This window comes from Tamandua tetradactyla, chromosome 2 (assembly GCF_023851605.1).
Source record: "Tamandua tetradactyla isolate mTamTet1 chromosome 2, mTamTet1.pri, whole genome shotgun sequence".
Taxonomy (NCBI): Eukaryota; Metazoa; Chordata; class Mammalia; order Pilosa; family Myrmecophagidae; genus Tamandua; species Tamandua tetradactyla.
The window spans coordinates 178825314-178969492 of NC_135328.1; the positions used below are offsets into that span (position 1 = coordinate 178825314).

The window sequence follows — 144179 nt, forward strand, 5'->3', positions numbered from 1 at the left end:
TTGTGGTTTCCCAGGGCTGGAGAGCTTGGGGGTAGGGGGTAGGGGAGTGACTCTCCTTTTTGGGGTACTAAAAATATTCTGGAGTTATATAGTGGGGGCGGGGGTTGGACAACTACATGAATACACACACACACACAAAACAACACTGAATTGTACACTTGAGTTGTAGTGAATTCTATGTGTGTGGATTACATCTTGATAAAACTTAAAAAAAAAGAAATGAAGGCAGTATCGAGAATGATGAGTTGTAAGATTTACAGTATTCATTCATTCAAAAAAATATATTGTGTTACCGTTACCATACATTCTAGGCACTGTGGAGACAATAGTGAATAAACAATTTATGTTCTTATATGCTTAAACATCTACTGCTGATTTATTGTACTCATTTCTGTGTATTAACTCCATTTCCATATAACCCTATACTAGTATTGTGCCTATTTCACAGATGGCACAGAAAGGCTAATCAATCCACATAAGATTCTCCAGTAACCAAGCCAGGATCTAACTCTGCAATCTGACTTCAGAAGCTGAACTCTTAACCACCATACTCCTACAGTTCCCAAACTGTCTATGCTGTATTACTTGGTCCCTCAGTGCACCTGGCAAACTTCAGTTCACTTTTCAAACCCAAAATCAAGTGCTATCTTGTCAGTGTCCCACAGAACCTTTGAATAGGCCTTGAATAGAATGTAAGACAGAGCACCATCTCCTTTCTGCATATAGCTCCTGTCCCCAGGAAAGGGTCCGGAGTCTAGAAAGTATCTAATGAGCATTGAATAAGTCAGTGGTTGGAGTCTTCAGCATGTCACCGAAACTGGAGGTGAATCAACAGTGTCCAGAGGAAAAAGGTGCAGTAGTGTTCTTGGTCCCAGGAGGCTGAGAAACACCCTATGCCCTTCCCATACACCACTCAAAAGGCTGTTCTTTTCTCTTTCTTTATTGTTAGACATATGTATAAACATATAAAACAGAAAACAGCAGGGATCCTCTTGGGCCTTAAAAAACAGCAAGGAAGAAAAGAGGTCCTGGAAACTTTTTTTAAAAAACAAGACATACTGTGCCTGGGCCAAAGGTGTGGAATCAGGCCAGTAACAGCAGAGCTGGAGAAAAGGTTCAATCTCTCTCTCCAGAGCCAGGACAACTCCAAGATGCCCTCCTCCACCAGCCAGGAGGAGGCAGAACACTGCCCAAGGGGAAACTCTACTCAGAAAGCCTTCCCATCTTGATGGAGAGGAAGTGCAACACACAATGATAACTTAAAGCCCCCTACCTCCCATCCTTACTCTCTTGAGGGCAACAGTTGAAAAGAAAATACTGTCATAGCTTTGACCCCCAACTATCCTGGGCCCAAATGCAAAAAACCACTGGGACATCAAAGCTTGTCCCCAGCTCAGAGCCTGACTAGACCCAACAGGTGCCCAAAGTCTGCAGGGAAGGGACAGGGAAGGGAAGACTGGGTGTGAAACCAAACAGATCTTTATTTGCAGGTGTCACTGGGGTCGTTTCTTGCTGCTGATTTGTTTGCTGGCCTGTTCTTCTAGCTGCATGGCCAGGCGCAGGTCCCTGATGACATCTGGAGGGAAGGGGCAGTGGTGTACCCAGGGTTAGTGGGAATCTTAGGTACCCCCATTTGCTCAGTGCAGAGCTGCCATCACCTGCAGTTGCCCAGGAGCCAGCAGGGGCCACCGCCTCCAACTGCACACCCTGTTAAGCCACACCTACCTCTTAGGGCTGAGAAGTGCTTGGCTTGTTCAGCCAGGGCAGATTCTGCTTTGTTCACAAAGGTCTCCAGGTCGTAGTCTGGTTGCTCAGTCATATCAGAGAGCTCAAGCCAGTCTGGCCCTTGCTGCAACACAGGAAGAAGGAACCTGTCAGTTCAGGAACAGCCAGATAAATTTAGCCAATCATCTCTGGGGCCCAACACCTAAGCATAAAGGCCATACTGTAATGCACAGCTATACATACCCTGCCTCCTGACCTCCTCCCCAGGAAATCCTGAGCTTGAAATTCATCCTCTTACCCACCCCAAACTTGTCCCCTATCTCAAATGAATGACATCATCTGTCCTGATGACAAAGCCAGAAATCTGAGCAAGAACTTTTTTTCTTTCACCAAATCCTGCCACCCATCCCAGAAATGCCTCTTGAGCCCCATGCCCTTGCTTCAGTTGCATAGTCAGGGCCACACCTCAGTCTGGACCTACGTCTCTCTTCGGCTATTTCCAATCTTCTAACTGCTCTTCCTGCCCCCCCGCCCCGCTCTCCCCAAGACCCCAAATGGCTTAATATTGGCTATGGCTCTCATATGCCCATGTCACCATTCTACTTAACTTCCTCAAACATCTGCTCACACCTTTTAATCTGGCCATAGTGAACCCTCATTCTTCCTGAAAGTGTCATGTCCTTTCAAATATATGTGCCCCAAGCATCCAAGGGAGTGGAAGACATTTCTGAGCACTTACCTGTCACACTACCTCCTCAATTACAAGTGTCCCAAGCTCTTCCTTTCTGCACTGCTCTGAGCCCACCATTGTTAGGATGTTTCTGTGCCTCTTCCCACCAATCATGTGCTCTTTCACAGCAGGTACCATAGAAACAGTGGGCTCTACCACTTACTAAACACTGACTACATGATAGGCACTGTGCTGAGAATTTGATAAGCATATTACTGAATCCTCAGATTCAACTATCCTGTCTTGCCTGTCTTAATGGTAAAGAAACTTAGGCACAGTGAAGCTAAATGCCTTTTCCAAGGAAATCAGCTTGTATATAGGAGTCAGGAATTGAGTTTGAGTCTTATTTTAGGGCCCATAAAACCTATACTTCGTACTTTTGGGCCCTTGGTTTAAGCACAGGAGCCTGAATATAGAAAGTATTTGGTGAATATTCACTGAAAATACAAGGTCCCTGTGTGTAAATCACTCTCTCAGCTCTCAGTTAGGAACATGGAGAAGAGCGACTAGTTTCAGATAGGAAGATGTAGGGAAATCTAGTTTGCTAGGATGGAGAAGAGTAATTGCTGTCTTAGAAGAACAGCTGGGTTAATAGATGGAGAAATAAGGAACACTAGGGTCTACTTTGTTATCCCTATTTGAAGTCCCACAGGAACAAGGCCCAGCACATCATGCTGAGAACTGCTGAGCACTTGTGTTGGGGGTGGATACTCAGTTCTTCCCTACCTAGAAGCCAATTCCCCACCTGTATAATTTCTTTAAGCTCTTCCATGGCTCTCTCTTCCAGCTCACTAATTTGAGTCATGGCTTCATTAAAGCTGACCATCTGGGAAGACAGTTCCTCCTCTTCCTTGGAGAACTAAGGGGGACAAAAGGAGAGGCACAACAGCTGCAGCCCAATTCTCACCTCAGCAGGCAATATTTGTCTTGCCTGAACCCACCCTTCCCCCTTACATTGCCTGTGATCAGGGCCCCATTAGAGCTGGCTTCTGTCTCTTCTGTTTCCATTTGAGTTAGCTGCTCCCCACTGGGTCCACTGTGGGGGCTCAGCTCCTTGACCCTGAGGAAAGAGGAAGGTCTCATATCTTATACTTGCCTCCTGGCATTCACTTATTGGGCAGACTGCAAGGTGTGAGGTTCCAAGGGGATGTAATAGCAGCTTTGCCTTCAGCCTTTGAAAGGTTGAACCAATTGAAGCTGCACTGGAAAAGACCTTCATCCTCTTCTGACTTCTCCCATCAGGGCCTGAAGGGGATTTGGGACACATCTTCTAGCATATCTGAATTGTCAAGCCTCAGACTTGCTGGGTCACAGAAGAATATATGGTAGACAGAGGCTTCAGGACCACCTCCCCTTGCTTATCACTGCCATTCTACTCTGCCTGCCCCTCCTTCCCAAACCCTGTCCCCTTCCCCCAACCCTTCCTCTCCCTATTAATCCCATGGGGCTGTAGGCACTAGTACCTGTCTGCGTATCTTAGTGTGTTTAAAGTATATTCACAGGAGCTTATGCCTGGTGAGATCATAGCAATCTGCAAAAGATGGAATGGGTGGTTAAGAGCTGAGGATCACAGGATAAGGACATTGGCAACCTGCTACTGGAGTGGCCACCAGGAGTGGTTTCTTTAATCTGATGCCCACATGGTAGGAGGAGCTCATCAAGTACCTATGCTAGGCAACTTGCCCCAAGAGCACTGCAAATGAAGTCACCTCAAAAAGATGGTTCCCTGTCTTTAAAGGCACTTCTGACTACCTACCTCCTGGCTCCTGATCCGTTTACTGAGACATTTATGCTACCAAGGTCGCATCTCAAGGCTCTGTTGCTCATGTCAGAACCAACAATTCACTGAGACCTAGGAATAATGCCTCAGGGAGAAGGTTTTGGAGCTTTGTAAGAAACTCCCACCTTCATCATGAAAAGGTTTCTACAAGGGAGGGCCTGGGAGAGGATATTCTTAGAAGGGAGGTCTGCTGATTTGAAAGGATGTATGGACCCTAGAAAAGCCATGTTTTAATCAAAATCCCATTTTGTAATGGCAAAATAATCACTATTCAACACCGTATGTTTGAATCTGTAATTAGATCATCTCCCTGGAGATGTATCCCAATCAACAGTGATTGTTAAACTGGATTAGGGGAGACGTGTCTCCACCCATTTGGGTGGGTCTTGATTGGTTTACTGGAGTCCTATAAAAGAGGAAACATGTTGGAGAATGAGAGATCCCGAGAGAACAGAAAAGAACAAGATAGCCACAAGAAGCAGAGAGTCCATTAACCATTGATGAAGAAGGAAAATGCCTCCTGGGGAGCTTCATGAAACAGCAAGCCAGGAGAGAAAGCTAGCAGATGATGCCATGTTCACCATGTGTCCTTCCAGCTGAGAGACAGAGAAGCCCTGATTATGTTTGCTATATGCCTTCTCACTTGGGAGAGAAACCCTGAACTTCATTGGCCTTCTTGAACCAAGGTATCTTTCCATGGATGCCTTTGATTGGACATTTCTATAGACTTGCTTTAATTGGGACATTATCTCAGCCTTAGAACTGTAAACTAGCAATTTATTAAATTCCCCTTTTTAAAAGCTATTCTGTTTCTGGTATATTGCATTCCAGTACCTAACAAACTAAAACAGGACGATGGCTGATGGCTGGGTGTTGCGAGCTCAAAGGACACTAGAAGAAAATACAGGAGATGCAAAGTCATTCAAAGCTGTAGCTCCATTAGTCAGCCTATTTATCAGGCTGGGAGCCAATGAACCAGAGGGAATCCATGTAAGAAAGGACTTCCATAATGAGGCCTAAGAGTTGCTTGCAGGAAACCTGTTTTGTTGTTCAGATGTGGCTTCTCTCTTTCTAAGCCCAACTTTGCAAGGAAAATCATTACTCTCCCTCCTCCACCACCACATGGGACAGGGGTGACAGTCTCCCTAACAATGTTGGGCATGACTCCCAGGGATGAGTCTGGTCCTGACACCGTGGGATCAACTACTCCTTCTTGATCAAAAGGGGGGAAAGAAGTGTAACAAAATAAGACATCAGTGGCTAAGAGAGTTCAAATAATGAGAGTTAAGAGACTATTCTGGAGGCTACTTTTACGACAACTTAAGCTAGACATTGCTAATTCCTATGGTTTGCCAATTCCCAACCAACATCATTACTGTTAAACTCTTAAGAACACCTCGGGCTCTAACTGAAGCTCTATAAAAGTTTCATACACTAAGTTTATTTTCCTGATGCTTATAATCCCCAGAGAGTTTCTATACCAGATAAATCCTGAAACCCAGAGGGACCAGCCTCTTCAAGATTATCAACTAATTACATCCCCCATCCCTAATTGTTGACATCCCTTACCAACATGAAAAAATTAGAATGAGTGTTGTCCAAAGAGCCCTATAGATTGGGAGAAGGAGGAGTTATATCAGAGAAAACAGGATTTAACAATTTATAGTGTGGAATTATTATATTGATATTTCTTTCAGTCTTCAGTGTTTCGGAGCAGCTAGAAGGAAAAATCTGAAATAGTGGAATGGTAACCCATAACAAACTCTGAAATCTGTTTCGTAACTACTTGTCAAAATGTACTTTGAAAATTATTTTTTCTTTCTTTTCTTTGTATATATGCTATATTTTACAATAAAGAAAGTTAAAAAAGAAAAAGAAACAGGACTTCCTTTTCCTGTTTATATCAATAGTCCTCCTCCTGAAGTGTGGCACCCCCCTTTTCACCAGGTGGGAGAAGGAATGGCCTCCCCCAAACCAAGCACAGCACCTAAATATAGTAAAGGGAGTAGATCTTCTCTGTCTCTTCCTTTACCACCACCTCCAAAGTGACCCTACTCACCATGCAGGTCCTTGAGTTCTCCCCAATAAAGGAGTCCCTCAGCACCTGTGTCAGCTTGCTCTCGCGAAATGGGGTATGAGCCTTGTTCTGTCCCAGGGCCCTGATGCACTCCTGTGGGGTAGCAGGAGCAAGTGAGATACCCTCCTTTCTCTCATGCTGCCTACTCACTCCCTCCACCAGCAGCCCTTCTGGTCAGTCACTTCCAGGTGGCCCCCACTACCTTCAGGGCTAGGAGACTCTTGTTGATTTCTGCGCCCTCCATGCGGGTCTGCCGGTCAGCACTGGAAGTGTCTGCACCTCGTTCATTCCCTGCCAGATCCACCAAAGAGAACTTGCCATATACTCTCCCTTTGGCTCGAAGAAGAATCTGGAAGCAGGCGTGGGAGCGAGAAGAGTTGGAGTTGGCAAATGTCTGCCCAGAGGTTCTATGGCAAAGGAGAGCAAAGAGAAGGTATGAACTTCTGGGGTCACCAACTACTGTAGCACACCAGGTTCAAACCACCTCATTCCACAACAATGAGATCTCTGGTAGGGAGAGGCACAAGTCAGGACCAACTGGGTACCAAGTGTCTTCCTATTCCAGACATCTATTCTCCCCTCCCTGGGCAGCAGCTCTCCCCCAATTCTGGACCTAATCAAATTTCTCAGTGACCAGAGAAGAATTGGATCCGGTGCTAGGTCCTTGGGGAAATGGGATTGCTATTGCTGCTGAGCAGAGGGGCTTTCACAAACCACTTGCCAGAACTTGAGGACTGTACAGAGGGCAGCCCTCCTCTCTGGGCCTCCGTAAGTTGCCCAGTGTCCCACTGTGCTGTGCCTAGGGTCCTGTGGAAGAGCATTTCCCTACCTCCAGCCCCATCACCTCTAGCCTGGACAGACCCAGAGTTTGACTCCCACAACACAGAGACGAACAACAAGGAAAAAACCAGGAAGGGGCAACAACCAGGAAATAAAGCCTGCCTCAGTTAGACTAAAGACTTGCTCCAGATGAGCCTCTGGTCCTGGGTTATCGTCCCTTTAGAAACCCTTTTATGTCCCTTGCTAAGCTGAGGCAAGAGGACAGTTTGGAAATGCACTGGCCTCAAGGCTAGTCTCCATTACCTGAACCAGATATTTGAAGGTGGTCCCTTCCCCACCCAGAACTCTGACCTGCAGGCACTGCCGGTGTCGATCTTCTTGATGACATCATCAGCACTATTAACCAGGTGCTCCTGCAGTCCTACCACCTGCACCTGTTGTTTGCCATCCTCCAGCACACGCAGCTTCGCCTTCTTATTGAGCAGATCAAACAGCTGTGCCAGGCAGGGGGAACGAGGCCCAGCTGAGCTTTAGTGCCTCCACCATTAGAAGAAACCACCCATACATGCCAGGGCAGAATGGCCCGTGAAAGGTTGGAGCTTGGTATAATTCTTGGCCAAAAGGCTTTTTTGGCTTCTACAACTTCTGGCCAACCTCAAAGTATTAAAAGTTTAGGGGCCCCAATAGCACACACAGGGGCGGGGGCTCCCTGCCAGCTACCTTCCCATTGTAGATTTCGAAGAATGTCACATAGACGTCCAGGCCCAGGTTCCGGTAGCGGGGCTGGTTTTTCAGGAGGAAGACGTCCCGAGCTATGGTAGAGAGCCTAGATAAGTATGCCATCTGCTTTCCTGTGCCCAACCCAACTACAAAAAAGTACACTACTTACAGGCCATCGCATAGATCCCTTTGGATGCATTCTGGCCTTTCCCAGAGAGGTCTCCACCCATAGTCTGCAAAAGGGGCAGAAGACCATGGTAAATGGCCCTTGGGCTAGGCCAGAGGACTACAGGCTTCATCTCCACAGCAAGCTACACCGCAGCGAGGAAGCTGGACCTGCTGAGGGCTGAGGTCCCTCCCTGTGTTTGACACAGCAAGAGTATTTGATGATAAAACATCTCAACTAATGGTACTTTTAGTAAGAAGCTCATTGTCCCTTTCAGGGACTCAAAGTCACACTATCGGCAGGCATCTCTCCTTGCCAAGTTTGAATACTCACATGTGTCTTGCCACTTCCTGTCTGGCCATATGCAAAACAGGTTGCCTTCCCCCCTTCAAAGATTGTCTGTACCAGTGGCCTTGCTGTAAACCTAGGAGACAGGATGGAAGATGTCTATATTTCTTCCCAAAATGTGATCCCTGGTACATGTTCCTGCTGCTCTTCCCTTGCAGAGCTCCCAGGGTCCTCAATTTCTCCTTTCAGATACTACCACTCCCCTCTTGCCTCAGTGTTGTTGTTGTGTGTTTTTTTCTGGCATGGGCAGGCACCAGGAATTAAACCTGGGTCTCCGGCATGGCAGGTGAGAACTCTGCCTGCTGAGCTACCGTGGCTGTCCACCACAGTGTTTTTTATTTTTTATTTTTTTAACAATGTGCAAAGTGATCCCACCTGATACAGACCCCGCCTGCAAATCTGAAATATTCCTAACCAATGGGGAGAACTGGACTGACCCACCAGGAACAAGGTGATAAGCCCACACGCTAACCATCCAGCCCCTCCTCTGATCCTAGAGACACTAGGTGAAAGCCTGAACTTAGCACCAATTTCCAGCTAAAGGTACACCACAAAGAACAGGGAAAAGCCTCAACAGGAGGTAAAATATTTTAGGCTTCATAGGACACAAAGGTCTCCCTCACATATTCTACTTCTTTTATTCACAACCCTTTAAAAACATAAAAGCCATTTTTAGATTGAAAGCCACATAAAAAGGGGTTGCAGGCCAGAACTAGTCTTTGGGTAAAAGTTACTGACTTCAGCTCTAGAGGAGTGCTGTTCAATATAACTTTCTGTGATGATGAAAATGTTCTATATTTGTGCTGTCCAATACTAGCCACTGTAACACGTGGCTAGCAGGTGCTTGAAATGTGGCTAGTGCAACTAAAGAATTTAATTTTCAATCTTACTTAACTTTAATTTAAATAGCCTAAATGTGGCTACTAAGTGCTGAATTAGACGAAGCAGCTCCTGAGTTGCCTGAGTCTGCTAAGCCAAATGGGTATCAGAGGTGCTGCAAGATAAGATACCTGAAGTAGTCCTGGAGCCTACAAGGTTGGCCTCAGAGAGTGCAATGGGTACCTCACTGTGATCCACTTAAGAACAGGCCACTAATGGTGCAAAAATGGCATGTGGCAGGCCCAAATGGGGGGTCCTTCCAGTTCTATGTGGTGGTGATCTCAAGAAAACACGAGAGGAGGCCAGGAAGGGTCTCAGAGTTCAGCATGTCTGTTGAGTAGTGTCATCACAATGTCCCGTGTATGAAAAAAGGAAATGGGATGGTGGAGAGACAGGAGAAAAACAACAAAAAGTACAGGACTAACCTGTAGACTACTTCATTTGAAGCAGTTTCATCAAATGCAAAGTCAAAGCAGAATGCTTGGTTCTCCAGATACTTTGTTAAGTCCACTTTTAATTTGGGCTCGTGTACCAAGAGGAGACACTTGCTAGGAATGGAAATCACATCGATTTCTTTCTTGGCCAATTCTGCAAAAAGAGAGTATTTCAGGGGGTGCTCCTGAACACAGAGGAACAAACCCTCAGTCGGCTTAAGTCTCTTTCTGACTGAACAGAGCTTACCTTGCTTATTCAGCGGGCGTTTCCTAACACAGACACATATCCTGTGCTCTTCGATCTTAAAGAGGACAAGAGAAAATAATCAACTAGCAAAAGGTCAGAGCAGTATCAGAAGAAAGCTTGTGTAGAACCACTACCGTCCAGTTACATATTTGACCCAGGCAGGGGCTGAGAGATAAGACCAGGACCCTCGCCTTCCCCGTTAGCTACTTCAGAGCAAAAAAAGGTGGCAAGGAATTTTCTTCCCAGATTTTTCACTCTGCTGCTTACAGGAAGTCTCGGCACTGCTTTCATGATTATTAGTAAGAATCTAGCCAACCTATGGTGGGAGGTGCAACAGAATTCATAAAGATTAGCCCCTCATCTGGACTTCACTAACTCCACCCACCAACTGTATCTTAAAAACACTTAGAGGTGAGTGAAGCATTCCTGGTATGCTCTCCCTCTAAGAAAAGTTTTCTGACCCCCAATCACGTACCTGCTGGGGGAGGAGAGATAGAAGTCCTTTGGGTTTACTTACAGGATCAGTCACAGTAAGTGGGTGACATTCCAAAGTAGTCCGAAATTCTTTAATCATCCGGGCAAATTCCCAATTTGGAAAGCTATTGTCATACTCCTGTTTGGGAGAAAAGCAAGACTGAGTGTTAAAGTGAGAGCTCTCAGACCTCAGTGCTGAACAGCAGCAACAGCTCTTCGTGTGCATACCCTTCAGAGTCATCAAAACCCCCATGTGATCTCATTTCCTTCCAATCTTGCTCTAGGCTGAGACCCCAGGAACAGAGCCCTAGATGGGGTGGGCGGTAGGGCAAGCCATTCTAGGAACTGGAGCAAGGATCACTGTCTCCACCTGTAAGGAGGCCAGCAGCAGACCGGACTTCCCCAAAGCAATTAACCCAACTACGGGAAATGCTGCAAACCGGAATCCACTGCAACATCTCCCCACATACCACAACTAGGGGGCAAGAGGAAAAGTAGGCAGCCTGACCAGCAGCTACTCTGGCTACTGCACTATGTGATGAGCTGCCTAATGGACAATCAGCATTAAATATTCCTCATCTGAGGGTCCTCAAAAGAACATCTGAAATATTTGTTCTCTGAATCCTGGTGAAAAACCAATTAAACTTCTCTGATATCAGAATTAGTGCCTCAGAATGCTGGGGTCCAACCGTATCTCTGTTGCCTATAAGATTTCAGTTAGGAATGTCCATCCAAAATCCCTTGCCCTAGCCTCTCAAGATAGGTACCTGAGCTCGCTTTATTCTCATTTCAGAGTTCTGGGCCCTCTTTTCTTCTCGCTTGTTCTTCATTTTTTCCATTTCTTTCACAATACATGATTTCCTCCGAACTAGGAAAAAAAAAGGAAGCCTACTCTTTCACTTGTGTAGGCCAGCTCGCTCTTCTCTGGCTGTTTTACCGAGTCCTGGACCTTTCTTGGGAACAGAATTTCTCTAGATCATTACTCTTAAATCACCATATCCAAAGCAAGGAAGCAATTGGCATGACCTTTGGGATGGACAAGTCCACAAAATAATTACTTCTAAGTAAGGTAAGTGTGGTAACAAAAGCACTCCAGATCTAACCCAACCTCTCACTCTCTGCTTCCGGGATTGTTTTGACAGCCAAAGAGATGTGAGATAGTGAGATAATCCTGCTTGACGTTGATGGCTGGCATTCTGGACAGTTCTTCAGGCGTCAGCCAAGAGCACAGATGTAATACCTCAACTATGTCAGAAGGCTCCTACCATCTTGCAGGGATGGAATAACTTCATGTGAAAGACTGATTACATAGCCACTTCTATAATTTTCCAAAGGTAAACATACCCCCATGTAACCAACAGTGTTTGAACTCAGGTGCCAAAGCAGGCCAGGTTTGGGACAGGATGTTAATTACCTATGCTATGCTAGGAGCAAGAAGAAGACAGCTCAGCACATCTACCTGAGTTCACAGGGTTGGCAGAAGAGCTGCCTTGGATGAAATGGACTTGCTCTTCCACCTCCTCGCTGACCATCGTCAATGGGATTTCAGCTACTGCAGGGCAGGAGGGCCTAGGGGGGCCAGCTGTGGGGGAATAAGAGTAGTAGGCAAGTATCCCCAGTTGTGCTCATCTGAGTTCCAGCAGGTCTTGGGCCAGGAGTCTGCTGACTGCCAGCTCACAAGGGCTCAGGCTCAGCATGAGCAGCGCTTGGGGTTTCCCTTCACCTTAGCCCATACCTTGAACCTGAACAGTCTTTCTGTAAGGGTTGGTTCTTGGTCAAAAAAATACTAAACAGTATGGCAGGAGTTCAGTATGGGCTTTGCCATGAATGGAAAAGGCTTTGAAAGCCACTCTTTAGCTTGATCCAAGCATTTCTATCAATTTGGGAGAAAAGCCCGAAACTAGGTGTTTAATAGGAGCAAAAATGGAAAAGGCAGAAATGCAGGGGAATTTATGCACAATTAGCCACATTGATTCAACATATAAAGATCACAATGACTCATTACTTCCCATACCTAGTAGGGACCTTTTTATTTACCTTCATTTTTAAAATCATTTTTCAATTGTTATTTACCTTCTTTTTTTTTTTTTTTTTTTTCTTTCCTGCATGGGCAGGCTCCGGGAATCAAACCCGGGTCTCCAGCTCGGCAGGAAGGGATTCTTGCCACTAAGCCACCGTCGCACAGCCCTACCTTCATTTCTTAAGAACCTAATTTGATACATGTAAGACATAATGACTGTACATCTATAAAATCTGCATTTACTTTATATATCTATTAAAAGTTGGCAATTCACTTAAAATGTTTAAAATTCCACTTATATTAAATAAAAAAGAAAAAAACCTTGGGGGTTAGGAATTGCAAGGCAGTGTTAGGGACTTCAGGGATTCTAGTAATATTCTGTTTGATCCAGGTATTAGTTACATGAATGTGTTCAATTTGTGAAATTCACTAAGCTATATAGTCAATGATATGTGCATTTTTCAGAATATGTTTCAATAAAAAATTAAAATGAGATGATTTCTAGATAAGGGAACAGTTCTGGTGAGGCATGGGCAGAACAGGACTGAAGTCAGTGGAATGTAGGGAGCTTTAGGATATTCCAGAACAGGGACAGGGCAATGAATGAGGTACCTGTTCCAGGTCCTCATTCAGGGAGAAGAGATTCATTACTCACTGGGAACTGAAAATTGCTTGCGGGAGTTTGCAGACACAGGCAGCTCCACCTCCATATCATTCTCCTGAGTGGTAGCACGAACCTCTGAGACAGTGGACATGCGAGTGGAGCGGCCACGAAGACCTAAAGAACCAAGGAGCCAATCAGTGTGGCATGGTCAGTAGGCTTGACAGGGGGTGGGGGCAACCCTTCAAGGTTCTTTACTGGGTGAGAGGGATCCCAACCACTACAGGGAGGATGCCTACCCACTTCCCATTCTTTGCCCAATTAAAGGAAAAATTAGAAAGGCCAAGTATCAGCGACTCTAATCTTATTTGTCAATATTCTGCAACTTTGATTTCCTAATATAACTTATACGGACAGCTTAATTCAACACCATTGTACATGGAACATTGAATAGGGCATGAGATTTTGTAGGTTTGTCCAGAAGTGATGCCCGGATAAATCCCGCAGTGATTTGAACAGTGAATAAAAAGTATTTGCAAAGTTCCCTTGAGGAAATGGTGAGAAAGGCGGGAAATTCAACTTCCTCAAGTGGAGAATTCTTGATATTCTCACCAGCAGTGGGGACAACCAAAGCAATAGGCTGAGCCCCCAATCTTAGGATTTCTTCATATGAAATTTAAACCCGCAAAGGATAGGCTAAGCCTACTTAAAATCAGGCCTGAGAGTCACTCCCAAGAGAACCTCTTTTGTTGCTCAGATGTGGCCTCTCTCTCTCAGCCAACATGACAAGCAAACTCACTGCCCTCCCCCTCTCTACATGGGACATGACTCCCAGAGGTGTGGACCTTCCTGGCAACGTGGGACAGAAATCCTAGAATGAGCTAGGACTCAGCATCAATGGATTGAGAAAATCTTCTCAACCAAAAGGGGGAAGAGAGAAATGAGACAAAATAAAGTGCCAATGGCTGAGATTCCAGAGTAGAGAGGTTATCATGGAGATTATTCTTATGCATAATATAGATATTCTCTTTTTAGTTAAGGTGTAATAGAGAAGCTGAAGGTAACTGCCTGAAAATGTAGATCTGTGTTCCAGTAGCCATGTTTCTTGAAGATGATCATAAGATATAGCTTTCACAATGTGACTGTGTGATTGTGAAAACTTGTGTCTCATACTCCTTTTATCTACCTTATCAACAGATGAGTAAAACATATGGAATAAAAATAAATGAGGGAACAAATGTTAAAATAAATTTAGATTGGAATGCTAGTGAGCAATGAAAGGGAGGGGTAAGAGGTATGGGATGTATGAATTTTTTTCTGTTGTCTTTTTATTCCTTTTTCTGAATTGATGCAAATGTTCTAAGAAATGATCATGATGATAAATATGCAACTATGTGATGATATTGTGAATTACTGATTATATATGTAGAACAGAATGATCGTAAGAATGTTTGCGTTGTTATATATGTATTTTTTAATTTAAAAATTAATAAAAAAACAAATGAATAGTGGGGGGAACAAATATTGAAGCATATTTAGTAGACTGAAATCCTAGGGATCATGAGTTACTGGTTATATAGGTAGAATGGAATGATCATATGATAGCAATGTTTGTGTTTGTATGTTGGTATATTTAATAAATAAAATAAATTAAAAAAAATATTCTGCAACTTTGGGACTTCCTGAGGGTAAGAATATCTCTCAGAAAAGCATCTCTTTTGGGTAAATGTAGGAACCTATGGTCAATCTGAATCATTCCTGCAGAGACAGGTCTAATCCAAGGTCTTGAAAAAGCATTATTATTCTTAGCAGCAAGACTCACCCTTGTACATAAACCTTCCTATACCTCAAAACATTATATGGGAAATATTTGAATCTCCATCTGATGAAAGGTGACATTAAGGCTTAGAGACATTAAGTAACTTGTCCAGTGTTGCTCAACCAGTAAGTTCTAGAGCCAGGAGGTGAAATCAGGGCTTTTACCAGTGTTCCAGGATGCTTTACAGAGCCAGACCTGAGCCACATCATCAGAAACCCATGGAGATCTACTACATCGAGTTTCTGGGATCGTAAAGAATGCTTAAGTAAGAAAAACAATTGAGTTGCACATGAATTTTCATCAATTCATCACCAAGAAAATACAAGTCAGAAAACTGGAAATAACTTGCACTGAATTTCCAAGTCTTAGAGGTTTAGGCTGAATGTCTGGCCTTATATAATCCATGTCTTTTATAAAGAACATGAATTAGTACAATTTTTTAATTTTCCAAATTATTATCTTAGACTCCTACAGTTTAATAGTATGCACATATGTGAAGATTTTTCCCATTAAAAGGAGCCATCCCTTTAAGGATAAGCATGAGGAGGGATACTCACCCGTTTTCTGCAGGCCCTTATGAATACCCCCCAAAAAGTACATTACCACCCAGCCCCAGCTTGCAATGGTATCACGTTCCATCCTGAAATCCCAGGAACCTGAACCTCCAGCCAAGTATTCCCTGGGGTGGCTGGTTCACGGCAGGGCAGTGGTAAAAATGATGGATGGGCTAGATTGTGCTGGTTCACCTACCTGCAAGGTATGGCTGCCCTGGAGAAAAAGCTGAATTTCTTGAGCAGCTTATAGTCACCCACTATAGTCACAATCTATTGTAGCCTAAGTAGGTTTATGCTCCTTCTGCAGAGATAGCCTGAAACATTCATAGACCCTGAGGCATTGCTATTATTCTTCCCCCACAACAGCTCTCCATAATACCAATAACCGTACTTCCAAATAGTCCAGACCTACGTATTTGATATATTTTTTATAGCTTGATCACAAAATTCATCCCCAGGCACTTTTCCTTTGAGAGGGGTGAATCCAGTTAGGCTGTCACTGATTCCCACTCTCCCTGGCATCAGGTTCTGGATTCTACAGGCAAGACTTCTGGGCCAGTTAGTAAATTCCCCAAATACATCAGGTTAGCTTACTGTCGGCTGGATTCCTCCTCACTGAGAAAGATGCTTAGAACACAGGGAAGACTCAGCCCAAATGTAAGCCACCTGTTAAATTGCAGCAATGAGTCTACTTCACAGCTTCCCCAGACAGCTCTGAGCCCTAGGAACAATCATTCCTGGCACAAATCCCATGACAATAAGCCAGAAGAAATCTATTAACCTTCTTTTGGAGCAGGAATTTTGGAGTTGACCGATCTACGCTTTTGTTTCTGGAAAAAAAACAAAAACAAAAACAAATCACAATATATGGCTCTTATCAATTCTCAAGGCCCTATCCATGTGCTGTGCTGAGATCCCGGGCAGTGCCAGGAAACCAATCAGCAAAGAGCCAGCAAGACAAGTAAGTCTTCTGGGGCACTAGCTACAGCCAGATGAAAGGCACCTACCTGGACTGTTACATTCTCCTGCAGGGGCAGATTGTCCTTTGAGTATAAGGGAAGAAGCTGTAAGAGTTCTGGGTTTATTGCTGCCACATCATCAAAATCAATCTGCAAGGAGCAAGTAGAAATTTCAGTGGAACACCATAGTTTGCTCCAACCAAATTCATCAATACAATCAAGGCTAGCCTTAGATGTAGACTTTGCAAACTCTAAGTTCCACCAAAGTACAAAGAGCAATAATACAAATGGCTATTCCTTAATTGTGGTTTACCATTTAGATGGATACAGGTTTCTGAATTCCAAGTCAGTGGTAGATGTCAGGTGACAAGGAAAGCAGACAGACAGGCAAACACTCAGGTAATCCACGATAGATCTAGGCCAACTGGCTCTCCTACTGGTCTACTGAACAGTAGGAATTTGCTGGGCAAAGACCCCTGAGCACCTCTTGCTAGCTGACACAGAGAAGGAAACAAGTTCTAATTGTTTCAGTGATAGTTGAAATGGATGGCCCTTTAGGATCTTATGGGCAGAGACAAGTTCTTGACAGCAACTACCTAACCCTAAGACTACCTACATTTTCTACTGGGCCCACAAACTTCTTCCCTAGTCACAGCTCCCTGCTCAGGCCTTCCCTACTTGCGGCTCATGCTTGCAATGAGGTCACAATTCCAGGTTTACATCACCAGAGTCCTGCAACCCTCTAGGAACAACCTGAACTTCATCAATGTAACTTCATAGAAAGTTCAAACACACCAAACTAGTAGTATCAATTTGATTATTTGTATTTAAAAATGTGACAAAGCTGAAGCATGTATTCCAGGGTGAGGGCTTTCCCTCCTAGATATGCAAACCTATATGAATTGGTCTATTCAAACATTAATTAGCCATGAAGTAAGACACTAGAGTATTGGGGGAAGGTATTAGAAGATAAGGTGTTTTTTTTAAGGTGAATTAAGACATATATCACATTCTCTACGTATCATTCCTCATACTCTAATGAGGAAATACCTTATGCACAAAGGACTAGAAACCAAAGCAGCATGGAAAAAGAAAATGACCAAAAACAAAAGCTGGCAAGTACCTCAATAACTACACTTCCGTTAACATTGTTCTGTTAACAATCTAACATTGACAGCTAGGGACCCCCATTTTCCAACCCCTCAAGCTACAGAGAGCATAAATGACACAGGAGACCAGAGTTCTAACCCTAGTTCCGATATTAACTGACTCCACAATGGTGATTCAGAGTGAACATCCCAGGAAGAAGAAACAAGAGTAAGAGTGTGGAGGCAGCAAGGCACTAGACATGCTCACAGAGTAGTGAGCTGTCCTGTTTGCCTGGGCACAGGATACTTTGGGAAAAAAGTAATACAAAGAGAAAGGCTGAGTGGATCAGACCTTGAAAAGGCTCTGAGTGCCTTACTGAGAAGTTTGGACTCTATCCCAAGTTAGGGTGAGACCTAACAAGAATTATTATACTTACAAACAACAACAAAAAATAAAAAGCCAAACTCACAAAGACCTATTATAGGTGGTTGGAAGGAATTTTACAAGACTCCTGATATGTGAGGGGCAGATAACATAAGTTCAATTCTTTCTTCTATTCCTCAAATATATCATCTAAATACCTGCATACCTACTGTAAAGCACTTTACATGTACAAATTCTTTACAAGAATTTTCTCATTAAACTCCATGAAAGAGGGACCAGATCTGTCTTTTCACCTCTTTAGTCCTAGCACTGAAAACACCATCTGGCATTTTGAAACCAAAATGGATTTGTTGAATAAATTCTCACATCAATTCTATAAGGTAGAAACTATTATCCTCACTTTATAGATGAAGAAATACTTTCTAAGAGAGAAGGAAATTTGCCTGAGGACACACAAGGCAGAACCACACAAGGGTCACAAGGTAGTGGCAGAGTCAGAACAAAATCCAAGGCTTAAAAGACCTTTCCACCTTATTGTGATGCCTCTAAAACACAGATGCCATCATTGCATCTCCCCTCTTCTCAAAATTCTTCCAAGATACCCCACTGCCAACAGAATAAAATCTAAACATCTTAGTGTCAGAGATGAAGACCCTACATTCTCCAAGCATCATGAGCTCTTCAAATCCCAGGCCAGCTTCTTCACTAGTCTCCATATGGGTCATCTTGCTGCTTCCTTCCACCAACACTTTGTGTCCCATTCCTCATGCCCAGCCCATCCTCAGTAAGTCTCCATCTATAAGCTGATCTAGCACTAACTGATCTGTACCATTCATTATAAATTATATTTTGTTTTTGTTTTTTCTTTTTTGGAGTTTCAAAATATACTTTTGTCTCCCCCCCAGATTATGGATTTTGTTTCCCAAACTGATATTACAGAGAGTGTACACTAAGAAGCTGGTTTGGGTGGGGATTCTATACAGTTTCCTTTTAAAAAACATACCAGAAGCTGTTGGTTACTTCAATTTAAAACACACCCGACTAAATAAAATCCCAATGCATCCAAAGAGGGCCATGTTTAAAGTTAGAGAGGAAAGAACAGCTCCAGAATCAAGGTTCTCAGATTTCATTTTCACATAGACCCTTCATAGAAAAAGAAAAAGATGTTCAATGTGGTAGAGGCAATCTCATAGAACCTACCTCTTTGCCCTTTGTAGCTCCTCCTTCTGTCCATTCCACTGAAACGCAGGACTTCTCCAAGTTCACAGTCCTTACATTAGCACTGTGAATTAAGCCTACAATATGGAAAAGAGTTACCCATCTGTTCACTGTGGGCTGGTACTTCATATTTAGGATCCCACGGAGAGTCCCAAACTAGGGTTGACCTGGATGACGAGTCAGCGTTTTTTGTGTTTTTTTTTTTTAAACACTAGAAAGACAAACCTCCTGGGGGCTTCCCCTTTAGAATACGGGGGCAGGTCTTGAAATCCAGTGGCATATGGTTTCACCCCCACTCAAAATAAAGCCTAAGTGGAATGAAGGTTATGTTTGGACAGGAGAGTCCTTAGGTGAACCACCGCTTAACCAAAAAAAGGGAAGACGGAATGGCAAGCTCATTAAGAGCTTGGACCTTATCTGTCAGATTTCCAGTGCCTGATACACTGTAAGTGCACAATACTTATTGGAGAATAGAAGGACTAGTAAGCAGAGCTCCATACATGCACAAGACTGTTTCAGGAGAGAATTCTGGAAGAAAAATGAATCTAGCAGCCTTCACTTTCCTGGGAGGCCCAGGGACCGCAGAATAGCCCCGCCCACTCCCGGAGGGGATGGAGTGAACCCACCGCCCGGGCAGAGGCCTGCTTCAGAGTGAGGAAGACCGACTACCAATGCAAAAACCCGGACCTTGGGAGGTGGAAAGGCTGGGACAGTGTCTCAGAGCCCCGACATTTGGAAGCGGCGCAGTAATTTCAGGCGTCTCACCACCCACAGGTCCCTTTGGCCTCAGGATCCCACCCCTCACCATTACTGCGTTGGATCTTGATGGCGAGACCGGGAAACAGGCGAGCCTGAAGCGACGAGTCCATGGGTAGGAGGCGGATAAGCGGTAAACAGAAACGCGAAATGCCAAAATAACCACGACTCTACTCAGCCTACCAAGACTTAACGCCGCGTAAACCGCCGCAGTTTAAATCCCGCGCGCCAGCGTCCCGGTAGCGTCATCACGCCGGCGCCCGCCTCTCTTCCGTACTCTCTGGCCTTTCTTCCGGCGCCCGGGACCGCCCATTCTCGTGCCATACTCTCGCGTGTTTTGCCTTCCGGGAACTAACGGGTTTATAGGCTGTTGTGCCTTGGCGTTCCCGAAAAGTGGAAAACGTCTGCACGGGTTTTGAGAGTACTGGTGTCCTACAAATATAGGCGGAAGTCCCGGATATTTCACCTGTCTCAGTGACCTCGGACAAAATTCGTTGTTTGCCAAATGGGGAGCTTGTGTCTTCACTCGCGTTATTATTGAGAGATTAAATGAGGTGCTGTATAAAATAAATGAAGTGGTGTATAAAATGCGTGAAAGACTCAGATTCACCAGATAACTATTGAATGTATGCCAAGACGCATAGTTCCTGCCCTGTTGACCTAACATTTCTAATATGAAGTGGGGACCAAAAAAATAATAAATAAATTATAAATTGTGGTAAACGTTCTGAGGGAAACTAGGTGCTGGGTTAGAGAAGAATGTTTGAACCGACTTTAGATAAAAATGGCCAGGGACGAAATTTTTGAAGTGCTATTTCACCTGTGTCTGGGAACAAAAGGGAGGCAGCCATGTCAAAATGGGGGACAGGGAGGTGGAGAGCCTTACAGATGAAGATCTAAGAACAGTGCCTACAAAGTCTCCGAGGCAGTAAAGAATTTAGTCTCATGTGAAGAAATGAAAGAAGCCCAGTGGACTGGAAAACTGGGTGAGGGGAAGAGTTTCATGAGATGAAGTTGAAGCAGTGTGCATTTTCATTTCACATCTTACAGCCCATAGTAATAGTTTTGAATTTTATAGTAATGAAGTATCTATCACTGAGTTATTTTAAGCAGGGAGTGACAAGATCTGTTTTATATTTTATGTCTGTCAGGTTTGCCCCTGTGTGGAATGGATTTGGAGAGGGCAAGATTCAAAGTGAGAAGACTATTTAGTAGGCAAGAGATTGTGCTGGTTTAGACTGGGATAGAGACAGTGAAAAGGTAGCTAAACGGATGGATTCAAGATGTACCATGTTTGGGAGGTGGAAGTCTTGCTGTTGGGTTGGATGTAGGGATAAAGGAGGAGTCATTAAGAAAGACTCCTGGTTTCTGGCTTCAGCAACTAGATGGCTAGCAGGCCATTTTCTGACATAGGGAGTGGGGTTGTGGAGAAAACAGGTCGGGGCACAAAACCAAGAGTTTCATTTGGTTATGCTGAGTCTGAGATGTCTACAAGACATCCAAATGGGGGTGTCAAGCGAGCAGTTGGATATAAAGTTAGGAGCTCAGAGAGAAGTCAAGGCTGAAGATAGAGATTTGACAATCACTGTTACATGATATATTTAGAGTCCTGGAACTGGATTAGTTCACCTAGGAAGACAAGATAGATGGAGATGAGAAGAGCATCCATAACTTAGCCATGGGGCATGCCAACAGTTTGAGGTGTGACAGAGGCAAAAGAGCCAGCAAAGAAGACAGGAATAAGGTGGTTTGAAAGGGATGAGAATAACTAGGAGAGTTGGGGGTATGGGTTTGGGAGCCAGGGACCAGAGGGAAGGAGGAGAAAGAGCTGCTGAGAGGTCAGATAGGAAGAGTCCTTTGAATTTGCTGGCATTGAAGTCATAAATGACTTTGAACATTCTTGTTGAAGTATTGAGGGTGGGAACCAAAAGTAAGTGGAGTATTGTTTAGAGACATATATGTAACAAAAGAATGAAGATATGCTTAGGGATGATAAATACTATAATTTAGGAGAGTGGTTATCTTTGGCAGAGTTGGAATGTGGTTGGAGAAGGATACCTCAACTAAAGATATTTTTTATATGAGTCTTGGGTATACATAGATATTTATTATATTTTTTGTTCCTCCTGTGTTAAGAGAAGGAACAGAAGCTTTCCTCCTTTTTCCACCTGTGAATCCAGGCAGTTCAAACTTCCCTGCTGCTTCTCTCAACCAAGGCTCTAAGGAGCCCTTAAGACTAAAAATGTGTTTTTGCAGGGGGCTTATTTCTAGTTCCTTAACTTTGGGCAGATTTCTCCAGATCCTGCATGGGTGATAAAACTCCAGCCCTCAGGACTTGTTTCTGATTCCAGTACCCTCCTGTTACAGGAACCAGAAGGCAGTAAATTAACATCAAGGGTGGCCCTAAAACAGTAAAATCAACAGAAAACCAGGAGTCGAGAAATCCTCCTGTGCTAAAAATGAAGAAAAAAGTCAGAGCAAAAAGGGGAGCTGACACGAGAGAGGCCTATGGTCCATCAATAGTGAAACCTCTGGGCCTTTAGCAAACACAAAACCATTAGGTAGGAACTCTAGCATATCACCAGGGACATATTACCAGGATAGCAAAAATAATAATAAATATATAAATTTTAAAATAGCCCCTTCCTCCAGAATTGGTAATAGAACATTTGGAATCTATAAAATTGATATGTTTAGTATTTTAAAAGATAGCAAGATGTACAAACAATAGAAATTATTGTGAAAGAACAGACATATTTGGAGGTGAAAGTAGAAAAGTTTAATGAAAACTATAGCCACGGAAATAAAAATCTCAGTAGAACTATACTTCCATATTCAGAGAAATAGATTCAGTAGATGCTGAAAGGTTATCAGGATGGTGAAAGGTTATGGGATGCAGGATGATTGCATAATATCCCACAGGTTATTTGTATTAGCAATTATGCAGAAGGAAAACATACCTTTACATGGAAAAATGTGGTAATCACCACTGTAATCCAGTGATCAAATTTATCACCAATAGTGAGGCAACCTGGTATTATGTGTCCCCTGAAAAGAATACATGAGGCACACAGCATCATTCAGGAGAGAATATTGCCAAAAATGTGTAACTTGAATCCAGTTCAGCTTTTTCAATGAACGTTCATTTTCTGCGAAATATAGGCACGGAGGAACGAATTGGATGACCTCATGAGAAATATCAGGCAAATTTAGAGTGCAGGACTCTATACAAGACATCGATCGGGTTTAGTCTCTTCAAAAAGTCAACATCAAAGGAAAAAGAGAAGTGCAAAGACTGTTCTGGACTAAAAGAGAATGCAAACATTCAAATGCAAAGTATGAATATTGTATGGCTCTTGGTATTAAAAAAGGAATAATTGGAGAAATTTTAATTTAAAGAAGGGAATAATTGGAGAAATTTGAATATCAATTGGAAATGAAAAGATGTTAGGGAATTATTTCTAATCCATTTAAGTGTAATATGATATTGTGATTATATGGGAGAATATTCTTATTCTTGGAAGATGCATGATGAAATACGTAGAGCTGAAGCTTCATAATATCTGCAACTTTCAAATAGTTCAGAAAAAAATAACATATACAAATATAAGTAAAACAAATATGGCAAAATGTTAAATGTTGAATCTGGCTGATGGGTTTACAGATGATTGTTGTACTAATTTTTCAATTTTATTGTATGTTTGAAAAATGTCATAATGAAAAGTTGGGGGGGAATTATTAAATAGAGGAAATAAGATAGTAAGCACATACACACTGATAGTTCTAGTTCCCTCACCCTAAATCCTACGGATGCCTCAGAAATTAGTCTATGACTTTTTTTTATCATTTTAAAATCTTTTATTTTACAATACTTTCAACTTACAAGACAGTTGCAAAAATAATACAAACCCCATACAGAGAAGTCTAACATGCCCCCACCTCCCAGATTTTGCCACTTTTGCCATAACATCCTATCTTTCATCTATCTGTTTATTTTTGGAACATTTAAGAGCAGGTTTCCCACATCACACTCCTGAAACACATAATACTTCCATGTACATTTCCTACGAACAAGGATATTCATGTATGAATCACCTTAAGGGCAGTTATCAAATACAAGAAATCTAACATTGATATGAAGCTCATAATCTATATTCCAAGTTTTTCTTATATCCCAAGAAATGCCCCTTTGAGCTTTTTCTCCTCCATTCTTAGATCGCATCCAGGAAAATGTATTGCATTTAATTGTCACTATCTTTTTAGTTTCTTTCTTTCTATTTTTTGTATGTTGTATGGCAGGGTTATATTTCATTATTTTTCCATGTTAAGTATCCCATTATTGCAGCACCATTTGTTGAATTTTTTGTTTCTTTGTTTGCTGTTTGTTTGTTTTGCTTGTTTGTTTGTTTTTTGGGAAGTGCACGGACCAGGAATTGAACCCAGGTCTCCCACATGGCAGGCAGGAATTCCACCACTGAACTACCCTTGCACCCTCTTTCTCATTTTTTAATTGTGGAAATATATACAACATAAATCTTCTCACCTCAAACCCCTCCCCCAAACACATTATTCACAGAGATTAATCACATTCACAATGTAACATTACCCTCACCACTATCCATTACTAGATTTTTCCCTTCACTCCAAACAGAAAACCTATACTGATTTTAACTCCTCATTCCCCTTGCTCCCTGCCCCAGGATTGTGTACTTTAATTTCTCTCTCTAGGAATTTGCATATTCTCAGATGTTTTATTTGAGGTTTGCCATGGGGCTTAAATTTAACATCCTAAATTTATAACAATCCTGTTTGCTTTGATACCAACCTCAGTAGTATACACACACACTATGTTCCTATAACCCTCCATTCCCCCAGACTTTTATGTCATTCTTGTCACAAATTACATGTTTATACATTATGAGTCCCAGACCATTGATTTATCACTACATTTTATGCATTTGCCTTTTAGATACTGTAGGAAGTAAAAAGCAGAGTTACAAAATCAAAAATACAATAATATTGGCATTTATATTTACCCATGTCATTATCTTTACCAGAGATCTTTATATCTTCATGTGGCTTCAGTCAATTGTCTAGTGTCTGTTCCATTCAACCTGCAGAACTCCATTCAGCATTTGTGTTAGGGCTGCTCTAGTGGTGACAAACTCCCTTTGCTATGGTTTCTCTAGGAATATCATAATTCTTCCCTCATTTCTGAAAGACAGTTTAACCTGATATAGAATTCATGGTTGGCAATTCTTTGCTTTCAGTATTTAAAATATTTCTTCCCACTGCCTTCCTGCTTCCATGATTTCCCAGGAGAAACTGCCACCTAATCTTATTGAGATCTCCTGTATGTGACATGTCACTTCTCTTCAGCTTTTAGGATTCTCTGTTTGGAATTCAATAGTTTGATTACGTCACTGTGTGTGTTTATTTGGATTTATCCTGTTTGGCGTTTGTTGAGGTCTTGGATGAGTATATTCATGTCTTTTGTTAAATTTGGGAAGTTTTCAGCCATTATTTTCTTGGATATTCTCTCTGCTTCTCTCTTTCTTCTCCTTCTTGGATTTCCACAATTCATATATTGGTTTGCTTGATGGTGTCCTACAGGTTCCTCAGGCTCTGTTCACTTTTCATTCTTTCCTTCTTCTACTCCTCAGACCGAACGATTTCAATTGTCTTATCTTCAAGTTCACTGATTCTTCTGCCAGCTCTAATTTGCTGTTGAATCCCTCTAGGCAATATTTAATTTGTTACGTGGTCTTCAGCTCTGTTTCATTCCTTTTCATAATTTCCATCTCTACTGATGCTCTTTGTGTTCATCTACCGTTTTCTCGATTTCCTTTAGTTCTTTGTCCATGTTTTCTTTGAGTGCTTTGAGCTTACTCAGGACCATTTTTTAAGTCTCTGGTATGTTTCACGTCTGATCCTCATCACTGACAGTTCCTAATGCTATAATCTTCTTTGTCTGGGTCACTGCTTCCTGTTTCTTTTCTTTGTGTGTGTGTGTGTGTGTGTGTGTGTGTGTGTGTGTGTGTGTGTGTGTGTTTAACTTTTTGTTACAGACCAGGACATTTTGACATTTAAATGCATATCACTGGAATTTAGACTTTGAGGCATCTATTCCTCAAGTTTGTATCCAGCTGGTGTTATGACAGAGCTTTTCTTGAATGCCAAGAGATAGCAAAAAAAAAAAAAAAAGAAGAAGAAGAAAGGATAATATGCCTTTCTCAGTCTTTGCAGACCCTAGGAACTCCCTTATTTCCATGAATACAAACACTCTTCCCTAGGAAACACTTTCCTCACAGTCCTGGCCACTGCCTTGTATGTTTTACAGCCAGCCACAACTTGATGGCTCTCCCACAGCATTCAGTAGGAGAGCTCTGTGAACCACCTTCTACACACAGGTTAAGTTCTGGGACAATGAATCCCTCAAGCCACCATAAGGCAGACTGAGTCAAACATATATTCTTTGAGAATGTGCATGTGGATTACTTTGCTTCCTCTGGAACAGGGACCAGGGGTTCACACTAGGAGCATGGGTCAGCTCCTTACCAAACTGATGAAAGGTGCTGGAGGGGCCAGTCAGGGAACCAGGAGATCCTATGCTTTTAAGTTGCCATTTTCTTGATCAGCACTTCCCCTGTTACTGTAATCCTGTAACTGTTTTTTTTTTTTATTTCTGGAGCTTTGAGAAAGATGTTTTGCCAGTTCTTGCTGGTTGTTCAAAGTTTCTGTGGGAGGACAGAGCCCTGAAGTGTCTCACTTTGTCATCTAGATTGGGTTGGGGACTCCACAAAGTACTTTATTATTTTATAAAGAGAATTCATATAGCCATTGATTATACCAAGCCACGTCTGTGCTCTTTTCTTTCCAGTTAAGAAAGTAGACTATATCATGAGGATAATGCTGAAACAAGATTGTTGGCTCATTACTGAGAGTACAAATACACACTTAATCGTTTGACACTTTACTGAATGCAAAGCAAGATGAAATGTCTCTGCCTTCATCGAACACAACTGAAGCAGGAGCTCAGGGAGGGGAAGAATGGTATAATTTCCTTGAAGGGGAAGATGTGAGCCACCCCTAGTCCTGTCTTGTTGTGGGAATATTAACCCATGTTCTGTCGGTTGCCATAACCCCTAGGATGGGTATCCTTCCAGTCATCCCACTCCCGGGTTCTATGTAATGTTTTCTCTTCATTGTCTTCCTCCTTTTGCTCCTGATCTTCTTGTTGTTGAGTTGCCTTTTGGAACTCTCCTGGTGTTGTCTTGGTTATTCCCTGATCTGGTAATGCTCTATATTTCTGATGCTGATCATACCAGTCATTCACTGTCATAGTTGCCAGACTTGGATAGCCAGCTCCAAACACCTTGGCTTGGGCGACATCCCGAGTGAGAATGAATGGTTTCATTGGAGGCCTGTCCTGAAGAGAGGAGTGACAAGGTGATGCCTCTTTTGGGGGATCTTTTTCTCTTAGGATTTTTATCTCCTGATCAATACTCTCAATCTCTTCCAAGCTGATCCCAATCCACCTCTGAAGATGAAGGTGATAATATTCCCGAACACGCTCATCATCTGTTTCACCACTTTCCACAGAAGATTTCAGTGTAGCTAATCTATGCTCCACCTCCTTCTTCTGCTTGTATCTCTGTATCTTAGCCTGTCTTTGAGATGCCATAGCAACAAGGTTAGGATAGGCCATGGAAGAGCATACAGGGTTGTTTTCAGCAGAATTGTTTTTGATTTGGGGCAGCTCAAATTCTGCCACATGATAGTAATGACATTGAGTTAAGTAGTTTAGAAAGTGTTCTCGAGCCTGCTGCAAATGATCTAGACGCTTGGTGGGGTTGACTTGTTTCATGGTGAGAGCTCCTTGAAATGCTGGCACCATCAGGTACTTCAGGTCAGTGGAAGCAATCTCTTCCAGGTCTTCATTTCGGCTGAACAAGTCAAGCTGCGATATCATTTCAGCAGCCTTCTCAAGGAGACCCAGTCCCTTGAACACCTTATCCTGGACTATCTGGGAACCAGTGGGATCAGTTGCTACTTCCACTTCGTCCAGAAGCTGCTTGCTGGTTTCAAATAGCTCAGGGAGCCGCGGCAGCAGTAACTCATCTTCTGCTGCTGCCATCTTGGGGAAAGGAGAAACCGGAAAAACTAAGATTAGTTTTTTATTCCAATTTTTATTTTTTACATATTTTTATTTAAGAAAGAAAACAATATAATTAGAACTACCAACAATGGATATCTTAGTTAGCTTAACCAGAGGCATATTTAAATAAAGTATCTATATAATCATTGTAAAGCCTGTGTTTGTGCAGTAAGTTTCATAAACCAATTTAAAATTACGGGCGGGCCGCGGTGGCTCAGCGGGCAAAGTGCTTGCCGGCTATGCCGGAGGACCTCGGTTCGATTCCCGGCCCCAGCCCATGTAACAAAAACAAAAAAACAAAATACAATAAAACAAGAAAATGTTTAAAGATGTTTCCCTTTCTTCCTTCCTTCCTTCCTTCTATCCTTCCTTCCTTCTCTCTGTCTTTCCTTTAAAAAAAAAAAAAAAATTAATGGCAACAAGGAAACTATCTACATATTCGGATAGCAAAGTTCTTAAATTCTAAGTATTAAAAACTAACTTAGATACCATCTGATCAGCTGTCAAAACTGAATGTTCTCAAAATATCAAGTAGAACATTCTTACAAATATCTGCATTGTTATAGTAATGGCCTATGTTAATATTTTCCTTATTTCAGGAAAATATAAAGATACAAACATTTTTACAACTAACATATGGAAATTTTAATCATCTAAAATGGACAGTTAGCTTATCCATAGGCATATTAAAAAAAAATCTAAGTAATCACTGTAATGCCTGTTTGCATACTATGTTTCAGAAACCAATTTAAAATTAAAGCAAGGGAGGAAAAAAAATCTATATATACAAATATCAGGGTTAGTTGAATTCTAAATATTAAACTGTATCTTTATTCATTTATTTATTTGTTTAACATAACCACATACAAACACCAACCTTCTTACCATATAATAATTCCATTCTTGATATATAATCAATAACACACAATATCATCACATAGTTGTATATTCATCCTCATGATCTTTTCTTAGAACAGTTGCATCAATTCAGAAAAAGAAAACAGAAAAAAATTCGTACATACCATATCCCTGACCCCTCCCGTTCATTGATCATTAGCACTTCAATCTACTAAATTTATTTTTAACATTTGTTCCCCCTATTATTTATTTATTTTTAATCCATATGTTTTACTCATCTGTTGATAAGGTAGCTAAAAGAAGCATCAGACATAAGGTTTTCACAATCACACAGTCACATTGTGAAAGCTATATCATTATACAATCATCTTCAAGAAACATGGCTACTGGAACACAGCTCTACATTTTTCAGGCAGTTCCCTCCAGCCTCTCCACTACATCTTGAATAACAAGGTGATATCTATTTAATGCTTAAGAATAACCTCCAGGATAACCTCTCAACTGTTTGGAATCTCTCAGCCATTGGCACTTTAATTTGTCTCATTTTGCTCTTCCCCCTTTTGGTTGAGAAGGTTTTCTCAATCCCTTGATGCTAAGTCCCAGCTCATTCTAGGATTTCTGGCCCATGTTGCCAGGAAGGTCTACACCCCTGGGAGTCATGTCTCATGTAGAGAGGAGGAGGGCAGTGAGTTTGCTTGTTGTGTTGGCTGAGAGACAGGCCATATCTGAGCAACAAATGAGGTTCTCTTGGGGGATGACTCTTAGGCCTAATTTTAAGTAGGCTTAGCCTATCCTTTGCGGGGTTAAGTTTCATATGTATAAACCCCAAGACTGGGGGCTCAGCCTATTGCTTTGGTTGTCCCCACTGCTTGTGAGAAGATCAGGAATTCTCCACTTGGGGAAGTTCAATTTTCCGCCTTTCTCACCATTCCCCCAAGGAGACTTTGCAAATACATTTTATTCACTGTTCAAATCACTCTGGGATTTATCGGGGCATCGCTCTGGATAAACCTACAAAATCTCATGCCCTACTCAAGGTTTCATGTACTTACGGTGTTCAATTTAACTCTCCACATAAGTTATATTAGGAAATGCACTAGTCAAAATAAAATTTTGTACCAAATAAACATTTTTTTTTGCTTTAGTCTCACACATAAGTTAAAGTTTTAAAATATTAATTACCATCTATTTTCAACACCCTGAACTATTGACATTCCTTTGTTCTTCCTCATGCAAAAACATTTTTTAATTTGTACATTTAGTCACTATCATTATACACTCTAGGCATTCCTAGGTTATACGATCTCAGTCTTTATTGTCTACCTTTCTTTCTGATTTCATTTGAGTCCCCAGGCCTCCTCCCTCTATCATTCTCACATTCAGCTTCATTCAATGTTCCAACATTATTGTATTACAGTTAGATAGTATTGTGCTATCCATTTCTGAATTTTTACCATCAGTCCTGTTGCACAATCTGTATCCCTTCAGCTCCAATTACCCAATATCTACCCCTATTTTCTCTCCTGATGGTCTCTGTTACCAATTGCAATTCTCCAAGTTCATTCACTAATGGCAGTTTATATCAGTGAGACCACACAGTATCTGTCCTTCTGCTTCTGGCTAACCTCACTCAGCATGATGTCCTTAAGGTCCATCCATGTTGTTACATACTTCATTACTTCATTCTGTCTTATAGCTGCATAATATTCCATCTTATGTGTATACCACAGTTTGTTTAGCCACTCATCTGTTGATGGATATTTTGGGTGCTTTCTTCTCTTGGCAATTGTTAATAATGCTGTTATAAACATTGGTGTGTGCAAAGGTCCATTTGTGTCCTTGCCCTCGTGCCCTCTGAGTAGACACCTAGCAACAGTATTGCTGAATCATATGACAATTCTATACTTAGCTTCCTGAGGACCCGCCAAACTGCCTTTCACAGCAATTGTACCATGTGACATTCCCACCAACAGTGGATAAGTGTGCCTCTTTCTCCACATCCTCTCCAGCACTTGTTGTTTTCTGTTTTATTCATAATGGCCATTCTGGTGAGTGTGAGATGATATCTCATTGTGGTTTTAATTTGCATTTCCCTAAAACCCAGGGAAGTTGAGCAACTTTTCATGTGCCTTTTGGCCATCTGCATTTCCTCTTCTGAGAAGTGTTTATTCATGTCTTTTGTCCATTTTGTAACTGGGTGGTCTTTTTTGTTGTTGAGCTGAACAATCTCTTTATATGTTCTGGATACTAGACCTTTATTTGATATATCATTTCCAAATATTGTCTCCCATTGTGTAGGCTGTCTTTTTATTTTCCTTTTTTTCTTACATGGGCAGGCACCAGGAATCGAACCCGGGTCCTCTGGCATGGCAGGCAAGCATTCTTGCCTGCTGAGCCACAGTGGCCCGCCCTCTTTTTACTTTCTTGACCAACTTCTTTGATGTATAAAAGTGTCTAATTTTGAGGAGTTCCTATTTATCTATTTCTTTCTTCAATGCTCGTGCTTTGGGTGTAAGGTCTTGGAAACTGCCTCCTATTATAAGATTTATAAGATATTTCCCTACATTTTCTTCTAAAAGTTTTATGGCCTTAGATCTAACATTTAGGTCTTTGATCCATTTTGAGTTAATTTTTGTTTAGTGTGTGAGATATGGATCCTCTTTCATTCTTTTGCATATGTGGATATCCAGTTCTCTAGGCACCATTTACTGAAGAGACTGTTCTGTCCCAGGTGAGCTGACTTGACTGCCTTATCACAGATCAATTGTCCATAGATGAGAGGGTCTATATCTGAACTCTCTATTCGATTTCATTGGTCAATATATCTATCTTCATGCCGGTACCATGCTATTTTGACCACTCTAGCTTCGTAATACATCTTAAAGTCAGGTAGTGTGAGACTGCAGACATTATTTTTCTTTCTCAGGCTATTTTTAGCTATTCAGGGCACCCTGCCCTTCCAGATAAATTTACTTATTGGTTGTTCTATTCTGAAAAGTAAGTTTTTGGGGTTTTAATTGGTATTACATTGAATCTGTAAATCAATTTAGGTAGAATTGACATCTTAACTATATTTAATCTTCCAATCAATGAACACATGAAGCCCTTTCATTTATTTAGGTCTTCTGTAATTTCCTTTAAAAATTTCTTGTAGCTTTCTTTGTATAGGTTTTTTGTATCTTGAGCTAAATTTATTCCTAAATATTTTACTCTTTTGGTTGCAACTGTAAATGGAATATTTTTCTGGATTTTCCCCTCAGATTGTTCATTACTAGTGTTTAGAAACACTACAGATTTTTGAGTGTTGCTCTTGTAACCTGCCATTTTGCTGTACTCATTTATTAGCTCTAGCAGTTTTGCTGTGTATTTTTCAGGGTTTTCAACATAAAGTATCATATCATCTGCAAACAGTAAAAGTTTTACTTCTTCCTCTCCAATTTTGATGCCTTGTATTTTTCTTGTCTAATTGCTCTAATTCCAACGGAATGCTGAATAACAATGATGACAGTGGACATCCTTGCCTTGTTCCTGATCTCAGGGGGAAAGTTTTCAGTTTTTCCCCACTGAGGATGATGCTAGCTGTGGGTTTTTCATATATTTCCTTTATCAAGTTGAGGAAGTTCCCTTCTATTTCTATCCTTTGAAGATCAACAAGAAAGGATGCTGAATTTTGTCAAATGCCTTTTCTGCATCAATCGAGATGATCACGGGATTTTCCTGCTCTGATGTGTTGATATGGTGTATTACATTAATTGATTTTCTTATGTTGAATTATCCTTGCATACCTGGGATGAATCCTACTTGGTCATGGTGTATAATTCTTTTAATGTGCTGCTGGATTCGATTTACAAGAATTTTGTTGAGGATTTTTGCATCTATATTCATTAGAGATTGGTCTGTAGTTTTCTTTTCTTGTAATATTTTTGTCTGGATTTAGTATGAGGGTGATGTTGGCTTCATAGAATGAGTTAGGTAGTTTTCCCTCCTCTTCCGTTTTTTTTGAAGAGTTTGAACAGATTTGGTACTAATTCTTCTTGAATGTTTGGTAGAATTCACATGTGAAGCCATCTGGTTCTGGACTTTTCTTTCTGGGGAACTTCTTATTGACTGATTCAATTTCTTTACTTGTTTGTTTGTTTGCAAGTCCATCTATTTTGTTTGTTGCGGTCCATCTATTTCTTTGAGTCAATGTTGGTTGTTCATGCCTTTCTAGAAAGTTGTCCATTTCATGTACATTGTCGAGTTTATTAGCATAAAGTTGTTCATAGTATCCTATCATTACTCCCTTTATTTCTGTGAGTCAGAGGTTATGTCTCCTCTTCCATTTTGATTTTATTTATTTGCATCCTCTCTCTTCTTCTTTTTGTCAACCTCACTAAGGGTCCATCAATTTTATTGATTTTCTCATAGAACCAAGTTCTGGTTTTGTTGATTTTCTTGATTGTTTTCATGTTCTCAATTACATTTATTTCTGCTCTAATGTTCATTATTTCTTTGCTTTTGCTTGCTTTGGGGTTAGATTGCTGTTCTTTCTCTAGTTCTTTCAAGTGGACAGTTACTTCCTCGATTTTTGTCCTTTCTTCTTTTTTGATATAGGCATTTAAGACAATGAATTTTCCTCTTAGCACTGCCTTTGCTGTATCCCATAGATTTTGATATGTTGTGTTTTCATTTTCATTTTTTTTTCTTAAATGCTTTTTTTTTTTATTCACGGAAAGAAAGAAAAAAAATTAACACAACATTTAGAAATCATACCGCTCTACATATGCACTCAGTAATTCTTAACATCATCACATAGATGCATGACCATCGTTTCTTAGTACATTTGCATGGGTTCAGAGGAACTAGCAACACAACAGAAATAGATATAAAATGTTAATATAGAGAAAAGAAATAAAAGTAGTAATAATAGTAAAAAACAAACAAACAAAAAAACCCTATAGCTCAGATGCAGCTTCATTCAGTGTTTTAACATGATTACTTTACAATTAAGTATTATTGTGCTATCCATTTTTGAGTTTTTGTATGTAGTCCTGTTGCACAGTCTGTATCCCTTCCGCTCCAATTACCCATTATCTTACCCTGTTTCTAACTCCTGCTGGACTCTGTTACCAATGACATATTCCAAGTTTATTCTCGAATGTCGGTTCACATCAGTGGGACCATACAGTATTTGTCCTTTAGTTTTTGGCTGGACTCACTCAGCATAATATTCTCTAGGTCCATCCATGTTATTACATGCTTCATAAGTTTATTCTGTCTTAAAGCTGCATAATATTCCATCGTATGTATATACCACAGTTTATTTAGCCATTCCTCTGTTGACGGACATTTTGGCTGTTTCCATCTCTTTGCAATTGTAAATAACGCTGCTATAAACATTGGTGTGCAAATTTCCGTTTGTGTCTTTGCCCTTAAGTCCTTTGAGTAGATACCTAGCAATGGTATTGCTGGGTCGTATGGCAATTCTATATTCAGCTTTTTGAGGAACCGCCAAACTGCCATCCACAGTGGTTGCACCATTTGACATTCCCACCAACAGTGGATAAGTGTGCCTCTTTCTCCGCATCCTCTCCAGCACTTGTCATTTTCTGTTTTGTTGATAATGGCCATTCTGGTGGGTGTGAGATGATATCTCATTGTGGTTGTGATTTGCATTTCTCTAATGGCCAGGGACATTGAGCATCTCTTCATGTGCCTCTTGGCCATCCGTATTTCCTCTTCTGAGAGGTGTCTGTTCAAGTCTTTTTCCCATTTTGTAATTGGGTTGGCTGTCTTTTTGTTGTTGAGTTGAACAATCTCTTTATAAATTCTGGATACTAGACGTTTATCTGATATGTCGTTTCCAAATATTGTCTCCCATTGTGTAGGCTGTCTACTTTCTTGATGAAGTTCTTTGATGCACAAAAGTGTTTAATTTTGAGGAGTTCCCATTTATTTATTTCTTTCTTCAGTGCTCTCGCTTTAGGTTTAAGGTCCATAAAACCACCTCCAGTTGTAAGATTCATAAGATATCTCCCTACATTTTCCTCTAACTGTTTTATGGTCTTAGACCTAATGTTTAGATCTTTGATCCATTTTGAGTTAACTTTTGTATAAGGTGTGAGATGCGGGTCTTCTTTCATTCTTTTACATATGGATATCCAGTTCTCTAGGCACCATTTATTGAAGAGACTGTTCTGTCCCAGGTGAGTTGGCTTGACTGCCTTATCAAAGATCAAATGTCCATAGATGAGAGGGTCTATATCTGAGCACTCTATTGGATTCCATTGGTCGATATATCTATCTTTATGCCAATACCATGCTGTTTTGACCACTGTGGCTTCATAATATGCCTTAAAGTCCGGCATCGCGAGACCTCCAGCTTCGTTTTTTTCCCTCAGGATGTTTTTGGCAATTCGGGGCAACCTGCCCTTCCAGATAAATTTGCTTATTGGTTTTTCTAATTCTGAAAAATAAGTTGTTGGGATTTTGATTGGTATAGCATTGAATCTGTAGATCAGTTTAGGTAGGATTGACATCTTAATTATATTTAGTCTTCCAATCCATGAACACAGTATGCCCTTCCATCTATTTAGGTCTTCTGTGATTTCTTTTAGCAGTTTTTTGTAGTTTTCTTTATATAGGATTTTTGTCTCTTTGGTTAAATTTATTCCTAGGTATTTTATTCTTTTAGTTGCAATTGTAAATGGGATTCGTTTCTTGATTTCCCCCTCAGCTTGTTCATTACTAGTGTATAGAAAAGCTACAGATTTTTGAATGTTGATCTTGTAGCCTGCTACTTTGCTGTACTCATTTATTAGCTCTAATAGTTTTGTTGTGGATTTTTCCGGGTTTTTGACGTATAGTATCATATCATCTGCAAACAGTGATAGTTTTACTTCTTCCTTTCCAATTTTGATGCCTTGTATTTCTTTTTCTTGTCTAATTGCTTTGGCTAGAACTTGCAACACAATGTTGAATAATAGTGGTGATAGTGGACATCCTTGTCTTGTTCCTGATCTTAGGGGAAAAGTTTTCAATTTTTCCCCATTGAGGATGATATTAGCTGTGGGTTTTTCATATATTCCCTCTATCATTTTAAGGAAGTTTCCTTGTATTCCTATCTTTTGAAGTGTTTTCAAAAGGAAAGGATGTTGAAGCTTGTCAAATGCCTTCTCTGCATCAATTGAGATGATCATGTGATTTTTCTGCTTTGATTTGTTGATGTGGTATATTACATTAATTGATTTTCTAATGTTGAACCATCCTTGCATACCTGGGATGAATCCTACTTGGTCATGATGTATAATTCTTTTAATGTGTTGTTGGATACGATTTGCTAGAATTTTATTGAGGATTTTTGCATCTATATTCATTAGAGAGATTGGTCTGTAGTTTTCTTTTTTTGTAATATCTTTGCCTGGTTTTGGTATGAAGGTGATGTTGGCTTCATAGAATGAATTAGGTAGTTTTCCCTCCACTTCGATTATTTTGAAGAGTTTGAGGAGAGTTGGTACTAATTCTTTCTGGAATGTTTGATAGAATTCACATGTGAAGCCGTCTCGTCCTGGACTTTTCTTTTTAGGGAGCTTTTGAATGACTAATTCAATCTCTTTACTTGTGATTGGTTTGTTGAGGTCATCTATTTCTTCTTGAGTCAAAGTTGGTTGTTCATATCTTTCCAGGAACCCGTCCATTTCATCTAAATTGTTGTATTTATTAGCGTAAAGTTGTTCATAGTATCCTGTTATTACCTCCTTTATTTCTGTGAGGTCAGTAGTTATGTCTCCTCTTCCATTTCTGATCTTATTTATTTGCATACTCTCTCTTCTTCTTTTTGTCAATCTTGCTAAGGGCCCATCAATCTTATTGATTTTCTCATAGAACCAACTTCTGGTCTTATTGATTTTCTCTATTGTTTTCATGTTTTCAATTTCATTTATTTCTGCTCTAATCTTTGTTATTTCTTTCCTTTTGCTTGCTTTGGGATTAGTTTGCTGTTCTTTCTCCAGTTCTTCCAAGTGGACAGTTAATTCCTGCATTTTTGCCTTTTCTTCTTTTCTGATATAGGCATTTAGGGCAATAAATTTCCCTCTTACCACTGCCTTTGCTGCGTACCATAAGTTTTGATATGTTGTGTTTTCATTTTGATTTGCCTCTAGGTATTTACTAATTTCTCTTGCAATTTCTTCTTTGACCCACTTGTTGTTTAAGAGTGTGTTGTTGAGCCTCCACGTATTTGTGAATTTTCTGGCACTCGGCCTATTATTGATTTCCAACTTCATTCCTTTATGATCCGAGAAAGTGTTGTGTATGATTTCGATCTTTTTAAATTTGTTAAGACTTGCTTTGTGACCCAGCATATGGTCTATCTTTGAGAATGATCGATGAGCACTTGAGAAAAAGGTGTATCCTGCTGTTGTGGGATGTAATGTCCTATAAATGTCTGTTAAGTCTAGCTCATTTATAGTAATATTCAGATTCTCTATTTCTTTATTGATCCTCTGTCTAGATGTTCTGTCCATTGATGAGAGTGGTGAATTGAAGTCTCCAACTATTATGGTATATGTGTCTATTTCCCTTTTCAGTGTTTGCAGTGTATTCCTCATGTATTTTGGGGCATTCTGGTTCAGTGCGTAAATATTTATGATTGTTATGTCTTCTTGTTTAATTGTTCCTTTTATTAGTATATAGTGTCCTTCTTTGTCTCTTGTAACTGTTTTACATTTGAAGTCTAATTTGTTGGATATTAGTATAGCCACTCCTGCTGTTTTCTGGTTGTTATTTGCATGAAATATCTTTTCCCAAGCTTTCACTTTCAACCTATATTCATCTTTGGGTCTAAGATGTGTTTCCTGTAGACAGCATATAGAAGGATCCTGTTTTTTAATCCATTCTGCCAGTCTATGTCTTTTGATTGGGGAATTCAGTCCATTAACATTTAGAGTTATTACTGTTTGGATAATATTTTCCTCTACCATTTTGCCTTTTGTATTATATATATCATATCTGATTTTCCTTCTTTCTACACTCTTCTCCATGTCTCTCTCTTCTGTCTTTTTGTATCTGACTCTAGTGCTCCCTTTAGTATTTCTTGCAGAGCTGGTCTCTTGGTCACAAATTCTCTCAGTGACTTTTTGTCTGAGAATGTTTTAATTTCTCCCTCATTTTTGAAGGACAATTTTGCTGGATATAGGAGTCTTGGTTGGCAGTTTTTCTCTTTTAGTAACTTAAACATATCTTCCCATTGTCTTCTAGCTTCCACGGTTTCTGCTGAGAAATCTACACATAGTCTTATTGGGTTTCCCTTGTATGTGATGGATTGCTTCTCTCTTGCTGCTTTCAAGATCCTCTCTTTCTCTTTGACCTCTGACATTCTAACTAATAAGTGTCTTGGGGAATGCCTATTTGGGTCTAATCTCTTTGTGGTGCGCTGCACTTCTTGGATCTGTAATTTTAGGTCTTTCATAAGAGTTGGGAAATTTTCAGTGATAATTTCTTCCATTAGTTTTTCTCCTCCTTTTCCCTTCTCTTCTCCTTCTGGGACACCCACAACACGTATATTTGTGCGGTTCATATTGTCCTTGAGTTCCCTGATACCCTGTTCAAATTTTTCCATTCTTTTCCCGATAGTTTCTGTTTCTTTTTGGAATTCAGATGTTCCATCCTCCAAATCACTAATTCTATCTTCTGTCTCTTTAAATCTATCATTGTAGGTATCCATTGTTTTTTCCATCTTTTCTACTTTATCCTTCACTTCCATAAGCTCTGTGATTTGTTTTTTCAGTTTTTCTATTTCTTCTTTTTGTTCAGCCCATGTCTTCTTCATATCCTCCCTCAATTTATCGATTTCATTTTTGAAGAGGTTTTCCATTTCTGTTCGTATATTCAGCATTAGTTGTTTCAGCTCTTGTATCTCATTTCAACTATTGGTTTGTTCCTTTGACTGGGCCATATTTTCAATTTTCTGAGCGTGATCCGTTATCTTCTGCTGGAGTCTGGGCATTTAGTCAGATTTCCCTGCGTGTTGGACCCCACAGGTTGAAAGATTTTTCTGTGAAATCTCTGGGTTCCGTTTTCCTTATCCTGCCCAGTAGGTGGCGCTCGTGGCACACGTTTGTCTATGGGATCCACCAGTAAATGTTGCTGTGGGTCCTTTAACTCTGTAAAACTCACGCCATAGGGGAGGTTCAGCAGCCGAAGCGTCTTGGAAGAGTGCCAGCCGGCCCAGGGGTCCGAACGTGGGTAGGGTCGCCGGCCACCGCAGCACGGGAGAGCGCCCGACCAAATTTCCTAGTTGGCCTGGGGCGCCAAGCATGGCGGAAGGGCGCCAGCTGTCGCAGCCTGGGAGAGTGCACTGTTCCCAGCCGGACCGGGGAGTCACGTGTTTGGAAGGGACCCCGTGGTCACCGTTCTCCGCAGTCTGGGGATTTCTGACCCAACTCTCTCATTTGGTCCGGGGGGCCTCGCGTGGTGGGGACGCCAGCCGCTGCAGCCCAAGGGGACCGCCTGCCCAATTCTGCCAGCTGGCCTGGGAAGGAAGAAGGGAGGGACTCCGGCCGCTTGCCGTCCCGCCCAGGAAAGCCCGCGTCCCTCGGTGATCTCACCGGAGCTGGTTCTCCCAGACAGTCAGCCGTTCCAGGATGGGGTACGCTGTCCCTTTGATCTCCGTTGTGGCTCCGGGAGCTGCTCTGTATTGTCTCCACTCCCCCAGTAGCTGTTCTGGAGGAGGAAAGGTGAGGGTGGCAAGGCTGTCGAGGCTGATGGCGGAGGAGCCGGTGAAGGCGGAAGAGGGCACCGTGGTAGTTGGAGAGCCGCCGGAGCAGGAGGGGGAAGAGGGGAGAGGAGGGCGGGCGGGTCGGCTGCTGCGGGGCGTGAGTGCTGCGCGGCGGGCCAGCGGACCTCATTTTCATTTTTAAAACTGTATCTTAAATACTATTTAACTATCAAAACTGTGTGTTCTCAAAATATCAAGTAAAAAGTTACAAATATCAACTTTGCTGTAGCAGTGAGCTATGTTACATAATATTTTCAAATTTTTGGTTTCAGGAATTTATTTTATCTAATATTACTATAACTGCCTATATTTTTAAACCATTTTTAGTTGAAAATTATAACATATAAAAGAAAAAAAGCAATAATTTTCAAAGCACACTTCAACACGCAACTACAGAACAGTTCCCAGAGTTTATCATAGGCTACCATGCCCTCAACTCAGATTTTTCCTTCCAGCTGCTCCAAAACACTGGTAGCTCTAACAGAGTCATAATTTTATGTCTGACTTATTTCTCTCAGCATTATATCCTCAAGGTTCATCCACATTGTCATACATTTTGGGACATCATTTTGTCTAAATGCTGTATACTGTTCCATCGTATGTATATACCACATTTTGTTTATCCACTCATCTGCTGATGGGTACCTGAATTGTTGCCATCTCTTGACAACTGTGAATAGTGCTACTATGAACATCTGTGCACAAATGTCTGTTTGTGTCACTGCCCTCAGCTCTTCTGGGAATATACCAAGTACTGATATTGCTGGCTCATAGGGCAACTTAATATTTAGTTTTCTGAGGAATCACCAAACTGATTTCCACAGTGGCTGAACCATTTTACATTCCCACCAACAGTGAATAAGTGTTTCAATTTCTCTGCATCCTCTCCAACATTTATTTCCTGTTTAATGGCAACCATTCTTATAGGTGTGAGGTGACATCTTATTGTTCTATTAATTTGCATTTCTCTTATAGCCAGTGAAGATGAGGAGCTCTTCATATGCTTTTTTAGCCATCTGTATTTGCTCTTCAGAAAAGTGCTTATTCATTTCCTCTGCCCCTTTCATCATTGGTTTGTTTGTTCTTTTGTGGGTGAGCTGTATAATTTCTTTATGTACACAAGATATCAAGCCTTTATCTGATATGTGGTTTCCAAATATTTTCTCCCATTGAGTTGGCTGTCTCTTCACCTTTTTAACAAAGTCCTTTGAGGCACAGAAGCTCTTGATCTTAAGGAGTTCCCATTTGTCTATTTTTTCTTTCACAGCTTGTGCTTTAGGTGTAAAGTTTAAGAAGCTACCTCTTACCTTTTTCTGTGCTTAGCATAGCCATGGCTCATGGTCCAAAGAAGCATTTGAAGTAGGTGGCAGCTCCAAAGCACTGGATGCTGGACAAACTGGTGTGTTTGTTTCTCGTCCATCCACTGGTCCCCATAAGCTGAGAGAGTGTCTCCCTCTCATCATTTTCTTATGGAACAGACTTAAGCATGCCCTAACAGGAGATGAAGTAACAAAAATCAGTATGCAGCGGCTCATAAAGATTGATGGCAAGCTATCCAGAATGAAGTGTCCACAAGTGTCCGTTCATCAAGCCATACACGTATCAGTGAAAACAGAAAAATTAACAGGTACTTCACCTGGTGCTGGAATAGAAGATATAGAAAATATTAACTATAGAGGCACAGGTGATGGCATGTCAACTGATAAGGAAGATGTCCTCAAGTCTATCTAGGGAGTCAATAACTGAGAGCGGTTCTGTCACTGTACTGTATCCTCAGCTAAAATGTCTAGTCAGCAACATTCCAGGTTAGGTGCAGAAATTTCACCCAAACTTTTAGCAGGTGAGGAAGATGCACTAAATCAGACTTCTGAGCAAACTAAGTTCTTGCCATTCAGTTTCATATTGATTAAAGACCTGAGTCAGGGCACAGAGAATCTGATGACAGACAGACCTGTAACCAAAAACAAAATGTCTGCCCTGAAGTGGCAAGGCCATTTCTTGAATTTGAACCACCTATCAGCCATCTGTCATCAAATCCATCCATTCTACAACCATTAATTTTTCCTGCTGCAGACATTGACTGGATTCTCTGTGCTGGCTTTACTTTGCAGGAAGCTCTTGGGGCTTTGCATCAAGTTGGTGGAAACGCAGATCTTGCTTTTTTTGTTTTGTTAGCAAAGAACATCATAGTTCCTACATGACCATGGAAAGGATGGCTAGAACATACTCCATTCCCTTAAGAAAAACTAGACATACACATGCACACTCATGCTCACACATACACAGTATATGCAGAAACCTGAAAGCAGAATGTTGAGCCTGACTTTTTTTAAAGATTTCTTTCAGCCCAAGTAATTTATGATCTCTTGTCTGATGAATCTGTCTATTCTATTTGTTAAAATTTAGGTCTTTTAAAATGTATTGGCAGTACATGCATACAAAAGCTTTCTTTTCTCATGAAGATGTATTCTGGAATAAAATTGATGGTTCTGTGAATAGCAAAAAAAGATTGATAGCAAGGTCTACCTGATATAACATCCTGCTGGTTTTATGGATGTCATCAGCATTGACAAGACAGGAGAGAATTTCTGTCTGATCTGTGATACCAAGGGTTGCTTTGCTGTTCATTGTATTGCACCTGAGGAGTACAAGTACAAGCTGTGCAAACTGAGGAAGATCTCTGTAGTCACAAAAGGAATCCAACAGCTGGTAACCCATGATGCTCGTACCATCTGCTACCCTGATCCCCTCATCAAGGTGAACGACACCATTCATACTGATTTGAAGACGGGCAAGATAACTAATTTCATTAAGTTTGATACTGGTAACCTGTGTATGATTACTGGAGGTGCTAATCTGGGAAGAATTGGTGTGATCACCAACACAGAGAGACATCCTGGCTCTTTTGATGTGGTTCATGTGAAAGACGCCAACAGCAACAGCTTTGCCATCTGTCTTTCCAACATGTTTATTATTGGCAAAGGCAACAAGCCATGGATTGCTCTTCCCTGAGGAAAGGGTATCCGCCCTATAATTCCTGAAGAGAGAGACAAGTGGCTGTCAGCAAAACAGGTCAGTGGGTGAAATGATCTTTTTTTTTTTTTTTTTTTGGTCTTTGACACATTTTTAATTAATTTTTGTATAAGGTATATGGTAGGGGTCCTCTTTCATTCTTTTGGCTATTGAAATCCAGTTCTCCCATGCTGATTTATTGAAAAAACTATTCTGTCCCAATTCAGTGGATTTGGGAGCATTATTGAAGATCAAATATCCACAAATTTGGTGATCAATCTCTGCACTCACAATTCTATTCCACTACTCAGTCCTTCTGTCTTTGTGCCAGTACCATGCTGTTTTGGCCACTGTGGCTTTATAATAAGCTTTAAAGGCAGGAAGTGATAGATCTCCCAGTCTGCTCTTCTTTTTCAGGATATCTTTAGCTATTCAAGGTCTCTTTTACTTTCAAATAAATTTGATAACCAATTTTTCTAAGTCTTCAAAGTAGGTTGTTGGAATTTTTATTGGTATTGCATTGAATTTGTAAATCAGTTTGGGTAGAATTGACATCTTGACGATATTCAACCTTCTTATTCATGAGCATGGAATATCTTTCCATCTATTTAGGTCATTTTTTATTTCTTTTAGCAATTTTTTTTGTAATTTTCTGTGCATAAGTCCTTGACATCCTGGTTGGGCTTTTTCCTAGATACCTAATTCTTCTGGTTGCTACTCTGAATGCAATTTTTTTCTTAGTCGTCACCTCAGATAGGTCAATGCTTGTGTATAGAAACATTATTGATTTTTGTACATTAATCTTGTATTCTGTCACTTTCATGAATTTGCTTATTAGCTCAAGTAGTTTTCTAAGTATAGGATCATGTCATCTGCAAATAATGAACTTCTTCCCTTCCTATTTGGATGCCTTTTATTTCTTTCTCCTGTCTAGTTGCTCCAGCTAGTACTTCTAATACAATGTTGAATAATAGTGGTGACAATGGGCATCCCTGTCTCATCCCTGATTACAAGGGGAATGCTTTCAATTTCTCACCATTAATTGATGCTGGCTATGGGTTTTTCATATATGCCCTTTATGATATTGAGAAAGTTTCCTTTGATGTCTAACTTTTGCAGTGTTTTTATCAGGAAAGTATGCTGGATTTTGTCGAATGCTTTTTCAGCATTAATCAATATGATCATGTGATTTTTCCCTTTTGATTTGTTATATGCTGTGTTACATTGATAGATTTTCTTATGTTGAACCGCCCTTGCATTCCTGGTAAGAACACTACTTGATCATGATGTATAATTCTTTTAATGTGGCATTGGATATGATTTTCTAGTCTTTTGTTAAGAATTTTCACATTATGTTCATTAGGGAGATTGGTCTGTAGTTTTCTTTTCTTGTATCAACTTTATCCCATTTTGATATTAGAGTGATGTTAGCTTCATAAAATAAGTCAGGTAGCATTCCTTTTTCCTCAACTCCTTGGAAGAGTTTAAGCAGGATTGGTGTCCATTTTTTAAAAAAATTTATTTATTTATTAAACATAACCACGTAGAAACACAGTCTTACCATATGATCCTTCCATTCTTAATATATAAATCAATTACTCAAAATATCATCACAGTTGTATATTCATCAACATGATCATTTCTAAGAATATTTGCATCAATTCAGAAAAAGAAATAAAACAAAAACAGAAAAAAATTCATACATACCATACCCCTTACCCTTTCCTTTCATTGATCATAAGCATTTCAATCTACTAAATTTATTTTTAACATTTGTCCCTATTATTTATTTTTAATCCATATGTTTTACTTGTCTGTCGATAAGGTAGATAAAAGGAGCATCAGATATAAGGTTTTCACAATCACACAGTCACATTGCAAAAGCTATATCATTATACAATCATCTTCAAGAAACATGGCTACTGGAAAACAGCTCTACATTTTCAGGCAGTTCCCTCCAGCCTCTCCATTACACCTTAACTAAAAAGGTGGTATCTATTTAATGTGTAAGAATAACCTCCAGGATAACCTCTCAACTCTGTTTGAATCTCTCAGCCATTGACACTTTATTTTGTCTCATTTTACTCTTTCCCCTTTTGGTCGAGAAGGTTTTCTCAATCCCTTGATGCTGAGTCCCAGCTCATTCTAGGATTTCTGTCCCACGTTGCCAGGAAGGTCATGTCCCATGTAGAGAGGGGGAGGGCAGTGAGTTTGCTTACTGTGTTGGCTGAGAGAGAGAGGCCATATCTGAGCAACGAAAGAGGTTCTCTTGGGGGTGACTCTTAGGCCTAATTTTAAGTAGGCTTAGCCTATCCTTTGCAGGGTTAAGTTTCATATGTACAAATCCCAAGACTCGGGGCTCAGCCTATTGCTTTAGTTGTCCTCACTGCTTGTGAGAATATCAAGAATTCTCCAGTTGGAGAAGTTGAATTTTCCCCTTTTCTCATCATCCCCCCAAGGGAACTGTTCTAGCTTGCTAGCTGCCAGAATGCAATATACCAGAAATGGAATGGCTTTTAAAAAGGGGAATTTAATAAATTGCTAGTTTACAGTTCTAAGGCCGAGAAAATGTCCCAATTAAAACAAGTCTATAGAAATGTCCAATCAAAGGCATCCAGGGAAAGATACCTTGATTCAAGAAGGCTAATGAAGTTCAAGGTTTCTCTCTCAAGTGGAAAGGCACATGGCAAACATAGTCAGAGTTTCTCTCTTAACTGGAAAGGCACATGGTGAACAAGGCATCATCTGCCAGCTTCTTATCCTGGCTTCCTGTTTCATGATGCTCCCCGGGAGGAGTTTTCCTTCATCCCCAAAGGTCGCTGGCTGGTGGACTCTGCTTCTTGTGGCTATGTCACTTTGCTCAGTGTCAGTTCTTTTTGAAAAGTTTGATAAAATTCTCTTGTGAAGCCATCAGGTCCTGGGCTTTTTTTTTGTAGGAAGATTTTTGATGACTGATTGGATCTCTTTACTTGTAATGGTTTGTTGAGATCTTCTATTTCTTTCAAGTCAATATAGGTAATTCGTGTCTTTCTAGGAATTAGTCCATTTCATCTAAGTTATCTAGTTTGTTGACATATAGATGTTCATAATATTCTCTTATGAGTTTTTAAATTTTCTTTATGATCTGTGGTAACAACATTCCTCTCTCATTTCTGATTTTCTTTATTTGTGTCCTCTCTCTTTTCTTCTTTGTTGGTCTAGCTAGGGGACCATCAACTTTATTAATGTTCTTTAGTCTTTATTACTTCTCTTCTTTCATTTGCTTTGGGGTTAGTTTGCTGTTCTTTCTCTGAATTCTCCAGGTAAGCAGTTAAATCCTCAAGTTTTGCTCATTCTTCTCTTTTATTATAGGCATTGAGTGCAATAAATTTCCCTCTCAGCACTGCCTTTGCCCCATCCCATAAGTTCTGATATGTTGTATTCTCATTATCATTCATCTCCAGATATTCACTGATTTCTCCAGCAATTTCTTCCTTCACCCACTAAGAGTATGTTGTTTAATCTCCATATATTTTTGCAAGCTCTGGTTCTTTGGTGATTATTAATTACCAATTTATTCTGTTATGATCAGAGAAAGTGCTACAGATAATTTCAATCTTATTAAATTTATAGAGACTCATCTTATGTCCCAGTATATGATCTATCCTGGAGAACGTTCTATGTGCATTAGAGAAGAATGTGTATCCTGGTGTTCTGGGATGTAATGATCTATATATGCTATTAGATCTAATTCATTTATCTTACTGTTTAGGTTCTCTATTTCCATGTTGATCCTATGTGTGGTTGTCCTATCTATAGTGAAGAGAGGTGTACTGAAGTCTCCCACTATTACAGTTGATATATCTATAGCTCCCTTCAATTTTTCCAGTATGTGCCTCATGTACTTTGGAGCTCTTTGATTGGGAGCATAAAGATTTATGATTGTTATTTCTTCCTGGTGAATTGTCTCTTTTATTACTATGTAGTGTCCTTCTTTGTCTCTTACAAAGTCTTTACATTTTAAATCTACTTTGCCTGATATTAGTATAACTACTCCTGCCTTCTTTTGTTTATAGCTTGCATAGAGGATCTTTTTCCATCCTTTCACTTTCAATCTAACTATGTCCTTGAGTCTAAGATACGTCTCTTGCAAACAGCACCTAGACGGATTATGGGTTTTGATCCATTCTGTCAGGCTGTATCTTTTAATTGGTGAGTTTAGTCCATTAACATTCAAAGTAATTACTGTGAGAGCAGTTCTTGATTCTACCATCTTGTCCTTTAGTTTTTATTTGTCAGATCTGTATATTATTTTCCTTCCACTCTCTTTTCCTTTACATTACCTTTACTCACATTCTTCAATTCTGCCCTCCTCCAGACCTCCCTCTGCTGTCTTTTTTTTTTTTTTTTAATCAGCTGACAGGGCTCCCTTTAGTATTTCTTGTAGGTCTGGTCTCTTGTTGACTGGTTCTCTCAATCTTTCTTTATCTTTGAGGACTTCAATCTCTCCCTCAATTTTGAAGGATAACTTGGCTGGATATATTAGCTTTAAAAATAATCCTATAATTCAACTGTCAGAGCTGGCCAGTGGAGATAAATGAAATAACAGTGGCCATTCGTTTATTATGTTTGTGGCTGCTGTGTGATAGGAAATAGTGTTCGTTGAGCTCAACTTTCATTTGCTAGAAAATTTCTGATAAATAACAACAGAGATGAAAAAGTAATTAAGCAAGGCTGAGGATTTGAGAAACTAAGGTAACAACTGAGAAATCCCAGGAAGACAGAATGTGGCTACGGGCCAGTTGTGGGGAGACTGTGACTTCAGCTAGAATGGAAGAGGGCTGGGTGCCTTGGGATGGGGGTGGGATGGGGGAAAGACTTTTTAGTGGTGCTTTCCACTGCTCCTCAAAGTCCTCAGTGGATCACTGCCTGCCCTACTGGAACTGTGAGGCACAAAACCAGCAGCACCATCCCAGTACTCAAACCTGGCTAGATGGGACTAGAGCAGTGAAGCCTAACCATTTACCTGCCCACTTGATCCTTCATATCCTAGGTCTGGGCTTTAATCTTGCCCTCTTCTCCACTACTGGCCAAGTTCTTTGACATTCCTAAGGTAAAATGAACTCTAAGGGAATATCTACAATAAAACAAAAACAGAAATTTATATGAGATGAAGCCAAATTAATCAACCTGACAGTTTAAAATAAGCATCATTAAAAATAAGATGCTTCAAAATAAGCATCTTCAAAAATAAGAGAGCATGTTGTTAATATAAGGCAGGAACAAGCAAGAAGAATCAATAGGAAATACTGGATTTGCCAAATTTAATAGTTGAAATCCTTACATAGACACAATAGCAGGATGGTGATAGCCAAAAATGAAGTGCTGGGTAAGGAGATCAGGATCAGGATTCATCCCAAAGACATCAGAAAGGGATAAAGGAAACAATGAAGATTGAAAACAAATGAGCCACTTGTTGGTGATATACACTATTGGTGGCTAATCCAACAGCCATTCCCAACCTCCTTCTTCCCCTACTCACCAGAGACTGAAAAAGCTAAATACTTGCTTTCCCAGCCTCCCATGCAATTAAAGCTGGCCATGTAAGATGGTTACATTCATGTGTCAACTTGGCTAGTTATGGTGTCCAGTGTTTGGCAAAGCAAGCGCAAGCCTGATTGTTATTGTAAGGAAATTTCATGGATTGAAATAATCAGTAAATTGATGGCTGCATCTATGGCTGATTACATCTACAATTAATTAAGGAGATAGCCTTCAGCACTGAAAGACTGTGTCATCCAATTAAAAGAAGGCCTTTAAGGTAGAACTGATTAATTCAGCAGTCAGAAGGAAGAATTTCCATCTCTACTTCAACCAGCCCACTTCTCCCAGGGAATTCATCAAAAATCTTCATCAGATGACATTAAGAATTACTGATTATATATGTAGAATGGAATGATTTCTAAATGTTTTGTTAATTTTTTTTAATTAATGAAAAAAAAAATCTTCATCAGAGTTCCCAGCTTGGAGCCTGCCCTACAGAATTTGGATTTGCCCATCCCCACAATCATGTGAGGCAGTTCCTATAATAAATCTCATATTTTCGGTCTGTTTCCCTAGAGAAAACCATATGATCTGGCCAGTGAGATGTAAGCATGGGTAGTTCTGGGGGTCTTCCAGGCAGGCTATTTTTGTTTTCCAATAGAAAGGAATGACACCGAGGATGCTTTGCTTCTGTTATCCCTCCCCCGGTCCCAACTTTTTTTTTTTTTTTTTTTTGAACATGGATGCCCTATTGGGCCGGAGCTGTGACAGCAGCCTTGTGTTCATGAGGCAGGTGATAGTCATCAGGTCAAAGCCAGTACAGTCAGGAGAGCTAAGCAGAAATGCAGGGAGTGTCCAAGAGGATTCTTGATATTTGACCAGCTGATCCAATGCCAGTTTTTGGCTACATCCAGGCTTCTTGTTAGGTGAATACACAACAAAACAAAATCCAAGCCTGCATCTATTCATTTAAGGCAACTTTATTCATATTTTCTTTACCCTTCAGCTGAAAACATTCCTAACTGATACTCTGTTTAGTTTAATAATTTGGGAAAAAGCTTAAAAAGTTGAGTTTCAAATAAATAAGGGAGAAAAACAATTAAGGCAGAAATCAGAGAAAAAATTTTAAAGAGATTTTTAAAAAGCTAATTGTTTGAGAAGCATGATGTACACAACTTGCATTCTGCATGGATAGAGACATAGATATATAGAATTATATGGCTAATGTGGCAAAAAGTTCAAACTGGTGGATCTGGGTATCTGGGATGGGATAGGGGTATGTTGGAGTTTTCTGTGCGGGGTTTGCATTATTTTTATCTTTTTTTTTAACATGGGCAGGCTCTGGGAATTGAACCCGGGTCTCCGGTACAGCAGGCGAGAATTCTGCCACTAAGCCACCAGTGCACCGCCCCTTTTTTTTTATACTCTTTTTTTGCATTATTTTTCTAAGTGTTTGGAAGTTTCAATGCATTTCAAAATAAAAAGCAAAAAAAACAAAAAACACTACTTGTTTGAAGAAATCTTTCCCTACCCTAATGTGAATACACTACTATATTTTCTTTTACAAGTTTTAAAGTTTTGCTTTTTACAACTGAGTTCCTAATATGTCAGTTTTTTTTCCAGTATGATGTGAAGTAGGAACCTAATTTTATTTAATAGAGCATTATTTGCAGTATCCTTTGTTATTTCAGGGAGTTGGAGGCAACTTAGGTTCCTGTCACTTGGGAAGTGATATGTAAAATGCAGTAAGATGATGCAGTTAGAAATAATAAATTAGATATCATATTGCATCAAAAATATGTTTAGGGCAAAAATGAGATTTATGGTATAACATCATTAAAATAACTTTAAAAATGCATGCACACATATCCAATATATGCATATAACAATAGCCCTTATGCAAAAATATAAAAGATAAAAAGACAAACACATTAAACCCAGTGGAATGGTTGCCTGATGAGGCAGGAAAGAGAATAGGAGAGGGATATGAGAATAAAAGAATAAATGAATAAGAGATAAATGGATATATAATTAAAACAAGACAGGAGTCTTACGCAGACCTACTTATGATACATCATGAACTGAGAAGCATGATTAATGCCTGGAGGTTAGACAGGTAAGAATATAGGTAGATAGATAGGCAGGTAGGTAGATTAGATAGATAGATAGATAAAGAAGAGTTGCTGTGAAAAAAGAGAAGAGAAGAGAAAATAATGGAAGGAAGGCAAATAAAATTGAGTCATTATCATCAAAGAACATACAATCTAGAGGAAATCATGTGTGTGCCAAGAAGGACATAAATAAATAGTCATAATTCAAGCAGTGAAAGAAAGTAGCCAATAGAAGGGGACAGTGCTGAATGGGATCTGATTTTCTGCTAAGAAATCAGTCAAACTGTCACCAGTAAAAGGGTTCTTGCAAGCTCCAGAAGTAGTAAATACCTCTTTGCCACAGGTAGTATTCAAAATAAAAGGCAGATAGTGTTAAACGGCATATAACAAAAACTAACACTTACTTTTTCTCTACATCCCACCTCACACCCCATTCTTGTTATCAGAAAAAACTTCTATCAACTTTTTTTTTTCACCCTGTGATGAAATTTAATTGGATAAAATGGGGGGACATTTATACACCATCACAGGGACACTTCTATCAACTTTAATACTTGTAGAACAAAATATAGGAATGTATTTTTATAACATTAGGGTAGGGAAAGATCTCTTAAAATCTAGAAAACAAACTATAAAGTTAAAACTGATTAATTAAATATATTAATATTTAAAACCTCTATATGATACTAAACAAATTAAAAAGTAAATGACAGATTCCAAGGAACAACTCACAATATATATAACTGTCAGAATAAGAACTATAAATCAATAACTTAAAAAAGACAACTTTGGACTTCCAGAGAAGATGGCGGCTTAGTAAGACGCGCGGATCTTAGTTCCTCCTCCAGAACAGCTATTAGGGGAGTAGAAACGATACAGAACAGCTCCCGGAGCCACAACAGAGATCAAAAAGACAGCGTACCCCATCCTGGAACGGCTGACTGGCTGAGAGAACCCGCTCCGGTGAGATCGCCGAGGGGTGCAGGCTTCCCCGGGCCGGGGCGGCAAGCGGCCGGAGTCCCACCCTTCCTCCTTCCCGGGCCAGCTGGGACAATTGGGACAGGCGGTCCCCTCAAACCACGGCGGCTGGCGCGCCCCCACGGGTGGCCCCCCGGACCAACTGGGAGAATTGGATCGGAGATCCCCAGGCTGCGGAGAATGGTGACTGGGGTCCCTTCCAAACACGTGACTTCACGGTCCGGCTGGGAACGGTGCACTCTCCCAGGCCGCGGCGGCTGGTGCCCTCCCGCCACGCTTGGCGCCCCGGGCCGACTAGGGGATTCGGACGGGCGCTCTCCCGGGCTGTGGCGGCCGGCGACCCTCCTCGCGTTCGGATCCCTGGGCCAGCTGGCACTCTTCCAAGCCGCTTCGGCTGGCGAACCTCCCCCAGGGTGAGAGTTTTCCCGAGTTAAAGGACCCACAGTACCTTTTACTGGTGGGACCCGCAGACAAACGTGTGCCACAAGCGCCACCTACTGGGCAGGATAAGAAAAACAGAACCCAGAGATTTCACAGAAAAATCTTTCAACCTGTTGGGTACAACACCCAGGGAAATCTGACTAAATGCTCAGACGCCAGCAGAAGATAACGGATCACGCTCAGAAAATTGAAAATATGGCCCAGTCAAAGGAACAAACCAATAGTTCAAATGAGATACAGGAGCTGAGACAACTAATGCTGAATATACGAACAGAAATGGAAAACCTCTTCAAAAACAAAATCAATAACTTGAGGGAGGACATGAAGAAGACATGGGCTGAACAAAAAGAAGAAATAGAAAAACTGAAAAAACAAATCACAGAACTTATGGGAGTGAAGGATAAAGTAGAAAAGATGGAAAAAACAATGGATACATACAATGATAGATGTAAAGAGACAGAAGATAGAATTAGTGATTTGAAGGATGGAACATCTGAATTTCAAAAAGAAACAGAAACTATAGGGAAAAGAATGGAAAAATTTGAAGAGGGGATCAGGGAACTGAAGGACAATTTGAACCGCACAAATACACGTGTTGTGGGTGTCCCAGAAGGAGAAGAGAAGGGAAAAGGAGGAGAAAAACTAATGGAAGAAATTATCACTGAAAATTTCCCAACTCTTATGAAAGACCTAAAATTACAGATCCAAGAAGTGCAGCACACCCCAAAGAGAACAGACCCAAATAGGCGTTCTCCAAGACACTTACTAGTTAGAATGTCAGAGGTCAAAGAGAAAGAGAGGATCTTGAAAGCAGCAAGAGAAAAACAATCCATCACATGCAAAGGAAACCCAATAAGACTATGTGTAGATTTCTCAGCAGAAACCATGGAAGCTAGAAGACAGTGGGATGATATATTTAAATTACTAAAAGAGAAAAACTGCCAACCAAGACTCCTATATCCAGCAAAATCGTCCTTCAAAAATGAGGGAGGGGGCCAAGATGGTGGCTTAGTAAGGTACGTACGTCTTAGTTCCTCCTCCAAAGCAACTACTAGGTGAACTGAAACAGTGCAGAACAGCTCCCGGGGCAACGGCAGGGAATGGACACACAGCGTACCCCAGTCTGGACTGGCTAGTCTGACTGCAAGACTCGGCTGCGGTGAGATCCCCGAGCGGCGCGCGATTTTCCGAGCAGCGGCAGCTGTGGTGGCCGGAGCTCCTCCCTCCCTCCTTCCCGGGCCGGCTGAGAGTCTCGGAGAGGCAAGTTTCCCAAGCGGAGGCGGCCAGCGCCCATCTTTTGCGGGCGGCTTCCTGGTCCGGCTACGAGTCTTGGATCAGAGGGCTACCCAAGCCGCGGTGGCCCTCCCAGCGGGCGGCTTCCTGGTCCGGCGGGGAATTCCACAGGCCGCGGCGGCCGGTGACCGATGCCCCTCCCCCGCGGGCGACTTCCTGGTCCGGTGGCGAATTCCCCGGGCCGGCTGCGGCCGGCAACCAGCCACAGGGTCCCCTCAAGCCGCGGCGGCTAACGCCCCCATCACGCGCGGCCCCCCGAACCAACGGAGAGAATTGGATCGGAAATCCCCAGGCCGCGGAGATCGGTGACGGAGGGGATCCCTTCCAAACACGTGAGACAAACGTGTGCCACGAGCGTCACCTACTGGGCAGGATAAGAAAAACAGAAACCAGAGATTTCACAGAAAAATCTTACAACCTTGTTGGGTCCGACACCCAGGGAAATCTGACTAAATGCCCAGACGCCAGCAGCAGAAGATAACGGTCCACGCTCAGAAGATTGAGAATATGGCCCAGTCAAAGGAACAAACCAATAGTTCAAATGAGATACAAGAGCTGAGACAACTAATGCTAAATATACGAACAGAAATGGAAAAGCTCTTCAAAAATGAAATCGATAAATTGAGGGAGGACATGAAGAAGACATGGGCTGAAAAAAAGAAGGAATAGAAAAACTGAAAAAACAAATCACAGAACTTATGGAAGTGAAGGATAAAGTAGAAAAGATGGAAAAAACAATGGATACCTACAATGATAGATTTAAAAGGACAGAACATAGAATTAGTGATTTGGAGGATGGAACATCTGAATTCCAAAAAGAAACAGAAACTACCTGGAAAAGAATGGAAAAATTCGAACAGGGTATCAGGGAACTCAAGGACAATATGAACCGCACAAATATACGTGTTGTGGGTGTCCCAGAAGGAGAAGAGAAGGGAAAAGGAGGAGAAAAACTAATGGAAGAAATTATCACTGAAAATTTCCCAACTCTTATGAAAGACCTAAAATTACAGATCCAAGAAGTCCAGCGCACCCCAAAGAGATTAGACCCAAATAGGCGTTCTCCAAGACACTTACTAGTTAGAACGTCAGAGGTCAGAGAGAAAGAGTGGATCTTGAAAGCAGCAAGAGAAAAACAATCCATCACATACAAGGGAAACCCAATAAGTCTATGTGCAGATTTCGCAGCAGAAACCATGGAAGCTAGAAGACAGTGGGATGATATATTTAAATTACTAAAAGAGAAAAACTGCCAACCAAGACTCCTATATCCAGCAAAATTATCCTTCAAAAATGAGGGAGAAATTAAAACATTCTTAGACAAAAAGTCACTGAGAGAATTTGTGACCAAGAGACCAGCTCTGCAAGAAATACTAAAGGGAGCACTAGAGTCAGATACAAAAAAGACAGAAGAGAGAGGTATGGAGAAGAGTGTAGAAAGAAGGAAAATCAGATATGATATATATAATATAAAAGGCAAAATGGTAGAGGAAAATATTATCCAAACAGTAATAACTCTAAATGTTAATGGACTGAATTCCCCAATCAAAAGACATAGATTGGCAGAATAGATTAAAAAACAGGATCCTTCTATATGCTGTCTACACGAAACACATCTTACACCCAAAGATAAACATAGGTTGAAAGTGAAAGCTTGGGAAAAGATATTTCATGCAAATAACAACCAGAAAAGAGCAGGAGTGGCTATACTAATATCCAACAAATTAGACTTCAAATGTAAAACAGTTACAAGAGACAAAGAAGGACACTATATACTAATAAAAGGAACAATTAAACAAGAAGACATAACAATCATAAATATTTATGCACCGAACCAGAATGCCCCAAAATACGTGAGGAATACACTGCAAACACTGAAAAGGGAAATAGACACATATACCATAATAGTTGGAGACTTCAATTCACCACTCTCATCAATGGACAGAACATCTAGACAGAGGATCAATAAAGAAATAGAGAATCTGAATATTACTATAAATGAGCTAGACTTAACAGGCATTTATAGGACATTACATCCCACAACAGCAGGATACACCTTTTTCTCAAGTGCTCATCGATCATTCTCAAAGATAGACCATATGCTGGGTCACAAAGCAAGTCTTAACAAATTTAAAAAGATCGAAATCATACACAACACTTTCTCGGATCATAAAGGAATGAAGTTGGAAATCAATAATAGGCCGAGTGCCAGAAAATTCACAAATACGTGGAGGCTCAACAACACACTCTTAAACAACGAGTGGGTCAAAGAAGAAATTGCAAGAGAAATTAGTAAATACCTCGAGGCGAATGAAAACGAAAACACAACATATCAAAACTTATGGTACGCAGCAAAGGCAGGGCTAAGAGGGAAATTTATTGCCCTAAATGCCTATATCAGAAAAGAAGAAAAGGCAAAAATGCAGGAATTAACTGTCCACTTGGAAGAACTGGAGAAAGAACAGCAAATGAATCCCAAAGCAAACAAAAGGAAAGAAATAACAAAGATTAGAGCAGAAATAAATGAAATTGAAAACATGAAAACAATAGAGAAAATCAATAAGACCAGAAGTTGGTTCTATGAGAAAATCAATAAGATTGATGGGCCCTTATCAAGATTGACAAAAAGAAGAAGAGAGAGGATGCAAATAAATAAGATCAGAAATGGAAGAGGAGACATAACTACTGACCTCACAGAAATAAAGGAGGTAATAACAGGATACTATGAACAACTTTACGCTAATAAATACAGCAATTTAGATGAAATGGACGGGTTCCTGGAAAGACATGAACAACCAACTTTGACTCAAGAAGAAATAGATGACCCCAACAAACCAATCACAAGTAAAGAAATTGAATCAGTCATTCAAAAGTTTCCTAAAAAGAAAAGTCCAGGACGAGACGGCTTCACATGTGAATTCTATCAAACATTCCAGAAAGAATTAGTACCAACTCTCCTCAAACTCTTCAAAAAAATCGAAGTGGAGGGAAAACTACCTAATTCATTCTATGAAGCCAACATCACCCTCATACCAAAACCAGGCAAAGATATTACAAAAAAAGAAAACTACAGACCAATCTCTCTAATGAATATAGATGCAAAAATCCTCAATAAAATTCCAGCAAATCGTATCCAACAACACATTAAAAGAATTATACATCATGACCAAGTAGGATTCATCCCAGGTATGCAAGGATGGTTCAACATTAGAAAATCAATTAATGTAATACACCATATCAACAAATCAAAGCAGAAAAATCACATGATCATCTGAATTGATGCAGAGAAGGCATTTGACAAGCTTCAACATCCTTTCCTGTTGAAAACACTTCAAAAGATAGGAATACAAGGGAACTTCCTTAAAATGATAGAGGGAATATATGAAAAACCCACAGCTAATATCATCCTCAATGGCGAAAAATTGAAAGCTTTCCCCCTAAGATCAGGAACAAGACAAGGATGTCCATTATCACCACTATTATTCAACATTGTGTTGGAGGTTCTAGCCAGAGCAATTAGACAAGAAAAAGAAATACAAGGCATCAAAATTGGAAAGGAAGAAATAAAACTATCACTGTTTGCAGATGATATGATACTATACGTCAAAAACCCGGAAAATCCACAACAAAACTACTAGAGCTAATAAATGAGTACAGCAATGTAGCAGGTTACAAGATCAACATTCAAAAATCTGTAGCATTTCTATACACTAGTAATGAACAAGCTGAGGGGGAAATCAAGAAACGAATCCCATTTACAATTGCAACTAAAACAATAAAATACCTAGGAATAAATTTAACTAAAGAGACAAAAATCCTATATAAAGAAAACTACAAAAAAACTGCTAAAAGAAATCACAGAAGACCTAAATAGATGGAAGGGCATACCGTGTTCATGGATTGGAAGACTAAATATAGTTAAGATGTCAATCCTACCTAAATTGATCTACAGATTCAATGCAATACCAATCAAAATCCCAACAACTTATTTTTCAGAAATAGAAAAACCAATAAGCAAATTTATCTGGAAGGGCAGGGTGTCCTGAATTGCTAAAAACATGTTGAGGAAAAAAAACGAAACTGGAGGTCTCGCGCTGCCTTACTTTAAGGCATATTACGAAGCCACAGTGGTCAAAACAGCATGGTATTGGCATAAAGATAGATATATCGACCAATGGAATCGAATAGAGTGCTCACATATAGACCCTCTCATCTATGGACATTTGATCTTTGATAAGGCAGTCAAGACAACTCACCTGGGACAGAACAGTCTCTTTAATAAATGGTGCCTAGAGAACTGGATATCCATATGCAAAAGAATGAAAGAAGACCCGTATCTCACACCCTATACAAAAGTTAACTCAAAATGGATCAAAGATCTAAACATTAGGTCTAAGACCATAAACAGTTAGAGGAAAATGTAGGGAGATATCTTATGAAACTTACAATTGGAGGCGGTTTTATGGACCTTAAACCTAAAGCAAGAGCACTGAAGAAGGAAATAAATAAATGGGAGCTCCTCAAAATTAAACACTTTTGTGCATCAAAGAACTTCTATTAAGCTCCTCACAACTTTTCTAGACTCTTCCCCTTATCCATTTAAAAAGCTGTTCCCAGATGTGGGAACGGCTCTCAGCCAACACAGCAAGCAAACTCACTGCCCTCCCCGTCTCCATGTGGGACATGACTCCCAAGGATGTAAACCTCCCTGACAATGTCAAACAGAGATCCTAGAATGAGCTGGGATTCAGCATCAAGGGATTGAGAAAACCTTCTCAAATGAAAGGGGGAAGAGAGAAATGAGACAAAGTGTCGATGGCTGAGAGATTTTGAATCGAATTGAGAGGTTATCCTGGAGGTTATTCTTACACATTATATAGATAACCCCTTTTCAGTTTAAGGTGTATTAGAAAGGCTAGAGGGAAGTGCCTGAAACTGTAGAGCTGTGTTCCAGTAGCCATGTTTCTTGAAGATGATTGTATAATGATATAGCTTTCACAAAGTTGTGTGATTGTGAAAACCTTGTTCTGATGCTCCTTTTATCTACGGTATGGACAGATGAGTAAAAAATATGGATTCAAAATAAATAGATAAATATACAGTTCAAAAAAATGTTAAAACATTTTTTAAAAACAATTGAGTAGATTGGAATACTAGGGAAAAATAAATAAATAAATAAATAAATAAAAATAAAAAGCCATTCCAACATGTTTGGTATTCGCAAACTGCAGCAGCATCCCATTCCTGGTATGCTGCAAAATCAGTTCTGGTTTGCTAGCTGCTGGAATGCAATATACCAGAAACGGAATGGCTTTTAAAAAGGGAAATTTAATAAGTTGCTAGTTTACACTTCTAAGGCCATGGAAATGTCCAAATTAAAGCAAGTCTATAAAAATATCCAAATTAAGGCACCAACAAGAAGTTACCTTCCCTGAAGAAAGGCCGATGAAGCTCAGGGTTTTTCTTTCAACTGGAAAACCACATGGAGAACATGGCACAGCTGCTAGTTTTCTCTCCCGGTTTCTGGTTTCATGAAACTCCCCCAGGGGTATTTTCCTTCTTCATCTACAAAGGTCTCTGGCTGCTTAGGCTCTGCAGTTCTTTCCAAAATGGTTCCCTCTTAAAGGGCTCCAGTAAGCTATCCCACCTTCAATGGGTGGAGACACATCTCCATGGAAATCTTCTGATCAAAAGTCACCACCCACAGTTGGGTGGGTCACATCTCCATGAGAACAATTCAAAAGGCCCCAGTCAGCAATACTGAATAAGGATTAAAGGCCATGGCTTTTCTGGAGTCCACAACAGATTCAAACCAGCATAGTGCCCAGAAGTTTTTACATCCCAAGCAATGTAGTGTATTTATAGAATGGAATATTATACACAACAGATACAATGGATGAACTGGAACTAGAGCCACAGATATCAACACAAATAAATATTGAAAACATAATGTTGAATAAGAAAAACAAAGCAAGTTGCAGAAGGATGGTATGGTATTAATCACATAAATTTTAAAAACACAACACCTATGTTGTTTGTGGATGGAGGACACACCCACTAACTCAGAATAGCAGTTATCACTGGAGAGAGACTTAGCAAATGAGATTGGGGTTGGGTACAGACATGGGCTTCAACTGTATATATAAATTTAAAAAAGATCTGAAGCACATTTGCAGAAATGTTAATATCTGCTAAACTTGGATGTTGAGTGCCTGGGTTCTCTATACTTTTCTGTGGAGTCAGAAATATTTCATGATGAATTCTTTTTTAAAATGATGAATGAGAGCAGTGAAGGAGTTGAGAAAAGGAGAACTATCAGAACCCTATTTACTTTAGAATTTATTTTCACCTAATAAAAATTTCATATTGAAGACTGATGTTTGAATTAATCACAAGGTTTGTGAAGCACTGCTTAGATAATTACCTAAGTAATTTATTCACTTATTTTAATTTTTATTAATTATATATATTTAATCCATGACTTTTTATTGTGAAATATAACATATATACCAAAAAAAAGCAATAAATTTCAAAGTACATTTTAACAAGTAGTTATAGAACAGATTTCAAAGTTTGGTATGGGTTACAATTCCACAATTTCATGTTTTTCCTTCCAGCTGCACCAAGACACTGAAGACTAAAAAGAAATATCATTTGTTAAATCCTAACTTTTCTGTTATAACTCCTCCTTCTTCTTTGATCTTTCTCTCAATCTTTAAGAATATTTGGGTTATAGAATGGAATATTATACACAATTTCTAACTTTTTTCATGTTGAAAAGGGGTGCCAACAATATGGGATAGGGAGATGGAACTGGTTGATGTTCTTGGAGAGACTGGTATCTCTGGGTTTCAGGACTTATCTGATCTAGGAACCATCTGAAGGTTTTAGGTTTCTGAATAATAAATTTAGTGTGTGTAACTTTTGTAGGATCTAAGATAGAGCCCTGGGGGTTCTTCAGGGTTAACAAGAATGATGTTGATTGGGGTTAGGCAAATTGTGGCAATTAGCAACTATCTCACTGAAACTTATATAAGAGTAGCCTCTAGAATAGTCTCTCAAAACTATCTGAACTCTTTTAACTAATAACTGACACATTATTTTTTAAAAAATATTTTTACTGACAAATCTTCACACACATACAGTCCATACATGGTGTACAATCAATGGCTCACAATATCATCACATAGTTGTGCATTCATCACTATGATCATGTTTAGAACATTTGCATCACTCCAGAAAATAGAAAAAAGAAAAAACTCATACATCCCATACCTTTTACCCCTCCTTCTCACTGATCACTAGTATTTCAATCTACCCCATTTATCTTACCCCTTATCCCACCTATTATTTGTTTATTTTTATCCATTTTTTTTAACTCACCTTTCCATACCCTGGATAAAAGGAGCACCAGACACAAAGTTTTCACAATCACATAGTCACATTGTAAAAGCTGTAGTGTTACACAATTGTCTTCAAGAATCAAGGCTACTGGAACACAGCTCAACAGTTTCAGATACTTCCCTCCAGCCACTTCAATTTACCATAAACTAAAAAGGCATACCTGTATAGTGCATAAGAAAAACCTCCAGGATAACCTCTTGACTCTGTTTGAAATCTCTCAGCCATTGAAACTTTATTTTGTCTCTTTTCTCTCTTACCCCTTTTGGTCAAGGCTTTCTCAATCCCATAATGCAAGGTCCCGGCTCATCCCAGGAGTTTTGTCCCATATTGCCAGGGAGATTTACACCCCTGGGACTCATGCCCACATAAGGGAAGAGGGCAGCGAGTTCCTCTGAGGAGTTGGCCTAGAGAGGCCACATCTGAGCAACAAAAGAGGTTTTCTGGGGGTGACTCTTAGGCATAATTATAAGTAGGCTTAGCCCATCCTTTGCAGGAATAAGTTTCATAGGGGCTAACCCCAAGATCAAGGGCCCAGTTTATTGATTTATTTGTCCTCATTGCTTGCAAGAATATTCAGAATTTTCCAAATAGGGAGTTGTATATTTCATCCTTTCTCCCCCAGTCCCCCAAGGGGACTGCTGTAGTTAGATTCAGTTGTCAACTTGGCCAGGTAAAGGCGCCTGGATCTATTCCTGTGGACATGAGCCAATGGCGTGTAAACCTCATTGGTTGCTGATTACATCTGCAGTTGGCTAGGAGGCGTGCCTGCTGCAATGAATGATGTTTGACTAATTGGCTGGTGCTTAAATGACAGAGCTCAATGTAGCACAGCCCAAGCAGCTCAGCATTCCTCATCTCAGCATTTGCAGCTCAGCCTAGGCCTTTGGAGACGCAGAAAGCAATCACCCCGGGGAAAGTTACTGGAACCCAGAGGCCTGGAGAGAAGGCCAGCAGAGATCGCCCTGTGCCTTCCCATGTAAGAGAGAACCTCAGCTGAAAGTTAGCTGCCTTTCCTCTGAAGAACTAATGAAATAAATCCCCTTTTATTAAAAGCCAATATGCAACTATGTGATGATACTGTTAATTACTGATTATATATGTAGAACAGAATGATCCAAAATTACGAATGTTTGCGTTTGGTGTTTTGTGGCATTTAAAAAAAAATTAAAAATTAATTTAAAAAAAAGCCAATCTGTCTCTGGCATGTTGCATTCCAGCAGCCAGCAAACTAGAACAGGGACTTTGCAAATACTTCTCTATTCACTGCCCAAATTACTCTGGGATATACCGGGGCATCACACTAACCTCGACACACTAAAGTGATCTCGCGCCCTAGTCAAAATTCCATGTACTTACGGTGTTCAACTAAACTGACCATACTAGTTAAGTTAGGTAATGCACCACCAAAATATAAATTTGCACAAAATAAACATCTTTCCCTTTGGGCTCACACAAAGGTTGAAGTTTTAAAATATGGACAATCACTGATACTTTATTTTGGCATGTTTCTTTTCCCCCTTTTGTTCAGGAAGGCATTGCCAATCTCATGGTGCCAGGGCCAAGCTCATCCCTGGGAGTCATGTCCCACATTGTCAGGGAAACTTTCATCCCTGGATATCATATCCCATGTAGCAGGGATTTTCCTTGCAGAGTTGGACTTAGAGAGAGGCCACTGTTGAGCAACAAAAGAGGTTCTCTGGAAGTAACCCTTAGACATAATTATAGTAGGTATAGCTTCTCACTACAGAAATAAGTTTCATAAGAGCAAGCCTCAAGATTAAGGACTCGGCCTATTAACTTGGGAGTCTCTTGTGTCTGAGAAAGTATCAGGGGTTTTCCAGATGGTAAAGTTTAATAGTTCCATATTTTTCCCCAGTCCCTTAAGGGACTTTGCCTAAACTTTTTTTTCTATTGTGAAGGATAGCATATATACAAAAAAGCAATAAATTTCAAAGCACACCACAACAATTAGTTATAGAACACATTTCAGAGTTTGGTATGGGTTATAGTTCCACAATTTTAGGCTTTTCCTTCTGGCTGCTCCAAAACACTGGAGACTAAAAGAAATATGAATATAATGATTCAGGAGATACACTCATTCGTTAAATCCTATATTCTCTTTTATAACTCCACATTCTCCTTTTATCTTTTTTTAATTATTTATTTTTATTGATATATGTTTTATTTATATATATTGAAGACATACTATGTGTTCTAGTTTGCTAGCTGCCAAGATGCAATATACCAGAAACAGAATGGCTTTTAAATAGGGAAATTTAATAAGTTGCTAGTTTACAGTTCTAGGCCAAGAAAATGTCCCAATTAAAATGAGTCTATAGAAATGTCCAATCAAAGACACCCATCCAGGAAAAGATAGCTTCACATGGTGAATATGGTCAGGGTTCTTCTCACATCTGGAAGGGCACATGGCAAACATGGCATCATCTGCTAGCTTCTCCTGGCTTCCTATTTCATGAAGCTCCCCGAGAGGTATTTTCCTTCTTCACCTCCAAAGGTCACTGGCTGGTGCACTCTGCTTCTCGTGGCTATACTGTTCTGCTCTGCTCTCTCTAAATCTTTCTTTCTCCAAAATGTTTCCTCTTTTATAGGACTCCAGAAACTAATCAAGACCTACCCAAATGGGTGGAGACACGCCTCCAGCTAATCCACCTCAACAACCACTCTTGATTAAATCACACCTCCAAGGAGATGATCTAATTATAGTTTCAAGCATTCAATACTGAATGGGGATTAGAAGAAACGGCTGCCTTTACAAAATGGGATTAGGAATAAAACATGGCTTTTCTAGGGTACATACATCATTTCAAACCAGCACACTATGTAATCATCCAAAGTGTACAATCAATGGTTCAAAATATCATCATATAGCTAGCTATGCATTTATCATAACAATTGACTTTTTTTCCTTTTCATGAGAAATAACGTATATATACAGACAAGCAATAAATTCCAAAGCACATCACAACAATTAATTGTAGAACAGATTTCAGAGTGTGGTATGAGTTACAATTCCACAATTTTAGGTTTTTACTTCTAGCTGCTCTAAGATACTGGAGACTAAAAGAAATATCAATTTAATGATTCAGCAATCATACTCATTTGTTAAACACTACCTTCTCTGTATAACTCCACTACTACCTTTGATCTTTCTCCAACTCTATAGCAGTATTTGGTCTATGGCCATTCTAACATCTTCATATTGGAAAGGGCTGTCTATAATATGGGATAGGGGTATGGAACTAGTTGATGTTCTAAAAAGGCTGGTCCCTCTGCATTTCTGAACTTATCTGGCCCAGGGACCTCCTGGATACTGTAGGTTTCTAGAAAGTTACCCAAGTGCATAGAATCTTATATAATACCCTAAATATTCTTTAGGATTGGCAGGAATGGTTTTGGCAAGTTATGATAGGTAGCAATGTCTAACTAAAGCATGCATAAGAGTGACCTCCAGAGTAACCTCTTGGCTCGATTTGAACTCTCTCAGCCCAATACCTTATTTGTTACACATCTTTTTCCCCTTTTGGTCAGGACAGCATTGTTGATCACATGGTGCCAGAGTCATCTTCCACGCCACCTGGGACACTTTTACCTACTTGTTTTTTTTTTTTTTAACATGGGCAGGCACCGGGAATCGAACCTGGGTCCTCTGGCATGGTAAGCAAGCGTCCTTGCCTGCTGAGCCACCGTGGCCCACCCCCACCTGGGAGACTTTCAACCCCTGGATATCATGTTCCACATAGCAGGGAGGGCAATGATTTCATTTGGAGTTGGGCTTAGAGAGAGAGAGAGAGAGAAAGAGAGAGGCCACATCTGAGCAACAAAAGAGGTCCTCCAGAAGTAACTCTTAGGCATACCTATAGGTAGGCTATGCTTCTTTGCTACATACATAAGCTTCACAAGAGCAAACCCCAAGATCATGGCCTATTGATTTGGGTGTCCCTCATGTCTGACCACAGGTTTCCCCAGTGGTAAAGTTGAATAGTTCCATATTTTTTTCTCTTATTCCTCAAGGGACTTTGCCAATCCTTTTTTATTATCCACTTAATATACTCTGGGATGTATCTGAGTATTACACTAAGCTATACAGAATTACAAGCCCTCTTTCCCATTCTGGGCTCCATGTGTTTGGGTCGTTTAAATGAACTACCCAGACAGGTTGAGTTAGACCATGTGCTATAGAAAATTTAGTACATCAGCCATTTTAAAAAGTCTACTGAGGAATAATAAAAAAAAAATGGGACCAGTTGGGAGGACTATGGTGGTTCAGCAGGCAGAGTTCTCACCTGCCATGCTGGAGACCCGGGTTCAATTCCCAGTGCCTGCCCATGCCCCCCCCCCCAAAAAAAAATGGTACCAGAAAAGGCTTTTTCCTTAAGGTGAAGCTCAGTAGAAACTAATTGTTTAGAATGAATAGATTCATTTGTTCTCTCATGGCTACAGCCAAGTTTTTAACTAAAGAAACTTTCATCAGATTTTTTTTTTTCTGAAACAAAACCACAGAGTGAATTGCTTTTCTTTTTCTTTTCTTTGCTTTTCTTTGATTACTATATTCCATAAGGGGAAAGTAGCTGGAGGGTGAAGTGGGGTCTAGAGAATTTTCTTCCTTTCCTCTCTTCTCTCCTTCCTTCCTCCCTCACTTTTTAGGTGGGAGAAAGTGGGGCCTTCTTTTGGTCCACAGGGATGCACCAGTAGAGAGGGGAGACAGTCGAAGGAATGAAGTCTTTGTGTCATTGGAGGATGGGACTCAAAGCTCAAGCAGAAGGGTCAGTCTGCAATTGGGAGAAGGGAGCCAAAGCAAATGCTGCAGGTTGGTAGGAAAGATACCTTTGGGGGGTTGAAGGTAAGAGATATGGGTTTTGCTTTCTCAGCGAAGTTGTTGTGAGGTTATGTGCTAAGAGGGAGAGGGGGTGGGAGGAGGTATGGAATGACTGAAGTGAGAGAAGAAGGAATAGAACAGGTGCCTCAGAAGAAGGAAACAGAGACAACCAGGCAACACTGAATATTGAATACTGAAACATTTCCAGTATTTCAGGCAATATTGAAGCCCTCCTCTGAAGTTTCTCAGTTCTCTGATTTTTCCAGCATTTCAGCTGTCACAGGACAAATGCTGAAAACGATTGGGACTTTGCCAGGTGAAGAAGATGGAGGGAAAGAGAGGCAGAAAGAATGTGGGACTGCAGGGAGGTGAGAAAATGGAGGACTGGGCTCTAAAATCACCATGATTGTAGTGAAGTGACTGCCTGTGCTTCTACCTTCCTCTTCCCTGCGGTCTGACATCATGGAGCTCCTTCCTCTTACTTAAAGTAAGCCCCCCACCCGCACCCTCTGTCTCCTACACCTCCCACCATGCTCCATTGTTTCCTCTCTCCCGGATCCTCACCCTCTCCCTGTGTACTGGTTTGCTCCTATCCACATTTAAGCATATTTGACACTCTCCTAATATTATTAATAAAAGGAAAAATGTTTGCCTTTAATCCCACACCCTTCCAGGTACACTATCTCTTTAACCTCTCAGAGTCAAATTTCTGCCCTGGGTTTCTGTGCTGGTTTTCCTCCTGCCTCCCTGGCATCTCCTTCCTCATCTCCTTCACATGCTCCTATCCTGATACACCCCCTCCTTTGTACATTTTTCTCAGGGATGCATCCTAGATTTTTTTCTCTGCTTACTTTACACCCTTTCCTTGGCCATTCCCTGGTCCAGGCCACAATTTATTTCTCCCTGTCTTTACTACTCAGCTTCCTAAATTATCTACCAAATTTCTCTCTGTACAATCTCCATACTTTAGCCAGATGGTTGTCCAACAGTGGGCCTCACCCACCCTGCTGCAGAGTCACACAGAGGAATTGTTTACTCAGATTGCTGGGTCCCTCCCAAACCCAGAGTTTCTGATTCAGTAAATCTGGAATGTGACCAGTAACTTGCATTTCTAACTCAGGTGATGCTGATGCTGCTTTAAAACACTAATCTGATCATGTTATTCTCCTTTAAAATCCTCAATGGCTAACCATTGCCCTCAAGGGATATTCAACTCTTAGGCTGGCACTGAGAGCCAATCAAGATCTGGTCCCTGACATTTAGTCATTTACTTTCTCACCACTCTGGCTCACACTTCTATGTTGTCTCTGCCTAGAATACCCTCACCACCCAACTCCTATGGATACTTTAATGCTCAGCCCATGTGTCAGTGAACATTCCATTATCAGAGTTCATCACACAGGGTTTGACACAAGTAATACTCTATAAACTGCTGTTGAATGAATGAAGACAATTTTTTTTAGTAACAAATATATATCAAATTTTCCCATTTTAACCACATTCAAGTATACAGTTCAGAATTTATTAATTACATTATTCTCAATACTATGTCCAATACTCATACCTACATTTCATTTATCTCAAACAGATATTCTTCACACATTAATCTGTAAGTCTCTCTTCCCATCCCGCTCCACTCCCCTGTCTCTAGTAACCTATAAACTACTCCCTGTCTCTATGAGGTTTCTTTCACCTAGGTATTTCATGTAAGCAAGATCATACAATTTTTGTCATTCATGTCTGGCTCATTTCACTCAAAGTGATGTTTTCAAGGTTCATCCATGTTGTAGCATGCCTCAGAATTTCATTCCTTTTTATAGTCAAATAATACTTCATCAAGTGTATATAGTTTGGACTTCGGAGAAGATGGCGGCTTAGTAAGGCGCGCGGGTCTTAGTTTCTCCTCCAGAGAAGCAACTACAGAAACAGAAATAATACAAAACAGCTCCCGGAGCCACGACAGAGACCAAAAAGACAGCGTACCCCATTCTGGAACGGCTGAACGGGCAGGGAGAATCCGCTGCGGTGAGATACCCGAGGGGCGTGCGTTTTCCCGGCTGGGGCGGCTGGCGACTGGGGTCCCCTCCACGCACGTGGCTCCCCGGTCTGACTGGGAATGTTGGATAGCGGGGCCCTCCCGCCACGCTTGGCGTCTCAGGCCAGCTGGGCAATTTGGACCGGCACTCCCCCAAGCCGCGGCGGCCGGCGACCCCCCCTCCACGCGCGGTTTCCCGGACCAACTGCGAGATTCGGATTGGCAATTTAAAGGAGCCACAGCATCTTTTACTGGTGGGCCCCGCAGACAGACGAGCGCCATGAGCACCACCTACTGGGCAGGAAAAGAAAAAGAGAGCCCAGAGATTTCACAGAAAAACCTTTCAACCAGCCGGGTCCCACACCCAGGGAAATCTGATCAAATGCCCAGACACCAGCAGAAAATAATGGATGACACTCGGAAAATTGAAGATATGGCCCAGTCAAAGGAACAAACCAATAGTTCAAATGAGATACAGGAGCTGAGACAACTAATGCTGAACATACAAACAGAAATGGAAAAACTCTTCAAAAACCAAATCAATAAATTGAGGGAGGACATGAAGAAGACATGGGCTGAACAAAAAGAAGAAATAGAAAATCTGAAAAAACAAATCACAGAACTTATGGGAGTGAAGGACAAAGAAGAAAAAATGGAAAAAACAATGGATACCTACAATGGTAGATCTAAAGAGACAGAAGCTACAATTAGTGAACTGGAGGATGGAACATCTGAATTCCAAAAAGAAACAGAAACTATAGGGAAAAGAATGGAAAAACTTGAGCAGGGGATCACGGAACTGAATGACAATATGAAGCGCACAAATATACGTGTTGTGGGTGTCCCAGAAGGAGAAGAGAAGGGAAAAGGAGGAGAAAAACTAATGGAAGAAATTATCGCTGAAAATTTCCCAACTCTTATGAAAGACCTAAATTTGCAGATCCAAGAAGTGCAGCGCACCCCAAAGAGAACAGACCCAAATAGGCGTTCTCCACGACACTTACTAGTTAGAATGTCAGAGGTCAAAGAGAAAGAGAGGATCTTGAAAGCAGCAAGAGAAAAACAATCCATCACATACAAGGGAAACCCAATAAGACTATGTGTAGATTTCTCAGCAGAAACCATGGAAGCTAGAAGACAGTGGGATGATATATTTAAATTACTAAAAGAGAAAAACTGCCAACCAAGACTCCTATATCCAGCAAAATTGTCCTTCAAAAATGAAGGAGAAATTAAAACATTTATAGACAAAAAGTCACTGAGAGAATTTGTGACCAAGAGACCAGCTCTGCAAGAAATACTAAAGGGAGCACTGGAGTCAGATACGAAAAGACAGAAGAGAGAGGTATGGAGTAAAGTGTAGAAAGAAGGAAAATCAGATATGATACATATAATACAAAAGCCAAAATGGTAGAGGAAAATATTATCTAAACAGTAATAACACTAAAAGTTAATGGACTGAATTTCCCAATCAAAAGACAGAGAATGGCAGAATGGATTACGACCAGCAATACCACTGCTAGGTATCTACTCAAAGGACTTAAGGGCAAAGACACAGATGGACATTTGCACACCAGTGTTTATAGCAGCATTATCTACAATTGCAAAGAGATGGAAACAGCCCAAATGTCCATCAACAGACGAGTGGCTAAACAAACTGTGGCGTATACCTACGATGGAATATTATGCAGCTTTAAGACAGACTAAACTTATGAAGCATGTAATAACATGGATGGACCTAGAGAACATTATGCTGAGTGAGTCTAGCCAAAAACTAAAGGACAAATAGTGTACGGTCCCACTGATGTGAACCGACATTCGAAAATCAGCTTGGAATATATCATTGGTAACAGAGACCAGCAGGAGTTAGAAACAGGGTAAGATAATGGGTAATTGGAGCTGAAGGGATACAGACTGTGCAACAGGACTAGATACAAAAACTCAAAAATGGACAGCACAATAATACCTAAGTGTAATGTAACTATGTTGGAACACTGAATGAAGCTGCACCTGAAATATAGTTTTTTGTTTGTTTGTTTGTTTGTATCTTTTGTTTTTGTTTTTTTCTTTTTCCTTTTTTATATATATATATTTTATTAGTATTATTATTTTAATTCTCTTCTCTATATTAACATTCTATATCTTTTTCTGCTGTTTTGCTAGTTCTTTTCCTAAATCGATGCAAATGTACTAAGAAATGATGATCATACATCTATGTGATGATACTAAGAATTACTGAGTGCATGTGTAGAATGGAATGATTTCTAAATGTTGTGTTAATTTCTTTTCTTTTTTTTGATTAATAAAAAAAAAATTTTAAAAAAAGTGTATATAGTTTATCCATTCATTTGTAGATGGACACTTGGGTTGCTTCCACTTTTGGGTAATTGTGAATAATGCTACTATGAACACTAACGTACATTAAATCTTAAAAAAAATTATTTTGAAAGTTTCAAATTTACAGAACAGTTGCAAAAATTATACAAACCCTTTAAAAGGAATTCCAAGATATCCCCACCCCATTCCCACATACCCCAATCCACCAATTTTAACATTTTGCCACATTTCCTGTATCATTCCATCAATCAATCATCTGTCTTCTGAACATTTGATAATATGTTAAACAGTCATAATCCATGAACAAACAGTACTTTCACGTACATTTCCTAAGAATAAGGATATTCACTTTTGTAATCACCTTACATGTAGTTTTCAATTTCAAGAAATTAAACACTGATATAAAGTATACATTCTATATTCCATTTTTTTTCTTATGTCCCAATAATGTCTTTCTTTCTTTTCTTTTTTTTGGGGGGAGGTGCATGGTCTGGGAATTGACCATGGTCGATTTGGGGGCATGATCCGGGTCTCCCGCATGGAAGTTGGGCATTCTAACCACTGAACTACCCATGCACCCAATAATGTCTTTTCAAGCCTTTTTTCCTTCATTCTTAGGTCCCATCCAGAATTACTTATTGCATTTAATTGTCATTATCTCTTTAGTGTATCTTTATTTTAAATTTTTCATAAATCTCTCCATCTCTACCTCTCCCAAGCATACCATTCAGAGGGATTAACCACATGCGCAATGCTGCAAGACCCTCACCACCATCCATTCCTAGAACTTTCCCTTCACCCCACACAGAAACCCCACGCTTATTTGCATTAACTTCCCATTGTTCCTTCCCCTCACTCCTGGTAGCCTATACTTTTCTGTCTCAGTGAGTTTTCATATTCTCTGATACTTTCTTTGTAGTTACCATGGGGCTTAAACTTAACATCCTAAATCTATAACCATCTTGCTTGCTTTGACACCAACTTAACTTCAAGCATATACAAACTACATTCTACCTCTCTGCCCTCCCACCTTTACATAGTTCTATCGCAAATCACATTTTTTACATTTTTATACATGATGAGTCCAAAACCTTTGAATTATCATATTTTTTGCATTTGCCTTTTAGATCTTGTAGGAAGTGAAAAGCGGAGTTTGAAACCCAAAATACAATAATATCAATATTTATATTTACTCCTGTCATTATCTTTACTGGAGATGTTTATTTCTTCATGTGGTTTCGGTTGTATAGTGTCCTTTCCTTTCAACTTGTGGATCTCTTTTTAGTATTTCTACTAGGGTCAGTCTAGTAATGATGAAATGTCAGCTTTTATTTATCTGAGAATGTCTTAATTCTGTCCTCATTTTTCAAATAAAGTTTTGCCAAATATAGAATTCTTGATGACAATTTTTTGCTTTCTGCACTATATATCTTACTGACGCCATGGTTTCCGATGAGAAACGGTACCTAATCTTATTGAGGTTCCCCTTTAGGGGACATCTTGCTTCTCGCTTGAGGCTTCAGAATTCTCTTCTTATCTTTATCATTTGATGGTCTGATTATATGTTGCAGAGTGGGTCTGTTTGGGTTTATTCTGTTTGGAGTGAGTTGAGCATCATGGATATGTTCATTTGTGTGTTTCGTGAACTATTGGAAGTTTTCAGCCTATATTCCTTTGAATAGTCTTTCTGCCTCTTTCTTCTATTTCTGGAACTCCACAATGTGTTTATCTGTATACGATGGTGTCCCACAGGTTCCTCAGGCTCTGTTCACTTTTCTTCATTTTTTCCTCATCTGCTCCTCAGACTGAGTGACTTAAATTGTCTCATTCTCAAGTTCTATGATTCTTCTGTGACTTCCGATCTGCTGTTAAACACCTCTAGGGAATTTTAAAATTCTGTTACTCTGGTCTTCAGCCTTGTTTGGACCCTTTCATAATTTCCATCTCTCTTGTTATTCTCTTTGGATGCATCTACCATTTTCCTGATTTACTTTAGTTCTTGTCCATATTTTCCTCTAGGTCCCTGAGCATTTACGACCACTTACTATTTTTTTTATCTTTAATATTTTATATTTTGCATGTGTTTTATTTTTAAAAATTTTTTTATTGTATAATATAACATATACAAAGCAAAGAAAGAAAAAGACAATAGTTTCCAAAGCACTCTTCAACAAGTAGTTACAGGACAGATCCCGGAGTTTGTCATGGGCTACCATACCATCATCTCATTTTTTCCTTCTAGCTGCTCCAAAACATACAGGGCTAGAAGGAATAATTTTTTTTTATCATCACAATCAACTTTTCTTTTTCTTTTTTGTGAAAAATTACAGATATACAAAAAAATCAATAAATTTTAAAGCACAGTACAATTAGTTGTAGAATAGATTTCAGAGTTTGGTATGGGTTACAAGTCCACAATTTTAGGTTTTTACTTCTAGCTGCTCTAAGATACTGGAGACAAAAAGAAATATCAATTGAATGATTCAGCAATCAGAATCATTTGTTAAATACTACCTTCTCTGTATAACTCCACCAGCATCTTTTATCTTTCTATCCCACTAATTAGGGGTATTTGGTCTATGGCCATTCTTACTTTTTCATATTGGAAGGGGCTATCAATAATATGGGGTAGAGAGATGGAACTATCTGATGTTCTAGAGAGGCTGGGCCCTGTAGGTTTCAGGACTTATCTGGTCCAGGGACTTATATGGAAGTTGTAGGTTTCTGGAAAGTTACCCTAGTGCATGGAACCTTCATAGAATCGTATATTATGCCATAGGTGTTCTTTAGGATTGGCTGGAATGGTTTGGTTGGGGGTTGGCAAGTTATGATAGGTAGCAATGTTTAATTGAAGCTTGCGTAAGAGTGACCTCCAGAGTAGCCTCTCAACTCTATTTGAACTCTCCCAGCCACTGGTACTTTACTAATTACACTTCTTTTCCCCCTTTCAGTTAGGATGGAATTGTTTATCCCATGGTGCCAGGGCCAGACTCATCCCTGGGAGTCATTTCCCATGTTGCCAGGGAGAATTTCAACTCCTGGATGTCATGTAGGACCATTTATTTTATTATTAACTAAAGTCTATACTTTATTCATATTTTTTACATAATGTCCCCTTTTCTGTCAACAAATGAACTTGAATGATTCATTTGTATAAAACTGTTTATGCACAGACATGCAAAACAACACGTGAAAACTGAACAAGAACATTCCCTCTTTCTACAAGTATTTCTGAGAAATGCCATGCCTAAGTTTAACTTGATATTTCAGAGCTTAAAAACCATCTATATGTTTGTATGTTAAGAATGTTTATATGTTTGTTGTTAAGGGTTATAATAAAAATATTTTTAAAAATCTGTAACAAACTAACAAATCTCTAAATATTTGCACAGTTAAACTGAAGACACATACATTTATTATCCTAATTTGGAAATACTCTTGACACTTGTTATTCTTATTAGTAGATTTGCCTTTTTTATGTTTTTCTAGGAAAAAATACAAGAAAAAGGCATCATCTATCCAGATTAACCATCATTCTCCGAACATTACTAGGAATAACTCAATCTTAAAATAGGTCAATTTCAAAAAATATTGACAAAATGCTGGCATGTTACTCTTACTTTCAGCATCTTTTGTTGCCAGAAAAAGGCGGTGGATTCTTTTGCCTGATGTGCTCAATAAAAAATTCTTGAGACACCAGGGTTTCAGAGAGAAAGAATTTATTAATGGCGTGTAGTAGGAGAGCAGATGCCCTAGGCCCAAAATCTGTCTCCCCGAACTGCAGTAATTCTGGTAGTTTTATTAGAGAAAAATTTTGCAGTATTTAGGATAATGAACACAGTAGCCCCCAATGATGTAGTTAGAGGTGATCTAATTATTGAGCATGCACAGATTGCTCAGTCACAGAATATGTATAAGAAAAGGGTGGAATGAGGTATAGGTGACTTGTAGGTTTAAGTCTAAGCTACTATGCATACCAGGCCAGCCCATTCTGGTTAGATTCAGTGTCAGTTATCAAGATTACTTTGGAATTGGGCGGGTTAGTTCTGGGCTGACCCAAAGACTATTCATTAATAAACATTAGGTGCTGTCTTCAGTGATTACAGACTCTACAATTAAAAACTGGATAATGGCATACAAATGAAGGTTAGTCACAAAGTTTGTACAATCATGGGGTAAAAGATAAAGACTATACAATCATTATCAGAGATCAACACAGCTGAACTACAATTAAGAGATTTCAGGCATTTTCCTCTGTCTACTCCAATATACCATAAAGCAGAAAAGGAATATCTATATAATGATTCAGTACATGCCTTAAATACTGATTTTTCTGTTACACTTTTTGAAAAAGAAATGAGAATTAAAAAAAACAATTTTGTCCTGAAAGAGGGTCTGCTTTAAAAGGGATAAAAACCCCGGAGACCCGGGTTCAATTCCTGGTATCTGCCCAAGTTTAAAAAAGGCTATAAAAGGGGTAAGAACTAATGGGTAATGAAGTAGAAAAGTCAGCTTTAGGTGATGCATTCACCCCAGTGTACTTAGTTAATTCTCAATGGGTTTTACCAGTATATCTCTATAAAGAGATACTGTTGTTAAAGTTTACAATAAACCTCATTAATTAAAAAAAAAAATTCTTGTAAACCTTAACTAATTTCACAGATACTTAACTATGACTGATTTCCTTACAGACATAAAATATGCTTACCTCTTGACAACTCCAGTCTTAACTGCAAAAGGAACCCAAATATAGGTGCCCTGGCCACATGTTACCGCGACAAGTAGACTTCAGTGTCCCTCAAGAGAGGTGTTAGTGGCATTTTGAGTGGGATACTCCTTATTCGTGCAGGATTAATCCAGATACTGCAGAAATTAAGCATCCCCAGCCCACACCTGAAAATTCGGCAGTCTTCAAGGTCACTCTGACAACCAAAACACATACCCCGTATTTCCAAATGCCCCTTGAGGAGCACTTTTGAACCAGATGATTTGAGATTAGTATCTATTAACTTCATGACTTCCACAGAAAGTAACTGCTTCATTATCTTCAGTAACAACGACTGAAGACGAACATTTTGTTAAAAAAAACCATCGTAATTAAATGTTATTTTGCAAAGATAAACTGATTTCTATAAACTCATGGCGACTGGAAAGCCTCAGATGCACGAACTGCAATACCTAACAAATGCACACATACATGCACAGGAAATTACTGTTTGTGTTCTACTGGCATCTCTTACCCCATCTATCTTTAGTATAAAAATATGTTCACCTATTACAAGACAATAAACATGGAGAGGTTCATGATGAGCTCCCTCAAACTGGTACTCCTGGAAACTGCTGTCGTCTTTGCTCCAAAACTTGCTGGTTCAGTAGTTGTTGCTGCTTCTGCAAAAACGGCACTATTTCAGGACTTCTCTTTTAACACTTGTTCTAAAAGATTAGGTCTTGCAGTACGAATGCTTGAAGTTTCCGTTCACTGTGTAACAATGGCGAGGATGCCATGTACGTTTCCCTCCAGCGTGACACCGCGTGGCCGCTCAGGACCTCATCACTGTGGTTCTTCTAGTTCTTGTCCTTGTCCATCTTGTTGCAGTACTTTTTGCACTTCCACAGCTTGAGTTGCTCGGTCATCTGGCTCGTGGTCTCGCGGCAGCCCTCCTTCGAGCACGTCTTGTTCGTGCACCTCCCCCCACCCCCGCGCCGCGCCCCCCTAGCCCCCAGACGGGGCCTCCTCCTCGTCCCGCTTCTCCCGCCTCACCGCGTCCTGGCCGCCCATCGGGTCCGGGCTGTCCAGCGAGTCCGCTTGCAGGCCCCAGCCTCCTCCTCCAGCCCTGCCGTGGCCTCGGAGGGGCGCTTCAAGAGCAAGGCCAGCGGCGGGCACCGGCCGCCGCCGCCTCCCCGCCTTCCGCAAGGCCCTGTATCTCCGCGTTCCCGCGACGTGCCGGGGGCCCTCAGCCTCAGCCTCAGCCTCAGCCTCCCCCTCCGCCTCCCCGGCGCCTGCGGGGCCAATGGCGCCCAATACCGGTTTTATGTTCCGGTATTCTATCCAGAGCACATTACATTCTATGACCATTTTTAAAAATGTCCTTCTCTGGAATTCTCAGGCCCGTTTCTCGTCATTAATGGTTTCTAAGGTTTAATCATCTCCTTTCCTGTTTGTATGTTTTCTAATCTTTTCTTTAAAAACGTAGACATTTTTATATTTTAATATGTTATTACTGAAATTTAGACTCTGAGATGTCTGTTGCTTAGGCTTGTGCCCATTTAGTGTCATGACACAGCTTTCCGCGAATACCAGGAACTAACAACAATATCAAAAAAGAACCTTTTTTTAAATTGATAAGACATTTTTACTTGGAGCACCAATTATAAAACAAAGTCATACCTTTTCTGGTTGAGCAGGCAAGTCAATATCCCCGTAAATCTGGCCTCCGCTGTGCCCTCTGGTGGTAGCCGCAGTCTAGCTTGAAAAGGAATGTATTTAAAGTATTTCTGGAAACGTGCGAGTGGTGACGCTACTTCATTTGCATGCCCACAATGCATTGCACACAGGGCGTTTACTACATTTAAACTCTTAGAGTCTCCTTTTTATTTTGACCTTTATTCCCTCTACAAACGATAATAGGACGTAAAATTGACTAGGATAAAAGCAGAAGTTGCTAACTCTTTCGGATGCGTAGAAACCGTTGGTGTACCTGGAGTTGCATTTACCTGAGTCTGTACCTCACGAATGTTCTTATCCTGATAAATTACATATCATACATTTATAGGTATTATACAGTATTTTTGGAGCCTCTGTGGTAATGCGGCTGGTGTTTTTTAGTTGAGCAGTGTTTTTTCTGTTTTTTTGGTTGTTTACGTATTGATGTATCATTGTAGCGTGTTCATGAAGGTAGTTGCATTATCTCTAGGTACATCGACCTGGTGCGATGCATTATCTCTAATATTATCTCTAGTGCGTTGCATTATCTTTAGGTACATCGACCTGGTTGTATGTCGGTTCTAACCAGTGTAGGGTGGTTGTCTTTATTATGTTTTATTGCTGTTGTTTTTACTTCTGTATGTTGCCAACTTTTTTTTCATTTTAAAGTGCTGTTATCTTTTGTGTTTTGTGGAGGCCTTAAGTAAAACGCTTGTATGTATGTGTTTTAATAACCTGTCTTGATCTTATTTGTTTAGGAGACATTTTTCAATCGACACTTTTGACATACCTCGGTCTAAGTAAGTGTTAGGTTATGCCATTTCTAGGGCTCTGGTTTTAAGTGTCACATATGAGTTTTGATTGCTTACAAAAGTAAATTAAAGCAATTTTAAAAATTGAATATAATTGGCTGTTTTTAATATGGCATTTAACATTTATTTTGTCCTGATGAGGTAACTTAGTCTTAAAACTAGAACTGGATCAGTTTTTAAAGTAGGAATTTTGAGAGAGACATTTGATGGTGGTTATAATGGTAAAAATAAAAATGAAGTGAATTTTCTATCTAATCTGTGGCTACAGTCAACTATGCACAGGACAATGTGTGACAGAATTACTATTGCCAGAAATTTACAGTGACTGGAAGATGAAGTCTAATGATAGGTGTCATTTGGTTTCATTTATAGAGATAAAACTTGCCCAGTTAATGAGTGGGATCAGTTGTTTGATAATTATTGTCGATGTAACTTTGAAACACATTTCCTTGTCCTCATTTGTGCCTCTAGATCAGACGAAATGAAATACCGCAAGATAGCAGGCAAGCTGTTAAAATGTGTTTGAGCCAGCATGTGCTCTGTCTGTTCAACAAAAGTAAAGTAAGAATTAGGCTCAAAAAAAAAAAAAAAAGAATTAAGCTCAGAGCTGAGACTAATAAGACTGCAAATGTGAGGTATATCTGCGATTTAAAATTTTTATGTGTATTAGCACAGCAAGTAATCGTTATAAATTTGAACTTTAGCAATAAACTTATACTACAAGACAACCAAATGCAATATACACACCTTAAGTGAATCCTAAATTTAGAAACAAAAAGAAAACAGGAGGCGTATTTCTGGGACACTTGCGGAAATTTGAATGTGCACTGTATTTCAGATGATAGTTACGTTAATAATTATATTAGTTTTCTTGTTACTGCTATATAAAAAGAATCACTGCAGGGTGGTGCAACGGTGCCTCAGTGGCAGAATGCTCACCTGCCATGCCAAAGACATGGATTCGATTCCCAGTGCCTGCACATGCGGAAAAAAAAAAAAATCCCTGCAACATCACTAAACAGTGGTTTAAAACAGCACAAGCATTCTCTTAGAGTTCTGGAGGTCAGAAGCCTCAAATCAAGTTATGTTCCTTCTGGAGACTTCAGGGAAGGTTTCCTTGCCTTATTCAGCTTTTTAGCTGCTGCCTGTATTCCCTGGTCCCCTTCTTTGCACCACTACAAGATCTACTAATACCATGATCCTCCTGCCTCCTCCATATAAAGACCCTTGTGATTACACTGGACCCACCCAGATAATCCAGGGTAATTTCCACCTCAAGATTCTTAATCACACCTGCAAAGTCCCTTTTCATAGAAACTAACGTGGTCACAGGCAGGTGTCAGGGGTTAGGATGCACACATCCTGGGGTCATGGGCAGGGAGTAGAGTGGGGTGTTATTCAGACTATGATAATAATTATATGATATCTGTAGAACGTCCTTGTTCTTAGTAGAAACATGTGAAGTATTTAGTGGTGAAATGTCATATCTGAACCCTTCAAAAAGCTCAGCAAACACACAAAGAAAGGATACATAGCTACCTAGGTATTCACTGTACAATTCTTTCAACTTTTCTGTAACTTTGAACATTTTTTTAAAATTTTAATTTTTTATTAATTAAAAAAATTACGAGACAAACATTCCCAATATATGCTCATTCCATTCTACATATATAATCAGTAATTCACAATATCATCACATATTCATCACCATGATCATTTCTTAGAACATTTACATCAATTCAGAAAAAGAAATAGAAGACAACAGAAAAATAAAATGAAAACAGAAAAAAAAATTATACATACCATACCCCTTACCCCTCCCTTTCATTGATCACTAGTATTTCAAACTAAATTTATTTTAACATTTGCTCCCCCTATTATTTATTTTTATTCCATATGTTCTTGTCTGTTGACAAGGTAAATAAAAGGACTGTCACTCACAAGGTTTTCACAAGCACACAGTCACACTGTGTATCATTATTCAATCATTGTCAAGAAACATGGCTACTGGAACACAACTCTACATTTTCAGGCAGTTCCCTCCAGCCTCTCCATTATATCTTGGATAACAAGGTGATATCTACTTAATGCGTAAGAATAACCTAAAGGATAACCTCTTGACTCTGTTTGGAATCTCTCAGCCATTGACAATTTGTCTCGTTTCACTCTTCCCCCTTTTGGTCAAGAAGATTTTCTCAATCCCTTGATGCTGAGTCCCAGCTCATTCTAGGATTTCTCAATCCCTTGATGCTGAGTCTCAGCTCATTCTAGGATTTCTGTCCCACGTTGCCAGGAAGGTCCACACCCCTGGGAGTCATGTCCCATGTAGACAGGGGGAGGGTGGTGGGATTGCTTGTTGTGTTGGCTGGAGAGAGAAGCCACATCTGAGGAACAAAAGAGGTTCTCCTGGGGGTGACACTTAGGCCTAATTTTAAGTAGGCTTCACCTATCCTTTGTGGGGTTAAGTTTAATATGAACAAATCCCAAGACTGGGGGCTCAGGCTATAGCTTTGGTTGTACACACTGCTTGTGAGAATATCAAGAATTCAACTTGGAGAAGTTGAATTTTCCCCCATTCTCACCATTCCCCAAAGGGGAATTTGCAAATACTTTTCCACTCACTGATCAAATCACTCTGGGATTCATCGGGGCATCACTCTAGACAAACCAACAAAATCTCATGTCCTACCCAAGGTTCCATGTACTTATGGTATTCAATCAACTACCTACATAAGTTAAATTAGGACATGCACTAGTCAAAATAAACATTTTTTTATTTAGTCTCATACATAAGTTGAAATTTTAAAATATTAATTACCATCTATTTTCAGCACACTGCAGTAATGACATTCCTTTGCTCTTCCTCATGCAAAAACATTTTTTTAATTTGTACATTTAGTCACTATCATTACACACTCTAGGCATTCCTAGATTATACCATCTCAGTCGTTATCATCTATCTTTCTTTGTGATTTCATTTATGCCCCCAGCCCTCCTCCCTCTATCATTCTCACATTCAGCTTCATTCAGTGTTTTACATAATTGTATTACAGTTAGGTAGTATTGTACTGTCCATTTCTGAGTTTTTATATTCAGTCCTGTTGCACAATCTGTATCCCTTCAGCTCCAGTTACCCAATATCTTACCCTATTTCTATCTCCTGATAGTTTCTGTTACCAACGAAATATTCCAAGTTTATTCACTATGGTCAGTTCATATCAGTGAAGACCATACAGTATATGTCCTTTCGTTTTTGGCTAATCTCACTCAGCATAATGTCCTTAAGGTCCATTCATGTTGTTACATACTTCATAATTTTATTCTGTCTTACAGCTGCATAATATTCCATCATATGTATATGCCACAGTTTGTTTAGCCACCCATCTGTTGATGGACATTTTGGCTGTTTCTATCTCTTGGTAATTGTAAATAATGCTGCTATAAACATTGGCATGCAAATGTCTGTTTGTTTCCTTGCCCCCATGTCCTTTGAGTAGAGACAGCATATCCTGTTTTTTAATCCATTCTGCCAGTCTATGTCTTTTGATTGGGGAGTTTAATCCATTAACATTTAGTGTTATTACTGTATGGATAGTACTTTCTTCTACCATTTTGCCTTTTGGATTTTATATGTTATATCTGATTTTCCTTCTTTTTACCTTTACTCATAGTCTTCCTTTCTACACTCTTCTGTCTTTTCATATCTGTCTCAAGTGCTCCCTTTAGTATTTCTTGCAGAGCTGGTCTCTTGGTCACAAATTCTCTCAGTGATTTTTTTGTCTGAAAATGTTTTAATTTCTCCCTCATTTTTGAAGGACAATTTTGCTGGATATAGGAGTCTTGGTTGGCAGTTTTTCTCTTTTAATAATTTAAATATATCATCCCACTGTCTTCTTGCCTCCATGGTTTCTGCTGAGAAGTCTACACATAGTCTTATTGGGCTTCCCTTGTATGTGATGGATTGCTTTTCTCTCATTGCTTTCAAGATTCTCTCTTTCTCTTTGACCTCCGACATTCTGATTATTAAATGTCTTGGAGTATGTCTATTTGGAGTTATTCTCTTTGGGGTACGGTGCATTTCTTGGATCTGTAATTTTAAGTCTTTCATAAGAGTTGGGAAATTTTCTGGACCTCTAGCTTAGGTTTTGTTTAACAAAGGATAATTTTTTAGTTCTTGTTTCTTGCCCTGCTTGTATGGTGCCTTTTCCCTCCCCACCCTTAGGAGGGTCTATGTAAGTATTATAGACTCCAGCCAGGTTTTCCCGGACTAAACTGGCCTCCTATCAGGGGGAAGGAGCCACCTGCATCAATTTTCCCTGAGGGTGAGACCCAGCAGGTTGAAAGACTTTCCTGTGAAGTCTCTGGGCTCTTTTTTTCTTATCCTGCCCAGTATGTGGTGCTTTTGTGCCTGCGGGTCCCACCAGCAAAAGATGTTGCAGCACCTTTAACTTTGGCAGACTCTCCCTGCTGGGGGCGTGGTGGAGACAGAAGAGAGGTTGTAGGCTGGTTTTAATGGCTTCAAATTGCCAAGCCCTGGGGTCTGAACTCCTTCAGGGAGGGATTCCACCTGAGTTGGGCTTCACCCCTCCCCTGGGGAAGGCACAGGTGGGAGACAGCCCTGAAAGCAGTCCATTTCTGCCAATGCCTGGGGCAGCTGCAGCCCGAGAAGTCCCACCACTGAATCCAGAGGCAGCCAAGCCTCTGTAGAAAGACCGCCACAAAAACCTCCGTTTCCTCCTCTTTCCTCTTTTTCTATTAGCCCAATGAGTGACCTCTGCCTTGATCAGGTTCACCTGAGCTGGGGGCCTATTTTTAGTAGTCAGAATTTGTTAATTAATTCCACAATAGGCGTTTAATCGTGCTCAGTCCCTGCTGCTGGTAAATTTCCTTTCCTTTCCCCTCTGAGAAGCTGCCTGTGGGGGAGGGGCACTGGACACCACGGCTTGGGGAACTCACGGTTCTGGGGAGGCTCGCAGATGGTCCAGCTGGTCCAGACTGGGGTACGCTGTGTGTCCGGTCACTGACGGGGCCCCAGGAGCTGTTCTGTGCTGTTTCTGGTTATTTAGTAGTTGTTCTGGAGGATGAACTAAAATGCGCACGTTGTTAAGCCACCATCTTGGCCCCTCCTCCAAGAGTTGGGAAATTTTCAGTGATAATATTCTCCATTAGTTTTTCTCTTCCTTTTTCCTTCTCTTCTCCTTCTGGGACACCCACAACGTGTATATTCATACACTTAATATTGTCATTGAATTCCCTGAGTCTCTGCTCATATTTTTCCATTTTTTTCCCTATATTTTCTTTTTCTTGTCGGATTTCAGATGTCCTGTCCTCCAGTTCACTAATCCTATGTTCTGCCTCTCGAAATCTACCATTGTGGGTTTCCATTGTTTTTTCATCTCTTCTACTGTGCCTTTCATTCCCATAAGTTCTGTGATTTGTTTTTTCGGACTTTCGATTTCTTCTTTTTGTTCATTCCTTGCCTTCTTTATATCCTCCCTCAATTCATTGATTTGTTTTTTGATGAGGTTTTCCATGTCTGTTAGTATATTCTAAATTAACTGTTTCAGCTCCTGTGTGTCATTTGAATTGTTGGTTTGTTCCTTTGATTGGGCCATATACTTCAATTTTCCTGGTGTGATTTGTTATTTTTTGCTGGTGTCTAGGCATTTAATTACCTTAATTAGCTTATTCTGGAGATTGCCTTCACTTCTTTTACCTAGGGTTTTCTTGCTGGATGAATTTATAACAAATTCTGTTATAAATATATAACCTATCTGTTCTTTGACATTCAGTTCAGCTTTTTCTGGACCTCTAGCTTAGGTTTTATATAACAGAGGAGAATTTTTCAGTTCTTGTTTTCTTGTTTCTTGCCCTGCCTGTATGGTGCCTTTCTCCCTCCATCCTTAGGAGGGTCTACTTAGGTATTATAGACCCCATCCGGATTTTCCCAGACCAAACTGGCCTCCTATCAGGAGAAAAGAGTCACCTGCGTCGGTTTTCCCTGAGGATGAGACCCAGCAGGTTGAAAGACTTTCCTGTGAAGTCTCTGGGCTCTGATTTTCTTATCCTGCCCAGTGTGTGGCACTTCTCTGCCTGCCGGTCCCACCAGCATAAGATGATGAGGTACCTTTAACTTTGGCACCACCCCCACCCCCACCCCCGGGGCATGGTAGAGACAGAGGAGAGGTTGTAGGCTGGTTTTCATGGCTTCAAATTACCAAGCCCTGGTGTCTGAATTCCTTGAGGGAGGGATTCCACCTGTGTTGGACTTCACCCCTCCCCTGGAGAAGGCTCAGGCTCCAGACAAGCCCTCAAACGAGCTTGTTTCTGCCTATGCCTGGAGCAGTTGTAGCCTGAGGAGCCCTGCCACTGAATCCAAAGGCAGTCAAGCCTTTGTAGAAACACAGTCACAAAAACCTCTGTTTCCTTTTTTTTTTTTTCTTTTTCTGTCAGCCCTGCCCCCTTGGCACTGGGGGAAAAACGAGCAACCTCTGCTTTGACCAGGTTCACCTGAGCTGGGGGCCTATTTTTAGTAGTCAGAATTTGTTAATTAATTCCACGATTGGCGTTTGGTTGGGCTCAGCCCCTGCTGCTGATAAAGTCTCTTTCCTTTCCCCTCTGGGAAGCAGCCTGTGGGGGAGGGGCGCCAGCCACCACGGCTTGGGGAACTCACGGTTCTGGGGGAGCTTGCAGCTGGTCCAGCTGGTCCTGACTGGGGTATGCTGTGTGTCTGGTCACTGACGGGGCCCCAGGAGCTGTTCTGTGCTGTTTCTGGTTATTTAGTAGTTGTTCTGGAGGACGAACTAAAATGTGCACATTGCTAAGCTGCCTGTAACTTTGACCTTTTCAAAATAAAAAGTTAGGTGAAAATATATATTAAATTCCACATATATCTGGCTTAGATATTTGGATTCTACTTAAGATTTCATTTTTTAAAGTTCCATTGTTTTTATGAAACCATAACCACTTTAGACCAGAGCTTCCCAGATTTTTGAGCTAATAAAATTTCAAGAACTGTCTGGTGGACTGCCTATTTTTTAACCATCATATATGAAAGAAATGACATTGCAAGACTTAAAAAAAAATTAGAGTGACTTGATTTCAAAGTAAAGGACACTTCTTTAAAGTATGAAATACATTTAACTTCATGGAAAATGTAATTATATTTTGTGAACTATCCTCCCCTCCCAAGCCCAAACACAGGAACGCTGAGGCTCAACATCTGTCTGGGAAAGACTGGGCAGCCTGAGACGAACAGGAGCAGATCTAGTGATGCCCCCTTGTGGCAGCTTGGAGCATTTACTGCCATCTAACTTCATTTCCTTTAATTTGGAAGGGTAATTCCCTACATGCCAGGCATTGTAAGTACTGTGGTTATATCAGTAAACAAAACAAATATCCCCATACTATTGGAACTTACGACTGGGTGGAGAGAAAGCCAATAAATACAACTAATAAATAAATTCAGTGTTATGGAAAAAAATAAAGCAGACTAAGGGGCAGCTGAATAGGGAGCTGTAGTGTGGGTTACAGTTTTTTTCTTCAGTGGGTTGCAGTTTCGTTTTTAAAATATTTTTATTGAGATATCTTCATACTCTATACTGTCCATCCAAAGTATACAATCAATGCCTCACAGTATCATAACATAGTTGTGTATTCATCTCCATGATCATTTTTAGAACATTTGCATCACTCCAGAAAAAGAAATAAAAAGAAAAAAGGAAGCCCCATCTATCAATATCCCCTAGGCCTCTCTCTCTTTGATCACTACTATTCCAATCTTCCCAATTTTTTTTTACCTCCCATTATTTATTTAGTCCTGATTTTTAACTCATCTGTCAATAGTCTGAATGAATGGAGCGTCAGCCACTTTTTTACTTTTCACATGGTCACATAGTAAAAGCTATATAGTTATACAATTGTCTTTAAGAATCAAGGCTGCTGGAATATAGCTCAATGGTTACCAGTACTTCCCTCTAGGCATTCCAGTATACCATAAACTAAAAAGAGATATCTATATAATGCATAAGAGTAACCTCCAGGATAACTTCTTCTGTTTGAAATCGCTCAGCCACTGAAACTTTATTTTGTCTCATTTCTCTCTTCCCCCTTTTGGCCAGAAGGCTTTCTCAATCTCATGATCTTTGGGAGTCATGTCCCTCAAAACCGGGAGGGCAGTGAGTTCACCAGCCAAGCTGGCTAAGAGAAAGAGGCCACATCTGAACAACAAAAGAGGTTCTCTGGAAGTAACTCTTACACATAATTATAGGTAGGCTTAGCTTCGCTGCTACAGAAATAAGTTTCATAAGAGCAGGCCTCAAGATCAAGGCCTTGGCATATTAATATGGGAGTCCCTAGGGTCTGAGAGAGTATAAGGGGTTTTCCAAGTGGGAAATTTAATAGTTCTATATTTTTCTCCAGTCCCTCAAGGGACTTTGCCTATGCTCTTTAATTAACACTCAAAATACTCTGGGATGTATCATGGTATTACATTACGCTATACAAAATTACAAGCCCTTGCTCCAATTCTGGGCTCCATATGTTTGAGTTGTTTAAATGAACTGTCGAGACAGATTGAGTTAGACTATGTCACAGAAAATTTAGTTACATAAGTCATTTTAAAAAGTCTAGGGCAAAAATTAATTCAAAATGATACTAGTGGATGTAAATGAATTGATAGCAAAGGTTATGGAGGTTTTTTCTCTTAAGGTGAAGCTCAGTAGAAGCTAATTGTTTAGAATGAATAGAATCTATTTGCTCTCTCATGGCTACAGCCCAGTTTTCAAATAAAGAAACTTGTCAGATTTTTTTATTTTCCTGAAACAAAAACACAAAGTGAAGTGTTTTTCTCTGGGTTATAGTTGATTACTATATTCCATAAGGGGAAATAGCTGGAGGGTGAAATGGGGTTTAGGGAATTTTCTCCCTTCCCTCTCTTCTCTCCTCTCCTTCCTTCCTTCCTCCCTCTGTTTTGAGGTGGGAGAAAGTGAGGCCTTCTGGTTGGTCCACAGGGGTGAACCAGTAGAGAGGGGAGACAGATGGTGGAAGGAATGAAGTCTTTGTGTGGCTGAAGGATGGGACTTAAAGCCCAAGGGGAGGGGTCAGTCTGCAGATGGGAGGAGGGAGCCACAGCAGATGCTGGCAGGCTGGTAGGAAAGATACCTTCGGGGGTGGGAAGTGTGCTAGTTTCCCAGCTACAGAATGTGATATACCAGAACTGCAATGGCTTTTAAAAGGGGAATGTAGTAAGTTACAAGTTGACCGTTCTAAGGAAGTGAAAGTGTCCAAATTCAGGTACCAACAAGAGATTACCTTCACTCAAGAAAGGCTGATGAGTCTAAAAGGCCTCTGTCAGCTGGGAAGTCACATGGCTGGCATCTGCTGGTCCCTTGCTCCTGGGCTCCAATTACTTTCAGCCTCTGTTCCTGTGGGGGTTCCTCACTTTGCTTCTGGGTGCTGGCTTTCATCTCTTGGCTCCCCTTGGTTCTCTCCTGGTTCTGGCTTGCTTAACATCTCATAGTGATGTCTGCTGGGCTCCAAGCATTTCCAAACATCCCTATTTCTGTTCTACACAGATGCTGAGTCAGCTCTGCTCTAAGGTTTCTATGTCTCTCTCTGTGTAGACTCTGAGGCTCTGTCATTTCTCCAATGTGTTTCCTCTTTTAAAGGATTCGAGTTAACTAATCAAGACCCACCTGGAATGGATGGAGTCACATCTCCATCTAATCAAAGATAAAACCCAAAATTGGGCATGTCACAAACCATAGAGATATCTAATCAAAAGATTCCAATCTACATTATTAAATCAGGATTAAAAGAAAGGGCTATCTTCACAAAATGGAATCAAGATTAAAACATCGCTTTTTGGGGGGTGCATAATACTTTCAAACTGGCACAGGAGGCTAAGGGAAAGGGCTTTTGCTTTTCAGTGGTATCTGTTGTGAGGTTATCAACTAAGGGGCATCGTGGAGGGAGGAGGTAAGAAGAAAAGGTTGAAGTGAGAGAAGAAGGAATAGAACAGGTGCCTCAGAAGAAGGAAACAGTGACAACCAGAGACCAGATGGTCAATATTGAAAGCCTCCTTTGAAATTTCTCAGTTCTCTGATTTTTCCAGCACTTCAGCTGCCACAGGGCAGAAGCTGAAAAGGATTTGGACTTTGCCAGGTGAGGAGGATGGATGGAAAGAAAAGCAGAAGAAATATGGGGATGCAGGGAGGTGAGAAAATGGAGGACTGGGCTCTAAAATCACCATGATTGTAGTGAAGTGACTGCTTGTGCTTCCACCTTCCTCTTCCCTGCGGTCTGACATCATGGAGCTCCTTCCTCTTACTTAAAGTAAGCCCCCCACCCCCACCCTCCGTCTCCTACACCTCCCACCATGCTCCATTGTTTCTCTCCTCTCTCCCGGATCCTCACCCTCTCCCTGTGTACTGGTTTGCTCCTGTCCACATTTAAACATGTTTGACACTCTCCTGATATTATTAATAAAAGGAAAAATGGTTGCCTTTAATCCCACACCCTTCCAGGTACAGTGTCTCTTTAACCTCTCAGAGTCAAATTTCTGCCCTGCGTTTCTGTGCCGGTTTTCCTCCTGCCTCCCTGGCATCTCCTTCCTCATCTCCTTCACATGCTCCTGTCCTGATACACCCCCTCCTTTGTGCATTTTCCCTGGGGATGCATCCTAGACTTTTTTCTCTCCTTACTTTACACCCTTTCCTTTGCCATCCCTGATCCAGGCCACAATTTATTTCTCCCTGTCTTTACTGCTCAGCTTCCTAAATTGTCTGCCATATTTCTCTCTGTACAATCTCCATACTTTAGCCAGATGGTTGTCCAACAGTGGGCCTCACCCAGCCTGCCGCAGAGTCACTCAGAGGACTTGTTAACTCAGATGCTGGGTCCCTTCCAAACCCAGAGTTTCTGATTCAGTAAGTCTGGAATGTGACCAGGAATTTGCATTTCTAACCCAGGTGATGCCGATGCTGCTTTAAAACACGAATCTGACCACGTTATTCTCCTTTAAAGTCGTCACTGGCTAACCATTGCCCTCAAGGGATATCCAACTCTTAGGCTGGCACTGAGAGCCAGTCAAGATCTGGTCCCTGACATTTAGTCACTTACCCTCTCACCACTCTGGCTCACACTTCTATGTTGCCTCTGCCTAGAATGCCCTCACCACCCAACTCCTATGGATACGTTAATGCTCAGCCCATGTGTCACCGCACATTCCATTATCAGAGCTCATCACATTTAGCTGTCACCCAGGGCCTAGTATAGGGTTTGACACAAATAGTGCTCTATAAATTGTTGATGAATGAAGGATGAAAATTAATTTCAAGACAAAATTTGTTTTATTATAGTAAGTAATAAATAAATCAAAATTTCCCACTTTAACCACATTTAAGTGTACAGTTCAGAACATGTTAATTACATTCACAATATTGTGCTACTCTGTCCAATACTACATTTCATTATCTCACACAGAAATTCTTCAGCCATTAATCTATAAGTCTCTCTTCCCATCCCACTCCCCTGTCTCTAGTAACCTAGAAACTACTCTCTGTCTCCTCGAAGTTTCTTTCACCTATGTGTTTCATATAAGCAAGACCATACAAGTTCTGTCTTTGTGTCTGACTTATTTTACTCAACATGATGTTTTCAAGGTTCATCCATGTTGTAGCATGTCTCAGAACTTCATTCTTTAACAGCTGAATAGTATTTTATTGAGTGTATATAGTTTATCCATTCATCTGTTGATGGAGACGTGGGTTGCTTCCACCTTTAGGCAATTGTGAAAAATGCTACTATGAACATTGGTGCACATCAAACCTTCAAAAAAGAAAACTTTTTATTTTGAAAGTTTCAAATTTACAGAACAGTTGCAAAAATAATACAAATCCCTTAAAGATGCTCCAAGATATCCCCACCTCACTCCCAGATACCCTGATCCACCAATTTTTAAATTTTGCCCGCTTTGCTCTATCATTCCATCTATCAATCATGTATCTATCTTTCCATCTATCTATCTATCATCTGAACATTTGCTAGCAGGTTACACAATCATAATCTGTAAACAAACAGTACTTCTATATATATTTCCTAAGGGAATAAGGATATTCACTTATGTAATCACCATACATGTAGTCTTCAATTTCAAGAAATTAAACACTGATATAAAGCGTACATTTGATATCCCATTTTTTTCTTATGTCCAAATAATGTCCTTTTAAGCCTTTGTTTTCCTTCATTCTTAGGTCCCATCCAGAATTCATTGCATTTAATTGTCATTATCTGTTTAGTATATCTTAATTATTAATTGTGGGAATATATACAACATAGATCTTTTTACCATACCATTCAGAGGGATTAACCACATGCACAATGCTGCAGGACCCTCACCACCATCCATTCCCAGAAATTTCCCTTCACCCCACACAGAAACCCCGCACTCATTTGCATTAACTTCCCATTTTCCTTCCCCTCACTCCTGGTAGCCTATACTTTTCTGTCTCCATGAGTTTTCATATTCTCTGATTCTTTCTTTGTAGTTACCATGGGGCCTAAACTTAACATCCCAAATCTATAACCATCTTCTTTGCTTTGACCCCAACTCAACTTCAAGTGTATACAAACTATGTTCTTATACCCATCTATCCTCCCACCTTTATGAAATTCTGTCACAAATTACTTGTTTATACATTATGTGTTCAAAACCACTGAGTTATTATTACATTATCTGCATTTGCCTTTTAGGTCCTGTAGGGAGTGAAAAGTTGAGTCACAAACCCCAAATAACAATAATACCAATATTTATATTTACTCCGTCATTATCTTTACTAGAGATGTTTATTTCTCCAGGTGGTTTTAATTGTGTAGTGCCCTTTCCTTTCAACTTGCACATCTGTTTTTAGCATTTCTTCTTGGGGTAGTGTTTTAGTTTGCGAGTTTGCAGTTCTAAGGCCAAGAAAATGTCCCAATTAAAACAAGTTTCTAGAAATGTCCAATATAAGGAATCAGGGAAAGATACTTTGATTCAAGAGGGCTGATGAAGTTCAGGGTTTCTCTCTCAAGTGGAAAGGCCTATGGCGAACAAAGTCAGAGTTTCTCTCTTGGCCCTAATGCAGCATGATGAACACAGCATCATCTGCTAGCTTCTTCTTTCCTGGCTTCCTGTTTCATGAAGCTCCCTGAGAGGCATTTTCCTTCTTCATCTCCAAAGGTCACTGGCTGGTGGACTCTCTGCCTCTTGTGGCTATGTTGTTCTCGTCTCTCAGAATGTTTCCTCTTTTATAGGATTCCAGTGAACTAATCAAGACCCACCTAATGGATGGAGACATGTCTCCACCTAATCCTGTTTAACAACCACTCTTGATTGAGTCACATCTCCAGGGAGATAATCTAATTAAAGTTTCAAACATACAGTACCAAATAGGGATTAGACGAAACGGCTGCCTGTACAAAATGGGATTAAGATTAAAACATGGCTTTTCTAGGGTACACACATCCTTTCAAACCAACACACTATCAAAAGTAATGATGAAGGGCAGGCAACGGTGGCTTAGCAGGTAAGAGTGCTTGCCTGCCAGGCCCGAGGACCCGGGTTCGATTCCCGGTGCCTGCCCATGTAAAAAAGAAAAAAGAAAAAAAAGTAGTGATGAAGTCTGTCAGCTTTTATTTATCTGAGAATGTCTTAATCCCGCCCTAATTTTTTTCAAATCGTTTTGCCAAATATAGAGTTCTTGGCGACAATTTTTTGCTTTCTGCACTTTGAATATATCTTCCTGTCGCCGTGGTTTCTGATGAGAAAGGGCACCTAATCTTACTGAGGTTTCCCTGTAGGTGACATGATGCTTCTCTCTTGTGGCTTTCAGAATTCTCTTCTTATCTTTATCATTTGACAGTTTGATTATACATTGCAGAGTGGGTCTATTTGGGTTTATCCTGTTTGGAGTGAATTGAGCATCTTGGATATGTTCACTTATGTGTTTCACTAACTACTGGAAATTTTCAACCATTGTTTCTTTGAATATTCTTTCTGCCCCTTTCTTCTCCTTCTGGAACTCCAGAATATGTGTATCAGTCTACTTGATGGTGCCTGTGGTAGTTAGATTCAGTTGTCAACTTGGTCAGGTGAAGGCACCTAGTTCTGTTGCCGTGGACATGAGCCAATGGTACGTGAAGTTGTTGGAACTAAGGGGAAAGTTGTTAGAACTAGAGGCCTGGAGAGAAGGCCAGCAGAGACCATTCTGTGCCTACTCGTGTAAGAAAGAACCTCAGTGGAAAGTTGGCTGCCTTTCCTCTGAAGAACTAACAAAATAAATCCCCTTTTATTAAAAGCCAATCAGCCTCTGGTGTGTTACATTCCGGCAGCTAGCAAACTAGAACAGTGTCCCTCAGGTTCCTCAATCTCTGTTCACTTTTATTTTTTCTTCTAGTCTGTTCTTCAGACTGAATGATAATTTAAATAGTCTCATTCTCAAGTTCTCTGATTCTTCTGCGACTTCCAATCTGCTGTTAAACACCTCTAGAGAATTTTAAAATTCTGTTACCCTGGTCTTCAGCTTTGCTTGGATCCTTTTCATAATTTCTATCTCTCCTGCTATTGTCTTTGGATGCATCTACCTTTTCCTGATTTACTTTAGTTCTTGTGCGTATTTTCCTCTAGCCCTTGGAGCATATTGAACCATTATTTTATTATTAATAAAGTCTATACTTTGTTCATATTTTTTGCCTAATGCCCGCTTTTTTGTCAAAAAAATGGACCTGAATTTTGTGTAAAAGTGTTTATGCACAGACATGCAAAACACATGTGAAAACTGAACAAGAACATTCTCTCTTTCCACAAGTAGTTCTGAGAAATGCCATACCTAATTTTAACTCAATATGTATTTCAGAGCTTAAAAACCATCTATATGTTTGTTGTTAAGGTTTACAATAAAAATATTTAAAAAATCTATAACTAACAAATCTTTAAGTATTTTTACAGTCAAACTCAACACATACATTTATTATGCTAATATGGAAATACTCTTGACACTTATTTGTTATTCTTATTAGTAGATTTGCCTTTTTTAAATTTTCCTAGGAGAAAATATAAGAAAAAGGCACCATCTATCCAGATTAACCATCATTCTTTGAACCTTACTAGGAATAACTCAGTCTTAAAATAGGTGAATTTCAAAAAACATTGACAAAATGCTGGCGAGTTACTCATATTTTCAGGATCGTTTGTTACCGGAAAAAGGTGGTGGATACTTTTGCCCCATGTGCTCAATAATTAATTCTTGAGACATCAGGGTTTCAAAGAGAGAAAGAGCTTATTACTAGGGTGTAGTAGGAGAGCAGATGGCCTAGTGGCCCAAAATCTGTCTGGTGGTTTTATTAGAGAAAAGATTTGCAGTGTTAAGGATAATGAACACAGTGGCCCCAGATGTTGCAATTAGAGATGTTCTAATTATTGAGCATGCGCACACTGACATTGCTGAGTCACAGAATGTGTGTAAGAAAAGGGTGGAGAAGTGCCCCAGGCTCAGGAGTGAAACTGCTGGTAACTGTGCACCTTCAGCAAGGCAGGTCTCAGGAGGAGAACCAAGCAGGCCTTGGAAATGGCTCAGTGCCACTGGGACAGTGGCTCTCCAACCACCACTGTGCCCTCTTCCGCCTTCACCGGCTCCTCCGCCACCGTCCTCGACAGCCTTGCCATCCTCACCTTTCCTCCTCCAGAACAGCTACTAGGGGAGTAGAAACGATACAGAACAGCTCCCGGAGCCACAACAGAGATCAAAAAGACAGTGCACCCCATCCTGGAACGGCTGACTGGCTGGGAGAACCTGCTCTGGTGAGATCGCCAAGGGGCGCGGGCTTCCCCGGGCGGGGCAGCAAGCAGCCGGAGTCCCTCCACTCCTCATTCCCGGGCCAGCTGGTAGAATTGGGCAGACGGTCCCCTCAAGCCACGGCAGCTGGCGCCCCCACCACGCGCGGCCCCCCAGACCAACTGAGAGAATTGGATCAGAAATCCCCAGGCCGTGGAGAACGGTGACCAGGGGGGTCCCTTCCAAACACGTGACTCCCCGGTCCGGCTGGGAACAGTGCACTCTCATGGGCCGCGGCGGCTGGCGCCCCCCCACCATGCTTGGCGCCCCAGGCCGACTAGGAAATTTGGATGGGCGCTCTCCCGGGCTGTGGCGGCTGGCGACCCTCCCCGTGTTCAGACCCCCGGGCCGGCTGGCACTCTTCCAAGCCGCTTCGGCTTGCAAACCTCCCCCACGGCGAGAGTTTTCCAAACTTAAAGGACCCACAGCACCTTTTACTGGTGGGACCCGCAGACAAATGTGTACCACGAGCGCCACCTACGGGGCAGGATAAGAAAAACAGAACCCAGAGATTTCACAGAAAAATCTTTCAACCTGTTGGGTCCAACACCCAGGGAAATCTGACTAAATGCTCAGACGCCAGCAGAAGATAATGGATCACGCTCAGAAAATTGAAAATATGGCCCAGTCAAAGGAACAAAAGAATAGTTCAAATGAGATACAGGAGCTGAGACAACTAATGCTGAATATACGAACAGAAATGGAAAAACTCTTCAAAAACGAAATCGATAAATTGAGGGAGGACATGAAGAAGACATGGGCTGAACAAAAAGAAGAAATAGAAAAACTGAAAAAACAAATCACAGAGCTTATGGAAGTGAAGGATAAAGGTGAAAAGATGGAAAAAACAATGGATACCTGCAATGATAGATTTAAAGAGACAGAAGATAGAATTAGTGATTTTGGAGGATGGAACATCTGAATTCCAAAAAGTAACAGAAACTATCAGGAAAAGAATGGAAAAATTTGAACAGGGTATCAGGGAACTCAAGGACAATATGAACCGCACAAATATATGTGTTGTGGGTGTCCCAGAAGGAGAAGAGAAGGGAAAAGGAGGAGAAAAACTAATGGAAGAAATTATCACTGAAAATTTCCCAACTCTTATGAAAGACCTAAAATTACAGATCCAAGAAGTGCAGCACACCCCAAAGAGAACAGACCCAAATAGGCGTTCTCCAAGACACTTACTAGTTAGAATGTCAGAGGTCAAAGAGAAAGAGAGGATCTTGAAAGCAGCAAGAGAAAAACAATCCATCACATACAAGGGAAACCCAATAAGACTATGTGTAGATTTCTCAGCAGAAACCATGGAAGCTAGAAGACAGTGGGATGATATATTTAAAATACTAAAAGAGAAAAACTGCCAACCAAGACTCCTATATCCAGCAAAATTGTCCTTCAAAAATGAGGGAGAAATTAAAACATTCTCAGACAAAAAGTCACTGAGAGAATTTGTGACCAAGAGACCAGCTCTGCAAGAAATACTAAAGGGAGCACTAGAGTCAGATACAAAAAAGACAGAAGAGAGAGGTATGGAGAAGAGTGTAGAAAGAAGGAAAATCAGATATGATATATTTAATATAAAAGGCAAAATGGTAGAGGAAAATATTATCCAAACAGTAATAACACTAAATGTTAATGGACTGAATTCCCCAATCAAAAGACATAGACTGGCAGAATGGATTAAAAAACAGGATCCTTCCATATGCTGTCTACAGGAAACACATCTTAGACCCAAAGATAAACATAGGTTGAAAGTGAAAGGTTGGGAAAAGATATTTCATGCAAATAACAACCAGAAAAGAGCAGGAGTGGCTATACTAATATCCAACAAATTAGACTTCAAATGTAAAACAGTTAAAAGAGACAAAGAAGGACACTATATACTAATAAAAGGAACAATTAAACAAGAAGACATAACAATCATAAATATTTATGCACCGAACCAGAATGCCCCAAAATACGTGAGGAATACACTGCAAACACTGAAAAGGGAAATAGACACATATACCATAATAGTTGGAGACTTCAATTCACCACTCTCATCAATGGACAGAACATCTAGACAGAGGATCAATAAAGAAATAGAGAATCTGAATATTACTATAAATGAGCTAGACTTAACAGACATTTATAGGACATTACATCCCACAACAGCAGGATACACCTTTTTCTCAAGTGCTCATCGATCATTCTCAAAGATAGACCATATGCTGGGTCACAAAGCAAGTCTTAACAAATTTAAAAAGATCGAAATCATACACAACACTTTCTCGGATCATAAAGGAATGAAGTTGGAAATCAATAATAGGTGGAGTGCCAGAAAATTCACAAATACGTGGAGGCTCAACAACACACTCTTAAACAACAAGTGGGTCAAAGAAGAAATCGCAAGAGAAATTAGTAAATACTTCGAGGCGAATGAAAATGAAAACACAACATATCAAAACTTATGGGACGCAGCAAAGGCAGTGGTAAGAGGGAAATTTATTGCCCTAAATGCCTATATCAGAAAAGAAGAAAAGGCAAAAATGCAGGAATTAACTGTCCACTTGGAAGAACTGGAGAAAGAACAGCAAACTAATCCCAAAGCAACAAAAAGGAAAGAAATAACAAAGATTAGAGCAGAAATAAATGAAATTGAAAACATGAAAACAATAGAGAAAATCAATAAGACCAGAAGTTGGTTCTATGAGAAAATCAATAAGATTGATGGGCCCTTAGCAAGACTGACAAAAAGAAGAAGAGAGAGGATGCAAATAAATAAGATCAGAAATGGAAGAGGAGACATAACTACTGACCTCACAGAAATAAAGGAGGTAATAACAGGATACTATGAACAACTTTACGCTAATAAATACAACAATTTAGATGAAATGGACGGGTTCCTGGAAAGACATGAACAACCAACTTTGACTCAAGAAGAAATAGATGACCTCAACAAACCAATCACAAGTAAAGAGATTGAATTAGTCATTCAAAAGCTTCCTAAAAAGAAAAGTCCAGGACGAGACGGCTACACATGTGAATTCTATCAAACATTCCAGAAAGAATTAGTACCAACTCTCCTCAAACTCTTCAAAATAATCAAAGTGGAGGGAAAACTACCTAATTCATTCTATGAAGCCAACATCACCCTCATACCAAAACCAGGCAAAGATATTACAAAAAAAGAAAACTACAGACCAATCTCTCTAATGAATATAGATGCAAAAATCCTCAATAAAATTCTAGCAAATCGTATCCAACAACACATTAAAAGAATTATACATCATGACCAAGTAGGATTCATCAGGAGAGGAAGCTAGCATATGATGCCGTGTTCGCCACGTGCCCTTCCAGATGACAGTGAAACCCTGACTGTTTTCACCATGTGCCTTCTCACTTGAGAGAAATCCTGAACATCGGCCTTCTTGAACCAAGGTATCTTTCCCTGGATGCGTTAGATTGGACATTTCTATAGGCTCGTTTTAATTGGGATATGTTCTCGACCTTAGAATTGTAAACTAGAAACTTATTAAATTCCCCTTTTTAAAAGCCATTCCATTTTTGGCATATTGCATTCTGGCAGCTAGCAAACTAAAACAACCACCAAAATGCACACCCATACAATTCCAACTGCCCCTTGAAGAGAACTGAGCTACATGATTTGAGATTAATATCTATTAACTTCATGACTACCACAGAAATTAACTGCTTCATTACTTTCAGTAACAATGGTTGAAGAGGACCATTTTGTTAAAAAATCATTGTAATTAAATGTTATTTTGGAAAAACAAGTTGATTTCTTTAAACTCATGGCGGTTGGAAACGCTCAGATTCACAAAATGCAGTATATATCACCAAATGCACACATACATGCACAGGAAATTACTGCTTATGTTCTACTGGCATCTCTTACCCCATCTATCTTTAGTGTAAAAATATGTTCATTTCTAGCCAATCCTACAGAACACCTAGGTCAATATATAAGATTCCACAAGGGTTCCATGCACAAGTATAATTTTCCAGAAACCTACAACCTCCAGATGGAGGCTGGTCGCTGGAAACGTAGAGGGCCCAGCCTCTCCAGAACATCACATAGTTCACTTTCCCTACCCAATAATATATTAGTGACAGACCCTTCTAACATGAGAAAGACTAGCCATAGCCCAACACCCCTAAAAAGAGAAACAGAAAGATCAAGGGTAATGGTGGAGCTATACGGAGAAGATAGGATTTAACAAATGAATGTGATTGCTGAATTATTAAATTAATATCTTTTAGTCTCCAGTGTCTTAGAGAAGCTAGAAGTAAACACCTAAAATTGTGGAATTATAACCCATGTCAAACTCTGAAGTATATTCTACAACTAATTGTGGTGCTGTGCTTTGAAATTTATTGCTTTTTTGTATATATGCCATTTTTCACAAAAAAGAAAAAAAAGTCAATTGTGATGATAAAAAAAATATTTAAGCCTTCTCGCCTCCTACATTCTGGAGCAGCAAGAAGGAAAAATCTGAGAGGATCATATGGTAGCCCATGACAGACTCTGGGATCTGTCCTGTAACTACTTGTTGAGTGCTTTGAAAACTATTGTTTTTTTCTTTCCTTGCTTTGTATATATGTTATACAATACAATAAAAAAGTTTAAAAATATATATGTTCATCTATTACAATAAAATAAGAAACTTGGAGATGTTCATGATGTGCTCTCGATCACACTGGTGCCCCTGGAAACTGCCGCTGTCTTTTGCTCCAAAATTTTGTGGTTTCATAGCTGCTGCTATTTCTGTAAAAACTGCACTACTTCAGGACATCTCTTTTGATTTAACATTTGTTCTAAAAGAGTAGGTCTTTCAGGACAAATGCCAGAAGTTCCCTTGCCTTGTTTAACAATGCCGAGGATGCCATCTGCGCTCACCTCCAGCGCGACGCAGCTTGGCCGCTCAGGGCCTCGTCTCTGTTGTTCTCGTATTTGTCCTTATATATTTTGTTGCTGTGCTTCTTGCACATCCACGGCTGGCGCTGCCTTGCCACCTGGCTCATGATCTCGCGGCAGCCCTCCTTCGTGCACGTCTTAATCACGCTCCCGCCTGCATCTGGGCCTCCTAATTCGCCAGATCCGCCCAGCTCGCCGCCCCCTCGCCGTCGGGCGGTCCGAGCTGTCCTGCAGGTCCGCCTGTAGGCCCCCGCCTTCTCCGACCCTGCGGTGGCCTCGCAAGGGCGCATCACCAGCACCAGCGAGTGGCGGGTATGAGCGGATTCCGCTGGCCTTCATGAACGCCCTGGTCCGCAGTGTTGCAACGACATGCCCGGGGCTTTCAATACTCCCACCCCCACCCCACCCCACCCCACCCCAGCTCCCCCACCCCGCCTCCCCAGCGCCTGCTGGCCCTAAAGTGCCTGTAGTCTTTTTTATGTTCTAGTATTCTGTCCATGATATAACATTACATTCTATGACCATTTAAAAAAATGTTCTTGTCTGGAATTCCCAGCTCTGGTCCTCCTCATTAATGGTTTCCTAATGTTTAATCATCTCCTTTCCTATTTGTTTGTGTGTTGTGTAGTTTTGTTTTGTTGTTTTTTTTTTTTTTGCTTGGGCAGGCACGGGGAATCAAACCCGGGTTTCAGGCATGGCAGGCAAGAGCTCTGCCTGCTGAGCCTCCGTGGCCCGCCCTGTTTTGTTATCTTTTGTTTTAACCTAGACATTTTTATATTTTAATATGTTGCTGGAATTTCGACTGAGGTGTATTGCTTAGGCTTGTGTCCATTTAATGTTATGACAGAGGTTTCCTTGAATGCCAGAAACTAACAACATCAGAAAAGATTAACCTTTTTTTAATTGATAAGACATTTTTACTTGGAGTACCAATTATGAAACAGTCATATATTTTCTGGTTGGATCAGGCAAGTCAATATCTCTGTATCTGGCCTCTGCTCTGACCCCCTGATCTAGGGTGAAAAGCAATATATTTAAAGTATTTCCAGAAATGGGAAAGTGGTAACTCTGTGTCATTTACATGCCCATAATGCATTGCACATGGTACGTTTTCTGCTTTTACTTTTTTTTTTTTTAAACATGGGCAGGCACCGGGAATCGATCCCAGGTCCTCTGGCATGGCAGGCAAGCATTCTTGCCTGCTGAGCCAGCATGGCCTGCTCAGGTTCCTGCTTTTAAATCAAACCTTCTAGAAGTTCATTTGTCTTTCGATCTCTAGTCCGCTCCCGGCAAATGAGAATCCATCGTAAAATTGACGAGGATAAAAGGAAAAATCAGTAACTCTTTCGGATATGTAGTAATCCTTGGGGTACTTGGGGTTGCTGTTCCCTGAGTTTGTACCCAATTGACTTACCTGTCACAATAAACAAACATACGAATGAATTTTGGGGAGCTCTTTTAGAGCTTGTGATGGAAATAAGTTTAAGTGAATATTAGTCTGTAGTTTGCGTCTTTCTTTAACTTGCCAGGGTTTTATTGTTTGTTAATGTTATATTTCGTTGCTTATCATCTGGTGTTGTAGGTGTTCCACGCACTGCATATATTTTGTTTATCTACTTTCCTAGTTTCTTACTTACTGCTATTCCGGGCTTCCGAGTGCTGTTTTGTGTGGTGTCTGTGAGAACCAAAGGCTTTGCTTTGGAAGCCAGAAAACCCAGAGAAGTGATCTCTCCGGGAGTGGGCACTTCATAGGCTGGTATGAAATGATCCCTTTTAGTAGCTGTGGTTGTAGGAAGTTCAAGTACTTTCACAGAAATGGTTGGATACACTTGATCCTGAAATCAAAATTAAAATTTGTTATAGACTAAATAGTCACAGGTTGAAAACCACCAAACATGAATTTGAATTGCCTCCTGTGCCTTGCAGGGCCTGGCAGTCACAGATATTGCATACATCTGGAATATCGGGTTAACTCGTTTTGCACAGGCCTTGGATGAAACTTTTTTTTAAAAGTTGTGTCTTTCAACCAAAGCTATAGGCTGAGCCCCCAGTCTTGGGGTTTGTTCACATGAAACTTAACCCCAAAAAGGATAGGTCAAGTCTACTTAAAATTTAGGCCTAAGAGTCATCCCCAAGAGAGCCTCTTTTGTTGCTCAGATGTGGCCCCTCTTTCCAGCCAACACGACGAACAGTCTCACCACCCTTCCCCTCTCTGCATGGGACATGACTCCCAGGGGTGTGGACCTTCCTGGAAACGTGGGACAGAGATCCTGGAATGAGCTGAGACTCAACATCAAGGGACTGAGAAAAGCCCTAGAATGAGCCGAGAATTAACATCAAGGGATTGAGAGAAACTTCTTGACCAAAAGGGGGAAGAGTAAAATGAGACAAAGTGTCAATGGCTGAGAGATTCCAAACAGAGTCGAGAGGTTATCCTGGAGGTTATTCTTATGCATTAAGTAGATATCACCTTGTTGTTCAAGATGTAGTGGAGAGTCATTCAAAAGCTTCCCAAAAAGAAAAGTCCTGGACCAGATGGCTACACATGTGAATTCTATCAAACATTCCAGAAAGAATTAGTACCAACTCTGCTCAAACTCTTCAAAAAAATCGAAGTGGAGGGAAAATTACCTAATTCATTCTATGAAGCCAACATCACCCTCATACCAAAACCAGGCAAAGATATTACAAAAAAAGAAAACTACAGATCAATCTCTCTAATGAATATAGATGCAAAAATCCTCAACAAAATTCTAGCAAATCGAATCCAGCAACACATTAAAAGAATTATACATCATGACCAAGTAGGATTTATCCCAGGTACGCAAGGATGGTTCAACATAAGAAAATCAATTAATGTAATACACCATATCAACAAATCAAAGCAGAAAAATCACATGATCATCTCAATTGATGCAGAGAAGGCATTTGACAAGATTCAACATCCTTTCCTGTTGAAAACACTTCAAAAGATAGGAATACAAGGGAACTTCCTTAAAATGATAGAGGGAATATATGAAAAACCCACAGCTAATATCATCCTCAATGGGGAAAAATTGAAAGCTTTCCCCCTAAGATCAGGAACAAGACAAGGATGTCCATTATCACCACTATTATTCAACATCGTGTTGGAGGTTCTAGCCAGAGCAATTAGACAAGAAAAAGAAATACAAGGCATCAAAATTGGAAAAGAAGAAGTAAAACTATCACTGTTTGCAGACGATATGATACTATACGTCGAAAACCTGGAAAAATCCACAACAAAACTACTAGAGCTAATAAATGAGTACAGCAAAGTAGCAGGTTACAAGATCAACATTCGAAAATCTGTAGCATTTCTATACACTAGCAATGAACAAGCTGAGGGGGAAATCAAGAAACGAATTCCATTTACAATTGCAACTAAAAGAATAAAATACTTAGGAATAAATTTAACTAAAGAGACAAAAGACCTATACAAAGAAAACTACAAAAAACTGTTAAAAGAAATCACAGAAGACCTAAATAGATGGAAGGGCATACCGTGTTCATGGATTGGAAGACTAAATACAGTTAAGATGTCAATCCTACCTAAATTGATCTACAGATTCAATGCAATACCAATCAAAATCCCAACAACTTATTTTTCAGAAATAGAAAAACCAATAAGCAAATTTATCTGGAAGGGCAGGGTGCCCCGAATTGCTAAAAGTATCTTGAGGAAAAAAAACGAAACTGGAGGTCTCGCGCTGCCTGACTTTAAGGCATATTAGGAAGCCACAGGTCAAAACAGCATGGTATTGGCATAAAGATAGATATATTGACCAATGGAATCGAATAGAGTGCTCAGATATAGACCCTCCCATCTATGGACATTTGATCTTTGATAAGGCAGTCAAGCCAAGTCACCTGGGACAGAACAGTCTCTTCAATAAATGGTGCCTAGAGAACTGGATATCCATATGCAAAAGAATGAAAGAAGACCCGTATCTCACACCCTATACAAAAGTTAACTCAAAATGGATCAAAGATCTAAACGTTAGGTCTAGGGCCATAAAACAGTTGGAGGGAAATGTAGGGAGATATCTTATGAAACTTACAATTGGAGGTGGTTTTATGGACCTTAAACCTAAAGCAAGAGCACTGAAGAAAGAAATAAATAAATGGGAGCTCCTCAAAATTAAACATTTTTGTGCATCAAAGAACTTCATCAAGAAAGTAGAAAGACAGCCTACACAATGGGAGTCAATATTTGGAAACGACATATCAGATAAAGGTCTAGTATCCAGAATTTATAAAGAGATTGTTCAACTCAATAACAAAAAGACAGCCAACCCAATTACAAAATGGGAAAAAGACTTGAACAGACACTTCTCAGAAGAGGAAATACAAATGGCCAAAAGGCACATGAAGAGATGCTCAATGTCCCTGGCCATTAGAGAAATGCAAATCACAACCACAATGAGATATCATCTCACACCCACCAGAATGGCCACTATCAACAAAACAAAAAATGACAAGTGCTGGAGAGGATATGTAGAGCTGTGTTCCAGTAGCCATGTTTCTTGATGATGATTGAACAATGATATAGCTTTCATAATGAGACTCTGTGAATGTGAAAACCTTGTCTGATGTTCCCTTTAGCTACTATATCAACAAAAGAGTAGAACATATGGAATAAAAATAAATAATAGGGGGAACAAATGTTAAAATAAATTCAGTTTGAAATAGTGGTAAATGAAAGCGAGGGGTAAGGGGTATGGTATGAATAGTCTTTTTTTTCTCTATTATCATTTTATTTCTTTTTCTGTTGTCTTTTTATTTCTTTTTCTAAATCGATGCAAATGCACTAAGAAATGATGAATATGCAACTATGTGATGATATTGAGAATTACTGATTGTATATGTAGAATGGAATGATATCTAAGTGTTTTGTTTGTTAATTTTTTTTATTAATAAAAAAAGTTTTAAAAAAAACTTGTGTCTTTCATGGTGCTGAGCTCCTTTGTCAAACTATTGTAAGCTCAGAGATTTCAGGAAAAAATGATCACATTTGGAACGAACCACTGGAATTTGATATTAATATTTGTGACCTGCCAAGGATGGCTCAATTATATCTTGCTGTTTATGCAATTTTGGTAAAGTGCAAACGAAGAAGTCCACTAAAACTATTAACCCCTCTAAATATCAGACCATCAGGAAGGCTGGAAAAGTACACTATCCTGTAGCATGGGTAAATACAATGATTTTTTACTTTAAAGGACAGCTGAGACCTGGAGATAAATTATTGCACAGCTGGTCTTCATTTCCTGATGAACTTGAAGAAATGTTGAATCCAGTGCATATTAAATTCTCAGAGAATAAAAAACAACCTTACTATTACCCTCCCTTCAATAAGATTATTGAAAAGGCAGCTGAGATTGCAAACAGTGATAGTGCTAATGTATCAAGTCAAAGTGGAAAAAAGTTTCTTAAAAAAAAAAGTTTCTAGCTGTACTGAAAGAAATCTTGGACAGAGATCCCTTATCTCAACTGGGTGAGAACGAAATAGATCTTATTTGGACTTGAATATGCTGTGGGCTGCCTGCGACAGCTGAGTGATGAAGAATTCTCGCAACATCTTTTACAACTGATACATGTTTTAAAATATGAGCCAGTTCTTGATTGTGCCCTTTCTCGATTCCTATTACAAAAAGCACTTGCCAATTGGAGGATAGGGCAATTTCTGTTTTGCCATCTTAGGTCAGAAGTGCACATTCCTGCTGTCTCGGCACAATTTGGTGTCATCGTTGAAGCATCCTGCCGGGAAAGTGTAGGCCACATGAAAGCGCTTTCCAAGCAGGTTGAAGCACTCAATAAATTAAAAACTTGAAATTGTTTAATCAAACTAAATGCAATGAAACTGAACAGAGCCAAAGGGAAGGAGGCCATGCACTCCTGTCTAAAAACAGAATGCCCACGGGAAGCCCTCTCTGACCTACAGTCACCTCTGAACCCATGTGTCATCCTCTCAGAACTCTAGGTTGAAAGTGCAAATACATGGATTCCAAAATGAAGCTTTTGCGGCTGGTCTCTGACAATAAGTTGTTTGGTGAGGATTCAGTTGGAGTGATTTTTAAAACTGGAGATGACTTACGACAGGATATGGTGGCACTCCAAATGCTGCGCTTGATGGATTTACTCTGGAAAGAATCTGGTCTGGATCTTCAGATGCTGCCTTACGGCTGCCTGGCAACAGGGGACTGTGCTGGCCTCATTGAGGTGGTGGGCACCTCGGAAACAATTCCCGATATTCAGCTGAACAGTAGCAACGTGGCGGCCGCAGCAGCCTTCAACGAAGACGCCCTTCTGAACCAGCTTAAAGGATACAATTCTGGGGATGACCTTGACCGAGCTATTGAGGAGGTGACTGTCCTGTGCTGGCTACTGTGTAGCTTCTTATGTCCTTGGGATTGGTGACATAGTGACAACATCATGGTCAAGAAAACTGTCAGCTCTTTCACATTTTCTTTGAACATATTCTGGGAAACTTCAAGTCGAAATTTGGCATGAAAAGGGAGAGAATGCCTTTTATTCTTACCTATGATTTCATTCCTGTTATTCAACAGGGAAAAACAGGAAGCACAGAGAAGTGTGGCCGTTTCTGGCAGTGTTGTGAGGATGCATTTCTGATTCTAAGGCACCACGGGAATCTCTTCATCACTGTTTGCACCGAGGTTGACTGCAGGGCTTCCTGAACTTACGTCCGTCAAGGATATACAGTGTCGCAAGGACTCTCTTGCCTTAGGGAAGAATGAAGAAGAAGCACTCAAACAATTTAAGCCAAAGTTTGATGAGCTGCTCAGGGAAACCTGGACGACTAAAGCGAACTGGATGGCCCACACGGTCCAGAAAAATTATAGATCTTAACCTTCAGCCTTAGCTCCTGATGTGTTTGTTGGTTTCATTTAGTTTTCATTTTGCACTTGCACTAAATTAAAGATGATTCTGCCAGAGATGTTATAGAGGGAATGAAATCCTGGAACCCAGAATTAAAATAAGAACAAAGCATTCCACTGAATCTAATCTGAATAATCCCTGATGACCACCTTTGCTTTTTGAATGCTTGACCAGAACTCTTAATGAAAACTTTCAACGCTATGGATAAGCATTTCCTGCAGACTTTGCACGCCAAGGAATGCTACTAGAGATGTTTCCTCTCTCTCTTTTTTTAAGTGTGTTTGGTACTTTTACGGAAAGGTGTAAACATCTTTTTTCAATATTGTATTTAAGTGTTACCACTCAGCCAATTTACCCATGCCTTGAGGCTGGTGGTTATTCTTACTTTCCAAACCAGGCTTAAAAGAAAGCTATCTTTCTTCCCTTTTACAATTGTATAAATTAAAAATTATGATATAATTTGAAATTTTGATTCTTTTTCAAAAGATATATTTTAAATCTGTGAAAACTTGTTCGTTCTTTTGTTAATATTTTATCTTCCATGATAGCATCATTCCATCCATACTTGCTGAAAATCTATTGGTGAGGCAAATATTAGATATATAATATATGCTACATATATATTTGTAAAGTTTCTATTGGGAGTTCTATATAAAAAGATGTTTCTTTGTGTTTTTTTTTCAGCCTAAGTTCTAAAGTTTTCCAAAAAGCAAAGCTTTCTCTTAAGTTACTTTTCAGTTCGTTAACTGTGTGATCAAATTCTTCCAGCTGCTTCTATAATGAGGCACACATTAATACAGTTTTTGCATGATATCTATGAGTTTGCTTCATGGAGCATAATATTTGAGCAAATCGATCCAAGAAAGAAAGCAGATTTAAAAAAAAAAACATTTACAGAATAAATTACGCACCTAAAATTCAGTATTTCATTAAAATGACAGCTGTTCTTACTGTATTTATTAAAACTTGTAGTAATGTGATTTTTAAGGCTATTCATTCAGATTGAAATGGTTTCATGCCATGCAGGATTTTTTAATCTATTTGTTAAGGTACCATATCTTTAGGGTGCTAGGTGGCAATATAGTGTTAATATGTGCAATAGGAACTACTGGTGTGAATGCATAGATGGATGATCGTTCTGAGTACTGGCAACTTCCAGAAAAACTACTGCTTATTCTCCAAAGGATATTGGGAGCTCTCAGTCCTCAATAACATGGAAAAAGAACTGAATGTTTGCCCTGCGACTGAGCTTTCTATAGGAATTTTATTAAAGATTGTTTAATTTTGAGGTCCTTGAAAAAATAAAAAGTCAATCTGTCTCTGGTGTGTTGCATTCTGGCAGCCAGCAAACTAGAACAGGAGGTAAAAAAAAAAATTGGACAGATTGCAATACTAGTGGCCAATGAGAAGGAAAGGCTGGGATAAGGGATGGATTGAGTTTTCTTTTTTCCTTTTATTTCTTTTTCTGGAGTGATACAAATGTTCTAATAATGATCATGAAGATGAATACAGAATTAGGTGATTATATTGTGAGCCATTGATTGTATACTTTTGATGGGCTCTGTGGTTCATGAAGATATGTCATTAAAATCATTTTCTTAAGAAACTGACCCATGTGTTGTTACGAGTATGAGAGTGGGATAACCCAGGTCTCCCAATTTCCAGGCCACCCCCATTCTACCACCTCACACCACTTTATTCCTGTATCTATAAGAGACCTTTGCATTTCTTGGTGACTATAAGATTTAAGAAATACAACACTGTAATCACTTGAATTATACATTTGGTGTTTTTAATATAAAATGTATATTTTTTTCTTTTTTTTATTAATTAAAAAAAGAATTAACAAAACAATTAGAAATCATTCCAATCTACATGTACAATCAGTAATTCTTAATAACATCACATAGTTGCATATTCATCATTTCTTAGTACATTTGCATCGATTTAGAAAAAGAAATAAAAAGACAACAGAATAAGAATTAAAACAATAATAGAAAGAAAAAAAAAACAAAAAAAAACAAAAACTAAAAACCTATACCTCACATGCAGCTTCATTCAGTGTTTTAACATAATTGCATTACAATTGGGTAGTATTGTGCTGTCCATTTCTGAGTTTTTATATCCAATCCCGTTGTACAGTCTGTATCCCTTCAGCTCCAATTATCCCTTCTCTTTTTTTTTTAATTAACGGAAAAAAAGAAATTAACCCAACATTTAGAGATCATACCATTCTACATATGCAATCATTAATTCTTAACATCATCACATAGATGCATGATCATCATTTCTTAGTACATTTGCATTGGTTTAGAAGAACTAGCAACATAACCGAAAAAGATATAGAATGTTAATATAGAGAAAAAAATAAAAGTAATAATAGTAAAATCAAAACAAAACAAAACAAAAACCTATAGCTCAGATGCAGCTTCATTCAGTGTTTTAACATGATTACTTTACAATTAGGTATTATAAAATGTATATTTTAAAGTAAAACAAAAAAACAACTTGCAACCCATTAAAGAAAAAAAAAACTGCAACCCACAGTAAAACTCCCTATTCGGCCCCACTTAGTCTCCTGGGTTTTTTCCATAACACTGAGTTTATTTTTAGTTTGTTTTTTTTTTTTCAGCTGTCTCTCCACCTAGTCGTAAGCGCCATCAGTATGGGTATATTTGTCTTGTTTATTCATATAACCAAAATACATACAACACTGTCTGGCATGCAGGGAATTACCCTTCTAAGTCAAAGGAAATGACGCTGGATGACAGTAATGCTCCAGGCTGCCACGAGGGGGCATCACTGCATCTACTCCTGTTGGTTTCTGGCAGCCCAGTGTTTCCCAGACGGAGATGTTGAGCCTCAATGTTCTTCTGTTTGGGCCTGGGGAGGGGAGGACAGTTAACAAAATATAGTTAAATTTTCCATAAACTTAAATGGATTTCACAGTTTAAAGAAGTGGGCTTTATTCTGAGATCATCAGTCTCAGTTTTTTTAGTCTTGAAATGTCATTTCTTTTGTATATGATGGATGGTAAAACATAGGCAGTCCACCAGAAATTTTCTTTAAACTTTATTGGTTTAAAAATATGGGAACCAGGGGATGCAAGGGTAGTTCAGAAGTAGAATTCTCACCTGCTATGCAGGAGACCAAGTTTCAATTCCCAGCTCATGTACTTCCCAAGCAAACAAACAATAATCAAGCAAACAAAGAACCAAACAAAAGTCAACAAATGGTGCTGCAATAAGGGCATGCTCATGTGGAAAAAGAATGAAATGTGATCCCCACCATATAGCATACTGAAAAAAGAAAAAAAATCTGGGAACCACTGGTCTAAAGTGGTTCCGGTTTCATAAAATCAATGGAACTTTAAAAAAATAAAATCTTAAGTAGTATGCAAACATCTAACACAGGAAATTTAATATGTATTTTCACCAAACTTTTTATTTTGAAAAGTCAAAGCTACACCAAAATGGAAAGAATAGTACAGCGAATACCTAAGTAGCTATATACCCTTTGACACATTTGCTTTATCTCTTTCCGTGTGTGTGTTTACTGAGGTTTTTGAAGGGTTCAGATATGACATTTCACCACTAAATACTTCACATTATGTTTCTACTAAGAACAAGGACATTCTACAGATCTCATAGAATTATTGTGCTAGTCTGAATAATACCCCACCCTACCCCCTGCCTATGACCCCAGGATGTCTGCATCCTAACCTCTAACAACTGTGAACATGTTCTCTTACATGATAAAAGGGACTTTGCAGGTATGAATAAGAATCTTGAGGTGGGGATTATCCTGGAATACCCAGGTAGGCCCAGTGTAATCACAGGGGTCTTTATGAGAAGGACACAGGAGGATCATTGTATTAGTAGATCTTGTAGTGGTGCAAAGAAGGCAGACGGGGCCAGGGAATACAAGCAGCATCTAAAAAGTTGAATAAGGCAAGGAAACTTACCCTGAAACCTCCAGAAGGAACACAGCCATACCCACACCTTGATTTGAGACTCCTGACCTCCGGAACCGTAAGGGAGTAAATTGCGTTGTTTTAAACCACTAAATTTGCGTAGTGATTTTGCAGTGAGTCTTTTATAGCAGCAACAAGAAAACTAATATAATTATTGACTTAATACTGCCCTATGAAAGAGAGTACACGTTCAAATTTCCTCAAATGTCCCAAAATACACCTCCTGTTTTCTTTTTGTTTCTAAATTTAGGATCCACTTAAGGGAGCATTTGTTTCTTATACTATAAGTTTATTGCTAAAGTTCAAATTATAGCAATTACTTGCTGTTCTAATCCACACAAAAATTTTAGATCACAGATATAGCTCACATTTGCAGTTTTATATCATTATCAGTCCTGAGGTTAATTCTTTACTTTGACTGAAGTGAGAGCAGGTGCCGACTCACACACTTTTAAACTCTTGGCCTGCTATCTTGGGATATTCCATTTAACATAATCTAAACGTCTCTCCCCAAATTTCTATTTTAGACAAATGATCCATTTCTAGTTTCAAGGCTAAATTATCTCATTAGGAAACAAACTAAATGAATGTAAATGCCATTTGAAAAGCAGCCAATTATATTCATTTTTTTCATTTTTAACTTTTTGTTGTTGTTGTTTTGTTTTTGTAAGCAATCAAACTTATACAAGTGCAACACTTTGAGCCAGAGCCCTACAAAGGTGTCTAGGTCTAACTGGTATTTATTAGCACCCAGGTGTGTCAAAAACGTAGGTTGAAAAATTTCTCGTGATGATAGGCTCAAGCCTGAACATTACTCCACCAGTAAGCAATGTCAGCGATTGGTAGGTCCTACCAAACACAAGACGAAATCCACATCCACGTTTGGCGGTCTTCAACCGCTCACCCGAATAAGTTTGAAGACTTCAGATCAAAGCGTATCCGGACACGTGCAGGATTATCCCAATTACAAAAAAGTGCAAGTTATGAAAACATAAGGTATCAATCTTACCCCAGCCCCCAAATCGGAACATACATGCATGATTCATGACCATGAAGCACATCTACTGACAGCCAAACACCTATCAAACCTGCAAAAATACCAGAGTATTAACTACTCCTACAACCAGATTACAAGCCTACTATTAATCTTACAGTAAGATCCGAAAACAAAAGCAACGATAAAACACAATCGAGGACATTCCATGAGTAACTCTACTCTTCCTACAAAACCGACTGCTCTGCAAAAACCTACGGCAGAGCATCCAAAAATTATCAAAATAGGAATGTTTGCGTTTGGTGTTTTTTTCAAAATGTGGGAAATATTCTTGGGTACACATTCAGTTAAGGCCAACTCCAAGTACAGCAATGGTTCCTACGTATCCGACAGAGGTGCTGACTTATTCCTTTACGGCAATCAATTCTATGACACACTCTCATCAACGGGGGGAAGAAAGGTCTAAAGAATAAGGAAACTCCAGAGGATATAAATGAAGGAAATGCCCTGTGTGCCATGCATTATGGGCATGCAAATGATCCGAGTCACCACCGCACGTTTCCGGAAATACTTTATTTTCCTTCTCATGCTAGACCAGAGGATACCACTAGGGGACAGAGCAGGCGCCAGATTTACAGGGATATTCACTTGCCTGATCCAACCAGGAAATGTTTAACTTTCGTTTTATAATTGGTGCTCCGAGTAAAAATGTCTTAATAATTCGAAAAAGGTTCATCCTTTTTGATATTGTTGTTAGTTATTGGCATTCAAGGAAAGCTCTGTCAAAATATTCAATGGATACAAACCTAAGTAACAGAAACCTCAGAGTCTAAATTCCAGTCACAACATGTTAAAATATAAAAATGTCCAGGCTTAGGGCAGGCCTCGGTGGCTCAGCAGTCAGAGTTCTCGCCTGTCGTAGGGGAGACCCCAGGTTCACCCCAGGTTCAATCCTGCTGCCTGCCCTTGCAGTGAAGAAAAAAAAGTCCAGGTTTAAAGAAAAGATTACAAAACATATAAATTGGAAAGGGGATGATTAAACATTACAAACCATTAATAAAGAGAACCAGACCTGGTAATTCCAGACAAGAACATGATTTTAAATGGTCATAGAATGTAATGTATCCTGGATAGAAAACTGGAACTTAAGAAAGGCATTAGGCGCCTTTCGGCTCCCAGACGCTGGGAGGCGGGTGGAGGAGATGGGGGATGGGAGGCGATGGGAGGGCGGTGGGCTTGAGAGCCCCGGGCACGCTGTGGCAGCACAGAGGTGCAGGGCTTTGAGGAAGGCGGGGTGGGGTGAGGAGGCGGGGGAGGAGGAGCCCGCCCAGGCCAGCTGCTGGCCCTGCTGGTGGAGGGGCCCTGCCTGGCCGGGACTGGGCAGAGCACGAGGCGGGGCCCAGCAAGCAGACCCGAGGGTAGGAGTAGCTGGGACCGCCAGGAGGCGAGGGTTTCGCGAGCCGGGAGGAGCTGAAGAATTAGGAGGTGCCGTCGGGCATCGGGAGGGGCCTGGCGCGCGCGGGGGCGCAAGGAAGGTGTGCATGAAGGAGGGCTGCCGCGAGACCACAAGCCAGGTGGCCAAGCAGCGCTTACCGTGGGTGTGCAAGAAGCACCACAACAAGAAGTACATCTATGGGCGACCACAAGATACTCTCAGATTCTTCCTTGTACCTGCTCCAGAACATAGGAGGCTGGAAGGAATATTTTTTTTTCATCAAAATCGACTTTCTTTCTTTCCTTGTGAAAAATTACGTATATACAAAAAAGCAGAATCTTATATAATACCCTAGGTGTTAGGATTAACTGGAATGGTTTTGCTTGGGGGTTGGCAAGTAATGAGAGGTAGCAATGTCTAGCTGAAGCTTGTGTAAGAGTGACCTCCAGAATAGCCTCTCGACTCCATTTGAACCCTCCCAGCCACAGATAGTTTATTAGTTACGCTTCTTTTCCCCGTTTTGGTCAGGATGGAATGGTTGGTCAGGGCCAGACTCATCCCTGGGTGTCCTCTCCCATGCCTCCAGGGAGACTTTCACCCCTGGATATCACATCCCATATGGAGGGTGGAGGAGGGCAATGATTTCAATGGCAGAGTCTGGCTTAGAGTGAGGCCACATCTGAGCAACAAAAGACATCCTCCAGAAGTAACTCTTAAGCATACCTACGGATAGGCTAAGCTTCTCTGCTACCTACATAAGCTTCCCAAGAATAAGCCTCAGGATCAAGGGCTTGGTTTATTGATTTGAGTGTCCCTAATGTTTGACACAGTATCAGGGGATTCCCTGATGGTAAAGTTTAATAGTTCTATACTTTTTCTCCCATCCCTCAAGAGGCTTTGCCAATACTTTATTATCTCCTTAATATATTCGAGGATGTATCCAGCCATTATATGAAGCTGTACAGGATTAAAGGACCTCGTTCTTATTCTGGGCTCCCTAGGTTTCAGTTCGTCAGTGAGCTATCCAGACAGGTTGAGTTAGAATATATGCCACAGGAAAGTTAGGTTCTGGAAAAATAAACCTTTCTTCCTGTGATCTGAAAGAGTAGGTGAGGTTCTAAAATATAGGCAATGTCTTCCTTACCCCTGTGTTCTGAATAACATTAATCCCAACCTGATCGGCTTCATTCTTATTTCTAAATACCAGGTTATAAATATATAAAAGAGCCTGTCAAAATCCACACGTAATAATTACCACTCTGGACTCCATGTGTCTGCTATAAGAACTAACAATCCAGGCCCCTGTTTTCTTATAAGCATTTTCTAAAAGAGATCATACAATAATTGTTCTTTTGTTTCTGGATTATTTGACCTCACTAAGTGTCCCACAGGTTCATTCACATTGTTGCATGCCTCATGACTTCATTCCTTTTTGTAGCAGCACAACATTTGGTCATATGTATACACCATCGTTCAGCAGTCTACTTCTCAGTCGGTGCATCATTCGGCCACCTGCATTCATTAGGCATCATGTATAATGCCCAAAGTCCACAGGCCATCAACACTCTCAATTTTGGATAATTTCATTGCTCCCAAGAGAAAGATAACCAACAACCACACCCTCATCAAATAGGAAATCTAAATGACCCCTTATCTCTTGTCTGTCCCCCATTATGTACCCCTGCTGTTGCTGTGGTACTGCTGATGTTTTCCTATTAAACAGCACATAGCATGCAACAGCAGTTTTCCGCCTCTCTTCCCCTGATTTAAGCACTGCTTGAACACGAATCAGACCTTTGAGGTAGTTCTTGCAAGACCTAATTTATATTTCTAGTGGTAATCAGTGGGGCACATAAGTCTATACAACCCCTTTCAATTTTGTTCACCTTGAGTACAGTAATATTACTTATAGACCCACTAGAGAATCATCTTCACTTCTATCTTACGTTTGAGTTCAAACCTCATAAGTTAACTGTTCACCCATCACTAACTTCTGTGTACCTCTAAGTCCCCTATCTGATTTTACCTTTACCATGGTCATAAAAGTGGAGTCATACAGTATCTATCCTTTTGTGTCTGACTTATTTCACTCGGCATTATGTCCTCAAGGCTCATCCATATTGTCCTGCGCTTCGGGACATTATTTCGTCTTATTGCTGCATAATAGTCCATCGTATGTATACGCTACATTTTGTTAATCCACTCATCTGTTGATGGGCATTTGGATTGTTTCCATCTTTTTGCTATAGTGAATAATGCTGCTATAAACATCGATGTACAAATGGCTGTTTGTGACACTGCTTTCAGCTCCTCTGGGTATATACCAAGTCGTGCTATTGCTGGGTCATAGGACAACTCGATATTTAGTTTCCTAAGGAACTGCCAAACTGTCTTCTGCAGTGGCTGTACCATCATACATTCCCGCAGGCAGGGCATAAATGTCCCAATTTCTCCACATCCTGTGCAACATTTATGGTTTTCTATTTGTTTAATGGCAGGCATTCTTATAGCTGTGAGTTGGTATCTCATAGTCTTGATCAGCATTTCCCATATAGCTAATGAAAACAAGCATCTCTTCATGTGTTTTTGAGTCATGTTTATTTGCTCTCCAGAGAAATGCACCCCTTCTCTGTTCTGATTGTGTTTATTCACATCCTCTCTCTTTCTTTGTTAGTCTCTCTAGTGGCCCATCAATTTTATTGATTTTCTCAAAGAACCAACTTTTGGTGTTATTGATTCTTTGTGTTGTTCTTTTGTTCTCCCATTCATTTCACTCTGTTTTAATCTTTGTTATTTCTCTTCTTCTATTGGCCTTGGGGTACGCCTGCTGTTCTTTCTCAAGTTCCACCAGGTGAGCAGGTAAGTCCTTGATTTTTGCTCTTTCCTGTTTTTTAATATAGGCATTCAGGGCAAGACGTTTCCCTCTCAGCACAGCTGCATCCCATAAGTTCTGCTCTGTTGTATTCTCATTTTCACTGGTCTCCACATAGCTACTGATTTCTCTAGCAATTTCCTCTATGACCCACTGATTGTTTAAGAGTGTGTCGTTTAATCTCCATACATGCAAAAGTTCTCATTTTTTGGTGGGTATTGAGATCCAGCTTCATTCCATTGTGATCAGAGAAAGTGCTTTGAATAATTTCAATGTTTTAAATTTATAAAGATCTGTTTTGTGCCCCCAATATATGATCTATCCCGGGCAACGTTCCATGAGTGCTAGAGAAAAATGTATATCCTGGCGTTTTGTGGTGTGTGCTGGTTTGAAAGGATTCATGTGCCCTAGAAAAGCGACGTTTTAATCCCAATCAATTTGAGGGAGGAACCCTTTCTTCTAACCCCTATTCAGTACTATAGGTTGTAAATTTGATTAGGTTATCTCCACGGAGATGCGACTCAATCAGTCACCTGCTAGCTTCCTCTCCTGGCTTCTGGTTTCATGCAGCTTTAAGACAGAATAAACTTATGAAGCATGTAATAACATGGATGGACCTAAGAACATTATGCTGAGTGAGACTAGCCAAAAACTAAAGGACAAATACTATATGGTCCCACTGATGTGAACCGACATTTAGAGAATATACTTAGAATATGTCATTGGTAACAGAGACCATCAGGAGATAGAAATACGGTAAGATAATGGGTAATTGGAGCTGAAGGGATACAGACTGTGCAACAAGACTGGATACAAAAACTCAGAAATGGACAGCACAATACTACCTAATTGTAATATAATTATGTTAAAACACTGAATGAAGCTGCATCTGAGGTATAGTTTTTTTCTTTTTTCTTTTTTTAATTTTTTTCTATTATCGTTTTATTTCTTTTTCTGTTGTCTTTCTATTTCTTTTTCTAAATCGATGCAAATGTACTAAGAAATGATGAATATGCATCTATGTGATGATATTAAGAATTATTGATTGTATATGTAGAATGGAATGATTTCTAAATGTTGTGTTAGTTAATTTTTTTAATTAATAAACACACACACACACACACACACACACACACACACACACACACAAAGAAGCAACCCGGGAGGCGTTTTCCTTCTTCATCTCCAAAGGTCACTGGCTGGTGGACTCTCCGCTTCGTTGTGCTGCAGCATTCTCTGCTGTCTCCGAATCTCCCATTCACCAAAATGTTTCCTCCTTTATAGGACTCCAGAAACTTATCAAAACCCTCCCAATGGGTGGAGACATGTCATCACCTAATCCAGTTTAGCAGCCACTCTTGATTTAATCACATCTCCAGGGAGATGATCTGATTACAGTTTCAAACATACCGTATTGAATAGGGATTATTCTACCTTTATAAAATGGGATTTTGATTAAAGCATGGCTCTTCTAGGATACATACATCCTTTCAAACCAGCACAATGTCTTTAGATTTAAAGTTTATTTCGTCCAATATTAGCATAGGTACTCCTGCTTTCTTTTGGTTATGACTTGAGTGGACCATCTTTTTCCATCTTTTCACTTTCAATCTATTTGTATCCTTGTGTCTATTAGGAGTCTCTTGTAAACAGCATATACCTGGATTATATTTCTTAATCCTTCTGCCAATCTGTATCTTTTAGTTGGTAAATTCATTTCATTGATTCAAGTTGTTATTGAAAAGGCATTTCTTGAATCCACCATCTTATCTTTTGAGTTTTATTTCTCAAATCTATATATTCTTTTCCTTCTTTCTTTTTTTATATCTTAGGTTTCCCTTTCTGGTTCTCTTTAATTCTGTGCCCTCCTTCACACCGCTTCCCCTCTCTTTTTTTTTCTTCTTTCAACTGGCAGAATTCTCTTCAGTATTTCTTGTAGGGCTGGTCTCTTGTTGACAAATTCTTTCCAGATTCATTTATCTCTGAAAATTTTAATCGCCTCCCCACCCCACCCCAAGTTTTGAAGGACAATTTGTCTGGGTACAGAATTCTTAGCTGGAAGTCTTTCTCTTTCAGGATCTTAAATATATCATACCATTGCCTTCTTGTCTCCAAGGTGCCAGTTGAGTAGTCTGAACTCAGTTTCCCATGGTTTCCCTTGTATGTAGTAGGTTGTTTTCGCCTTGCCGCTTTCAGGTTTTCTGCTTCTCTTACATTTGACAGACTAATGATGAATATGTATCTTGGGGAAGACTTATTTGGCTTTATTCTATTTGGAGTTCATTGAAGTTTTCCCCCATTATATCCTCAAGTAATCTTCCTTGCCCTTTACTCTTCTCCTTGTGGGACACCAATGATTCTCATATTTGTGGTTTTCTCTTGTCCATTATTTCCCTGAGATCCAATTCAAATTTCCCATTTTTTTTGCCATTTGCTCTTTTGAGTGCTCAAATTCAGTTGTTTGTCCTCTAGTTCACTTATTCCTTCTGCTACTTCAAATTTCTATTATGTGCCTGTAGTATGTTTTTTATTTGGTCTACAGCATCTTTAATCTCTGTGATTATCTGCTACTTTTCTATTTATTCTTTCAAATTCCTCTTCATGCTCTTGTAGTGTCTTCTTGATCTCCTTTATGTCATTTTATTTAGTAGAGTTATATGAACATCTTTGATTAGTTGTTCCAGAGTCTGCGTCTCCTCTGGTGTTTTAATTCGGTTCTGTGCTGGACTATATCTGTCTCCGTCATGAAATGTTTAGTGATCTTCTGCTGTCTTCGCAGCATGTAAGTATCTTGATGGGTTTACTTCGGAAGTTGATTCCCTTCAGTAGTCTAAAGCCTTGTATTTGCGGGATGGATGTGGAGCAGGATGCAGGGCACAGTGTGGGGTTCAACAGTGGGGTGATGCATTACAGGCGGGTACAGGCACAGGTTGGGGATGCTATGCTGGTGCCTGTGTGCTGGGTGGCCAGCGACGGGAGAACGAGGCCCTGTGGTGCACAGGTCTAGGGAGCAGGGCCCTGGTGTGAGCTGCTCTAGGGCGCAGGGCCCTTTGTGTACATGCACAGACCTCGGGCAGTGTGCGGGGTTGTGCCCGTCTGAGCAGGGGGTGGAAGTGGCCTGGCTGTGCAGGTCAGCGCTTTCCCACAGCCGGGGGTGTGACTGGGTGCCGTGTGAATGCGCAGATCTGGGAGTGCCATAAACTGATTGACACATGCGCACAGCTCAGGGTTGGCAGGGGGGCCGTATGACTTTATGGGCTGAGGGCAGGTGTCGCCTGGGTAAGGAGGTAAAGGCCAGCAGGCTTTGTGCACTGGCGACCACCTGCCGGTGGCAAGGACTGGAAGGTAGGGCTTGGCAGGGGCAGAGCGAGACTGTGCTTGCACTGGAGAAGTAGTTTGGGGTGTGCTTGGGGTGTGGTTGTGGGAGGGTTTACATGCAAGGAGTTTTTGGGGCCGGGGAGCTTGGAGCATAGTGTGGGGGGTGGTCAAGTAACGGGATTCAGGTGCATGAGGGGTGAGATGAGTCGGGATGAGGGGTGGTACTGGTGAGGGTAGCGAGTTCAAGGAACGGTGCGTGGCTTATTTCCTTGTCCCTGTCTCCGCATCCGCGCACTCCTGAGGGCTCCTGGCTTCCATGTTAGGCTGTTTGCACCAGTCGAACGGTCTCCAGTTCTCTGCTCTCAGTTCCTCAGTTTTTGCAACCAGGGTTGGCCTATGTGGTGCAGAAGATGCACGCAGGTCACTTATATCCTGGAATCCCTATCTCCATCGTCCTCCTGTTCCCTCTGTTCCTTGGGGCAGGATTAAATTTGATCTACCGGTTAGATTTTCTTTGTTTTTCCGCCCCTGCATGGGCAGGCACCGGGAATCAAACTCGGGTCTCCAACTCGGGTCTCCAGCATGACAGGCTAGAACTCTGCCTGCTGAGCCACCGTGGCCTGCCCTACCTGTTAGATTTTATCCTTTTCAAAGCAGACACTCTTTTATGTTGCATTTGTGAACAATATAGCTGTGTCTCATTTATCCCAGCAGTGTCAGAACAAAACTATTTTCTTAAACTCTGTTCCTTTTCAAAAAGTATAACTGAGAAAGTAGTATTTAAAGGATGATTTTGATTTTGAGTCATTATATAGATACCCCTTTTTTGCTTTCTGGTATTTTGGAGTAGACAGAGGGCAATACCTGCATATCTGAACTGTAATCCAGCTGCCTGGATCTCTGGTAATGATTATATAGCCCTTACCCTCTACCCCTGTGATTGTAAAAACCTTGTGACTAACTTTCATTTGTATGCACTTATCCAGGTTTTCAACTTGAGAGGCTTATAATCAGTAAAGGCAGCACCTAATGTTAACTAACAGTCTTCGGTCAGCACAGAACAAGCCCATCCCAACTCCAAAGTAATCTTGATAACTGAGACTGGATCTAACCAAAATGGGCCCATCTGACATGCGCAGTAGCTTAGACGTTAAACTACAAGTCACCTAAACCTCATTCCGCCTTTTCCTTACACAGTTCTGTCACTAAGCAATGTGCGCATGTGCAGTAATTAGATCACCTTAATTACGTCATCTGGGGCCATTGTATTCATTATCCTAAATCTTTCCACAAATCTTTCTCTAATAAAACTAACAGAATTTCTGCAGTTCAGGGAGACAGATTTTGGGCCGCTAGGCTCCTGCTCTCCTCCTATGCACCTCCTAATAAACTGTTTCTCTCTTTGAAACTCCAGTGTCTCAAGAGTTGGTTATTGAGTGCGTCAGGCAAAAGAATCCACCATCTTTTTCTGGGAACAAAAGATCCTGAAAATGAGAGTAACACACCCCTATTTTGTCAATGTTTTTTGAAACTGAGCTATTTTAACACTGAGTTATTCCTACTAATGCTCAAAAAATGATGGTTAATCTTAGATCATGCCTTTTTCTTGTATTTTCTCTTAGGAAAACTTAAAAAACGCAAATCTGGTAATAAGAATAACAAATAAGTGCCAAGAGTATTTCCATATTAGGATATAAATGTGTGTGTCTTGAATTTAAATGTGCAAATACTTAAAGATTTGTTCATTTCTTATAGATAGTTTTTAAGTTCTGAAATACATATCAAGTTAAACTTAGGCATGACATTTCTAAGAAGTATTTGGGGAAGAAAGAGCATTCTTGTTCAGTTTTTACATGTGTTTTACATGTCTGTGCAAAAATACTTTACACAAATGAATCATTCAAGTCCATTTATTGACAAAAAATGGGGGATATTAGGAAAAATATGAATAAAGTGTAGACTTTAGTAATAATAAAATAAATGCTCCTAATATGCTACAAGAGCTAGAGGAAAATATGGACAAGAAGTAAAGTAAATAAGGAAAAGGTAGATGCATCCAAAGGCAATAACAAGAGCAATGAAAATTATGAAAAGGATCTAAACAAAGCTGAAGACCAATGTGGCAGTTAGATTCAGTTATCAACTTGGCTAGGTGAAGGCACCTAGTTCTGTTGCTTTGGACATGAGTCAATGGTACGTAAACCTCATCTGTTGCTGGTTACATCTGCAGTCGGCTAGGAGGCGTGCCTGCTGCAGTGAATGATGTTTGAATTAATTGGCTGGTGCTTAAATGAGAGCACAATTTAGCACAGCCCAAGCAACTCAGCATACCTCATCTCAGCACTCGCAGCTCAGCCCAGGCCTTTGGACATGCAGAGAGAAATAACCCCGGGAAAATTGTTGGAACCCAGAGTCCTTGAGAGAAGGCCAGCAGAGATCACCCTGAGCCTTCCCATGTAAGAAAGAACCTCAGATGAAAGTTAGCTGCCTTTCCTCTGAAGAACTAATGAAATAAATCCCTTTTTATTAAAAGCCAATCCGTCTCTGGTGTGTTGCCTTCTGGCACCTAGCAAACTGGAACAACCAGGGTAACACAAATTTAAAATTCTCTAGAGATGTTTAACAGCAGATCTGAGGTCACAGAAGAATCAAAGAACTTGAGATGAGACCATTTAAATCATTCAGTTTGAAGAACAGACAAGAGGAATAAATGAAGAAAAGTGGACAGAGCCTGAGAACCCTGTGGGACACCATCAAGCAGACCAATAAATGCACGTAGAGTTCCTGAAGGAGAAGAAAGGGGCAGAAAGAATATTCAAGGAAACAATGGCTGAAGACTTCCAATAGTTAATTGAACATTTCCAAGATGTGCAACTCACAACAAACAGGATAAACTCAAACAGACCCACTCTGCAATGTATAATCAAACCGTCAAATAATAAAGATAAGAGAATTCTGAAAGCAACAACAGAGAAGCAACATGTCACCTACAGTGAAAACTCAGGAAGATTAGGTGCCGTTTCTCATCAGAAACCACAGCAACAGGAAGATATATTTAAAGTGCAGAAAGCAAAAAATTGTTATTCAAGAATCTATATTTGGCAAAACTGTATGAAAAAAGAGGTCAGGATTAAGACATTTCCAGATAAATAAAAGCTGAAGACTTCCTCACTACTAGACTGACCCTAGTAGAAATACTAAAAAGAGATGTGCAAATTGAAAGGAAAGGACACTACACAATTGAGACCATATGAAGAAATAACCATCACTGGTAAAGACAAATCAGGGGTCAATATAAATACTGAAACTATTGTATTTTGGGTTTGTGAATCAACTTTTCACTTCCTCCAGGAACTAAAAGGAAAATGCAGAAAATGTAATGATAAGTCAATGGTTCTGGACCCATAATATGTAAACATGTAATCTGTGACAGAACTACATAAAGATGGGAGGACAGAGGGGTAGAGGAACACAGTTTGTGTATGCTTGAAGTTAAGTTGGTGTCAAAACAAAGAAGATGGTTATAGATTTGGGATGTTAAGTGCAAGCCCCATGGTAACCACAAAGAAAGTATCAGAGAATATGATAACTCATGGAGACAGAAAAGTGTAGGCTACCAGGAGTGAGGGGAAGGAACAATGGGAAGTTGATGTAAATGAGTGTGGGGTTTCTGTGTGGGCTAAAGGGAAAGTTCTGGGAATGGATGGTGGTGAGGGTCCTGCAGCATTGTGCATGTGGTTAATCCCTCTGGATGGTATGGCAAAAAGATATGGTTGCACATATCCCCCAAATTAAATATAAAGATATACGAAAGTGATAATGACAATTAAATGCAATGAATAAACTGGATTGGGCCTAAGAATGAAGGAAAAAGGCTTAAAAGGATATTATTTGGATATAAGAAAAAAATGGAATATAAAATGTATACTTTATATCAATGCTCAATTTCTAAACATTGAAAACTGCATGTAAGATAATTGCATAAGTGAATATACTTATTCTTAGGAAACATACATGGAAGAATTATTTCTTCATGGATTATGAATGTGTAACCTGCTCTCAAATATTCTGAAGATAGATGGATAGATGACAGATCGATAGACAGGTAGATAGATGATTGACAGATGGAATGATACAGCAAAGGTAACAAAATGTCAAAGCTGGTGGATCTGGGTATCTGAGAGTGGACTGGGGAGATATTGGAGCTCCTTTTAAGGGATTTGCATTATTTTTGTAACTCTCCTGTAAATTTGACTTTTTAAAATAAAAAGTTTTCTTTTTTGAAAGTTTGATGTGCACCAGTGTTCATAGTACCATTATTCACAATTGCCAAAAGGTGGAAGCAACCCAAGGATTCATCAACAGATGAATGAATAAACTATATGCACTCAATAAAATATTATTCAGCTGTGAAAAGGAATGAAATTCTGAGGCATGCTACAACATGGATAAACCTGGAAAACATCATGCTGAGTGAAATCAGCCAGATACAAAAGGCAAAAATTGTACGATTTTGCTTATATGAAACACCTAGGAGAAAGAAACTTCATAGATACAAAGAGTAGGTTATAGTTTACTACAGACGGGGTGGGATTGGAAAAGAGACTTGCAGATTGAGGCGTGAAGAATTTCTCTTGAAATAATGAAATATAGGTATGAGTATTGGACAGAGTAATACAATATTGTGAATGCAATTAACACATTCTGAACTGTATATTTGAATGTGGTTAAAATGGGAAATTTTTACTTACTACTACAACAAAACAAATTTGTCTTGAAATTAATTTTCATCCTTAATTCAACAATTTATAGAGTACCAATTGTGTCAAACCCTGTACTGGGCCCTGGATGGGAGTTTTTACTTATGTATTACTTACTACAATAAAACAAATTTTGTCTTGAAATTAATTTTCATCCTTCATTCAACAATTTATAGAGTACTAATTGTGTCAAACCCTGTACTGGGCCCTGGGTGACAGATGAGTGTGATGAGCTCTGATAATGGAATGTGCGGTGACACATGGGCTGAGCATTAACGTATCCATAGGAGTTGGGTGGTGAGGGCATTCTAGGCAGAGGCAACATAGAAGTGTGAGCCAGAGTGGTGAGAGGGTAAGTGACTAAATGTCAGGGACCAGATCTTGACTGGCTCTCAGTGCCAGCCTAAGAGTTGGATATCCCTTGAGGGCAATGGTTAGCCAGTGACGACTTTAAAGGAGAATAACGTGGTCAGATTCGTGTTTTAAAGCAGCATCGGCATCACCTGGGTTAGAAATGCAAATTCCTGGTCACATTCCAGACTTACTGAATCAGAAACTCTGGGTTTGGAAGGGACCCAGCATCTGAGTTAACAAGTCCTCTGAGTGACTCTGCGGCAGGCTGGGTGAGGCCCACTGTTGGACAACCATCTGGCTAAAGTATGGAGATTGTACAGAGAGAAATATGGCAGACAATTTAGGAAGCTGAGCAGTAAAGACAGGGAGAAATAAATTGTGGCCTGGACCAGGGGATGGCAAAGGAAAGGGTGTAAAGTAAGGAGAGAAAATAGTCTAGGATGCATCCCCAGGGAAAATGCACAAAGGAGGGGGTGTATCAGGACAGGAGCATGTGAAGGAGATGAGGAAGGAGATGCCAGGGAGGCAGGAGGAAAACCGGCACAGAAAGCCAGGGCAGAAATTTGACTCTGAGAGGTTAAAGAGACACTGCACCTGGAAGGGTGTGGGATTAAAGGCAACCATTTTTCCTTTTATTAATAATATCAGGAGAGTGTCAAACATGTTTAAACGTGGACAAGAGCAAACCAGTACACAGGGAGAGGGTGAGGATCCGGGAGAGAGGAGAGAAACAATGGAGCATGGTGGGAGGTGTAGGAGACAGAGGGTGGGGGTGGGGGGCTTACTTTAAGTAAGAGGAAGGAGCTCCATGATGTCAGACCGCAGGGAAGGGGAAGGTGGAAGCACAGGCAGTCACTTCACCACAATCATGGTGATTTTAGAGCCCAGTCCTCCATTTTCTCACCCCCGTGCAGTTCCACATTCTTTCTGCCTCTCTTTCTATCCATCCTCCTCACCTGGCACAGCCCCAGTCACTTGCAGCATTTGCCCGGTAGCAGCTGAAATGCTGGAAAAATCAGAGAACTGAAAAACTTCAGAGGAGGCCTTCAATATTGCCTGACAGGTCTGTTTCCTTCTTCTGAGGCACCTGTTTCATTCCTTCTTCTCTCACCTCATCCATTTTTCCTTACCTCCTCCCTCCACAGTACCCACCCACCCCCAGGTTGATAACCTCACAACAGACACCACTGAGAAAGCAAAAGCCCTTTCCCTTAGCTGCTTGTGCTCGTTTGAAAGTATTATATATCCCAGAAAAGCCATGTTTTAATTCTGATTCCATCTTGTGGAGGCAGCCCTTTCTCTTAATCCTGATATAATGTAGGTTTGAATCTTTTGAATAGATTATCTCTATGGATTGTGACATGCCCAATGGGTGGTGTTAACTTTTGATTAGATGGAGAAGTGACTCCATCCATTCCAGGTGGTTCTTGATTAATTTACTGGAATCCTTTAAAAGAAGAAACATTTTGGAGAAACAGCAGAAAGGACAGAGCCTCAGAACCTACAGAGATAGAGGTGATAGAAACTTTAGATCAAAGCTAACTCGGCATCTGTGGAGAACAGAGATAGGGATGTTTGGAAATGTTTGGAGCCCAGAAGATGTCCCTGGAGAGAGCCAAGGGAAGCCAAGAGATGAAAACCAGCCCCGGAGAAGCAAAGTGAGGAACCCCCACAGGAACAGAGGCTTTCAGCAATGGAGCCCAGGTGCAAGGGACCAGCAGATGCCAGCCATGTAATTCCCAGCTGACACAGGTGTTCCACACACATTGGCCTTTTTTGAGTGAAGGTGACCACTTGATGGTGCATTTGGACACTTTGACTTCCTCAGAACCATAAACTTCTAACTTATTAAATTCCCCTTTTAAAAGCTATTGCAGCCTGGTATATCACATTCCATCACTGGCAAACTAGCACACTTCTCACCCCCGAAGGTATCTTTCCTACCAGCCTGCCAGCATCTGCTGTGGCTCCCTCCTCCCATCTGCAGACTGACCCCTCCACTTGGGCTTTGAGTCCCATCCTCCAGCCACACAAAGACTTCATTCCTTTGGCCATCTGTCTCCCCTCTCTACTGGTTCATCCCTGTGGACCAACCAGAAGGCGCCACTTTCTCCCACCTCAAAAGAAAGGGAGGAAGGAAGGAAGGAGAGGAGAGAGGGAAAGTAGAAAATTCCCTAAACTCCACTTCACCTTCCAGCTTCTTTCCCCTTATGGAATATACTAATCAACAATAACCCAGAGAAAAACACTTCAGTTTGTGTTTTTGTTTCAGAAAAAGAAAAAATCTGACAAGTTTCTTTATTTGAAAACTTGGCTGTAGCCATGAGAGAACAAATGGATCTATTCATTCTAAATAATTAGTTTCTACTGAACTTCTCCTTCAGAAAAAAGGGTAATCTTTTTACTATCTTTGCTATCCATGCATTTACATCAGCTGGTACCATTTTAAATTAATGTTCACACTAGACTTTTTAAAATGACTTATGTAACTAAATTTTCTGTACCATACAATCTAACTCAACCTGTCTGGATAGTTCATTTAAACAATCCAAACACATGGAGTCCAAAATGGGAACGAGAACTTGTAATTCTGTATAGCTTAATGTAATGCTCAGGTACATCCCAGAGTATATTGGGCAGATAATTAGAAAGTATAGGCAAAGTCCCTTGAAGGATTGGAGAAAACCTATGGAACTATTAAGTTTTCCCACCTGGAAAACCCTGATACTCAGACACTGGGGACACCCAATTTAATAGGCTAAGCCTTTGAGCTTGAGGCTTGCTCTTGTGAAACTTATCTCTGTAGTGGAGAAGCTAAGCCTATAATTATGTGTAAGAGTTACTTCCAAAGAACCTCTTTTGTTGCTCAGATGTGGCCTCTTTCTCTAAACCTACTCAGCATGTGAACTCACTGCCCTCCCCCCAGGTCCAACCTGACTCCCAGGGCTATAAATCTCCCTGGCAATGTGGGCCATGACTCCCAGGGGTGAGCTGGGACCAGGCATCATGGAAAAAGAGAAAGCCTTCTTAACCAAAAGCGAGAAGACAGAATGAGATAAAGTAATGTTTCAGTGGTTGAGAGATTTCAAACAGAGTCGAGAAGTTATCCTGGAGGTTATTCTTACGCATTATCTAGATATCCCTTTTTAGTTTATGGTGTATTGGAGTGGCTAGAGGGAAGTACTGCAAACAGTTGAACTGTATTCCAGTGGTCTTGATTCTTGAAAACGATTGTATAATTATATGGCTTTTACAGTGTGCGGGGGGAGGGGGGGAGTGAAAAAGTTGCTGATGTTCCCTTTATCCAGGCTATAGACAGATGAGTAAAAAATAAGGACTAAATAAAGAAATAAATAATGGGAGGTAAAAAAAAATTGGGTCGATTGCAATTCTAGTGGTAAATGAGAGGGAATGGTAAGGGGTATGACATGGATGAAGTTTGAGGTTTTCTTTTCTCTTTTTATTTCTTTCTCTGGAGTGATGGAAATGTTCTAAAAATGATCATGGAGATTGTAAATTTGGATGGACTGTATGGTGCATGTAGATATCTCATTTAAAATATTTTTCTAAAAAACTGCAACCCATTAAAAAAAAAATCAACCCACACTAAAACTCCATTTTACTCCCCCCCCCCCCCTTAGTCTTCTCTATTTTTTTCCATAACACTGAAATTATTTATTAGGTCTATTTATTGGCTGACTCTCCACCCAATCATAAACTTCATTTGTACAGGCATATTTGTTTTGTTTATTGATATAACCAAAATAGAATAATGCCTGGCATGCAGGGAAATACCCTTCCAAGTCAAAGGAAATGAAGTTAGATGGCAGTAATGCTCCAGGCTGTCACAAGGGGGTATCACTAGATCTGCTCCGGTTGGCCTCAGGCAGCCCAGTATTTCCCAGACTGAGATGTTGAGCCTCAAACTTCCTGTTTGAGCCTGGGGAGGAGAGACAGTTAACAAAACATAGTTCCACTTTCAATAAAGCTAAACGGATTTCGTATTTTAAAGAAGTGTCCTTTACTTTGAGATCAAGTCACTCTAACTTTTTTCAGTCTTGAAAGGTCATTTCTTCTGAATATGATGGTAAAAAATAGGCAGTCCACCAGAAATTTGCTTGAAATTTTATTAGTTCAAAAATCTGGGAACCACCGGTCTAAAGTGGTTATGGTTTCAAAAAAAAGTGGAACTTTAGAAAGTGAAATCTTAAGTAGAATGCAAATATCTAAGCTAGACATACATGGAATGTAATATCTATTTTCACTCAGCCTTTTATTTTGAAAAGGTCAAATCTACAGAAAAATGGAAAGAATAGTACAGTGAATACCCAAGTAGCTATATAACCTTTGACACATTTGCTTTATCTCTTTCTGTGTGTGTTTGCTGAGCTTTTTGCAGGGTTCAGATATGACATTTTACCACGAAATACTTCATGTTGTTTCTACTAAGAACAAGAACATTCTATAGATCTCATAGAATTATTGTGGTAGCCTGAATAATATCCCCCTTCCATGACCCCAGGATATGTGCATCCTAACCTCTGACACCTGTGAACATGTTAGTTTACATGATAAAAGGGACTTTGCAGGTGTGATTAAGAATCCCAAAGTGGGGATTATCCTGGATTATCCTGGATTATTCGGGTGGGCCCAATGTAATCACAGGGGTCTTTATGAGAAGGAGGCAGGAGCATCATAATATTAGTAGCTTTTGTAATCGTGCAAAGAAGGGGGTCGGGGCCAGGAAATACAGGCAGCATCTAAAAAGCTGAGTAAGGCAAGGAAACCTTCCCTGAAGGCTCTAGAAGAACACAGCCACACCCACACCCTGATTTGAGGCTCCTGACCTCCAGAACTGTAAGAGAGTAAGTTTGTTGTTTTAAATCACTGTTTGCTTGGTGATTCTGCAGTGATTTTTTTACAGCAGTAACAAGAAAACTAGAATAATTAGTAGCTGAATACTATCATCTAAAATAGAGTACACATTCAAATTTCCTGAAGAGTCCCAGAAATACACTTCTTGTTTTCTTTTTGTTTCTAAACTTAGAATTCACTTAAGATGTGTATATTCATTTGGTTGTCTTCTAGTATAAGTTTATTCCTAAAGTTCAAATTCATAACGATTACTGGCTGTCCGAATCCACACAAAAAATTTAAATCGCAGATACACCTCACATTTGCAGTCTTATATTAGTTTCAGCCCTGAGCTTCTTACTCTACTTTGGTTGAACAGAGAGCAGACGCTGACCTACACACTTTTTAACTGCTTGCTGGCTATCTTGAGGTAGTTCATTTAACCTGATCTAGAGGCACAAATGAGGATAAGGAAATGCATTTCAAAGCTGCGTCAATAATATCAAACAACTGATCCTACTCATTAACTGGGCAAGTTTTACCTCTATAAATGAAACCCAATGACACCTATCATCATACTCCATCCTCCAGTAACTGTAGCAGTTTCTAACAGAGGTAATTCTGACACACACTGTTGTGTATAGTTGACCCCAGCCAACAACAGACAAGGTAGAAAATTCCCTTCACCTTTAATTTAACCATTATAACCGCCATCAAATGTCTCTCCCCAAATTCCTATTTTAAACAAATGATTCAGTTATAGTTTTAAGGCTAAATGATCTCATTAGGAAAAAACCAAATAAATATAAATGCCATAGAAAAGCAGCCAATTGTATTCATTTTTAAGTTTTTTTTTTTTTAATGTTTTTGTTTTTGTAAGCAATCAAAACTTATACAAGTGTGACACAGAGCCAGAGCCCTAGAAAGGTGTCTGGGTCTAACTTGCATTTACCTGAACCCAGGTACGTCAAAAATGTAGGTTGGAAAATTTCTCCTGAACAAATAGACTCGAGCCTGAACATTAAAAGAAAAAAAAAGTTTTATCCAAGGCCTGGACGAAAAGGGATTAACACAATCTTCAACATGTAAGCAGTATCTGTGACTGCCAGATCCTGCAAAGCATAGGAAGCAATTCAAGTTCGTGTTCGGTGGCCTTCAACCCGCGAATATTTTGTCCATAACAAATTCAAAGACGCCAAAATGGAGCATACACCGATATTTCAACGAACGTACTTGAATTTCTTACAAGTACGCGAACCGGCATACTACAGAAAGGGAAAACACCATTCTGTGGTAGCCTACCACGTGTTCCCTCCTGGAGCAGACCCTTCTCGGGTCTTTACTGATTTCTTAAGCAGACCCCTTACTCCCCCTATATTCATAAGGGCTAACAGCAACCCGGGAACCAGCCCTCAAAATCACAAACCAATAAACCACAGAATAAAAAATAGAAACTCCAAAAAAAAAACGAAAAACCCAGCTACTAATAATTAAATACCAGCCATAACAGAGTTGAGACATTCTATCAGAACTACCAATAAACGCTACAAAAACACAAAACGCGAAGAATTTAGAAACTATCCCGCACATTAACTACCTTTAAAACTACTTCAACACCAGCTCTGGGTAAACAGAGCCTCCAAAAATTTCGTACAAGAATGTTTGTATGTTAAGAATTACAATAACGAGTGCGTTTCCTGGTACAGCCTCAGGTAACTGCAACCCGAAGTACACAAATGGTTACGAAATACGCGAAAGAGTCGATAACTTTTCCTTTTATCCCAGTCAACTATATGATGGAATCTCATTTATGGGGGGAAGGGGAAACAAAGGCCGAAAGAAAAAGGAGAGCCTAGAAGATTTACAAGTAGGTAGTGGCCTGTGTGCAATGCATTGTGGGTATGCAAATAAAGCTGAGTCACCATCTTCACGTTTCCGGAAATACTTTAAATATACTCCTTTTCACACTAGAGCTGAGGCTACCACCAGGGGACAGAGGGGAGGCCAAATTTACAGGGATTTTGTCTAATCCAACCAGAAAATGTATGACTTTTATAATCGGTGCTCCAAGTAAAAATGTCTTAATTCAAAAAAAGGTTCATATTTTTTTAATGTTGTAGTTAGTTCCTGGCGTTCAAGGAAAGCGCTGTCATAACACTAAATGAACACAAGCCTAAGCAACAGACACCTCAGGGTCTAAATTCCAGCAACAACATATTAAAATATAAAAATCTCCAGGTTTAAACGAAAGATTACAAAACATACAAACAAATAGGAAAGGAGATGATTAAACATTAGAAACCATTAATGAAGAGGACCAGAGCTGGGAATTGCAGACAAGGACATTTTTTTAAATGGTCATAGAATGTAATGTATCACTGATAGAATACTGGAACATAAAATAAGACATTAGGCACTTTAAGGCCCGCAGGCGCTGGGGAGGCGGGGTGAGGTGGGGGTGGGGAGGTGAGAACGCCGTGGATACACGGGGGACCAGGCCCTGGGAAAGGCCAAGGGGACGCGCCCCTGCCAGACGCTCGTCGTGCTGGTAATGCGCCCCTGCGAGGCCACGAGAGGCGGTGGACTAAAGGCGGAGCCGCCGGACAGCTCCGACCGCCAGGTGGTGAGGGCGCAGCAAGTGGAGAGGAGCTGGGCGAGGGGGTCCGGCCCGGGCGGGGGCGCGAACAAGAAGCACGAAGGAGGGCTGCCGCGAGACCGCGAGCCAAGTGGTCAAGCAGCGCAGGCCGTGGATGTGCAAGAAGCACAGCATCAAGATGGACAAAGAAAAGTACGAGAAAAACAACAGCGACCAGGCCCTGAGCGGCCATACAGCCTCACGCTGGAGGAAAGCGCAGATGGCATCCTCGCCATTGTTAAACAAGGAAAGGGATCTTCTGGCTTTCGTTCTGCAAGACCTACTCTTCTAGAACAAGCGTTAAATCAAAAGAGAAGTCCTGAAATAGTGCAGTTTTTACAGAAACAGCAACAACTGTGAAACTACAGAATTTTGGAGCAAAGACAGCAGCAGTTTCCAGGAGCACGAGTGTGAGGGAGCTTATCATGAACATCTTCGTTTCTTATCTTATTGTAACAGATGAACATGTTTTTTTTTTTTTTTTTTTTTTTTTTTTAAAGGAAAGACAGAGAGAAGGAAGGAAGGGAGGAAGAAAGGGAAACATCTTTTAAACATTTTCTTGTTTTATTGTATTTTGTTTCTCCGTTTTTGTTACATGGGCTGGGGCCAGGAATCGAACCGAGGTCCTCCGGCATAGCAGGCAAGCACTTTGCCCGCTGAGCCACCGCGGCCCGCCCTGAACATGTTTTTATACTAAAGATAGTTGGGGTAAGAGATGCCAGTAAGGACATAGTAATTTCCTGTGCATGTATGTGTGCATTTGATGATAAGTAAGTATTGCGCATTGTGCATCTGAGGCTTTCCAATCGCCATGAGTTTAAAGAAATCAGCTGTCTTTCCAAAATAACGTTTATTACAATGATTTTTTAACAAAATGTTCCACTTCAACCATTGTTACTGAAGGTAATAAAGCAGTTAATTTCTGTAGAAGTCATGAAGGTAATAGATATTAACCCCAAGTCATGTAGCTCAGTTCTCCTCAAGGGACAGTCAGAAATATACAGGGTACGTGTTTTGGTTGTCACAGTGACCTTGAAGACTGCTGAATTTTCCAGTGTGGGCCGGGGATGCTCAGTGTTCTGCAGTGTCTAAGTTAGTCCCGCACAACTAAGGAATGTCCCACTCACGTGCCAGTAACACCTCCTGAGGGACACCAATGGCCTCTTGATGGCCTCTTGTTACAGTAACACGTGGCCGAGGCACCTAGAATTAGGTTCTAGTAATAATTTTTTCTCTGCAGTCAAGGCTGGAGCTGTCAAGAGGTAAGCATATTTTATATCTGTAAGGAAACCAATCATTGTTAAGTATCTGTGAAATTAGGATGTGCATCTCTTTGCAGAGATATGCTGGTAAAACCCAATGAAGATTAACTAAGTACAATGGAGTGAATGCATCACCTAAAGCTGACTTCTCTACTTCATTGCCCATTAGGGTTTTTTTTGTTGTTTGTTTTGTTTTGGCGTGGGCAGGCTCAGGGAATCAAACCTGGGTCTCTGGCATGGCAGGTGAGAATCTGCCACTGAGTCACCATCGCAGTGCCCATTACCCATTCGTGTTTATCCCTTTTAAAGTAGACACTCTGTTATGTTGCATTCGTGAAGAGTATAACTGTGTCTCAGTTATTCCAGCAGTGTCAGGTAAAATTGTGTTTCTTATACTCATTTCCTTTTCAAAAGTATAACTGAAAAATCAGTAGTTAAGGGATGATTTTGTTTTCTGAATGATTATACAGATATTTGTTTTTTGCTTTCTGGTATACTGGAGTAGACAGAGGGAAATGCCGGAAATCTTTTCATTGTAATCCAGCTGCCTTGATTTCTAATAATGATTATATAGTCCTTATCTTCTACCACTGTGGTTGTAAAAACCTTGTGACTAACCTTCATTTGTATGCCGTTATCCAGTTTTTCAACTTTAGAGTCTTGTAATCACTAGAGACAGCTCCTACTATTAAATAATGGTCTTGGGTCAGCCCAGATCAAACTCACTCCAAGTCCAAAGTAATCTTGACTACTGACACTGGATCTAACCAAAATGGGCTGGCCTGACACACACAGTAGCTCAGACTTTAACCTACAAGTCACCTATACCTCATTCCACCTTTTTCTCATGCACATTCTGTGACTAAGCAATGTCAATGTGCGCATGCTTGATAATTAGATCACCTCTAATCACATCATCTGGGGCCACTGTGTTCACAATCCTAAACACTGCAAATCTTTTCTCTAATGAATCTACCAGAATTACTCCAGTTTGGGGAGATAGATTTTAGGCCGCTAGCCTGTCTGCTCTCCTACGACGTGCCTAGTAATAAACTGTTTCTCTCTTTGAAACTCTGGTGTTTCAGGAGTTGGTTATTGAATGCATCAGGCAAAAGAATCCACCATCTTTTTCTGGGAACAAAAGATCCTGAAAATAAGAGTAACACACCCACATTTTGTCAATGTTTTTTGAAACTGAGCTATTTTAAGAGTGAGTTATTCCTACTAATGTTCAAAAAATGATGGTTAATCTGGATAGATAATGCCTTTTTCTGGTATTTTCTCCTAGGAAAACTTAAAAAAGCAAATCTAATAAGAATAACAAATAAATGTCAATTTATTTTCATATTAGGATACTAAATGTATGTGTCTTGAGTTTCACTGTGCAAATATTTAAAGATTTGTTCATTTGTTATAGATGGTTTTTAAGCTCTGAAATACATAATCAAGTTAAACTTAGGCATGGCATTTCTCAGAAGTACTTGTGGAAAGAGAGAATGTTCTTGTTCAGTTTTTATGTGTGTTTTACACGTTTATGCATAAACATTTCTATGCAAATTAATCATTCAAGTCCGTTTGTTGACAAAAAAGAAAGCATTAGGCAAAATATGAATAAAGTATAGGCTTTAGTTAATAATAAAATAAATGGTCCTAATATGCTCTAAGAGCTAGAGGAAAATATGGACAAGAACTAAAGTAAATCAGGAAAAGGGTAGATGCATCCAAAGACAATAGCAAGAGAGATGGAAACTGTGAAAAGGATTCAAACAAAGCTGAAGACCAGAGTAAAAGAAATTTAAAATTCCCTAGAGATGGTTTAACAACAGATTGGAAGTTGCAGAAGAATCAGAGAACTTGGGAATGATACAATTTAAATTCAGTCTAAGACCAGACAAGAGAAAAAAATGAAGAAAAATGAACAGAGCCTGAAGAACCTGTGGGGCACCATCAAGCATTGTGGAGTTCCAGAAAGAGAACAAAGGGGCAGAAAGAATATTCAAACAATGGCTGAAAACTTCCAATAGTTAATGAAACACATGAACGAACATATCCAAGATATGCAACTCACTCCAAACAGGATAAACCCACACAGACCCACTCTGCAATGTATAATCAAACCGTATAATCAAATGGTAAAGATAAGAAGACAATTCTTTCCTAATTTAACTCATGTAGATAGTTTGATTGAATGTCATAAGTACTTGGAATCTCAGGTAGCACATGAGATTTTGTTGGTTTGTCCAGAGTGATCCCCCAATGAATCCCAGAATGATTTGATCAGTGACTGGAAAAGTATTTGCAATGTCCCCTTCGGGGAATGGTGAGAGTGGGGAGAAATTCAACTTCCCCAAGTTGAATTCTTGGTATTCTCACAAGCAGTGTGGACAACCAAAGCTCTAGGCTGAGCCCCCAGTTTTGGGATCTGTTTATAAGAAACTTAACCCCACAAAGGATACGTCAAGTCTACTTAAAATTTAGGCCTAAGAGTCACCCCCAAGAGAGCCTCTTTTGTTGCTCAGATGTGGCCGCTGTCTCCAGCCAACATGATAAGCAGTCTCACCACCCTCCCCCTTCTCTGTGTGGGACATGACTCCCAGGGGTGTGGACCTTCCTGGCAACGTGGGACAGAGATCCTGGCATGACCTGAGACTCAGCATCAAGGGATTGAGAAAAACCCTAGAATGAGCTGAGAATTAACATCAAGAGACTGAGAGAAACTTCTCAACCAAAGGGGGAAGAGTAAAATGAGACAAAGTGTCAATGGCTGAGAGATTCCAAACAGAGGTTATCCTGGAGGTTATTCTTATGCATTAAGTAGATATCACCTTGTTGTTCAAGATGTAGTGGAGAGACTGGAGGGAACTGCCTGAAAATGTAGAGCTGTATTCCAGTAGCCATGTTTCTTGATGATGATTGAACAATGATATAGCTTTCACAATGAGACTCTGTGAATGTGAAAACCTTATGTCCAATGCTCCTTTTAGCTACTATATCAACAGAAGAGTAGAACATATGGAATAAAAATAAATAATAGGGGGAACAAATGTTAAAATAAATTCAGTTTGAAATAGTGGTAAATGAAAGCGAGGGGTAAGGGGTATGGTATGTGTAGTCTTTTTTTTCTCTATTATCATTTTATTTCTTTTTCTGTTGTCTTTTTATTTCTTTTTCTAAATCGATGCAAATGTACTAAGAAATGATGAATATGCAACTATGTGATGATATTAAGAATTACCGATTGTATGTGTAGAATGGAATGATATCTAAATGTTTTGTTTGTTAATTTTTTTTAATTAATAAAAAAGGTTAAAAAAAAAAAACAGAAGACAATTCTGAAAGCCACAAGAGAGAAGCATCATGAAACCAATGAAGAAATAAACATCTCCAGGAAAGATAATGACATGGGTAAATATAAATACTGATACAATTGTATTTTGGGTTTGTGACTCAACTTTTCACTTCTTCCAGAATCTAAAAGGCAAATGCAGAAAATGTAATGATAACTCAAGGGTTTTGGACCTATAACGTGTAAACATGTCATTTGTTGCAGAACTACATAAAGATGGGAGGACAGAGGGGTGAAAGAACACAGTTTGTATACGCTAGAACTTAAGTTGGTGTCAAAGCAAAGAAGATGGTTACAGATTTGGGATGTTAAGCTTGGGCCCCATGGTAACTACAAAGAAAGTATCAGGATATGAAAACTCATGGAGATTAAAAAGTATAGGCTACCAGGAGGGAGGGGAAGGAACAATGGGAAGTTGATGCAAATGAGCGCAGGGTTTCTGTGTTGGGTGAAGGGAAAGTTGTGGGAATGGATGGTGGTGAGGGTCCTGCAGCATTGCGCATGTGGTTAATCCCTCTGAATGATATGGCAAAAAGATTTATGTTGTATATATTCCCACAATTAAAAATAAAGATGTCCTAAAGTGATAATGACAATTAAATGCAATGAATTCTGGATGGGCCCTAAGAATGAAGGGAAAAGGCTTAAAGGGCATTATTTGGACATGAAAAAAAATGGAATGTAAAATGTACACTTTATTTCAGTGTTTAATTTCTTGAAATTGATGACTACATGTGAGATAGATTACATAAGTGAATATCTTCATTCTTAGGAAATGTACCTGGAAGTATTGTTTGTAAATGGATTATGATTCTGTAACCTGCTCTCAAATGTTCAGAAAATAGATAGATAGATACATGATTGACAGATGGAATAATACAGCAAAGGTGGCAAACTTTTAAAATTGGTGAATCTGGGTATCTGAGAGTGAGGTGGGGATATCTTGGAGCTCCTTTTAAGGGATTTGCATTATTTTTGCAACTCATATAAATTTCAAACTTTCAAAATAAAAAGTTTTCTTTTTTAAAGGTTTGATGTACACCAATGTTCATAGTAGAATTATTCACAATTGCCAAAAGGTGGAAGCAACCCATGTCTCCATCAACACATGAATGGATAAACTATATACACTCAATAAAATATTATTCAGCTATAAAAAGAAATCAAGGTCTGAGACATGCTACTATATGGATAAACCTTAAAGACATCATACTGAATGAAATAAGCCAGACACAAAAGACAGAACTTGTATGGTCTTGCTTATATGAAACACCTAGGTGAAAGAAACTTCATAGAGACAGAGAGTAGTTTATAGGTTACTAGAGACAGGAGTGGAGCGGGATGGGAAGAGAGACTTACAGATTAATGTGTGAAGAATTTCTGTTTGAGATAGCAAAATGCAGATATGAGTATTGGACATAGCACAATATTGGGAATATAATACATTCTGAACTGTATATATGAATGTGGTTAAAATGAGAAATTTTAAATTATTTATTACTTACTACAATAAAACAAATTTTGCCTTGAAAATAATTTTCGTCCTTCATTCATCAACAATTTATAGAGTACTAATTGTGTCAAACCCTGTACTGGGCCCTGGGTGACAGATGAGTGTGATGAGCTCTGATAATGGAATGTGCGGTGACACATGGGCTGAGCATTAACGTATCCATAGGAGTTGGGTGGTGAGGGCATTCTAGGCAGAGACAGCATAGAAGTGTGAGCCAGAGTGGTGAGAGGGTAAGTGACTAAATGTCAGGGACCAGAACTTGACTGGCTCTCAGTGCCAACCTAAGAGTTGGATATCCCTTGAGGGCAATGGTTAGCCATTGAAGATTTTAAAGGAGAATAACGTGGTCAGATCCGTGTTTTAAAGCAGCATCAGCATCACCTGGGTTAGGAATGCAAATTCCTGGTCACATTCCAGATATACTGAATCAGAAGCTCCAGGGGTGGGGGGGACCCAGCATCTGAGTTAACGAGTCCTCAAGTGACTCTGTGGCAGGCTGAGTGAGACAGACTGTTGTAAAACCATCTGGCTAAAGTATGGAGATTGTACAGAGATATTTGGTAGACAATTAGGAAGCTGAGCAGTAAAGACGGAGAAAAAATTAACCTTCTAGGCTGGAACCTCTGATTAGATTATCTCCATGGAGATGTAGCACACCCAATTGTGAGTTTTAACTTTTTTTAAAAATTTATTTATTAATTAAAAAAATAAGAAACAAAATAAAACAACATACATAATCAGTAATTCACAATATCATCATCTAGTTGCATATTCATCATTTCTTAGAACATTTGCATTAATTCAGAAAAAGAAACAAAAAGACAATAGAAAAAGAAATAAAACGAACACAGGAAAGAAAAAAAAAAGATTATACCTATCATACCCCTTACCCCTTGCCTTCATTGATCACTAGCATTTCAAACTAAATTTATTTTAACATTTGTTCCCCCTATTATTTATTTTTATTCCATATGTTCTACTCGTCTGTTGACAAGGTAGATAAAGGGAGCATCAGACACAAGGTTTTCACAATCATAGTCACATTGTGACAGCTATATCATTATTCAATCATTCTCAAGAAACATGGCTACTGGAACACAGCTCTACATTTTCAGGCAGTTCCCTCCAGCCTCTCCATTACATCTTGAATAACAAGATGATATCTACTTAATACATAAGAATAACCTCCAGGATAACCTCTGGACTCTGTTTGGAATCTCTCAGCCATTGACACTTTGTCTCATTTCCCTCTTCCCCCTTTTGGTCAAGAAGGTTTTCTCAATCCCTTGATGCTAAGTCTCAGCTCATTCTAGGGGTTTCTCAATCACTTGATGCTGAGTCTCCATTCATTCCAAGATCTCTGTCCCACGTTACCAGGAAGGTCCACACCCCTGGGAGTCATGTCCCACGCAGAGAGGGGTAGGGTGGTGAGACTGCTTGTTGTGTTGGCTGGAGAGAGAGGCCACATCTGAGCAACAAAAAAGGCTCTCTTGGGGGTGACTCTTAGGCCTAAATTTTAAGTAAACTTGACCTATCCTTTGCTGGGTTAAGTTTCATATGAACAAACCCCAAGACTGGGGGCTCTGCCTATAGCTTTGGTTGTCCACACTGTTTGTGAGAATATCAAGAATTCAACTTGGGGAAGTTGAATTTCTCCCCACTCTCACCACTCCCCAAAGGGGGCTTTGCAGATACTTTTCCACTCACTGATCGAATCACTCTGGGATTCATCGGGGCATCACTCTGGACAAACCAACGAAATCTCATGTCCTACCTGAGATTCTAAGTACTTATGGCGTTCAATCAAACTATCTACATAAGTTATATTAGGAAATGCACTAGTCAAAATATTAATTTTGTAACAAATAAACATTTTTTGCTTTAGTCTTACACAGAAGGTGATATTTTAAAATATTAATTACCATCTATTTTCAGTACCCTGCAATAATGACATTCCTTTGTTCTTCCTCATGCAAAAACATTTTTAAAATTGTACCTTGTACATTTCACTATTATTATACACTCTAGGCATTCCTAGATTATACCATCTCAGTCTTTAACATCTATCTTTCTTTCTGATTTCAATATGTCCCCAGCCTCCTCCCTCTATCATTCTCACATGCAGCTTCATTCAGTGTTTTAACGTAATTATATTACAGTTAGGTAGTATTGTGCTGTCCACTTCTGAGTTTTTGTATCCAGTCCCGTTGCACAGTCTGTATCCCTTCAGCTCCAATTACCCAATATCTTACCCTATTTCTATCTCCTGATGGTCTCTGTTACGAACAAAATATTCCAAGTTTATTCACTAATGTCAGTTCATATCAGTGAGACCATACAGTATTTGTCCTTTAGTTTTTGGCTAGTCTCACTCAGCATAATGTTCTCTAGGTCCATCCATGTTGTTAAATACTTCATAAGTTTATTCTGTCTTAAAGCTGCATAATAGTCCATTGGATGTATATACCACAGTTTGTTTAGCCACTCGTCTGTTGATGGACATTTTGGCTGTTTCCATCTCCTTGCAATTGTAAATAATGCTGCTATAAACATTGGTATGCAAATGTCCGTTTGTGTCTTTGCCCTTATGTCCTCTGAGTAGATACCTAACAATGGCATTGCTGGGTCATATGGCAATTCTATATTCAGCTTTTTGAGGAACCGCCAAACTGCTTTCCACAGTGGTTGCACCATTTGACATTCCCACCAACAGTGAATAAGTGTGCCTCTTTCTCCACATCCTCTCCAGCACTTGTCATTTTCTGTTTTGTTGATAATGGCCATTCTGGTGGGTGTGAGATGATATCTCATTGTGGTTTTGATTTGCATTTCTCTAATGGCCAGGGACATTGAGCATCTCTTCATGTGCCTTTTGGCCATTTGTATTTCCTCTTCTGAGAAGTGTCTGTTCAAGTCTTTTTCCCATTTTGTAGTTGGATTGGCTGTCTTTTTGTTGTTGAGTTGAACAATCTCTTTATAAACTTTGGATACTAGACCTTTATCTGATATGTCGTTTCCAAATATTATCTCCCATTGCGTAGGCTGTCTTTTTACTTTCTTGATGAAGTTCTTTGATGCACAAAAGTGTTTAATTTTGAGGAGTTCCCATTTCTTTCTTTCTTTCTTCAGTGCTCTTGCTTTAGGTGTAAGGCCTATAAAACCACCTCCAATTATAAGATTTATAAGATATTTCCCTACATTTTCCTCTAACTGTTTTATGGTCTTAGACCTGATGTTTGGATCTTTGATCCATTTTGAGTTAACTTTTGTATAGGGTGTGAGATATGGGTCCTCTTTCATTCTTTTGCATATGGATATCCAGTTCTCTAGGCACCATTTATTGAAGAGACTGTTCTGTCCCAGGTGAATTGGCTTGACTGCCTTATCAAAGATCAAATGTCCATAGATCAGAGGGTCTATATCTGAACACTCTATTCAATTCCATTGGTCAATATATCTCATCTTTTTTTTTTTACTATTATTATTACTTTTATTTTTTTTCTCTATATTAACATTCTATATCTTTTCTTGTTGTGTTGCTAGTTCTTCTAAACCGATGCAAATGTACTAAGAAACGATGATCATGCATCTATGTGATGATGTTAAGAATTACTGATTGCATATGTAGAATGGTATGATTTCTAAATGTTGGGTTAATTTCTTTTTTTCCATTAATTAATAAAATATATATCATCTTTATGCCAGTACCATGCTGTTTTGACCACTGTGGCTTCATAATATGCCTTAAAGTCAGGCAGTGTGAGACCTCCAGCTTCGTTTTTTTCCCTCAAGATACTTTTAGCAATTCAGGGCACCCTGCCCTTCCAGATAAATTTGCTTATTGTTTTTCTATTTCTGAAAAGTAAGTTGTTGGGATTTTGATTGGAATTGCGTTGAATCTGTAAATCAGTTTAGGTAGAACTGACATCTTAACTATATTTAGTCTTCCAATCCATGAACACGGTATGCCCTTCCATCTATTTAGGTCTTCTGTGATTTCTTTTAACAGTGTCTGGTAGTTTTCTTTGTATAGGTCTTTTGCCTCTTTAGTTAAATTCATTCCTAAGTATTTTATTCTTTTAGTTGCAATTGTAAATGGAATTTGTTTCTTGATTTCCCCCTCAGATTGTTCATTACTAGTGTACAGAAACACTACAGATTTTTGAATGTTGATCTTGTAACCTTCCACTTTGTTGTACTCGTTTATTAGCTCTAGTAGTTTTGCTGTGGATTTTTCAGGGTTTTCGACATATAGTATCATATCATCTGCAAACAGTGAGAGTTCTACTTCTTCCTTTCCAATTTTGATGCCTTATATTTCTTTTTCTTGTCTAATTGCTCTGGCTAGAACTTCCAACACAATGTTGAATAACAGTGGTGATAGTGGACATCCTTGTCTTGTTCCTGATCTTAGGAGGAAAGTTTTCAGTTTTTACCCATTGAGGATGATATTAGCTGTGGGTTTTTCATATATTCCCTTTATCATTTTAAGGAAATTCCCTGTATTCCTATCCTTTGAAGTGTTTTCAACAGGAAAGGAGACTGAATTTTGTCAAATGCCTTCTCTGCATCAACTGAGATGATCATGTGATTTTTCTGCTTTGATTTATTGATATGGTGTATTACATTAATTGATTTTCTTATGTTGAACCATCCTTGCATACCTGGGATGAAACCTACTTGGTCATGATGTATAATTCTTTTAATGTGTTGCTGGATTCGATTTGCTAGAATTTTGTTGAGGATTTTTGCATCTATATTCATTAGAGAGATTGGTCTGTAGATTTCTTTTTTTGTAATATCTTTGCCTGGTTTTGGTATGAGGGTGATGTTGGCTTCATAGAATGAATTAGGTAGCTTTCCCTCCACTTCGATTTTTTTGAAGAGTTTGAGCAGGATTGGTACTAATTCTTTCTGGAATGTTTGGTAGAATTCACATGTGAAGCCATCTGGTCCTGGACCATTCTTTTTGGGAAGCTTTTGAATGACTGATTCAATTTCTTTACTTGTGATTGGTTTGTTGAGGTCATCTATTTCTTCTTGAGTCAAAGTTGGTTGTTCATGCCTTTCTAGGAAGTTGTCCATTTCATCTACATTGTTGTATTTATTTGCATAAAGTTGTTCATAGTATCCTGTTATTACCTCCTTTATTTCTGTGGGGTCAGTGGTTATGTCTCCTCTTCCATTTCTGATCTTATTTATTTGCATCCTCTCTCTTCTTCTTTTTGTCAATCTTGCTAAGGGCCCATCAATCTTATCGATTTTCTCATAGAACCAACTTCTGGTTTTATTGATTTTCTCAATTGTTTTCATGTTCTCAATTTCATTTATTTCTGCTCTAATCTTCATTATTTCTTTCCTTTTGCTTGCTTTGGGATTAGTTTGCTGTTCTTTCTCCAGTTCTTCCAAGTGGACAGTTAAGTCCTGTATTTTTGCCATTTCTTCTTTTTTGATATAGGCATTTAGGGCAATAAATTTCCCTATTAGCACTGCCTTTGCTGCATCCCATAAGTTTTGATATGTTGTGTTTTCATTTTCATTTGCCTCGAGATATTTACTGATTTCTCTTGTAATTTCTTCCTTGACCCATTGGTTGTTTAACAGTGTGTTGTTGAGTCTCCACATATTTGTGAATTTTCTGGCGCTTTGCCTATTATTGATTTCCAACTTCATTCCCTTATGATCTGAGAAAGTGTTTTGTATGATTTCAATCTTTTTAAATTTGTTGAGTCTTGCTTTGTGACCCAGCATATGGTCTATCCTTGAGAATGATCCATGAGCACTGGAGAAAAAGGTGTATCCTGCTCTTGTGGGGTGTAATGTTCTATAAATATCTGTTAAGTCTAGCTCATTTATTGCATTATTCAAATTCTCTGTTTCTTTATTGATCCTCTGTGTAGATGTTCTGTCCATTGATGAGAGTGGGGAATTGAAGTCTCCAACTATTATGGTAGATGTATCTATTTCCCTTTTCAGTGTTTGCAGTGTTTGCCTCATGTATTTTGGGGCATTCTGGTTCGGTGCATAAATGTTTATGATTGTTATGTCTTCATGTTGAATTGTTCCTTTTATTAGTACATAGTATCCTTCTTTGTCTCTTTTAACTGTTTTACATTTGAAGTCTAATTTGTTGGATATTAGTATAGCTACTCCTGCTCTTTTCTGGTTGTTATTTTCATGAAATGCTTTTCCCACCCAACCTTTCACTTTCAACCTATGTTTATCTTTGGGTCTAAGATGTGTTTCCTGTAGACAGCATATAGAAGATCCTGTTTTTTAACCCATTCTGCCAGTCTATGTCTTTTGATTGGGGAGTTCAATCCAGTAACATTTAGTGTTATTACTGTTTGGGTAGTACTTTCCTCTACCATTTTGCCTTTTGTATTTTATATGTCATATCTAATTTTCCTTCTTTCTACACTCTTCTCCACACCTCTCTCTTCTGTCTTTTTGTATCTGTCCCTAGTGCTGCCTTTAGTAGTTCTTGCAGAGCTGGTCTCTTGGTCATGAATTCTCTCAGTGATTTTTTGTCTGAAAGTGTTTTAATTTCTCCCTCATTTTTGAAGGACAGTTTTGCTGGCTATAGAATTCTTGGTTGGCAGTTTTTCTCTTTTAGTAATTTAAATATATCATCCCACTGTCTTCTCGCCTTCATGGTTTCTGCTGAGAAATCTACACATAGTCTTATTGGGTTTCCCTTGTGTGTGATGGATTGCTTTTCTCTTGCTGCTTTCAAGATCCTCTCTTTCTCTTTGACCTCTGAAATTCTGACTAGTAAGTGTCTTGGAGAATGTCTGTTTGGATCTATGCTCTTTGGGGTATGCTGCACTTCTTGGATCTGTAATTTTAGGTCTTTTATAAGAGTTGGGAATTTTTCTGTGATAATTTCTTTCATTAGTTTCTCTCCTCCTTTTCCCTTCTGTTCTCCTTCCGGGAGCCCCACAACACGTATATTCATGTGCTTCATATTATCATTCAGTTCCCTGAGTCCCTGCTCATATTTTCTCATTTTTTTCCCTATAGTTTCTGTATCTTGTCGGATTTCAGATGTTCTGTCCTCCAGTTCACTAATCCTAACCTCTGTCTCTTGAAATCTACCATTGTAGGTTTCCATTGTTTTTTTCATCCCTTCTACTGTATCTTTCATCCCCATAAGTTCCGTGATGTGTTTTTTCAGACTTTCCATTTCTTGTTTTTATTCATTCCTTGCCTTCTTCATATCCTCCCTCAATTCATTGATTTGGTTTTTGATGAGGTTTTCCATGTCTGTTCGTATATTCTGAATTAGTTGTTTCAGCTCTTCTATCTCATTTGAACTATTGGTTTGTTCCTTTGACTGGGCCATATCTTCAATTTTCCTGGTGTGATTTGTTATTTTTTGCTGGTGTCTAGACATTTAATTACCTTAATTAGTTTATTCTGGTGATTGCTTTCTGTTACTTAGGGTTTTCTTGCTAGATGAATTTGTTGTCTATCTGTTCTTTGACCTTCAGTTCAGCTTTTTTTGGACCTCTAGCTTAGGTTTTGTTTAACAGAGGGTAATTTTTCAGTTCTTATTTTCTCGTTTCTTTCCCTGCTTGTATGGTGCCTTTTTCCTCCCCACCCTTAGGAGGGTCTATGTAGGTATTATGGACGAGCTGGGTTTTCCCCGATTAAACTGGCCTCCTATCAGGGGCAAGGAGTCACCTGCGTCAGTTTTCCCTGAGGGTGAGATCCAGCAGGTTAAAAGACTTTCCTGTGAAGTCTCTGGACTCTGTTTCTCTTATCCTGCCCAGTATGTGGCGCGTGTCTGCCTGTGGGTCGCACCAGCAAAAGATGTTGCGGCACTTTTAACTTTGGAAGACTCTCCCTGCTGGGGGCGTGGTGGAGATGGAGGAGAGGTTGTAGGCTGGTTTTAATGGCTTCAAATTGCCAAGTCCTGGGGTCTGAATTCCTTGAGGGAGGGATTCCACCTGAGTTGGGCTTCACCCCTCTCCAGGGGAAGGCACAGGTGGGAGACAGTCCTGAAAGCAGCCGGTTTCTGCCTATGCCTGGGGCAGTTGCAGCCTGAGAAGTCCCACCGCTGAATCCAGAGGCTGCCAAGTCTCTGTAGAGACACAGCCACTAAAGCCTCTGTTTCCTCCCCTTTCCTCTTTTTCTGTAAGCCCAATGAGTGACCTCTGCCTTGACCAGGTTTAGAGTCTCTTTCCTTTCCCTCTGGGAAGCCGCCTGTAGGGGAGGGGCGCCAGCTGCCGGCCGCTGCGGCTTGGAGAACTCATGGCTCTGGGGAGGCTCGCAGCCGGTCCAGCTGGTCCCGACTGGGGTACGCTGTGTGTCCGGTCACTGAGGTGGCTACGGAAGGTGTTCAGTACTGTTTCTGGTTATTTAGTAGTTGTTCTGGAGGATGAACTAAAATGCACACATTGCT

The 144179-nt window shown here is 40.0% G+C and overlaps 1 protein-coding gene and 3 pseudogenes across 9 annotated transcripts; 2 read left to right on the forward strand and 2 right to left on the reverse strand.

Moving 5' to 3' along the window:
• Positions 1 to 1463: 1463 nt before the first annotated feature.
• KIF2C (kinesin family member 2C) lies at positions 1464 to 20017 on the reverse strand. 6 transcript variants are annotated; one of them, XM_077149898.1, is made up of 21 exons: positions 19810 to 20017; positions 18987 to 19081; positions 16362 to 16463; positions 16136 to 16184; positions 13036 to 13158; positions 11820 to 11942; positions 11128 to 11228; positions 10404 to 10499; positions 9887 to 9941; positions 9631 to 9793; positions 8312 to 8402; positions 7982 to 8045; positions 7813 to 7904; positions 7444 to 7586; positions 6515 to 6719; positions 6295 to 6405; positions 3919 to 3986; positions 3410 to 3515; positions 3201 to 3314; positions 1726 to 1849; positions 1464 to 1576 (listed from the first exon to the last, which is right to left on the reverse strand). In XM_077149898.1, the coding sequence occupies exons 1-21, from the start codon at positions 19871 to 19873 to the stop codon at positions 1494 to 1496; spliced, it is 2172 nt and encodes a 723-aa protein (XP_077006013.1). In that variant the 5' UTR covers positions 19874 to 20017; the 3' UTR covers positions 1464 to 1493. The 6 variants fall into 6 exon arrangements, with proteins under 6 accessions (XP_077006013.1, XP_077006017.1, XP_077006014.1 ...); XM_077149902.1 differs by lacking the exons at positions 18987 to 19081; positions 19810 to 20017 and adding exons at positions 15551 to 15668; positions 16930 to 17029; XM_077149899.1 differs by lacking the exon at positions 11820 to 11942 and having other exon boundaries at positions 19810 to 20016.
• Positions 20018 to 23594: 3577 nt separating this feature from the next.
• On the reverse strand, positions 23595 to 76001 carry LOC143674340 (immunoglobulin-binding protein 1 pseudogene; annotated as a pseudogene). Of its 3 annotated transcripts, XR_013171000.1 has the most exons (3): positions 75895 to 75971; positions 40843 to 41026; positions 23595 to 27897 (listed from the first exon to the last, which is right to left on the reverse strand). The product of XR_013171000.1 is annotated as an immunoglobulin-binding protein 1 pseudogene, transcript variant X2 (transcript). The 3 variants fall into 3 exon arrangements; XR_013170999.1 differs by lacking the exon at positions 40843 to 41026 and having other exon boundaries at positions 75895 to 76001; XR_013171001.1 differs by lacking the exons at positions 40843 to 41026; positions 75895 to 75971 and adding an exon at positions 74215 to 75196.
• Positions 40866 to 42619, forward strand: LOC143674341 (small ribosomal subunit protein eS4, X isoform-like; annotated as a pseudogene).
• Positions 76002 to 103086: 27085 nt separating the features above from the next.
• On the forward strand, positions 103087 to 104708 carry LOC143658008 (phosphatidylinositol 4,5-bisphosphate 3-kinase catalytic subunit beta isoform pseudogene; annotated as a pseudogene).
• The last annotated feature ends 39471 nt before the right edge of the window (positions 104709 to 144179 follow it).

Bases quoted from the DNA above. Each gene is read 5' to 3' on its own strand.
- KIF2C (XM_077149898.1), bottom strand. From the start codon at position 19,873: ATGGACTCGTCGCTTCAGGCTCGCCTGTTTCCCGGTCTCGCCATCAAG. The intron at 6,720-7,443 runs GTCAGAGTTCTG...CCTTTGCCATAG, and splicing joins GACACCGGCAGTGCCTGCAG to AACCTCTGGGCAGACATTTG. The intron at 6,406-6,514 runs GTAGTGGGGGCC...GCTACCCCACAG, and splicing joins AGAGTCTCCTAGCCCTGAAG to GAGTGCATCAGGGCCCTGGG.